At 43.3% G+C, this 144179-nt stretch overlaps 4 long non-coding RNA genes across 7 annotated transcripts; all 4 read right to left on the reverse strand.

Annotated features, from left to right (window-relative positions):
* Positions 1-22722: 22722 nt before the first annotated feature.
* Positions 22723-59767, reverse strand: LOC130704711 (uncharacterized). Of its 4 annotated transcripts, XR_009005155.1 has the most exons (10): positions 59674-59767; positions 57914-58028; positions 56154-56268; positions 52634-52748; positions 50874-50988; positions 43834-43948; positions 42074-42188; positions 33275-33389; positions 28000-28114; positions 22723-22837 (listed from the first exon to the last, which is right to left on the reverse strand). It is a non-coding gene; the product is annotated as an uncharacterized LOC130704711 (long non-coding RNA). The 4 variants fall into 4 exon arrangements; XR_009005153.1 differs by lacking the exons at positions 22723-22837; positions 28000-28114; positions 33275-33389 and adding exons at positions 35074-35148; positions 36794-36908; XR_009005152.1 differs by lacking the exons at positions 22723-22837; positions 28000-28114; positions 33275-33389; positions 52634-52748 and adding exons at positions 35074-35148; positions 36794-36908.
* Positions 59768-63193: 3426 nt separating this feature from the next.
* LOC130704713 (uncharacterized) lies at positions 63194-65066 on the reverse strand. Its single transcript, XR_009005157.1, has 2 exons — positions 64954-65066; positions 63194-63308 (listed from the first exon to the last, which is right to left on the reverse strand). It is a non-coding gene; the product is annotated as an uncharacterized LOC130704713 (long non-coding RNA).
* Positions 65067-66713: 1647 nt separating this feature from the next.
* LOC130704714 (uncharacterized) lies at positions 66714-68586 on the reverse strand. Its single transcript, XR_009005158.1, has 2 exons — positions 68474-68586; positions 66714-66828 (listed from the first exon to the last, which is right to left on the reverse strand). It is a non-coding gene; the product is annotated as an uncharacterized LOC130704714 (long non-coding RNA).
* A 6927-nt stretch (positions 68587-75513) lies between these two features.
* On the reverse strand, positions 75514-82656 carry LOC130704712 (uncharacterized). Its single transcript, XR_009005156.1, has 5 exons — positions 82554-82656; positions 80794-80908; positions 79034-79148; positions 77274-77388; positions 75514-75628 (listed from the first exon to the last, which is right to left on the reverse strand). It is a non-coding gene; the product is annotated as an uncharacterized LOC130704712 (long non-coding RNA).
* Between the last annotated feature and the right edge of the window lie 61523 nt (positions 82657-144179).

Here is a 144179-nt window from a genome sequence, read left to right on the forward strand (position 1 = left end):
CAATTTGTCCTGAGGATGAACGGGATGAGGGGGAACCCATGAGAGACTAGCTCTAGGTGTTGGGACAGGCACAGGTCACTCTAATTTCCCATCAGGAAGAAGAATTAACGACAGGCTCATCCTGCCCCAGGGAACCAGAATAGTGCCTGAAGCAAGCCTGCGATTTTACAGCCAGCTCCCAAAAAAGCCATTTGAAAAATGTAGCTCAGGGGCACTGTAATTCACAACCTTGCAGGGTTATAAATGATAACTCTCATACAAAAATATACCAAGGGGAGGCAACGAACAGTATTTGAAAGCAAGGCAGAATTGCAGGAAACAGATTTCAAGAGGAAGATACGAATTGTCTTTAAAGCGCATGAAAAGCGGGAAAACGTGGACAATGATGCACTTGGCCAAAAAGGGCGTATGCGTTTTTTCCTGAATATATTTAGGAAAAAAAGCATACGCTCTTTTTGGCCAATCAAGCAACGCGGAAAGGAAAATCAGCACTACAAAGAAGTCTCACTTCCCATAGGTCAAAAGGGCCATCCTTAAAAAGTGTAAAACCCAGACATGCAGGCAGGACAGGCCAGGGAGAAAAGGGAGCCTTGTTAGACTGATGGGCGGGATGAGAAATGCCAATGGTAACTCGGGTATGGTGTTTCCTGAAACATCTAAAAAAACACAGCTAGAGAGCATAGGGCTCTTCCACTCATAGGTGTATACAATGGGAAATCTAAAAATCAACAAGACACGGGCACCCCAAAGTTTAGGGCTGCTCTGTTTACAAGAACCTCCACTTCGGTACACCTTAAATATCCCAGAAAAGAGAAAAATGGATAAATAAGTTGTGGTACTTATGTACAATGGAATATCACTCAGCCATGAAATCAATGTCATAAGGCTAGTAGCAGCAGGCTGAGTGGATTTACGTACGATGTTTCTAAGTGAAATAAGTCACACAGAAAAAGGCACTTATCATAAGATATCACTTATACAGTGAATGTAAAAATCGCTACACATGACCTGTACTATAAAACAGAGCAGAGTCACACATTTAGAAAACGAACTATGGCTACTTAACGGGAAACGTGAGGTGGCGTGAGAAATAAAACAAGGGTTTGAAATTAGCACAGATAGCGTTCCATAAACCACATATGTAACAGACAAGCCTTAATCTTTTCTAAGTGAACTGGACTCCACACCCCCTATTCAAGGCACAAGAATATATCTGACTAGTAAGAATCTTAAAACCTATGTATTGATACAGCTTTGTAAGTGAATCAAGTGGGTGTAAAGTGGCATAAACACAGCAGTGAAAATCAGCTAAACCCAGTTATAAAAAAAAACCCAACAAAGACAGTGAAAGAGACAGAAATTCGTACATAGTTCGTTCAGGGGCAGTGAAGCAACCTGGACTGACCATATCAAGACCCACAGCTGGATTAGACATAAGGCTGGACACTCTTGGGGCCGAGAGGATTGGTGAGGTTGGGTGAGCAAACGCAGACCCTTTAAAGTAATACTGTGTTGTACCCATTCTATGGGTCCTAAAATCTCCAGGTTCAAGGGAATCTTCCTACAGTGAAAAAATGCATGGGAAACCCAGTGGATGGTATACAGTGTGATTGGGAAAGGCTTCTGAAACGCACCTCATTTTTCATCTCCTGGTGCTCGGGTTCACCATTCCAGGCGCTTTAGTAACAATCTCCCCACTGGAGAATCAGCACCCTTAACTTCCTGTCTCGTACAGGTTGCAATTTGTCCTGAGGATGAATGCTAAGAGGGGGAACCCATGAAAGAGTAGCTCTACGTGTTGTGACAGGCACACATCACTCTAATTTCCCATCAGAAAGAAGAATTAACCACAGGCTCAGCCTGCCCCACGGAACAAGAATAGGACCTAAAGCAATCCTGCAGTTTTGCGGCGAGCTCCCAAAAAAGCGAGTTGAAAAATGGAGGTCAGGGGCACTGCAATTCATTAAACTGCAGAGTTATAAGTGATCACTCTCGTCCACAAATATATTGAGGGGAGGCAATGAAGACGATTTGAAAGAAGGCAACATTGCAGGAAACAGATTTCAGGAGGTAGATTCGAATCGCCTTTAAAGCACAGGAAAAGCGGCAAAACCTCGACAATGATGCCCTGAATATATTCAGGAAAAAACGCATACGCCCTTTTTGGCCAACCAAGCAACCTGGAAAGGCAAATCAGCGCTACAAAGAAGTCTCGCTTCCCATCAGTGAAAATGGTCATGCTGAATAAAGTGTCAAAACCAGAAATGCAGGACAGGCCATGGAGAAACGGGAGCATTGCTACGCTGATGGGCGGGATGTAAATTGCCAACAGCCACTCTGGAGAAGTGTACGGTGTGTTCTGAAACATCTAAAACACTGAGCTTAGAGAGCATAGGGCACTTCCACTCATGGGCGTATAAATTGGGAAAACTAAAAATCAGCAAGACACAGGCACCCCAAAGTTTAGGGCTGCTCTGTTGACAAGAACCTCCACTTCGTTACACCTTAAATATCCCAGGAAAGAGAAAAATGGATAAAGAAGTTGTGGAACTTATGTACAATGGAATATCACTCAGCCATGAAATCAACGTCATAAGGCTAGTAGCAGCATGATGAGTGGATTTAGCTACGACGATTCTAAGTGAAATAAGTCACACAGAAAAAGACACTTATCATAAGATATCACTTATAGAGGGAATGGAAAAACCGCTACACTTGAACTGAATTACAAAACAGAACAGAGTCACACGTTTAGAAAACACGCTATGGCTGCTTAACGGGAAAGGTGAGGTGGGGTGATGCATAAAACAAGGGTTTCAAATTAGCTCAGATACCGTTCCATAAACCCAATATGTAATACACAAGACCTACTCCTTGCTCAGTGAACTGGACTCAACACCCCCTATTCACCGCCCAAGAATATATCTGACTAGTAAGAATCTTAAAACCTATGTATTGATATCTCTCTGTAAGTGAGTCAAGTGGGTGTAAAGCGGCAGAAACACAGCAGTGAAAAGCAGCTAAACCCCGTTATAAAAATCAATTACTTTTAAAAACCCGTGAAACAAAGACAGTGAAAGAGAGAGAAATTCTTACCAAATTCGTTCAGGGGCTGTGATGCCACCTGGATTGACCATATCTAGACCCACAGCTGATTGAGACATAAGGGTGGACACTCTTGGGGCTGAGAGGTTGGGTGAGGTTGGGGGAGCAAACTCAGACCCTTTAAAGGAATACAGCGTGGTACCCATCCCATGGGTCCCAAATCTCCAGCTTCAAGGGCATCTTCCTATATCGAAAACATGCATGAGAAACCCAGAAGATGGTACACCGTGTGATCGGGAAAGGTTTCTAAAACGCACCTCATTTCTCATCTCCTTGTGCTCGGGGTCGCCATTCCAGCCGCTTTACTAGCAATCTCCCTCCTTGGAGAATCAGCACCTTTAACCTCCTGTTCCGTACAGGTTGCAATTTGTCCTGAGGATGAACGGGAAGAGGGCGAACCAATGAGAGACTACCTCTAGGTGTTGGGACAGGCACAGCTCACTCTATTTTCCCATCAGGAAGAAGAATTAACCACAGGCTCAGCCTGCCGCCCGGGACCATAATAGGGCCTGAAGCAATCCTGAGCTTTTGCGGCCAGCTCCCAAGAAAGCGAGTTGAAAAATGGAGCTCAGGGGCCCTGCAATTCACAAACCTGCAGAGTTATAAATGATAACTCTCGTCCACAAATATATTGAGGGAAGGCAACGAAGAGGATTTGAAAGCAAGGCAGAATTGCAGGAAAAAGATTTCAGGAGGTAGATTCGAATCGCCTTTAAAGCACAGGAAAAGCGGCAAAACCTCGACAATGATGCCCTTGGCCAAAAAGGGCGTATGCGTTTTTTCCTGAATATATTCAGGAAAAAACGCATACGCCCTTTTTGGCCAACCAAGCAACCGGGAAAGGCAAATCAGCGCTACAAAGAAGTCTCGCTTCCCATCGGTCAAAAGGGCCATGCTGAATAAACTGTCAAAACCAGACATGCAGGACAGGCCATGGAGAAACGGGAGCCTTGCTACGCTGATGGGCGGGATGTAAATTGCCAACAGCCACTCTGGAGAAGTGTACGGTGTGTCCTGAAACATCTAAAAAACTCAGCTTAGAGAGCATAGGGCACTTCCACTCATGGGCTTAAACATTGGGAAAACTAAAAATCAGGAAGACACAGGCACCCCAAAGTTTAGGGCTGCTCTGTTGACAAGAACCTCCACTTCGTTACACCTTAAATATCCCAGGAAAGACAAAAATGGATAAAGAAGTTGTGGAACTTATGTACAATGGAATATCACTCAGCCATGAAAAAAACGTCATAAGGCTAGTAGCAGCATGATGAGTGGATTTAGCTACGACGATTCTAATTGAAATATGTCACACAGAAAAAGACACTTATCATAAGATATCACTTATAGAGGGAATGGAAAAACTGCTACACTTGAACTGAATTACAAAACAGAACAGAGTCACACGTTTAGAAAACACGCTATGGCTGCTTAACGGGAAAGGTGAGGTGGGGTGATGCATAAAACAAGGGTTTCAAATTAGCTCAGATACCGTTCCATAAACCCAATATGTAATACACAAGACCTACTCCTTGCTCAGTGAACTGGACTCAACACCCCCTATTCACCGCCCAAGAATATATCTGACTAGTAAGAATCTTAAAACCTATGTATTGATATCTCTCTGTAAGTGAGTCAAGTGGGTGTAAAGCGGCAGAAACACAGCAGTGAAAAGCAGCTAAACCCCGTTATAAAAATCAATTACTTTTAAAAACCCGTGAAACAAAGACAGTGAAAGAGAGAGAAATTCTTACCAAATTCGTTCAGGGGCTGTGATGCCACCTGGATTGACCATATCTAGACCCACAGCTGATTGAGACATAAGGGTGGACACTCTTGGGGCTGAGAGGTTGGGTGAGGTTGGGGGAGCAAACGCAGACCCTTTAAAGGAATACTGCGTGGTACCCATCCCATGGGTCCCAAATCTCCAGCTTCAAGGGCATCTTCCTATATCGAAAACATGCATGAGAAACCCAGAAGATGGTGCACCGTGTGATCGGGAAAGGTTTCTAAAACGCACCTCATTTCTCATCTCCTTGTGCTCGGGGTCGCCATTCCAGCCGCTTTACTAGCAATCTCCCTCCTTGGAGAATCAGCACCTTTATCCTCCTGTTCCGTACAGGTTGCAATTTGTCCTGAGGATGAACGGGAAGAGGGCGAACCAATGAGAGACTAGCTCTAGGTGTTGGGACAGGCACAGCTCACTCTATTTTCCCATCAGGAAGAAGAATTAACCACAGGCTCAGCCTGCCCCCCGGAACCAGAATAGGGCCTGAAGCAATCCTGCGCTTTTGCGGCCAGCTCCCAAGAAAGCGAGTTGAAAAATGGAGCTCAGGGGCCCTGCAATTCACAAACCTGCAGAGTTATAAATGATAACTCTCGTCCACAAATATATTGAGGGAAGGCAACGAAGAGGATTTAAAAGCAAGGCAGAATTGCAGGAAACAGATTTCAGGAGGTAGATTCGAATCGCCTTTAAAGCACAGGAAAACCGGCAAAACCTCGACAATGATGCCCTTGGCCAAAAAGGGCGTATGCGTTTTTTCCTGAATATATTCAGGAAAAAACGCATACGCCCTTTTTGCCCAACCAAGCAACCTGGAAAGGCAAATCAGCACTACAAAGAAGTCTCGCTTCCCATCGGTCAAAAGGGCCATGCTGAATAAACTGTCAAAATCAGACATGCAGGACAGGCCATGGAGAAACGGGAGCCTTGCTACGCTGATGAGCGGGATGTAAATTGCCAACAGCCACTCTGCAGAAGTGTACGGTGTGTCCTGAAACATCTAAAAAACTCAGCTTAGAGAGCATAGGGCACTTCCACTCATGGGCGTATAAATTGGGAAAACTAAAAATCAGCAAGACACAGGCACCCCAAAGTTTAGGGCTGCTCTGTTGACAAGAACCTCCACTTCGTTACACCTTAAATATCCCAGGAAAGAGAAAAATGGATAAAGAAGTTGTGGAACTTATGTACAATGGAATATCACTCAGCCATGAAATCAACGTCATAAGGCTAGTAGCACCATGATGAGTGGATTTAGCTACGACGATTCTAAGTGAAATAAGTCACACAGAAAAAGACACTTATCATAAGATATCACTTATAGAGGGAATGGAAAAACCGCTACACTTGAACTGAATTACAAAACAGAACAGAGTCACACGTTTAGAAAACACGCTATGGCTGCTTAACGGGAAAGGTGAGGTGGGGTGATGCATAAAACAAGGGTTTCAAATTAGCTCAGATACCGTTCCATAAACCCAACATGTAATACACAAGACCTACTCCTTGCTCAGTGAACTGGACTCAACACCCCCTATTCACCGCCCAAGAATATATCTGACTAGTAAGAATCTTAAAACCTATGTATTGATATCTCTCTGTAAGTGAGTCAAGTGGGTGTAAAGCGGCAGAAACACAGCAGTGAAAAGCAGCTAAACCCCGTTATAAAAATCAATTACTTTTAAAAACCCGTGAAACAAAGACAGTGAAAGAGAGAGAAATTCTTACCAAATTCGTTCAGGGGCTGTGATGCCACCTGGATTGACCATATCTAGACCCACAGCTGATTGAGACATAAGGGTGGACACTCTTGGGGCTGAGAGGTTGGGTGAGGTTGGGGGAGCAAACGCAGACCCTTTAAAGGAATACTGCGTGGTACCCATCCCATGGGTCCCAAATCTCCAGCTTCAAGGGCATCTTCCTATATCGAAAACATGCATGAGAAACCCAGAAGATGGTACACCGTGTGATCGGGAAAGGTTTCTAAAACGCACCTCATTTCTCATCTCCTTGTGCTCGGGGTCGCCATTCCAGCCGCTTTACTAGCAATCTCCCTCCTTGGAGAATCAGCACCTTTACCCTCCTGTTCCGTACAGGTTGCAATTTGTCCTGAGGATGAACGGGAAGAGGGCGAACCAATGAGAGACTAGCTCTAGGTGTTGGGACAGGCACAGCTCACTCTATTTTCCCATCAGGAAGAAGAATTAACCACAGGCTCAGCCTGCCGCCCGGGACCAGAATAGGGGCTGAAGCAATCCTGAGCTTTTGCGGCCAGCTCCCAAGAAAGCGAGTTGAAAAATGGAGCTCAGGGGCCCTGCAATTCACAAACCTGCAGAGTTATAAATGATAACTCTCGTCCACAAATATATTGAGGGAAGGCAACGAAGAGGATTTGAAAGCAAGGCAGAATTGCAGGAAACAGATTTCAGGAGGTAGATTCGAATCGCCTTTAAAGCACAGGAAATGCGGCCAAACCTCGACAATGATGCCCTTGGCCAAAAAGGGCGTATGCGTTTTTTCCTGAATATATTCAGGAAAAAACGCATACGCCCTTTTTGGCCAACCAAGCAACCGGGAAAGGCAAATCAGCGCTACAAAGAAGTCTCGCTTCCCATCGGTCAAAAGGGCCATGCTGAATAAACTGTCAAAACCAGACATGCAGGACAGGCCATGGAGAAACGGGAGCCTTGCTACGCTGATGGGCGGGATGTAAATTGCCAACAGCCACTCTGCAGAAGTGTACGGTGTGTCCTGAAACATCTAAAAAACTCAGCTTAGAGAGCATAGGGCACTTCCACTCATGGGCTTAAACATTGGGAAAACTAAAAATCAGGAAGACACAGGCACCCCAAAGTTTAGGGCTGCTCTGTTGACAAGAACCTCCACTTCGTTACACCTTAAATATCCCAGGAAAGACAAAAATGGATAAAGAAGTTGTGGAACTTATGTACAATGGAATATCACTCAGCCATGAAATCAACGTCATAAGGCTAGTAGCAGCATGATGAGTGGATTTAGCTACGACGATTCTAATTGAAATATGTCACACAGAAAAAGACACTTATCATAAGATATCACTTATAGAGGGAATGGAAAAACTGCTACACTTGAACTGAATTACAAAACAGAACAGAGTCACACGTTTAGAAAACACGCTATGGCTGCTTAACGGGAAAGGTGAGGTGGGGTGATGCATAAAACAAGGGTTTCAAATTAGCTCAGATACCGTTCCATAAACCCAATATGTAATAGAGAAGACCTACTCCTTGCTCAGTGAACGGGACTCAACACCCCCTATTCACCGCCCAAGAATATATCTGACTAGTAAGAATCTTAAAACCTATGTATTGATATCTCTCTGTAAGTGAGTCAAGTGGGCGTAAAGCGGCAGAAACACAGCAGTGAAAAGCAGCTAAACCCCGTTATAAAAATCAATTACTTTTAAAAACCCGTGAAACAAAGACAGTGAAAGAGAGAGAAATTCTTACCAAATTCGTTCAGGGGCTGTGATGCCACCTGGATTGACCATATCTAGACCCACAGCTGATTGAGACATAAAGGTGGACACTCTTGGGGCTGAGAGGTTTGGTGAGGTTGGGGGAGCAAACGCAGACCCTTTAAAGGAATACTGCGTGGTACCCATCCCATGGGTCCCAAATCTCCAGCTTCAAGGGCATCTTCCTATATCGAAAACATGCATGAGAAACCCAGAAGATGGTACACCGTGTGATCGGGAAAGGTTTCTAAAACGCACCTCATTTCTCATCTCCTTGTGCTCGGGTTCGCCATTCCAGCCGCTTTACTAGCAATCTCCCTCCTTGGAGAATCAGCACCTTTAACCTCCTGTTCCGTACAGGTGGCAATTTGTCCTGAGGATGAACGGGAAGAGGGGGAACCAATGAGAGACTAGCTCTAGGTGTTGGGACAGGCACAGCTCACTTTATTTTCCCATCAGGAAGAAGAATTAACCACAGGCTCAGCCTGCCGCCCGGGACCAGAATAGGGCCTGAAGCAATCCTGCGCTTTTGCGGCCAGCTCCCAAGAAAGCGAGTTGAAAAATGGAGCTCAGGGGCCCTGCAATTCACAAACCTGCAGAGTTATAAATGATAACTCTCGTCCACAAATATATTGAGGGAAGGCAACGAAGAGGATTTAAAAGCAAGGCAGAATTGCAGGAAACAGATTTCAGGAGGTAGATTCGAATCGCCTTTAAAGCACAGGAAAACCGGCAAAACCTCGACAATGATGCCCTTGGCCAAAAAGGGCGTATGCGTTTTTTCCTGAATATATTCAGGAAAAAACGCATACGCCCTTTTTGGCCAACCAAGCAACCTGGAAAGGCAAAAAAGCGCTACAAAGAAGTCTCGCTTCCCATCGGTCAAAAGGGCCATGCTGAATAAACTGTCAAAACCAGACATACAGGACAGGCCATGGAGAAACGGGAGCCTTGCTACGCTGATGGGCGGGATGTAAATTGCCAACAGCCACTCTGCAGAAGTGTACGGTGTGTCCTGAAACATCTAAAAAACTCAGCTTAGAGAGCATAGGGCACTTACACTCATGGGCGTATAAATTGGGAAAACTAAAAATCAGCAAGACACAGGCACCCCAAAGTTTAGGGCTGCTCTGTTGACAAGAACCTCCACTTCGTTACACCTTAAATATCCCAGGAAAGACAAAAATGGATAAAGAAGTTGTGGAACTTATGTACAATGGAATATCACTCAGCCATGAAATCAACGTCATAAGGCTAGTAGCAGCATGATGAGTGGATTTAGCTACGACGATTCTAATTGAAATATGTCACACAGAAAAAGACACTTATCATAAGATATCACTTATAGAGGGAATGGAAAAACTGCTACACTTGAACTGAATTACAAAACAGAACAGAGTCACACGTTTAGAAAACACGCTATGGCTGCTTAACGGGAAAGGTGAGGTGGGGTGATGCATAAAACAAGGGTTTCAAATTAGCTCAGATACCGTTCCATAAACCCAATATGTAATAGAGAAGACCTACTCCTTGCTCAGTGAACGGGACTCAACACCCCCTATTCACCGCCCAAGAATATATCTGACTAGTAAGAATCTTAAAACCTATGTATTGATATCTCTCTGTAAGTGAGTCAAGTGGGTGTAAAGCGGCAGAAACACAGCAGTGAAAAGCAGCTAAACCCCGTTATAAAAATCAATTACTTTTAAAAACCCGTGAAACAAAGACAGTGAAAGAGAGAGAAATTCTTACCAAATTCGTTCAGGGGCTGTGATGCCACCTGGATTGACCATATCTAGACCCACAGCTGATTGAGACATAAGGGTGGACACTCTTGGGGCTGAGAGGTTTGGTGAGGTTGGGGGAGCAAACGCAGACCCTTTAAAGGAATACTGCGTGGTACCCATCCCATGGGTCCCAAATCTCCAGCTTCAAGGGCATCTTCCTATATCGAAAACATGCATGAGAAACCCAGAAGATGGTACACCGTGTGATCGGGAAAGGTTTCTAAAACGCACCTCATTTCTCATCTCCTTGTGCTCGGGTTCGCCATTCCAGCCGCTTTACTAGCAATCTCCCTCCTTGGAGAATCAGCACCTTTAACCTCCTGTTCCGTACAGGTGGCAATTTGTCCTGAGGATGAACGGGAAGAGGGGGAACCAATGAGAGACTAGCTCTAGGTGTTGGGACAGGCACAGCTCACTCTATTTTCCCATCAGGAAGAAGAATTAACCACAGGCTCAGCCTGCCGCCCGGGACCAGAATAGGGCCTGAAGCAATCCTGCGCTTTTGCGGCCAGCTCCCAAGAAAGCGAGTTGAAAAATGGAGCTCAGGGGCCCTGCAATTCACAAACCTGCAGAGTTATAAATGATAACTCTCGTCCACAAATATATTGAGGGAAGGCAACGAAGAGGATTTAAAAGCAAGGCAGAATTGCAGGAAACAGATTTCAGGAGGTAGATTCGAATCGCCTTTAAAGCACAGGAAAAGCGGCAAAACCTCGACAATGATGCCCTTGGCCAAAAAGGGCGTATGCGTTTTTTCCTGAATATATTCAGGAAAAAACGCATACGCCCTTTTTGGCCAACCAAGCAACCTGGAAAGGCAAAAAAGCGCTACAAAGAAGTCTCGCTTCCCATCGGTCAAAAGGGCCATGCTGAATAAACTGTCAAAACCAGACATGCAGGACAGGCCATGGAGAAACGGGAGCCTTGCTACGCTGATGGGCGGGATGTAAATTGCCAACAGCCACTCTGCAGAAGTGTACGGTGTGTCCTGAAACATCTAAAAAACTCAGCTTAGAGAGCATAGGGCACTTCCACGCATGGGCTTAAACATTGGGAAAACTAAAAATCAGGAAGACACAGGCACCCCAAAGTTTAGGGCTGCTCTGTTGACAAGAACCTCCACTTCGTTACACCTTAAATATCCCAGGAAAGACAAAAATGGATAAAGAAGTTGTGGAACTTATGTACAATGGAATATCACTCAGCCATGAAATCAACGTCATAAGGCTAGTAGCGCCATGATGAGTGGATTTAGCTACGACGATTCTAATTGAAATATGTCACACAGAAAAAGACACTTATCATAAGATATCACTTATAGAGGGAATGGAAAAACTGCTACACTTGAACTGAATTACAAAACAGAACAGAGTCACACGTTTAGAAAACACGCTATGGCTGCTTAACGGGAAAGGTGAGGTGGGGTGATGCATAAAACAAGGGTTTCAAATTAGCTCAGATACCGTTCCATAAACCCAATATGTAATAGAGAAGACCTACTCCTTGCTCAGTGAACGGGACTCAACACCCCCTATTCACCGCCCAAGAATATATCTGACTAGTAAGAATCTTAAAACCTATGTATTGATATCTCTCTGTAACTGAGTCAAGTGGGTGTAAAGCGGCAGAAACACAGCAGTGAAAAGCAGCTAAACCCCGTTATAAAAATCAATTACTTTTAAAAACCCGTGAAACAAAGACAGTGAAAGAGAGAGAAATTCTTACCAAATTCGTTCAGGGGCTGTGATGCCACCTGGATTGACCATATCTAGACCCACAGCTGATTGAGACATAAGGGTGGACACTCTTGGGGCTGAGAGGTTTGGTGAGGTTGGGGGAGCAAACGCAGACCCTTTAAAGGAATACTGCGTGGTACCCATCCCATGGGTCCCAAATCTCCAGCTTCAAGGGCATCTTCCTATATCGAAAACATGCATGAGAAACCCAGAAGATGGTACACCGTGTGATCGGGAAAGGTTTCTAAAACGCACCTCATTTCTCATCTCCTTGTGCTCGGGTTCGCCATTCCAGCCGCTTTACTAGCAATCTCCCTCCTTGGAGAATCAGCACCTTTAACCTCCTGTTCCGTACAGGTGGCAATTTGTCCTGAGGATGAACAGGAAGAGGGGGAACCAATGAGAGACTAGCTCTAGGTGTTGGGACAGGCACAGCTCACTCTATTTTCCCATCAGGAAGAAGAATTAACCACAGGCTCAGCCTGCCCCCCGGGACCAGAATAGGGCCTGAAGCAATCCTGTGCTTTTGCGGCCAGCTCCCAAGAAAGCGAGTTGAAAAATGGAGCTCAGGGGCCCTGCAATTCACAAACCTGCAGAGTTATAAATGATAACTCTCGTCCACAAATATATTGAGGGAAGGCAACGAAGAGGATTTAAAAGCAAGGCAGAATTGCAGGAAACAGATTTCAGGAGGTAGATTCGAATCGCCTTTAAAGCACAGGAAAAGCGGCAAAACCTCGACAATGATGCCCTTGGCCAAAAAGGGCGTATGCGTTTTTTCCTGAATATATTCAGGAAAAAACGCATACGCCCTTTTTGGCCAACCAAGCAACCTGGAAAGGCAAATCAGCGCTACAAAGAAGTCTCGCTTCCCATCGGTCAAAAGGGCCATGCTGAATAAACTGTCAAAATCAGACATGCAGGACAGGCCATGGAGAAACGGGAGCCTTGCTACGCTGATGGGCGGGATGTAAATTGCCAACAGCCACTCTGCAGAACTGTACGGTGTGTCCTGAAACATCTAAAAAACTCAGCTTAGAGAGCATAGGGCACTTCCACTCATGGGCGTATAAATTGGGAAAACTAAAAATCAGCAAGACACAGGCACCCCAAAGTTTAGGGCTGCTCTGTTGACAAGAACCTCCACTTCGTTACACCTTAAATATCCCAGGAAAGAGAAAAATGGATAAAGAAGTTGTGGAACTTATGTACAATGGAATATCACTCAGCCATGAAATCAACGTCATAAGGCTAGTAGCACCATGATGAGTGGATTTAGCTACGACGATTCTAAGTGAAATAAGTCACACAGAAAAAGACACTTATCATAAGATATCACTTATAGAGGGAATGGAAAAACCGCTACACTTGAACTGAATTACAAAACAGAACAGAGTCACACGTTTAGATAACACGCTATGGCTGCTTAACGGGAAAGGTGAGGTGGGGTGATGCATAAAACAAGGGTTTCAAATTAGCTCAGATACCGTTCCATAAACCCAATATGTAATACACAAGACCTACTCCTTGCTCAGTGAACGGGACTCAACACCCCCTATTCACCGCCCAAGAATATATCTGACTAGTAAGAATCTTAAAACCTATGTATTGATATCTCTCTGTAACTGAGTCAAGTGGGTGTAAAGCGGCAGAAACACAGCAGTGAAAAGCAGCTAAACCCCGTTATAAAAATCAATTACTTTTAAAAACCCGTGAAACAAAGACAGTGAAAGAGAGAGAAATTCTTACCAAATTCGTTCAGGGGCTGTGATGCCACCTGGATTGACCATATCTAGACCCACAGCTGATTGAGACATAAGGGTGGACACTCTTGGGGCTGAGAGGTTTGGTGAGGTTGGGGGAGCAAACGCAGACCCTTTAAAGGAATACTGCGTGGTACCCATCCCATGGGTCCCAAATCTCCAGCTTCAAGGGCATCTTCCTATATCGAAAACATGCATGAGAAACCCAGAAGAGGGTACACCGTGTGATCGGGAAAGGATTCTACAACGCACCTCATTTCTCATCTCCTTGTGCTCGGGTTCGCCATTCCAGCCGCTTTACTAGCAATCTCCCTCCTTGGAGAATCAGCACCTTTAACCTCCTGTTCCGTACAGGTGGCAATTTGTCCTGAGGATGAACGGGAAGAGGGGGAACCAATGAGAGACTAGCTCTAGGTGTTGGGACAGGCACAGCTCACTCTATTTTCCCATCAGGAAGAAGAATTAACCACAGGCTCAGCCTGCCGCCCGGGACCAGAATAGGGCCTGAAGCAATCCTGCGCTTTTGCGGCCAGCTCCCAAGAAAGCGAGTTGAAAAATGGAGCTCAGGGGCCCTGCAATTCACAAACCTGCAGAGTTATAAATGATAACTCTCGTCCACAAATATATTGAGGGAAGGCAACGAAGAGGATTTGAAAGCAAGGCAGAATTGCAGGAAACAGATTTCAGGAGGTAGATTCGAATCGCCTTTAAAGCACAGGAAAAGCGGCAAAACCTCGACAATGATGCCCTTGGCCAAAAAGGGCGTATGCGTTTTTTCCTGAATATATTCAGGAAAAAACGCATACGCCCTTTTTGGCCAACCAAGCAACCGGGAAAGGCAAATCAGCGCTACAAAGAAGTCTCGCTTCCCATCGGTCAAAAGGGCCATGCTGAATAAACTGTCAAAACCAGACATGCAGGACAGGCCATGGAGAAACGGGAGCCTTGCTACGCTGATGGGCGGGATGTAAATTGCCAACAGCCACTCTGCAGAAGTGTACGGTGTGTCCTGAAACATCTAAAAAACTCAGCTTAGAGAGCATAGGGCACTTCCACTCATGGGCTTAAACATTGGGAAAACTAAAAATCAGGAAGACACAGGCACCCCAAAGTTTAGGGCTGCTCTGTTGACAAGAACCTCCACTTCGTTACACCTTAAATATCCCAGGAAAGACAAAAATGGATAAAGAAGTTGTGGAACTTATGTACAATGGAATATCACTCAGCCATGAAATCAACGTCATAAGGCTAGTAGCAGCATGATGAGTGGATTTAGCTACGACGATTCTAATTGAAATATGTCACACAGAAAAAGACACTTATCATAAGATATCACTTATAGAGGGAATGGAAAAACTGCTACACTTGAACTGAATTACAAAACAGAACAGAGTCACACGTTTAGAAAACACGCTATGGCTGCTTAACGGGAAAGGTGAGGTGGGGTGATGCATAAAACAAGGGTTTCAAATTAGCTCAGATACCGTTCCATAAACCCAATATGTAATAGAGAAGACCTACTCCTTGCTCAGTGAACGGGACTCAACACCCCCTATTCACCGCCCAAGAATATATCTGACTAGTAAGAATCTTAAAACCTATGTATTGATATCTCTCTGTAAGTGAGTCAAGTGGGTGTAAAGCGGCAGAAACACAGCAGTGAAAAGCAGCTAAACCCCGTTATAAAAATCAATTACTTTTAAAAACCCGTGAAACAAAGACAGTGAAAGAGAGAGAAATTCTTACCAAATTCGTTCAGGGGCTGTGATGCCACCTGGATTGACCATATCTAGACCCACAGCTGATTGAGACATAAGGGTGGACACTCTTGGGGCTGAGAGGTTTGGTGAGGTTGGGGGAGCAAACGCAGACCCTTTAAAGGAATACTGCGTGGTACCCATCCCATGGGTCCCAAATCTCCAGCTTCAAGGGCATCTTCCTATATCGAAAACATGCATGAGAAACCCAGAAGATGGTACACCGTGTGATCGGGAAAGGTTTCTAAAACGCACCTCATTTCTCATCTCCTTGTGCTCGGGTTCGCCATTCCAGCCGCTTTACTAGCAATCTCCCTCCTTGGAGAATCAGCACCTTTAACCTCCTGTTCCGTACAGGTGGCAATTTGTCCTGAGGATGAACGGGAAGAGGGGGAACCAATGAGAGACTAGCTCTAGGTGTTGGGACAGGCACAGCTCACTCTATTTTCCCATCAGGAAGAAGAATTAACCACAGGCTCAGCCTGCCGCCCGGGACCAGAATAGGGCCTGAAGCAATCCTGCGCTTTTGCGGCCAGCTCCCAAGAAAGCGAGTTGAAAAATGGAGCTCAGGGGCCCTGCAATTCACAAACCTGCAGAGTTATAAATGATAACTCTCGTCCACAAATATATTGAGGGAAGGCAACGAAGAGGATTTAAAAGCAAGGCAGAATTGCAGGAAACAGATTTCAGGAGGTAGATTCGAATCGCCTTTAAAGCACAGGAAAAGCGGCAAAACCTCGACAATGATGCCCTTGGCCAAAAAGGGCGTATGCGTTTTTTCCTGAATATATTCAGGAAAAAACGCATACGCCCTTTTTGGCCAACCAAGCAACCTGGAAAGGCAAAAAAGCGCTACAAAGAAGTCTCGCTTCCCATCGGTCAAAAGGGCCATGCTGAATAAACTGTCAAAACCAGACATGCAGGACAGGCCATGGAGAAACGGGAGCCTTGCTACGCTGATGGGCGGGATGTAAATTGCCAACAGCCACTCTGCAGAAGTGTACGGTGTGTCCTGAAACATCTAAAAAACTCAGCTTAGAGAGCATAGGGCACTTCCACGCATGGGCTTAAACATTGGGAAAACTAAAAATCAGGAAGACACAGGCACCCCAAAGTTTAGGGCTGCTCTGTTGACAAGAACCTCCACTTCGTTACACCTTAAATATCCCAGGAAAGACAAAAATGGATAAAGAAGTTGTGGAACTTATGTACAATGGAATATCACTCAGCCATGAAATCAACGTCATAAGGCTAGTAGCGCCATGATGAGTGGATTTAGCTACGACGATTCTAATTGAAATATGTCACACAGAAAAAGACACTTATCATAAGATATCACTTATAGAGGGAATGGAAAAACTGCTACACTTGAACTGAATTACAAAACAGAACAGAGTCACACGTTTAGAAAACACGCTATGGCTGCTTAACGGGAAAGGTGAGGTGGGGTGATGCATAAAACAAGGGTTTCAAATTAGCTCAGATACCGTTCCATAAACCCAATATGTAATAGAGAAGACCTACTCCTTGCTCAGTGAACGGGACTCAACACCCCCTATTCACCGCCCAAGAATATATCTGACTAGTAAGAATCTTAAAACCTATGTATTGATATCTCTCTGTAAGTGAGTCAAGTGGGTGTAAAGCGGCAGAAACACAGCAGTGAAAAGCAGCTAAACCCCGTTATAAAAATCAATTACTTTTAAAAACCCGTGAAACAAAGACAGTGAAAGAGAGAGAAATTCTTACCAAATTCGTTCAGGGGCTGTGATGCCACCTGGATTGACCATATCTAGACCCACAGCTGATTGAGACATAAGGGTGGACACTCTTGGGGCTGAGAGGTTTGGTGAGGTTGGGGGAGCAAACGCAGACCCTTTAAAGGAATACTGCGTGGTACCCATCCCATGGGTCCCAAATCTCCAGCTTCAAGGGCATCTTCCTATATCGAAAACATGCATGAGAAACCCAGAAGATGGTACACCGTGTGATCGGGAAAGGTTTCTAAAACGCACCTCATTTCTCATCTCCTTGTGCTCGGGTTCGCCATTCCAGCCGCTTTACTAGCAATCTCCCTCCTTGGAGAATCAGCACCTTTAACCTCCTGTTCCGTACAGGTGGCAATTTGTCCTGAGGATGAACAGGAAGAGGGGGAACCAATGAGAGACTAGCTCTAGGTGTTGGGACAGGCACAGCTCACTCTATTTTCCCATCAGGAAGAAGAATTAACCACAGGCTCAGCCTGCCCCCCGGGACCAGAATAGGGCCTGAAGCAATCCTGTGCTTTTGCGGCCAGCTCCCAAGAAAGCGAGTTGAAAAATGGAGCTCAGGGGCCCTGCAATTCACAAACCTGCAGAGTTATAAATGATAACTCTCGTCCACAAATATATTGAGGGAAGGCAACGAAGAGGATTTAAAAGCAAGGCAGAATTGCAGGAAACAGATTTCAGGAGGTAGATTCGAATCGCCTTTAAAGCACAGGAAAAGCGGCAAAACCTCGACAATGATGCCCTTGGCCAAAAAGGGCGTATGCGTTTTTTCCTGAATATATTCAGGAAAAAACGCATACGCCCTTTTTGGCCAACCAAGCAACCTGGAAAGGCAAATCAGCGCTACAAAGAAGTCTCGCTTCCCATCGGTCAAAAGGGCCATGCTGAATAAACTGTCAAAATCAGACATGCAGGACAGGCCATGGAGAAACGGGAGCCTTGCTACGCTGATGGGCGGGATGTAAATTGCCAACAGCCACTCTGCAGAACTGTACGGTGTGTCCTGAAACATCTAAAAAACTCAGCTTAGAGAGCATAGGGCACTTCCACTCATGGGCGTATAAATTGGGAAAACTAAAAATCAGCAAGACACAGGCACCCCAAAGTTTAGGGCTGCTCTGTTGACAAGAACCTCCACTTCGTTACACCTTAAATATCCCAGGAAAGAGAAAAATGGATAAAGAAGTTGTGGAACTTATGTACAATGGAATATCACTCAGCCATGAAATAAACGTCATAAGGCTAGTAGCACCATGATGAGTGGATTTAGCTACGACGATTCTAAGTGAAATAAGTCACACAGAAAAAGACACTTATCATAAGATATCACTTATAGAGGGAATGGAAAAACCGCTACACTTGAACTGAATTACAAAACAGAACAGAGTCACACGTTTAGATAACACGCTATGGCTGCTTAACGGGAAAGGTGAGGTGGGGTGATGCATAAAACAAGGGTTTCAAATTAGCTCAGATACCGTTCCATAAACCCAATATGTAATACACAAGACCTACTCCTTGCTCAGTGAACGGGACTCAACACCCCCTATTCACCGCCCAAGAATATATCTGACTAGTAAGAATCTTAAAACCTATGTATTGATATCTCTCTGTAACTGAGTCAAGTGGGTGTAAAGCGGCAGAAACACAGCAGTGAAAAGCAGCTAAACCCCGTTATAAAAATCAATTACTTTTAAAAACCCGTGAAACAAAGACAGTGAAAGAGAGAGAAATTCTTACCAAATTCGTTCAGGGGCTGTGATGCCACCTGGATTGACCATATCTAGACCCACAGCTGATTGAGACATAAGGGTGGACACTCTTGGGGCTGAGAGGTTTGGTGAGGTTGGGGGAGCAAACGCAGACCCTTTAAAGGAATACTGCGTGGTACCCATCCCATGGGTCCCAAATCTCCAGCTTCAAGGGCATCTTCCTATATCGAAAACATGCATGAGAAACCCAGAAGAGGGTACACCGTGTGATCGGGAAAGGATTCTACAACGCACCTCATTTCTCATCTCCTTGTGCTCGGGTTCGCCATTCCAGCCGCTTTACTAGCAATCTCCCTCCTTGGAGAATCAGCACCTTTAACCTCCTGTTCCGTACAGGTGGCAATTTGTCCTGAGGATGAACGGGAAGAGGGGGAACCAATGAGAGACTAGCTCTAGGTGTTGGGACAGGCACAGCTCACTCTATTTTCCCATCAGGAAGAAGAATTAACCACAGGCTCAGCCTGCCGCCCGGGACCAGAATAGGGCCTGAAGCAATCCTGCGCTTTTGCGGCCAGCTCCCAAGAAAGCGAGTTGAAAAATGGAGCTCAGGGGCCCTGCAATTCACAAACCTGCAGAGTTATAAATGATAACTCTCGTCCACAAATATATTGAGGGAAGGCAACGAAGAGGATTTGAAAGCAAGGCAGAATTGCAGGAAACAGATTTCAGGAGGTAGATTCGAATCGCCTTTAAAGCACAGGAAAAGCGGCAAAACCTCGACAATGATGCCCTTGGCCAAAAAGGGCGTATGCGTTTTTTCCTGAATATATTCAGGAAAAAACGCATACGCCCTTTTTGGCCAACCAAGCAACCGGGAAAGGCAAATCAGCGCTACAAAGAAGTCTCGCTTCCCATCGGTCAAAAGGGCCATGCTGAATAAACTGTCAAAACCAGACATGCAGGACAGGCCATGGAGAAACGGGAGCCTTGCTACGCTGATGGGCGGGATGTAAATTGCCAACAGCCACTCTGCAGAAGTGTACGGTGTGTCCTGAAACATCTAAAAAACTCAGCTTAGAGAGCATAGGGCACTTCCACTCATGGGCTTAAACATTGGGAAAACTAAAAATCAGGAAGACACAGGCACCCCAAAGTTTAGGGCTGCTCTGTTGACAAGAACCTCCACTTCGTTACACCTTAAATATCCCAGGAAAGACAAAAATGGATAAAGAAGTTGTGGAACTTATGTACAATGGAATATCACTCAGCCATGAAATCAACGTCATAAGGCTAGTAGCAGCATGATGAGTGGATTTAGCTACGACGATTCTAATTGAAATATGTCACACAGAAAAAGACACTTATCATAAGATATCACTTATAGAGGGAATGGAAAAACTGCTACACTTGAACTGAATTACAAAACAGAACAGAGTCACACGTTTAGAAAACACGCTATGGCTGCTTAACGGGAAAGGTGAGGTGGGGTGATGCATAAAACAAGGGTTTCAAATTAGCTCAGATACCGTTCCATAAACCCAATATGTAATAGAGAAGACCTACTCCTTGCTCAGTGAACGGGACTCAACACCCCCTATTCACCGCCCAAGAATATATCTGACTAGTAAGAATCTTAAAACCTATGTATTGATATCTCTCTGTAAGTGAGTCAAGTGGGCGTAAAGCGGCAGAAACACAGCAGTGAAAAGCAGCTAAACCCCGTTATAAAAATCAATTACTTTTAAAAACCCGTGAAACAAAGACAGTGAAAGAGAGAGAAATTCTTACCAAATTCGTTCAGGGGCTGTGATGCCACCTGGATTGACCATATCTAGACCCACAGCTGATTGAGACATAAAGGTGGACACTCTTGGGGCTGAGAGGTTTGGTGAGGTTGGGGGAGCAAACGCAGACCCTTTAAAGGAATACTGCGTGGTACCCATCCCATGGGTCCCAAATCTCCAGCTTCAAGGGCATCTTCCTATATCGAAAACATGCATGAGAAACCCAGAAGATGGTACACCGTGTGATCGGGAAAGGTTTCTAAAACGCACCTCATTTCTCATCTCCTTGTGCTCGGGTTCGCCATTCCAGCCGCTTTACTAGCAATCTCCCTCCTTGGAGAATCAGCACCTTTAACCTCCTGTTCCGTACAGGTGGCAATTTGTCCTGAGGATGAACGGGAAGAGGGGGAACCAATGAGAGACTAGCTCTAGGTGTTGGGACAGGCACAGCTCACTCTATTTTCCCATCAGGAAGAAGAATTAACCACAGGCTCAGCCTGCCGCCCGGGACCAGAATAGGGCCTGAAGCAATCCTGCGCTTTTGCGGCCAGCTCCCAAGAAAGCGAGTTGAAAAATGGAGCTCAGGGGCCCTGCAATTCACAAACCTGCAGAGTTATAAATGATAACTCTCGTCCACAAATATATTGAGGGAAGGCAACGAAGAGGATTTAAAAGCAAGGCAGAATTGCAGGAAACAGATTTCAGGAGGTAGATTCGAATCGCCTTTAAAGCACAGGAAAACCGGCAAAACCTCGACAATGATGCCCTTGGCCAAAAAGGGCGTATGCGTTTTTTCCTGAATATATTCAGGAAAAAACGCATACGCCCTTTTTGGCCAACCAAGCAACCTGGAAAGGCAAAAAAGCGCTACAAAGAAGTCTCGCTTCCCATCGGTCAAAAGGGCCATGCTGAATAAACTGTCAAAACCAGACATACAGGACAGGCCATGGAGAAACGGGAGCCTTGCTACGCTGATGGGCGGGATGTAAATTGCCAACAGCCACTCTGCAGAAGTGTACGGTGTGTCCTGAAACATCTAAAAAACTCAGCTTAGAGAGCATAGGGCACTTCCACTCATGGGCGTATAAATTGGGAAAACTAAAAATCAGCAAGACACAGGCACCCCAAAGTTTAGGGCTGCTCTGTTGACAAGAACCTCCACTTCGTTACACCTTAAATATCCCAGGAAAGACAAAAATGGATAAAGAAGTTGTGGAACTTATGTACAATGGAATATCACTCAGCCATGAAATCAACGTCATAAGGCTAGTAGCAGCATGATGAGTGGATTTAGCTACGACGATTCTAATTGAAATATGTCACACAGAAAAAGACACTTATCATAAGATATCACTTATAGAGGGAATGGAAAAACTGCTACACTTGAACTGAATTACAAAACAGAACAGAGTCACACGTTTAGAAAACACGCTATGGCTGCTTAACGGGAAAGGTGAGGTGGGGTGATGCATAAAACAAGGGTTTCAAATTAGCTCAGATACCGTTCCATAAACCCAATATGTAATAGAGAAGACCTACTCCTTGCTCAGTGAACGGGACTCAACACCCCCTATTCACCGCCCAAGAATATATCTGACTAGTAAGAATCTTAAAACCTATGTATTGATATCTCTCTGTAAGTGAGTCAAGTGGGTGTAAAGCGGCAGAAACACAGCAGTGAAAAGCAGCTAAACCCCGTTATAAAAATCAATTACTTTTAAAAACCCGTGAAACAAAGACAGTGAAAGAGAGAGAAATTCTTACCAAATTCGTTCAGGGGCTGTGATGCCACCTGGATTGACCATATCTAGACCCACAGCTGATTGAGACATAAGGGTGGACACTCTTGGGGCTGAGAGGTTTGGTGAGGTTGGGGGAGCAAACGCAGACCCTTTAAAGGAATACTGCGTGGTACCCATCCCATGGGTCCCAAATCTCCAGCTTCAAGGGCATCTTCCTATATCGAAAACATGCATGAGAAACCCAGAAGATGGTACACCGTGTGATCGGGAAAGGTTTCTAAAACGCACCTCATTTCTCATCTCCTTGTGCTCGGGTTCGCCATTCCAGCCGCTTTACTAGCAATCTCCCTCCTTGGAGAATCAGCACCTTTAACCTCCTGTTCCGTACAGGTGGCAATTTGTCCTGAGGATGAACGGGAAGAGGGGGAACCAATGAGAGACTAGCTCTAGGTGTTGGGACAGGCACAGCTCACTCTATTTTCCCATCAGGAAGAAGAATTAACCACAGGCTCAGCCTGCCGCCCGGGACCAGAATAGGGCCTGAAGCAATCCTGCGCTTTTGCGGCCAGCTCCCAAGAAAGCGAGTTGAAAAATGGAGCTCAGGGGCCCTGCAATTCACAAACCTGCAGAGTTATAAATGATAACTCTCGTCCACAAATATATTGAGGGAAGGCAACGAAGAGGATTTAAAAGCAAGGCAGAATTGCAGGAAACAGATTTCAGGAGGTAGATTCGAATCGCCTTTAAAGCACAGGAAAAGCGGCAAAACCTCGACAATGATGCCCTTGGCCAAAAAGGGCGTATGCGTTTTTTCCTGAATATATTCAGGAAAAAACGCATACGCCCTTTTTGGCCAACCAAGCAACCTGGAAAGGCAAAAAAGCGCTACAAAGAAGTCTCGCTTCCCATCGGTCAAAAGGGCCATGCTGAATAAACTGTCAAAACCAGACATGCAGGACAGGCCATGGAGAAACGGGAGCCTTGCTACGCTGATGGGCGGGATGTAAATTGCCAACAGCCACTCTGCAGAACTGTACGGTGTGTCCTGAAACATCTAAAAAACTCAGCTTAGAGAGCATAGGGCACTTCCACTCATGGGCGTATAAATTGGGAAAACTAAAAATCAGCAAGACACAGGCACCCCAAAGTTTAGGGCTGCTCTGTTGACAAGAACCTCCACTTCGTTACACCTTAAATATCCCAGGAAAGAGAAAAATGGATAAAGAAGTTGTGGAACTTATGTACAATGGAATATCACTCAGCCATGAAATCAACGTCATAAGGCTAGTAGCACCATGATGAGTGGATTTAGCTACGACGATTCTAAGTGAAATAAGTCACACAGAAAAAGACACTTATCATAAGATATCACTTATAGAGGGAATGGAAAAACCGCTACACTTGAACTGAATTACAAAACAGAACAGCGTCACACGTTTAGAAAACACGCTATGGCTGCTTAACGGGAAAGGTGAGGTGGGGTGATGCATAAAACAAGGGTTTCAAATTAGCTCAGATACCGTTCCATAAACCCAATATGTAATAGAGAAGACCTACTCCTTGCTCAGTGAACGGGACTCAACACCCCCTATTCACCGCCCAAGAATATATCTGACTAGTAAGAATCTTAAAACCTATGTATTGATATCTCTCTGTAAGTGAGTCAAGTGGGTGTAAAGCGGCAGAAACACAGCAGTGAAAAGCAGCTAAACCCCGTTATAAAAATCAATTACTTTTAAAAACCCGTGAAACAAAGACAGTGAAAGAGAGAGAAATTCTTACCAAATTCGTTCAGGGGCTGTGATGCCACCTGCATTGACCATATCTAGACCCACAGCTGATTGAGACATAAGGGTGGACACTCTTGGGGCTGAGAGGTTTGGTGAGGTTGGGGGAGCAAACGCAGACCCTTTAAAGGAATACTGCGTGGTACCCATCCCATGGGTCCCAAATCTCCAGCTTCAAGGGCATCTTCCTATATCGAAAACATGCATGAGAAACCCAGAAGATGGTACACCGTATGATCGGGAAAGGTTTCTAAAACGCACCTCATTTCTCATCTCCTTGTGCTCGGGGTCGCCATTCCAGCCGCTTTACTAGCAATCTCCCTCCTTAGAGAATCAGCACCTTTAACCTCCTGTTCCGTACAGGTTGCAATTTGTCCTGAGGATGAACGGGAAGAGGGCGAACCAATGAGAGACTACCTCTAGGTGTTGGGACAGGCACAGCTCACTCTATTTTCCCATCAGGAAGAAGAATTAACCACAGGCTCAGCCTGCCGCCCGGGACCAGAATAGGGCCTGAAGCAATCCTGCGCTTTTGCGGCCAGCTCCCAAGAAAGCGAGTTGAAAAATGGAGCTCAGGGGCCCTGCAATTCACAAACCTGCAGAGTTATAAATGATAACTCTCGTCCACAAATATATTGAGGGAAGGCAACGAAGAGGATTTGAAAGCAAGGCAGAATTGCAGGAAACAGATTTCAGGAGGTAGACTCGAATCGCCCTTAAAGCACAGGAAAAGCGGCAAAACCTCGACAATGATGCCCTTGGCCAAAAAGGGCGTATGCGTTTTTTCCTGAATATATTCAGGAAAAAACGCATACGCCCTTTTTGGCCAACCAAGCAACCGGGAAAGGCAAATCAGCGCTACAAAGAAGTCTCGCTTCCCATCGGTCAAAAGGGCCATGCTGAATAAACTGTCAAAACCAGACATGCAGGACAGGCCATGGAGAAACGGGAGCCTTCCTACGCTGATGGGCGGGATGTAAATTGCCAACAGCCACTCTGGAGAAGTGTACGGGGTGTCCTGAAACATCTAAAAAACACAGCTTAGAGAGCATAGGGCACTTCCACTCTCTGGCGTAGAAATTGGGAAAACTAAAAATCAGCAAGACACAGGCACACCAAAGTTTAGGGCTGCTCTGTTGACAAGAACCTCCACTTCATTACACCTTAAATATCCCAGGAAAGAGAAAAATGGATGAACAAGTTGTGGTCCTTATGTACAATGGAATATCACTCAGCCATGAAATCAATGTCATAAGGCTAGTAGCAGCATGAAGAGTGGATTTAGGTATGACCACTCTAAGTGAAATAAGTCATACAGAAAAAGACACTTATCAGAAGATATCACTTATAGAGGGAATGTAAAAACCGGTACACTTGAACTGAATTACAAAACAGAACAGAGTCACACGTTTAGAAAACACACTATGGCTACTTAACGGGAAAGGTGAGGTGGGGTGATGCATAAACAAGGGTTTCAAATTAGCTCAGATACCGTTCCATAAACCCAATATGTAATACACAAGACCTACTCCTTGCTCAGTGAACTGGACTCAACACCCCCTATTCACTGCACAAGAATATATCTGACTAGTAAGAATCTTAAAACCTATGTATTGATATCTCTCTGTAAGTGAGTCAAGTGGGTGTACAGCAGCATAAACACAGCAGTGAAAAGCAGATAAACCCCATTATAAAAATAAATTACTTTTAAAAACCCGTGAAACAAAGACAGTGAAAGAGAGAGAAATTCTTACAAAATTCGTTCAGGGGCTGTGATGCAACCTGGATTGACCATATCTAGACCCACAGCTGAATGACACATAAGGGTGGACACTCTTGTGGCTGAGAGGTTTGGTGAGGTTGGGTGAGCAAACACAGACCCTTTAAAGTAATATTGCGTGGTACCCATCCCATGGGTCCCAAATCGCCAGGTTCAAGGGCATCTTCCTACATCGAAAACATGCATGAGAAACCCACAAGATGGTACACCGTGTGATCGGGAAAGGTTTCTAAAACGCACCTCATTTCTCATCTCCTTGTGCTCGGGTTCGCCATTCCAGCCGCTTTACTAGCAATCTCCCTCCTTGGGGAATCAGCACCTTTAACCTCCTGTTCCGTACAGGTGGCAATTTGTCCTGAGGATGAACAGGAAGAGGGGGAACCAATGAGAGACTAGCTCTAGGTGTTGGGACAGGCACAGCTCACTCTATTTTCCCATCAGGAAGAAGAATTAACCATAGGCTCAGCCTGCCGCCCGGGACCAGAATAGGGCCTGAAGCAATCCTGCGCTTTTGCGGCCAGCTCCCAAGAAAGCGAGTTGAAAAATGGAGCTCAGGGGCCCTGCAATTCACAAACCTGCAGAGTTATAAATGATAACTCTCGTCCACAAAGATATTGAGGGAAGGCAACGAAGAGGATTTGAAAGCAAGGTAGAATTGCAGGAAACAGATTTCAGGAGGTAGATTCGAATCGCCTTTAAAGCACAGGAAAACCGGCAAAACCTCGACAATGATGCCCTTGGCCAAAAAGGGCGTATGCGTTTTTTCCTGAATATATTCAGGAAAAAACGCATACGCCCTTTTTGGCCAACCAAGCAACCTGGACAGGCAAATCAGCGCTACAAAGAAGTCTCGCTTCCCATCGGTCAAAAGTGCCATGCTGAATAAACTGTCAAAATCAGACATGCAGGACAGGCCATGGAGAAACGGGAGCCTTGCTGCGCTGATGGGCGGGATGTAAATTGCCAACAGCCACTCTGCAGAAGTGTACGGTGTGTCCTGAAACATCTAAAAAACTCAGCTTAGAGAGCATAGGGCACTTCCACTCATGGGCGTATAAATTGGGAAAACTAAAAATCAGCAAGACACAGGCACCCCAAGTTTAGGGTTGCTCTGTTGACAAGAACCTCCACTTCGTTACACCTTAAATATCCCAGGAAAGACAAAAATGGATAAAGAAGTTGTGGTCCTTATGTACAATGGAATATCACTCAGCCATGAAATCAATGTCATAAGGCTAGTAGCAGCATGATGAGTGGATTTAGGTATGACCACTCTAAGTGAAATAAGTCATACAGAAAAAGACACTTATCAGAAGATATCACTTATAGAGGGAATGTAAAAACCGGTACACTTGAACTGAATTACAAAACAGAACAGAGTCACACGTTTAGAAAACACACTATGGCTACTTTACGGGAAAGGTGAGGTGGGGTGATGCATAAACAAGGGTTTCAAATTAGCTCAGATACCGTTCCATAAACCCAATATGTAATACACAAGACCTACTCCTTGCTCAGTGAACTGGACTCAACACCCCCTATTCACTGCACAAGAATATATCTGACTAGTAAGAATCTTAAAACCTATGTATTGATATCTCTCTGTAAGTGAGTCAAGTGGGTGTACAGCAGCATAAACACAGCAGTGAAAAGGAGCTAAACCCCGTTATAAAAATCAATTACTTTTAAAAACCCGTGAAACAAAGACAGTGAAAGAGAGAGAAATTCTTACCAAATTCGTTCAGGGGCTGTGATGCCACCTGCATTGACCATATCTAGACCCACAGCTGATTGAGACATAAGGGTGGACACTCTTGGGGCTGAGAGGTTTGGTGAGGTTGGGGGAGCAAACGCAGACCCTTTAAAGGAATACTGCGTGGTACCCATCCCATGGGTCCCAAATCTCCAGCTTCAAGGGCATCTTCCTATATCGAAAACATGCATGAGAAACCCAGAAGATGGTACACCGTGTGATCGGGAAAGGTTTCTAAAACGCACCTCATTTCTCATCTCCTTGTGCTCGGGGTCGCCATTCCAGCCGCTTTACTAGCAATCTCCCTCCTTGGAGAATCAGCACCTTTAACCTCCTGTTCCGTACAGGTTGCAATTTGTCCTGAGGATGAACGGGAAGAGGGCGAACCAATGAGAGACTACCTCTAGGTGTTGGGACAGGCACAGCTCACTCTATTTTCCCATCAGGAAGAAGAATTAACCACAGGCTCAGCCTGCCGCCCGGGACCAGAATAGGGCCTGAAGCAATCCTGCGCTTTTGCGGCCAGCTCCCAAGAAAGCGAGTTGAAAAATGGAGCTCAGGGGCCCTGCAATTCACAAACCTGCAGAGTTATAAATGATAACTCTCGTCCACAAATATATTGAGGGAAGGCAACGAAGAGGATTTGAAAGCAAGGCAGAATTGCAGGAAACAGATTTCAGGAGGTAGACTCGAATCGCCCTTAAAGCACAGGAAAAGCGGCAAAACCTCGACAATGATGCCCTTGGCCAAAAAGGGCGTATGCGTTTTTTCCTGAATATATTCAGGAAAAAACGCATACGCCCTTTTTGGCCAACCAAGCAACCGGGAAAGGCAAATAAGCGCTACAAAGAAGTCTCGCTTCCCATCGGTCAAAAGGGCCATGCTGAATAAACTGTCAAAACCAGACATGCAGGACAGGCCATGGAGAAACGGGAGCCTTCCTACGCTGATGGGCGGGATGTAAATTGCCAACAGCCACTCTGGAGAAGTGTACGGGGTGTCCTGAAACATCTAAAAAACACAGCTTAGAGAGCATAGGGCACTTCCACTCTCTGGCGTAGAAATTGGGAAAACTAAAAATCAGCAAGACACAGGCACACCAAAGTTTAGGGCTGCTCTGTTGACAAGAACCTCCACTTCATTACACCTTAAATATCCCAGGAAAGAGAAAAATGGATGAACAAGTTGTGGTCCTTATGTACAATGGAATATCACTCAGCCATGAAATCAATGTCATAAGGCTAGTAGCAGCATGAAGAGTGGATTTAGGTATGACCACTCTAAGTGAAATAAGTCATACAGAAAAAGACACTTATCAGAAGATATCACTTATAGAGGGAATGTAAAAACCGGTACACTTGAACTGAATTACAAAACAGAACAGAGTCACACGTTTAGAAAACACACTATGGCTACTTAACGGGAAAGGTGAGGTGGGGTGATGCATAAACAAGGGTTTCAAATTAGCTCAGATACCGTTCCATAAACCCAATATGTAATACACAAGACCTACTCCTTGCTCAGTGAACTGGACTCAACACCCCCTATTCACTGCACAAGAATATATCTGACTAGTAAGAATCTTAAAACCTATGTATTGATATCTCTCTGTAAGTGAGTCAAGTGGGTGTACAGCAGCATAAACACAGCAGTGAAAAGCAGATAAACCCCATTATAAAAATAAATTACTTTTAAAAACCCGTGAAACAAAGACAGTGAAAGAGAGAGAAATTCTTACAAAATTCGTTCAGGGGCTGTGATGCAACCTGGATTGACCATATCTAGACCCACAGCTGAATGACACATAAGGGTGGACACTCTTGTGGCTGAGAGGTTTGGTGAGGTTGGGTGAGCAAACACAGACCCTTTAAAGTAATATTGCGTGGTACCCATCCCATGGGTCCCAAATCGCCAGGTTCAAGGGCATCTTCCTACATCGAAAACATGCATGAGAAACCCAGAAGATGGTACACCGTGTGATCGGGAAAGGTTTCTAAAACGCACCTCATTTCTCATCTCGTTGTGCTCGGGTTCGCCATTCCAGCCGCTTTACTAGCAATCTCCCTCCTTGGGGAATCAGCACCTTTAACCTCCTGTTCCGTACAGGTGGCAATTTGTCCTGAGGATGAACAGGAAGAGGGGGAACCAATGAGAGACTAGCTCTAGGTGTTGGGACAGGCACAGCTCACTCTATTTTCCCATCAGGAAGAAGAATTAACCACAGGCTCAGCCTGCCGCCCGGGACCAGAATAGGGCCTGAAGCAATCCTGCGCTTTTGCGGCCAGCTCCCAAGAAAGCGAGTTGAAAAATGGAGCTCAGGGGCCCTGCAATTCACAAACCTGCAGAGTTATAAATGATAACTCTCGTCCACAAATATATTGAGGGAAGGCAACGAAGAGGATTTGAAAGCAAGGTAGAATTGCAGGAAACAGATTTCAGGAGGTAGATTCGAATCGCCTTTAAAGCACAGGAAAACCGGCAAAACCTCGACAATGATGCCCTTGGCCAAAAAGGGCGTATGCGTTTTTTCCTGAATATATTCAGGAAAACACGCATACGCCCTTTTTGGCCAACCAAGCAACCTGGACAGGCAAATCAGCGCTACAAAGAAGTCTCGCTTCCCATCGGTCAAAAGTGCCATGCTGAATAAACTGTCAAAATCAGACATGCAGGACAGGCCATGGAGAAACGGGAGCCTTGCTGCGCTGATGGGCGGGATGTAAATTGCCAACAGCCACTCTGCAGAAGTGTACGGTGTGTCCTGAAACATCTAAAAAACTCAGCTTAGAGAGCATAGGGCACTTCCACTCATGGGCGTATAAATTGGGAAAACTAAAAATCAGCAAGACACAGGCACCCCAAGTTTAGGGTTGCTCTGTTGACAAGAACCTCCACTTCGTTACACCTTAAATATCCCAGGAAAGACAAAAATGGATAAAGAATTTGTGGTCCTTATGTACAATGGAATATCACTCAGCCATGAAATCAATGTCATAAGGCTAGTAGCAGCATGATGAGTGGATTTAGGTATGACCACTCTAAGTGAAATAAGTCATACAGAAAAAGACACTTATTAGAAGATATCACTTATAGAGGGAATGTAAAAACCGGTACACTTGAACTGAATTACAAAACAGAACAGAGTCACACGTTTAGAAAACACACTATGGCTACTTAACGGGAAAGGTGAGGTGGGGTGATGCATAAACAAGGGTTTCAAATTAGCTCAGATACCGTTCCATAAACCCAATATGTAATACACAAGACCTACTCCTTGCTCAGTAAACTGGACTCAACACCCCCTATTCACTGCACAAGAATATATCTGACTAGTAAGAATCTTAAAACCTATGTATTGATATCTCTCTGTAAGTGAGTCAAGTGGGTGTACAGCAGCATAAACACAGCAGTGAAAAGCAGATAAACCCCATTATAAAAATAAATTACTTTTAAAAACCCGTGAAACAAAGACAGTGAAAGAGAGAGAAATTCTTACAAAATTCGTTCAGGGGCTGTGATGCAACCTGGATTGACCATATCTAGACCCACAGCTGAATGACACATAAGGGTGGACACTCTTGTGGCTGAGAGGTTTGGTGAGGTTGGGTGAGCAAACACAGACCCTTTAAAGTAATATTGCGTGGTACCCATCCCATGGGTACCAAATCGCCAGGTTCAAGGGCATCTTCCTACATCGAAAACATGCATGAGAAACCCAGAAGATGGTACACCGTGTGATCGGGAAAGGTTTCTAAAACGCACCTCATTTCTCATCTCGTTGTGCTCGGGTTCGCCATTCCAGCCGCTTTACTAGCAATCTCCCTCCTTGGGGAATCAGCACCTTTAACCTCCTGTTCCGTACAGGTGGCAATTTGTCCTGAGGATGAACAGGAAGAGGGGGAACCAATGAGAGACTAGCTCTAGGTGTTGGGACAGGCACAGCTCACTCTATTTTCCCATCAGGAAGAAGAATTAACCACAGGCTCAGCCTGCCGCCCGGGACCAGAATAGGGCCTGAAGCAATCCTGCGCTTTTGCGGCCAGCTCCCAAGAAAGCGAGTTGAAAAATGGAGCTCAGGGGCCCTGCAATTCACAAACCTGCAGAGTTATAAATGATAACTCTCGTCCACAAATATATTGAGGGAAGGCAACGAAGAGGATTTGAAAGCAAGGCAGAATTGCAGGAAACAGATTTCAGGAGGTAGATTCGAATCGCCTTTAAAGCACAGGAAAACCGGCAAAACCTCGACAATGATGCCCTTGGCCAAAAAGGGCGTATGCGTTTTTTCCTGAATATATTCAGGAAAAAACGCATACGCCCTTTTTGGCCAACCAAGCAACCTGGACAGGCAAATCAGCGCTACAAAGAAGTCTCGCTTCCCATCGGTCAAAAGTGCCATGCTGAATAAACTGTCAAAATCAGACATGCAGGACAGGCCATGGAGAAACGGGAGCCTTGCTGCGCTGATGGGCGGGATGTAAATTGCCAACAGCCACTCTGCAGAAGTGTACGGTGTGTCCTGAAACATCTAAAAAACTCAGCTTAGAGAGCATAGGGCACTTCCACTCATGGGCGTATAAATTGGGAAAACTAAAAATCAGCAAGACACAGGCACCCCAAGTTTAGGGTTGCTCTGTTGACAAGAACCTCCACTTCGTTACACCTTAAATATCCCAGGAAAGACAAAAATGGATAAAGAAGTTGTGGTCCTTATGTACAATGGAATATCACTCAGCCATGAAATCAATGTCATAAGGCTAGTAGCAGCATGATGAGTGGATTTAGGTATGACCACTCTAAGTGAAATAAGTCATACAGAAAAAGACACTTATCAGAAGATATCACTTATAGAGGGAATGTAAAAACCGGTACACTTGAACTGAATTACAAAACAGAACAGAGTCACACGTTTAGAAAACACACTATGGCTACTTTACGGGAAAGGTGAGGTGGGGTGATGCATAAACAAGGGTTTCAAATTAGCTCAGATACCGTTCCATAAACCCAATATGTAATACACAAGACCTACTCCTTGCTCAGTGAACTGGACTCAACACCCCCTATTCACTGCACAAGAATATATCTGACTAGTAAGAATCTTAAAACCTATGTACTGATATCTCTCTGTAAGTGAGTCAAGTGGGTGTACAGCAGCATAAACACAGCAGTGAAAAGCAGATAAACCCCATTATAAAAATAAATTACTTTTAAAAACCCGTGAAACAAAGACAGTGAAAGAGAGAGAAATTCTTACAAAATTCGTTCAGGGGCTGTGATGCAACCTGGATTGACCATATCTAGACCCACAGCTGAATGACACATAAGGGTGGACACTCTTGTGGCTGAGAGGTTTGGTGAGGTTGGGTGAGCAAACACAGACCCTTTAAAGTAATATTGCGTGGTACCCATCCCATGGGTCCCAAATCGCCAGGTTCACGGGCATCTTCCTACATCGAAAACATGCATGAGAAACCCACAAGATGGTACACCGTGTGATCGGGAAAGGTTTCTAAAACGCACCTCATTTCTCATCTCCTTGTGCTCGGGTTCGCCATTCCAGCCGCTTTACTAGCAATCTCCCTCCTTGGAGAATCAGCACCTTTAACCTCCTGTTCTGTACAGGTGGCAATTTGTCCTGAGGATGAACAGGAAGAGGGGGAACCAATGAGAGACTAGCTCTAGGTGTTGGGACAGGCACAGCTCACTCTATTTTCCCATCAGGAAGAAGAATTAACCACAGGCTCAGCCTGCCGCCCGGGACCAGAATAGGGCCTGAAGCAATCCTGCGCTTTTGCGGCCAGCTCCCAAGAAAGCGAGTTGAAAAATGGAGCTCAGGGGCCCTGCAATTCACAAACCTGCAGAGTTATAAATGATAACTCTCGTCCACAAATATATTGAGGGAAGGCAACGAAGAGGATTTGAAAGCAAGGTAGAATTGCAGGAAACAGATTTCAGGAGGTAGATTCGAATCGCCTTTAAAGCACAGGAAAACCGGCAAAACCTCGACAATGATGCCCTTGGCCAAAAAGGGCGTATGCGTTTTTTCCTGAATATATTCAGGAAAAAACGCATACGCCCTTTTTGGCCAACCAAGCAACCTGGACAGGCAAATCAGCGCTACAAAGAAGTCTCGCTTCCCATCGGTCAAAAGTGCCATGCTGAATAAACTGTCAAAATCAGACATGCAGGACAGGCCATGGAGAAACGGGAGCCTTGCTGCGCTGATGGGCGGGATGTAAATTGCCAACAGCCACTCTGCAGAAGTGTACGGTGTGTCCTGAAACATCTAAAAAACTCAGCTTAGAGAGCATAGGGCACTTCCACTCATGGGCGTATAAATTGGGAAAACTAAAAATCAGCAAGACACAGGCACCCCAAGTTTAGGGTTGCTCTGTTGACAAGAACCTCCACTTCATTACACCTTAAATATCCCAGGAAAGACAAAAATGGATAAAGAAGTTGTGGTCCTTATGTACAATGGAATATCACTCAGCCATGAAATCAACGTCATAAGGCTAGTAGCAGCATGATGAGTGGATTTAGCTACGACGATTCTAAGTGAAATAAGTCACACAGAAAAAGACACTTATCATAAGATATCACTTATAGAGGGAATGGAAAAAATGCTACACTTGAACTGAATTACAAAACAGAACAGAGTCACACGTTTAGAAAACACGCTATGGCTGCTTAACGGGAAAGGTGAGGTGGGGTGATGCATAAAACAAGGGTTTCAAATTAGCTCAGATACCGTTCCATAAACCCAATATGTAATAGAGAAGACCTACTCTTTGCTCAGTGAACGGGACTCAACACCCCCTATTCACCGCCCAAGAATATATCTGACTAGTAAGAATCTTAAAACCTATGTATTGATATCTCTCTGTAAGTGAGTCAAGTGGGTGTAAAGCGGCAGAAACACAGCAGTGAAAAGCAGCTAAACCCCGTTATAAAAATCAATTACTTTTAAAAACCCGTGAAACAAAGACAGTGAAAGGGAGAGAAATTCTTACCAAATTCGTTCAGGGGCTGTGATGCCACCTGGATTGACCATATCTAGACCCACAGCTGATTGAGACATAAGGGTGGACACTCTTGGGGCTGAGAGGTTTGGTGAGGTTGGGGGAGCAAACGCAGACCCTTTAAAGGAATACTGCGTGATACACATCCCATGGGTCCCAAATCTCCAGCTTCAAGGGCATCTTCCTATATCGAAAACATGCATGAGAAACCCAGAAGATGGTACACCGTGTGATCGGGAAAGGTTTCTACAACGCACCTCATTTCTCATCTCCTTGTGCTCGGGTTCGCCATTCCAGCCGCTTTACTAGCAATCTCCCTCCTTGGAGAATCAGCACCTTTACCCTCCTGTTCCGTACAGGTTGCAATTTGTCCTGAGGATGAACGGGAAGAGGGGGAACCAATGAGAGACTAGCTCTAGGTGTTGGGACAGGCACAGCTCACTCTATTTTCCCATCAGGAAGAAGAATTAACCACAGGCTCAGCCTGCCGCCCGGGACCAGAATAGGGCCTGAAGCAATCCTGCGCTTTTGCGGCCAGCTCCCAAGAAAGCGAGTTGAAAAATGGAGCTCAGGGGCCCTGCAATTCACAAACCTGCAGAGTTATAAATGATAACTCTCGTCCACAAATATATTGAGGGAAGGCAACGAAGAGGATTTGAAAGCAAGGCAGAATTGCAGGAAACAGATTTCAGGAGGTAGATTCGAATCGCCTTTAAAGCACAGGAAAAGCGGCAAAACCTCGACAATGATGCCCTTGGCCAAAAAGGGCGTATGCGTTTTTTCCTGAATATATTCAGGAAAAAACGCATACGCCCTTTTTGGCCAACCAAGCAACCTGGAAAGGCAAATCAGCACTACAAAAAAGTCTCGCTTCCCATCGGTCAAAAGGGCCATGCTGAATAAACTGTCAAAATCAGACATGCAGGACAGGCCATGGAGAAACGGGAGCCTTGCTACGCTGATGGGCGGGATGTAAATTGCCAACAGCCACTCTGCAGAACTGTACGGTGTGTCCTGAAACATCTAAAAAACTCAGCTTAGAGAGCATAGGGCACTTCCACTCATGGGCGTATAAATTGGGAAAACTAAAAATCAGCAAGACACAGGCACCCCAAAGTTTAGGGCTGCTCTGTTGACAAGAACCTCCACTTCGTTACACCTTAAATATCCCAGGAAAGAGAAAAATGGATAAAGAAGTTGTGGAACTTATGTACAATGGAATATCACTCAGCCATGAAATCAACGTCATAAGGCTAGTAGCACCATGATGAGTGGATTTAGCTACGACGATTCTAAGTGAAATAAGTCACACAGAAAAAGACACTTATCATAAGATATCACTTATAGAGGGAATGGAAAAACCGCTACACTTGAACTGAATTACAAAACAGAACAGAGTCACACGTTTAGATAACACGCTATGGCTGCTTAACGGGAAAGGTGAGGTGGGGTGATGCATAAAACAAGGGTTTCAAATTAGCTCAGATACCGTTCCATAAACCCAATATGTAATAGAGAAGACCTACTCCTTGCTCAGTGAACGGGACTCAACACCCCCTATTCACCGCCCAAGAATATATCTGACTAGTAAGAATCTTAAAACCTATGTATTGATATCTCTCTGTAACTGAGTCAAGTGGGTGTAAAGCGGCAGAAACACAGCAGTGAAAAGCAGCTAAACCCCGTTATAAAAATCAATTACTTTTAAAAACCCGTGAAACAAAGACAGTGAAAGAGAGAGAAATTCTTACCAAATTCGTTCAGGGGCTGTGATGCCACCTGGATTGACCATATCTAGACCCACAGCTGATTGAAACATAAGGGTGGACACTCTTGGGGCTGAGAGGTTTGGTGAGGTTGGGGGAGCAAACGCAGACCCTTTAAAGGAATACTGCGTGGTACCCATCCCATGGGTCCCAAATCTCCAGCTTCAAGGGCATCTTCCTATATCGAAAACATGCATGAGAAACCCAGAAGATGGTACACCGTGTGATCGGGAAAGGTGTCTAAAACGCACCTCATTTCTCATCTCCTTGTGCTCGGGTTCGCCATTCCAGCCGCTTTACTAGCAATCTCCCTCCTTGGAGAATCAGCACCTTTAACCTCCTGTTCCGTACAGGTGGCAATTTGTCCTGAGGATGAACAGGAAGAGGGGGAACCAATGAGAGACTACCTCTAGGTGTTGGGACGGGCACAGCTCACTCTATTTTCCCATCAGGAAGAAGAATTAACCACAGGCTCAGCCTGCCGCCCGGGACCAGAATAGGGCCTGAAGCAATCCTGCGCTTTTGCGGCCAGCTCCCAAGAAAGCGAGTTGAAAAATGGAGCTCAGGGGCCCTGCAATTCACAAACCTGCAGAGTTATAAATGATAACTCTCGTCCACAAAGATATTGAGGGAAGGCAACGAAGAGGATTTGAAAGCAAGGCAGAATTGCAGGAAACAGATTTCAGGAGGTAGATTCGAATCGCCTTTAAAGCACAGGAAAAGCGGCAAAACCTCGACAATGATGCCCTTGGCCAAAAAGGGCGTATGCGTTTTTTCCTGAATATATTCAGGAAAAAACGCATACGCCCTTTTTGGCCAACCAAGCAACCTGGAAAGGCAAATAAGCGCTACAAAGAAGTCTCGCTTCCCATCGGTCAAAAGGGCCATGCTGAATAAACTGTCAAAATCAGACATGCAGGACAGGCCATGGAGAAACGGGAGCCTTGCTACGCTGATGGGCGGGATGTAAATTGCCAACAGCCACTCTGGAGAAGTGTACGGTGTGTCCTGAAACATCTAAAAAACTCAGCTTAGAGAGCATAGGGCACTTCCACTCATGGGCGTATAAATTGGGAAAACTAAAAATCAGCAAGACACAGGCACCCCAAAGTTTAGGGCTGCTCTGTTGACAAGAACCTCCACTTCGTTACACCTTAAATATCCCAGGAAAGAGAAAAATGTATAAAGAAGTTGTGGAACTTATGTACAATGGAATATCACTCAGCCATGAAATCAACGTCATAAGGCTAGTAGCACCATGATGAGTGGATTTAGCTACGACGATTCTAAGTGAAATAAGTCACACAGAAAAAGACACTTATCATAAGATATCACTTATAGAGGGAATGGAAAAACCGCTACACTTGAACTGAATTACAAAACAGAACAGAGTCACACGTTTAGAAAACACGCTATGGCTGCTTAACGGGAAAGGTGAGGTGGGGTGATGCATAAAACAAGGGTTTCAAATTAGCTCAGATACCGTTCCATAAACCCAATATGTAATACACAAGACCTACTCCTTGCTCAGTGAACTGGACTCAACACCCCCTATTCACCGCCCAAGAATATATCTGACTAGTAAGAATCTTAAAACCTATGTATTGATATCTCTCTGTAAGTGAGTCAAGTGGGTGTAAAGCGGCAGAAACACAGCAGTGAAAAGCAGCTAAACCCCGTTATAAAAATCAATTACTTTTAAAAACCCGTGAAACAAAGACAGTGAAAGAGAGAGAAATTCTTACCAAATTCGTTCAGGGGCTGTGATGCCACCTGGATTGACCATATCTAGTCCCACAGCTGATTGAGACATAAGGGTGGACACTCTTGGGGCTGAGAGGTTTGGTGAGGTTGGGGGAGCAAACGCAGACCCTTTAAAGGAATACTGCGTGGTACCCATCCCATGGGTCCCAAATCTCCAGCTTCAAGGGCATCTTCCTATATCGAAAACATGCATGAGAAACCCAGAAGATGGTACACCGTGTGATCGGGAAAGGTTTCTACAACGCACCTCATTTCTCATCTCCTTGTGCTCGGGTTCGCCATTCCAGCCGCTTTACTAGCAATCTCCCTCCTTGGAGAATCAGCACCTTTACCCTCCTGTTCCGTACAGGTTGCAATTTGTCCTGAGGATGAACGGGAAGAGGGGGAACCAATGAGAGACTAGCTCTAGGTGTTGGGACAGGCACAGCTCACTCTATTTTCCCATCAGGAAGAAGAATTAACCACAGGCTCAGCCTGCCGCCCGGGACCAGAATAGGGCCTGAAGCAATCCTGCGCTTTTGCGGCCAGCTCCCAAGAAAGCGAGTTGAAAAATGGAGCTCAGGGGCCCTGCAATTCAGAAACCTGCAGAGTTATAAATGATAACTCTCGTCCACAAAGATATTGAGGGAAGGCAACGAAGAGGATTTGAAAGCAAGGCAGAATTGCAGGAAACAGATTTCAGGAGGTAGATTCGAATCGCCTTTAAAGCACAGGAAAAGCGGCAAAACCTCGACAATGATGCCCTTGGCCAAAAAGGGCGTATGCGTTTTTTCCTGAATATATTCAGGAAAAAACGCATACGCCCTTTTTGGCCAACCAAGCAACCTGGAAAGGCAAATAAGCGCTACAAAGAAGTCTCGCTTCCCATCGGTCAAAAGGGCCATGCTGAATAAACTGTCAAAATCAGACATGCAGGACAGGCCATGGAGAAACGGGAGCCTTGCTACGCTGATGGGCGGGATGTAAATTGCCAACAGCCACTCTGGAGAAGTGTACGGTGTGTCCTGAAACATCTAAAAAACTCAGCTTAGAGAGCATAGGGCACTTCCACTCATGGGCGTATAAATTGGGAAAACTAAAAATCAGCAAGACACAGGCACCCCAAAGTTTAGGGCTGCTCTGTTGACAAGAACCTCCACTTCGTTACACCTTAAATATCCCAGGAAAGAGAAAAATGGATAAAGAAGTTGTGGAACTTATGTACAATGGAATATCACTCAGCCATGAAATCAACGTCATAAGGCTAGTAGCACCATGATGAGTGGATTTAGCTACGACGATTCTAAGTGAAATAAGTCACACAGAAAAAGACACTTATCATAAGATATCACTTATAGAGGGAATGGAAAAACCGCTACACTTGAACTGAATTACAAAACAGAACAGAGTCACACGTTTAGAAAACACGCTATGGCTGCTTAACGGGAAAGGTGAGGTGGGGTGATGCATAAAACAAGGGTTTCAAATTAGCTCAGATACCGTTCCATAAACCCAATATGTAATACACAAGACCTACTCCTTGCTCAGTGAACTGGACTCAACACCCCCTATTCACCGCCCAAGAATATATCTGACTAGTAAGAATCTTAAAACCTATGTATTGATATCTCTCTGTAAGTGAGTCAAGTGGGTGTAAAGCGGCAGAAACACAGCAGTGAAAAGCAGCTAAACCCCGTTATAAAAATCAATTACTTTTAAAAACCCGTGAAACAAAGACAGTGAAAGAGAGAGAAATTCTTACCAAATTCGTTCAGGGGCTGTGATGCCACCTGGATTGACCATATCTAGTCCCACAGCTGATTGAGACATAAGGGTGGACACTCTTGGGGCTGAGAGGTTTGGTGAGGTTGGGGGAGCAAACGCAGACCCTTTAAAGGAATACTGCGTGGTACCCATCCCATGGGTCCCAAATCTCCAGCTTCAAGGGCATCTTCCTATATCGAAAACATGCATGAGAAACCCAGAAGATGGTACACCGTGTGATCGGGAAAGGTTTCTACAACGCACCTCATTTCTCATCTCCTTGTGCTCGGGTTCGCCATTCCAGCCGCTTTACTAGCAATCTCCCTCCTTGGAGAATCAGCACCTTTACCCTCCTGTTCCGTACAGGTTGCAATTTGTCCTGAGGATGAACGGGAAGAGGGGGAACCAATGAGAGACTAGCTCTAGGTGTTGGGACAGGCACAGCTCACTCTATTTTCCCATCAGGAAGAAGAATTAACCACAGGCTCAGCCTGCCGCCCGGGACCAGAATAGGGCCTGAAGCAATCCTGCGCTTTTGCGGCCAGCTCCCAAGAAAGCGAGTTGAAAAATGGAGCTCAGGGGCCCTGCAATTCAGAAACCTGCAGAGTTATAAATGATAACTCTCGTCCACAAAGATATTGAGGGAAGGCAACGAAGAGGATTTGAAAGCAAGGCAGAATTGCAGGAAACAGATTTCAGGAGGTAGATTCGAATCGCCTTTAAAGCACAGGAAAAGCGGCAAAACCTCGACAATGATGCCCGTGGCCAAAAAGGGCGTATGCGTTTTTTCCTGAATATATTCAGGAAAAAACGCATACGCCCTTTTTGGCCAACCAAGCAACCTGGAAAGGCAAATAAGCGCTACAAAGAAGTCTCGCTTCCCATCGGTCAAAAGGGCCATGCTGAATAAACTGTCAAAATCAGACATGCAGGACAGGCCATGGAGAAACGGGAGCCTTGCTACGCTGATGGGCGGGATGTAAATTGCCAACAGCCACTCTGCAGAACTGTACGGTGTGTCCTGAAACATCTAAAAAACTCAGCTTAGAGAGCATAGGGCACTTCCACTCATGGGCGTATAAATTGGGAAAACTAAAAATCAGCAAGACACAGGCACCCCAAAGTTTAGGGCTGCTCTGTTGACAAGAACCTCCACTTCGTTACACCTTAAATATCCCAGGAAAGAGAAAAATGGATAAAGAAGTTGTGGAACTTATGTACAATGGAATATCACTCAGCCATGAAATCAACATCATAAGGCTAGTAGCACCATGATGAGTGGATTTAGCTACGACGATTCTAAGTGAAATAAGTCACACAGAAAAAGACACTTATCATAAGATATCACTTATAGAGGGAATGGAAAAACCGCTACACTTGAACTGAATTACAAAACAGAACAGAGTCACACGTTTAGAAAACACGCTATGGCTGCTTAACGGGAAAGGTGAGGTGGGGTGATGCATAAAACAAGGGTTTCAAATTAGCTCAGATACCGTTCCATAAACCCAATATGTAATACACAAGACCTACTCCTTGCTCAGTGAACTGGACTCAACACCCCCTATTCACCGCCCAAGAATATATCTGACTAGTAAGAATCTTAAAACCTATGTATTGATATCTCTCTGTAAGTGAGTCAAGTGGGTGTAAAGCGGCAGAAACACAGCAGTGAAAAGCAGCTAAACCCCGTTATAAAAATCAATTACTTTTAAAAACCCGTGAAACAAAGACAGTGAAAGAGAGAGAAATTCTTACCAAATTCGTTCAGGGGCTGTGATGCCACCTGGATTGACCATATCTAGACCCACAGCTGATTGAGACATAAGGGTGGACACTCTTGGGGCTGAGAGGTTTGGTGAGGTTGGGGGAGCAAACGCAGACCCTTTAAAGGAATACTGCGTGGTACCCATCCCATGGGTCCCAAATCTCCAGCTTCAAGGGCATCTTCCTATATCGAAAACATGCATGAGAAACTCAGAAGATGGTACACCGTGTGATCGGGAAAGGTTTCTAAAACGCACCTCATTTCTCATCTCCTTGTGCTCGGGGTCGCCATTCCAGCCGCTTTACTAGCAATCTCCCTCCTTGGAGAATCAGCACCTTTAACCTCCTGTTCCGTACAGGTTGCAATTTGTCCTGAGGATGAACGGGAAGAGGGCGAACCAATGAGAGACTACCTCTAGGTGTTGGGACAGGCACAGCTCACTCTATTTTCCCATCAGGAAGAAGAATTAACCACAGGCTCAGCCTGCCGCCCGGGACCAGAATAGGGCCTGAAGCAATCCTGCGCTTTTGCGGCCAGCTCCCAAGAAAGCGAGTTGAAAAATGGAGCTCAGGGGCCCTGCAATTCACAAACCTGCAGAGTTATAAATGATAACTCTCGTCCACAAATATATTGAGGGAAGGCAACGAAGAGGATTTGAAAGCAAGGCAGAATTGCAGGAAACAGATTTCAGGAGGTAGATTCGAATCGCCTTTAAAGCACAGGAAAAGCGGCAAAACCTCGACAATGATGCCCTTGGCCAAAAAGGGCGTATGCGTTTTTTCCTGAATATATTCAGGAAAAAACGCATACGCCCTTTTTGGCCAACCAAGCAACCTGGAAAGGCAAATCAGCACTACAAAAAAGTCTCGCTTCCCATCGGTCAAAAGGGCCATGCTGAATAAACTGTCAAAATCAGACATGCAGGACAGGCCATGGAGAAACGGGAGCCTTGCTACGCTGATGGGCGGGATGTAAATTGCCAACAGCCACTCTGCAGAACTGTACGGTGTGTCCTGAAACATCTAAAAAACTCAGCTTAGAGAGCATAGGGCACTTCCACTCATGGGCGTATAAATTGGGAAAACTAAAAATCAGCAAGACACAGGCACCCCAAAGTTTAGGGCTGCTCTGTTGACAAGAACCTCCACTTCGTTACACCTTAAATATCCCAGGAAAGAGAAAAATGGATAAAGAAGTTGTGGAACTTATGTACAATGGAATATCACTCAGCCATGAAATCAACGTCATAAGGCTAGTAGCACCATGATGAGTGGATTTAGCTACGACGATTCTAAGTGAAATAAGTCACACAGAAAAAGACACTTATCATAAGATATCACTTATAGAGGGAATGGAAAAACCGCTACACTTGAACTGAATTACAAAACAGAACAGAGTCACACGTTTAGATAACACGCTATGGCTGCTTAACGGGAAAGGTGAGGTGGGGTGATGCATAAAACAAGGGTTTCAAATTAGCTCAGATACCGTTCCATAAACCCAATATGTAATAGAGAAGACCTACTCCTTGCTCAGTGAACGGGACTCAACACCCCCTATTCACCGCCCAAGAATATATCTGACTAGTAAGAATCTTAAAACCTATGTATTGATATCTCTCTGTAACTGAGTCAAGTGGGTGTAAAGCGGCAGAAACACAGCAGTGAAAAGCAGCTAAACCCCGTTATAAAAATCAATTACTTTTAAAAACCCGTGAAACAAAGACAGTGAAAGAGAGAGAAATTCTTACCAAATTCGTTCAGGGGCTGTGATGCCACCTGGATTGACCATATCTAGACCCACAGCTGATTGAAACATAAGGGTGGACACTCTTGGGGCTGAGAGGTTTGGTGAGGTTGGGGGAGCAAACGCAGACCCTTTAAAGGAATACTGCGTGGTACCCATCCCATGGGTCCCAAATCTCCAGCTTCAAGGGCATCTTCCTATATCGAAAACATGCATGAGAAACCCAGAAGATGGTACACCGTGTGATCGGGAAAGGTGTCTAAAACGCACCTCATTTCTCATCTCCTTGTGCTCGGGTTCGCCATTCCAGCCGCTTTACTAGCAATCTCCCTCCTTGGAGAATCAGCACCTTTAACCTCCTGTTCCGTACAGGTGGCAATTTGTCCTGAGGATGAACAGGAAGAGGGGGAACCAATGAGAGACTACCTCTAGGTGTTGGGACGGGCACAGCTCACTCTATTTTCCCATCAGGAAGAAGAATTAACCACAGGCTCAGCCTGCCGCCCGGGACCAGAATAGGGCCTGAAGCAATCCTGCGCTTTTGCGGCCAGCTCCCAAGAAAGCGAGTTGAAAAATGGAGCTCAGGGGCCCTGCAATTCACAAACCTGCAGAGTTATAAATGATAACTCTCGTCCACAAAGATATTGAGGGAAGGCAACGAAGAGGATTTGAAAGCAAGGCAGAATTGCAGGAAACAGATTTCAGGAGGTAGATTCGAATCGCCTTTAAAGCACAGGAAAAGCGGCAAAACCTCGACAATGATGCCCTTGGCCAAAAAGGGCGTATGCGTTTTTTCCTGAATATATTCAGGAAAAAACGCATACGCCCTTTTTGGCCAACCAAGCAACCTGGAAAGGCAAATAAGCGCTACAAAGAAGTCTCGCTTCCCATCGGTCAAAAGGGCCATGCTGAATAAACTGTCAAAATCAGACATGCAGGACAGGCCATGGAGAAACGGGAGCCTTGCTACGCTGATGGGCGGGATGTAAATTGCCAACAGCCACTCTGGAGAAGTGTACGGTGTGTCCTGAAACATCTAAAAAACTCAGCTTAGAGAGCATAGGGCACTTCCACTCATGGGCGTATAAATTGGGAAAACTAAAAATCAGCAAGACACAGGCACCCCAAAGTTTAGGGCTGCTCTGTTGACAAGAACCTCCACTTCGTTACACCTTAAATATCCCAGGAAAGAGAAAAATGTATAAAGAAGTTGTGGAACTTATGTACAATGGAATATCACTCAGCCATGAAATCAACGTCATAAGGCTAGTAGCACCATGATGAGTGGATTTAGCTACGACGATTCTAAGTGAAATAAGTCACACAGAAAAAGACACTTATCATAAGATATCACTTATAGAGGGAATGGAAAAACCGCTACACTTGAACTGAATTACAAAACAGAACAGAGTCACACGTTTAGAAAACACGCTATGGCTGCTTAACGGGAAAGGTGAGGTGGGGTGATGCATAAAACAAGGGTTTCAAATTAGCTCAGATACCGTTCCATAAACCCAATATGTAATACACAAGACCTACTCCTTGCTCAGTGAACTGGACTCAACACCCCCTATTCACCGCCCAAGAATATATCTGACTAGTAAGAATCTTAAAACCTATGTATTGATATCTCTCTGTAAGTGAGTCAAGTGGGTGTAAAGCGGCAGAAACACAGCAGTGAAAAGCAGCTAAACCCCGTTATAAAAATCAATTACTTTTAAAAACCCGTGAAACAAAGACAGTGAAAGAGAGAGAAATTCTTACCAAATTCGTTCAGGGGCTGTGATGCCACCTGGATTGACCATATCTAGTCCCACAGCTGATTGAGACATAAGGGTGGACACTCTTGGGGCTGAGAGGTTTGGTGAGGTTGGGGGAGCAAACGCAGACCCTTTAAAGGAATACTGCGTGGTACCCATCCCATGGGTCCCAAATCTCCAGCTTCAAGGGCATCTTCCTATATCGAAAACATGCATGAGAAACCCAGAAGATGGTACACCGTGTGATCGGGAAAGGTTTCTACAACGCACCTCATTTCTCATCTCCTTGTGCTCGGGTTCGCCATTCCAGCCGCTTTACTAGCAATCTCCCTCCTTGGAGAATCAGCACCTTTACCCTCCTGTTCCGTACAGGTTGCAATTTGTCCTGAGGATGAACGGGAAGAGGGGGAACCAATGAGAGACTAGCTCTAGGTGTTGGGACAGGCACAGCTCACTCTATTTTCCCATCAGGAAGAAGAATTAACCACAGGCTCAGCCTGCCGCCCGGGACCAGAATAGGGCCTGAAGCAATCCTGCGCTTTTGCGGCCAGCTCCCAAGAAAGCGAGTTGAAAAATGGAGCTCAGGGGCCCTGCAATTCACAAACCTGCAGAGTTATAAATGATAACTCTCGTCCACAAAGATATTGAGGGAAGGCAACGAAGAGGATTTGAAAGCAAGGCAGAATTGCAGGAAACAGATTTCAGGAGGTAGATTCGAATCGCCTTTAAAGCACAGGAAAAGCGGCAAAACCTCGACAATGATGCCCTTGGCCAAAAAGGGCGTATGCGTTTTTTCCTGAATATATTCAGGAAAAAACGCATACGCCCTTTTTGGCCAACCAAGCAACCTGGAAAGGCAAATAAGCGCTACAAAGAAGTCTCGCTTCCCATCGGTCAAAAGGGCCATGCTGAATAAACTGTCAAAATCAGACATGCAGGACAGGCCATGGAGAAACGGGAGCCTTGCTACGCTGATGGGCGGGATGTAAATTGCCAACAGCCACTCTGGAGAAGTGTACGGTGTGTCCTGAAACATCTAAAAAACTCAGCTTAGAGAGCATAGGGCACTTCCACTCATGGGCGTATAAATTGGGAAAACTAAAAATCAGCAAGACACAGGCACCCCAAAGTTTAGGGCTGCTCTGTTGACAAGAACCTCCACTTCGTTACACCTTAAATATCCCAGGAAAGAGAAAAATGGATAAAGAAGTTGTGGAACTTATGTACAATGGAATATCACTCAGCCATGAAATCAACGTCATAAGGCTAGTAGCACCATGATGAGTGGATTTAGCTACGACGATTCTAAGTGAAATAAGTCACACAGAAAAAGACACTTATCATAAGATATCACTTATAGAGGGAATGGAAAAACCGCTACACTTGAACTGAATTACAAAACAGAACAGAGTCACACGTTTAGAAAACACGCTATGGCTGCTTAACGGGAAAGGTGAGGTGGGGTGATGCATAAAACAAGGGTTTCAAATTAGCTCAGATACCGTTCCATAAACCCAATATGTAATACACAAGACCTACTCCTTGCTCAGTGAACTGGACTCAACACCCCCTATTCACCGCCCAAGAATATATCTGACTAGTAAGAATCTTAAAACCTATGTATTGATATCTCTCTGTAAGTGAGTCAAGTGGGTGTAAAGCGGCAGAAACACAGCAGTGAAAAGCAGCTAAACCCCGTTATAAAAATCAATTACTTTTAAAAACCCGTGAAACAAAGACAGTGAAAGAGAGAGAAATTCTTACCAAATTCGTTCAGGGGCTGTGATGCCACCTGGATTGACCATATCTAGTCCCACAGCTGATTGAGACATAAGGGTGGACACTCTTGGGGCTGAGAGGTTTGGTGAGGTTGGGGGAGCAAACGCAGACCCTTTAAAGGAATACTGCGTGGTACCCATCCCATGGGTCCCAAATCTCCAGCTTCAAGGGCATCTTCCTATATCGAAAACATGCATGAGAAACCCAGAAGATGGTACACCGTGTGATCGGGAAAGGTTTCTACAACGCACCTCATTTCTCATCTCCTTGTGCTCGGGTTCGCCATTCCAGCCGCTTTACTAGCAATCTCCCTCCTTGGAGAATCAGCACCTTTACCCTCCTGTTCCGTACAGGTTGCAATTTGTCCTGAGGATGAACGGGAAGAGGGGGAACCAATGAGAGACTAGCTCTAGGTGTTGGGACAGGCACAGCTCACTCTATTTTCCCATCAGGAAGAAGAATTAACCACAGGCTCAGCCTGCCGCCCGGGACCAGAATAGGGCCTGAAGCAATCCTGCGCTTTTGCGGCCAGCTCTCAAGAAAGCGAGTTGAAAAATGGAGCTCAGGGGCCCTGCAATTCAGAAACCTGCAGAGTTATAAATGATAACTCTCGTCCACAAAGATATTGAGGGAAGGCAACGAAGAGGATTTGAAAGCAAGGCAGAATTGCAGGAAACAGATTTCAGGAGGTAGATTCGAATCGCCTTTAAAGCACAGGAAAAGCGGCAAAACCTCGACAATGATGCCCGTGGCCAAAAAGGGCGTATGCGTTTTTTCCTGAATATATTCAGGAAAAAACGCATACGCCCTTTTTGGCCAACCAAGCAACCTGGAAAGGCAAATAAGCGCTACAAAGAAGTCTCGCTTCCCATCGGTCAAAAGGGCCATGCTGAATAAACTGTCAAAATCAGACATGCAGGACAGGCCATGGAGAAACGGGAGCCTTGCTACGCTGATGGGCGGGATGTAAATTGCCAACAGCCACTCTGGAGAAGTGTACGGTGTGTCCTGAAACATCTAAAAAACTCAGCTTAGAGAGCATAGGGCACTTCCACTCATGGGCGTATAAATTGGGAAAACTAAAAATCAGCAAGACACAGGCACCCCAAAGTTTAGGGCTGCTCTGTTGACAAGAACCTCCACTTCGTTACACCTTAAATATCCCAGGAAAGAGAAAAATGGATAAAGAAGTTGTGGAACTTATGTACAATGGAATATCACTCAGCCATGAAATCAACATCATAAGGCTAGTAGCACCATGATGAGTGGATTTAGCTACGACGATTCTAAGTGAAATAAGTCACACAGAAAAAGACACTTATCATAAGATATCACTTATAGAGGGAATGGAAAAACCGCTACACTTGAACTGAATTACAAAACAGAACAGAGTCACACGTTTAGAAAACACGCTATGGCTGCTTAACGGGAAAGGTGAGGTGGGGTGATGCATAAAACAAGGGTTTCAAATTAGCTCAGATACCGTTCCATAAACCCAATATGTAATACACAAGACCTACTCCTTGCTCAGTGAACTGGACTCAACACCCCCTATTCACCGCCCAAGAATATATCTGACTAGTAAGAATCTTAAAACCTATGTATTGATATCTCTCTGTAAGTGAGTCAAGTGGGTGTAAAGCGGCAGAAACACAGCAGTGAAAAGCAGCTAAACCCCGTTATAAAAATCAATTACTTTTAAAAACCCGTGAAACAAAGACAGTGAAAGAGAGAGAAATTCTTACCAAATTCGTTCAGGGGCTGTGATGCCACCTGGATTGACCATATCTAGACCCACAGCTGATTGAGACATAAGGGTGGACACTCTTGGGGCTGAGAGGTTTGGTGAGGTTGGGGGAGCAAACGCAGACCCTTTAAAGGAATACTGCGTGGTACCCATCCCATGGGTCCCAAATCTCCAGCTTCAAGGGCATCTTCCTATATCGAAAACATGCATGAGAAACCCAGAAGATGGTACACCGTGTGATCGGGAAAGGTTTCTAAAACGCACCTCATTTCTCATCTCCTTGTGCTCGGGGTCGCCATTCCAGCCGCTTTACTAGCAATCACCCTCCTTGGAGAATCAGCACCTTTAACCTCCTGTTCCGTACAGGTTGCAATTTGTCCTGAGGATGAACGGGAAGAGGGCGAACCAATGAGAGACTACCTCTAGGTGTTGGGACAGGCACAGCTCACTCTATTTTCCCATCAGGAAGAAGAATTAACCACAGGCTCAGCCTGCCGCCCGGGACCAGAATAGGGCCTGAAGCAATCCTGCGCTTTTGCGGCCAGCTCCCAAGAAAGCGAGTTGAAAAATGGAGCTCAGGGGCCCTGCAATTCACAAACCTGCAGAGTTTTAAATGATAACTCTCGTCCACAAAGATATTGAGGGAAGGCAACGAAGAGGATTTGAAAGCAAGGCAGAATTGCAGGAAACAGATTTCAGGAGGTAGATTCGAATCGCCTTTAAAGCACAGGAAAACCGGCAAAACCTCGACAATGATGCCCTTGGCCAAAAAGGGCGTATGCGTTTTTTCCTGAATATATTCAGGAAAAAACGCATACGCCCTTTTTGGCCAACCAAGCAACCTGGAAAGGCCAATCAGCGCTACAAAGAAGTCTCGCTTCCCATCGGTCAAAAGGGCCATGCTGAATAAACTGTCAAAACCAGACATGCAGGACAGGCCATGGAGAAACGGGAGCCTTGCTACGCTGATGGGCGGGATGTAAATTGCCAACAGCCACTCTGCAGAAGTGTACGGTGTGTCCTGAAACATCTAAAAAACTCAGCTTAGAGAGCATAGGGCACTTCCACGCATGGGCTTAAACATTGGGAAAACTAAAAATCAGGAAGACACAGGCACCCCAAAGTTTAGGGCTGCTCTGTTGACAAGAACCTCCACTTCGTTACACCTTAAATATCCCAGGAAAGACAAAAATGGATAAAGAAGTTGTGGAACTTATGTACAATGGAATATCACTCAGCCATGAAATCAACGTCATAAGGCTAGTAGCAGCATGATGAGTGGATTTAGCTACGACGATTCTAAGTGAAATAAGTCACACAGAAAAAGACACTTATCATAAGATATCACTTATAGAGGGAATGGAAAAACTGCTACACTTGAACTGAATTACAAAACAGAACAGAGTCACACGTTTAGAAAACACGCTATGGCTGCTTAACGGGAAAGGTGAGGTGGGGTGATGCATAAAACAAGGGTTTCAAATTAGCTCAGATATCGTTCCATAAACCCAATATGTAATAGAGAAGACCTACTCCTTGCTCAGTGAACGGGACTCAACACCCCCTATTCACCGCCCAAGAATATATCTGACTAGTAAGAATCTTAAAACCTATGTATTGATATCTCTCTGTAAGTCAGTCAAGTGGGTGTAAAGCGGCAGAAACACAGCAGTGAAAAGCAGCTAAACCCCGTTATAAAAATCAATTACTTTTAAAAACCCGTGAAACAAAGACAGTGAAAGAGAGAGAAATTCTTACCAAATTCGTTCAGGGGCTGTGATGCCACCTGGATTGACCATATCTAGACCCACAGCTGATTGAGACATAAGGGTGGACACTCTTGGGGCTGAGAGGTTTGGTGAGGTTGGGGGAGCAAACGCAGACCCTTTAAAGGAATACTGCGTGGTACCCATCCCATGGGTCCCAAATCTCCAGCTTCAAGGGCATCTTCCTATATCGAAAACATGCATGAGAAACCCAGAAGATGGTACACCGTTTGATCGGGAAAGGTTTCTAAAACGCACCTCATTTCTCATCTCCTTGTGCTCGGGTTCGCCATTCCAGCCGCTTTACTAGCAATCTCCCTCCTTGGAGAATCAGCACCTTTAACCTCCTGTTCCGTACAGGTTGTAATTTGTCCTGAGGATAAACGGGAAGAGGGGGAACCAATGAGAGACTAGCTCTAGGTGTTGGGACAGGCACAGCTCACTCTATTTTCCCATCAGGAAGAAGAATTAACCACAGGCTCAGCCTGCCGACCAGGACCAGAATAGGGCCTGAAGCAATCCTGCGCTTTTGCGGCCAGCTCCCAAGAAAGCGAGTTGAAAAATGGAGCTCAGGGGCCCTGCAATTCACAAACCTGCAGAGTTTTAAATGATAACTCTCGTCCACAAATATATTGAGGGAAGGCAACGAAGAGGATTTGAAAGCAAGGCAGAATTGCAGGAAACAGATTTCAGGAGGTAGATTCGAATCGCCTTTAAAGCACAGGAAAACCGGCAAAACCTCGACAATGATGCCCTTGGCCAAAAAGGGCGTATGCGTTTTTTCCTGAATATATTCAGGAAAAAACGCAAACGCCCTTTTTGGCCAACCAAGCAACCGGGAAAGGCAAATCAGCGCTACAAAGAAGTCTCGCTTCCCAGCGGGCAAAAGGGCCATGCTGAATAAACTGTCAAAATCAGACATGCAGGACAGGCCATGGAGAAACGGGAGCCTTGCTACGCTGATGGGCGGGATGTAAATTGCCAACAGCCACTCTGCAGAACTGTACGGTGTGTCCTGAAACTTCTAAAACACTCAGCTTAGAGAGCATAGGGCACTTCCACTCATGGGCGTATAAATTGGGAAAACTAAAAATCAGCAAGACACAGGCACCCCAAAGTTTAGGGCTGCTCTGTTGACAAGAACCTCCACTTCGTTACACCTTAAATATCCCAGGAAAGAGAAAAATGGATAAAGAAGTTGTGGAACTTATGTACAATGGAATATCACTCAGCCATGAAATCAACGTCATAAGGCTAGTAGCACCATGATGAGTGGATTTAGCTACGACGATTCTAAGTGAAATAAGTCACACAGAAAAAGACACTTATCATAAGATATCACTTATAGAGGGAATGGAAAAACCGCTACACTTGAACTGAATTACAAAACAGAACAGAGTCACACGTTTAGATAACACGCTATGGCTGCTTAACGGGAAAGGTGAGGTGGGGTGATGCATAAAACAAGGGTTTCAAATTAGCTCAGATACCGTTCCATAAACCCAATATGTAATAGAGAAGACCTACTCCTTGCTCAGTGAACGGGACTCAACACCCCCTATTCACCGCCCAAGAATATATCTGACTAGTAAGAATCTTAAAACCTATGTATTGATATCTCTCTGTAACTGAGTCAAGTGGGTGTAAAGCGGCAGAAACACAGCAGTGAAAAGCAGCTAAACCCCGTTATAAAAATCAATTACTTTTAAAAACCCGTGAAACAAAGACAGTGAAAGAGAGAGAAATTCTTACCAAATTCGTTCAGGGGCTGTGATGCCACCTGGATTGACCATATCTAGACCCACAGCTGATTGAAACATAAGGGTGGACACTCTTGGGGCTGAGAGGTTTGGTGAGGTTGGGGGAGCAAACGCAGACCCTTTAAAGGAATACTGCGTGGTACCCATCCCATGGGTCCCAAATCTCCAGCTTCAAGGGCATCTTCCTATATCGAAAACATGCATGAGAAACCCAGAAGATGGTACACCGTGTGATGGGGAAAGGTGTCTAAAACGCACCTCATTTCTCATCTCCTTGTGCTCGGGTTCGCCATTCCAGCCGCTTTACTAGCAATCTCCCTCCTTGGAGAATCAGCACCTTTAACCTCCTGTTCCGTACAGGTGGCAATTTGTCCTGAGGATGAACAGGAAGAGGGGGAACCAATGAGAGACTACCTCTAGGTGTTGGGACAGGCACAGCTCACTCTATTTTCCCATCAGGAAGAAGAATTAACCACAGGCTCAGCCTGCCGCCCGGGACCAGAATAGGGCCTGAAGCAATCCTGCGCTTTTGCGGCCAGCTCCCAAGAAAGCGAGTTGAAAAATGGAGCTCAGGGGCCCTGCAATTCACAAACCTGCAGAGTTATAAATGATAACTCTCGTCCACAAAGATATTGAGGGAAGGCAACGAAGAGGATTTGAAAGCAAGGCAGAATTGCAGGAAACAGATTTCAGGAGGTAGATTCGAATCGCCTTTAAAGCACAGGAAAAGCGGCAAAACCTCGACAATGATGCCCTTGGCCAAAAAGGGCGTATGCGTTTTTTCCTGAATATATTCAGGAAAAAACGCATACGCCCTTTTTGGCCAACCAAGCAACCTGGAAAGGCAAATAAGCGCTACAAAGAAGTCTCGCTTCCCATCGGTCAAAAGGGCCATGCTGAATAAACTGTCAAAATCAGACATGCAGGACAGGCCATGGAGAAACGGGAGCCTTGCTACGCTGATGGGCGGGATGTAAATTGCCAACAGCCACTCTGGAGAAGTGTACGGTGTGTCCTGAAACATCTAAAAAACTCAGCTTAGAGAGCATAGGGCACTTCCACTCATGGGCGTATAAATTGGGAAAACTAAAAATCAGCAAGACACAGGCACCCCAAAGTTTAGGGCTGCTCTGTTGACAAGAACCTCCACTTCGTTACACCTTAAATATCCCAGGAAAGAGAAAAATGGATAAACAAGTTGTGGAACTTATGTACAATGGAATATCACTCAGCCATGAAATCAACGTCATAAGGCTAGTAGCACCATGATGAGTGGATTTAGCTACGACGATTCTAAGTGAAATAAGTCACACAGAAAAAGACACTTATCATAAGATATCACTTATAGAGGGAATGGAAAAACCGCTACACTTGAACTGAATTACAAAACAGAACAGAGTCACACGTTTAGAAAACACGCTATGGCTGCTTAACGGGAAAGGTGAGGTGGGGTGATGCATAAAACAAGGGTTTCAAATTAGCTCAGATACCGTTCCATAAACCCAATATGTAATACACAAGACCTACTCCTTGCTCAGTGAACTGGACTCAACACCCCCTATTCACCGCCCAAGAATATATCTGACTAGTAAGAATCTTAAAACCTATGTATTGATATCTCTCTGTAAGTGAGTCAAGTGGGTGTAAAGCGGCAGAAACACAGCAGTGAAAAGCAGCTAAACCCCGTTATAAAAATCAATTACTTTTAAAAACCCGTGAAACAAAGACAGTGAAAGAGAGAGAAATTCTTACCAAATTCGTTCAGGGGCTGTGATGCCACCTGGATTGACCATATCTAGTCCCACAGCTGATTGAGACATAAGGGTGGACACTCTTGGGGCTGAGAGGTTTGGTGAGGTTGGGGGAGCAAACGCAGACCCTTTAAAGGAATACTGCGTGGTACCCATCCCATGGGTCCCAAATCTCCAGCTTCAAGGGCATCTTCCTATATCGAAAACATGCATGAGAAACCCAGAAGATGGTACACCGTGTGATCGGGAAAGGTTTCTACAACGCACCTCATTTCTCATCTCCTTGTGCTCGGGTTCGCCATTCCAGCCGCTTTACTAGCAATCTCCCTCCTTGGAGAATCAGCACCTTTACCCTCCTGTTCCGTACAGGTTGCAATTTGTCCTGAGGATGAACGGGAAGAGGGGGAACCAATGAGAGACTAGCTCTAGGTGTTGGGACAGGCACAGCTCACTCTATTTTCCCATCAGGAAGAAGAATTAACCACAGGCTCAGCCTGCCGCCCGGGACCAGAATAGGGCCTGAAGCAATCCTGCGCTTTTGCGGCCAGCTCCCAAGAAAGCGAGTTGAAAAATGGAGCTCAGGGGCCCTGCAATTCACAAACCTGCAGAGTTATAAATGATAACTCTCGTCCACAAAGATATTGAGGGAAGGCAACGAAGAGGATTTGAAAGCAAGGCAGAATTGCAGGAAACAGATTTCAGGAGGTAGATTCGAATCGCCTTTAAAGCACAGGAAAAGCGGCAAAACCTCGACAATGATGCCCTTGGCCAAAAAGGGCGTATGCGTTTTTTCCTGAATATATTCAGGAAAAAACGCATACGCCCTTTTTGGCCAACCAAGCAACCTGGAAAGGCAAATAAGCGCTACAAAGAAGTCTCGCTTCCCATCGGTCAAAAGGGCCATGCTGAATAAACTGTCAAAATCAGACATGCAGGACAGGCCATGGAGAAACGGGAGCCTTGCTACGCTGATGGGCGGGATGTAAATTGCCAACAGCCACTCTGGAGAAGTGTACGGTGTGTCCTGAAACATCTAAAAAACTCAGCTTAGAGAGCATAGGGCACTTCCACTCATGGGCGTATAAATTGGGAAAACTAAAAATCAGCAAGACACAGGCACCCCAAAGTTTAGGGCTGCTCTGTTGACAAGAACCTCCACTTCGTTACACCTTAAATATCCCAGGAAAGAGAAAAATGGATAAACAAGTTGTGGAACTTATGTACAATGGAATATCACTCAGCCATGAAATCAACGTCATAAGGCTAGTAGCACCATGATGAGTGGATTTAGCTACGACGATTCTAAGTGAAATAAGTCACACAGAAAAAGACACTTATCATAAGATATCACTTATAGAGGGAATGGAAAAACCGCTACACTTGAACTGAATTACAAAACAGAACAGAGTCACACGTTTAGAAAACACGCTATGGCTGCTTAACGGGAAAGGTGAGGTGGGGTGATGCATAAAACAAGGGTTTCAAATTAGCTCAGATACCGTTCCATAAACCCAATATGTAATACACAAGACCTACTCCTTGCTCAGTGAACTGGACTCAACACCCCCTATTCACCGCCCAAGAATATATCTGACTAGTAAGAATCTTAAAACCTATGTATTGATATCTCTCTGTAAGTGAGTCAAGTGGGTGTAAAGCGGCAGAAACACAGCAGTGAAAAGCAGCTAAACCCCGTTATAAAAATCAATTACTTTTAAAAACCCGTGAAACAAAGACAGTGAAAGAGAGAGAAATTCTTACCAAATTCGTTCAGGGGCTGTGATGCCACCTGGATTGACCATATCTAGACCCACAGCTGATTGAGACATAAGGGTGGACACTCTTGGGGCTGAGAGGTTTGGTGAGGTTGGGGGAGCAAACGCAGACCCTTTAAAGGAATACTGCGTGGTACCCATCCCATGGGTCCCAAATCTCCAGCTTCAAGGGCATCTTCCTATATCGAAAACATGCATGAGAAACCCAGAAGATGGTACACCGTGTGATCGGGAAAGGTTTCTAAAACGCACCTCATTTCTCATCTCCTTGTGCTCGGGGTCGCCATTCCAGCCGCTTTACTAGCAATCTCCCTCCTTGGAGAATCAGCACCTTTAACCTCCTGTTCCGTACAGGTTGCAATTTGTCCTGAGGATGAACGGGAAGAGGGCGAACCAATGAGAGACTACCTCTAGGTGTTGGGACAGGCACAGCTCACTCTATTTTCCCATCAGGAAGAAGAATTAACCACAGGCTCAGCCTGCCGCCCGGGACCACAATAGGGCCTGAAGCAATCCTGAGCTTTTGCGGCCAGCTCCCAAGAAAGCGAGTTGAAAAATGGAGCTCAGGGGCCCTGCAATTCACAAACCTGCAGAGTTATAAATGATAACTCTCGTCCACAAAGATATTGAGGGAAGGCAACGAAGAGGATTTGAAAGCAAGGCAGAATTGCAGGAAACAGATTTCAGGAGGTAGATTCGAATCGCCTTTAAAGCACAGGAAAACCGGCAAAACCTCGACAATGATGCCCTTGGCCAAAAAGGGCGTATGCGTTTTTTCCTGAATATATTCAGGAAAAAACGCATACGCCCTTTTTGGCCAACCAAGCAACCGGGAAAGGCAAATCAGCGCTACAAAGAAGTCTCGCTTCCCATCGGTCAAAAGGGCCATGCTGAATAAACTGTCAAAACCAGACATGCAGGACAGGCCATGGAGAAACGGGAGCCTTGCTACGCTGATGGGCGGGATGTAAATTGCCAACAGCCACTCTGCAGAAGTGTACGGTGTGTCCTGAAACATCTAAAAAACTCAGCTTAGAGAGCATAGGGCACTTCCACGCATGGGCTTAAACATTGGGAAAACTAAAAATCAGGAAGACACAGGCACCCCAAAGTTTAGGGCTGCTCTGTTGACAAGAACCTCCACTTCGTTACACCTTAAATATCCCAGGAAAGAGAAAAATGGATAAAGAAGTTGTGGAACTTATGTACAATGGAATATCACTCAGCCATGAAATCAACGTCATAAGGCTAGTAGCACCATGATGAGTGGATTTAGCTACGACGATTCTAATTGAAATATGTCACACAGAAAAAGACACTTATCATAAGATATCACTTATAGAGGGAATGGAAAAACTGCTACACTTGAACTGAATTACAAAACAGAACAGAGTCACACGTTTAGAAAACACGCTATGGCTGCTTAACGGGAAAGGTGAGGTGGGGTGATGCATAAAACAAGGGTTTCAAATTAGCTCAGATACCGTTCCATAAACCCAATATGTAATAGAGAAGACCTACTCCTTGCTCAGTGAACGGGACTCAACACCCCCTATTCACCGCCCAAGAATATATCTGACTAGTAAGAATCTTAAAACCTATGTATTGATATCTCTCTGTAAGTGAGTCAAGTGGGTGTAAAGCGGCAGAAACACAGCAGTGAAAAGCAGCTAAACCCCGTTATAAAAATCAATTACTTTTAAAAACCCGTGAAACAAAGACAGTGAAAGAGAGAGAAATTCTTACCAAATTCGTTCAGGGGCTGTGATGCCACCTGGATTGACCATATCTAGACCCACAGCTGATTGAGACATAAGGGTGGACACTCTTGGGGCTGAGAGGTTTGGTGAGGTTGGGGGAGCAAACGCAGACCCTTTAAAGGAATACTGCGTGGTACCCATCCCATGGGTCCCAAATCTCCAGCTTCAAGGGCATCTTCCTATATCGAAAACATGCATGAGAAACCCAGAAGATGGTACACCGTGTGATCGGGAAAGGTTTCTAAAACGCACCTCATTTCTCATCTCCTTGTGCTCGGGTTCGCCATTCCAGCCGCTTTACTAGCAATCTCCCTCCTTGGAGAATCAGCACCTTTAACCTCCTGTTCCGTACAGGTGGCAATTTGTCCTGAGGATGAACAGGAAGAGGGGGAACCAATGAGAGACTAGCTCTAGGTGTTGGGACAGGCACAGCTCACTCTATTTTCCCATCAGGAAGAAGAATTAACCACAGGCTCAGCCTGCCCCCCGGGACCAGAATAGGGCCTGAAGCAATCCTGTGCTTTGGCGGCCAGCTCCCAAGAAAGCGAGTTGAAAAATGGAGCTCAGGGGCCCTGCAATTCACAAACCTGCAGAGTTATAAATGATAACTCTCGTCCACAAATATATTGAGGGAAGGCAACGAAGAGGATTTAAAAGCAAGGCAGAATTGCAGGAAACAGATTTCAGGAGGTAGATTCGAATCGCCTTTAAAGCACAGGAAAAGCGGCAAAACCTCGACAATGATGCCCTTGGCCAAAAAGGGCGTATGCGTTTTTTCCTGAATATATTCAGGAAAAAACGCATACGCCCTTTTTGGCCAACCAAGCAACCTGGAAAGGTAAATAAGCGCTACAAAGAAGTCTCGCTTCCCATCGGTCAAAAGGGCCATGCTGAATAAACTGTCAAAATCAGACATGCAGGACAGGCCATGGAGAAACGGGAGCCTTGCTACGCTGATGGGCGGGATGTAAATTGCCAACAGCCACTCTGCAGAACTGTACGGTGTGTCCTGAAACATCTAAAAAACTCAGCTTAGAGAGCATAGGGCACTTCCACTCATGGGCGTATAAATTGGGAAAACTAAAAATCAGCAAGACACAGGCACCCCAAAGTTTAGGGCTGCTCTGTTGACAAGAACCTCCACTTCGTTACACCTTAAATATCCCAGGAAAGAGAAAAATGGATAAAGAAGTTGTGGAACTTATGTACAATGGAATATCACTCAGCCATGAAATCAACGTCATAAGGCTAGTAGCACCATGATGAGTGGATTTAGCTACGACGATTCTAAGTGAAATAAGTCACACAGAAAAAGACACTTATCATAAGATATCACTTATAGAGGGAATGGAAAAACCGCTACACTTGAACTGAATTACAAAACAGAACAGAGTCACACGTTTAGATAACACGCTATGGCTGCTTAACGGGAAAGGTGAGGTGGGGTGATGCATAAAACAAGGGTTTCAAATTAGCTCAGATACCGTTCCATAAACCCAATATGTAATACACAAGACCTACTCCTTGCTCAGTGAACGGGACTCAACACCCCCTATTCACCGCCCAAGAATATATCTGACTAGTAAGAATCTTAAAACCTATGTATTGATATCTCTCTGTAACTGAGTCAAGTGGGTGTAAAGCGGCAGAAACACAGCAGTGAAAAGCAGCTAAACCCCGTTATAAAAATCAATTACTTTTAAAAACCCGTGAAACAAAGACAGTGAAAGAGAGAGAAATTCTTACCAAATTCGTTCAGGGGCTGTGATGCCACCTGGATTGACCATATCTAGACCCACAGCTGATTGAGACATAAGGGTGGACACTCTTGGGGCTGAGAGGTTTGGTGAGGTTGGGGGAGCAAACGCAGACCCTTTAAAGGAATACTGCGTGGTACCCATCCCATGGGTCCCAAATCTCCAGCTTCAAGGGCATCTTCCTATATCGAAAACATGCATGAGAAACCCAGAAGATGGTACACCGTGTGATCGGGAAAGGTTTCTAAAACGCACCTCATTTCTCATCTCCTTGTGCTCGGGTTCGCCATTCCAGCCGCTTTACTAGCAATCTCCCTCCTTGGAGAATCAGCACCTTTAACCTCCTGTTCCGTACAGGTGGCAATTTGTCCTGAGGATGAACAGGAAGAGGGGGAACCAATGAGAGACTAGCTCTAGGTGTTGGGACAGGCACAGCTCACTCTATTTTCCCATCAGGAAGAAGAATTAACCACAGGCTCAGCCTGCCGCCCGGGACCAGAATAGGGCCTGAAGCAATCCTGTGCTTTTGCGGCCAGCTCCCAAGAAAGCGAGTTGAAAAATGGAGCTCAGGGGCCCTGCAATTCACAAACCTGCAGAGTTATAAATGATAACTCTCGTCCACAAATATATTGAGGGAAGGCAACGAAGAGGATTTAAAAGCAAGGCAGAATTGCAGGAAACAGATTTCAGGAGGTAGATTCGAATCGCCTTTAAAGCACAGGAAAAGCGGCAAAACCTCGACAATGATGCCCTTGGCCAAAAAGGGCGTATGCGTTTTTTCCTGAATATATTCAGGAAAAAACGCATACGCCCTTTTTGGCCTACCAAGCAACCTGGAAAGGCAAATCAGCGCTACAAAGAAGTCTCGCTTCCCATCGGTCAAAAGGGCCATGCTGAATAAACTGTCAAAATCAGACATGCAGGACAGGCCATGGAGAAACGGGAGCCTTGCTACGCTGATGGGCGGGATGTAAATTGCCAACAGCCACTCTGCAGAACTGTACGGTGTGTCCTGAAACATCTAAAAAACTCAGCTTAGAGAGCATAGGGCACTTCCACTCATGGGCGTATAAATTGGGAAAACTAAAAATCAGCAAGACACAGGCACCCCAAAGTTTAGGGCTGCTCTGTTGACAAGAACCTCCACTTCGTTACACCTTAAATATCCCAGGAAAGAGAAAAATGGATAAAGAAGTTGTGGAACTTATGTACAATGGAATATCACTCAGCCATGAAATCAACGTCATAAGGCTAGTAGCACCATGATGAGTGGATTTAGCTACGACGATTCTAAGTGAAATAAGTCACACAGAAAAAGACACTTATCATAAGATATCACTTATAGAGGGAATGGAAAAACCGCTACACTTGAACTGAATTACAAAACAGAACAGAGTCACACGTTTAGATAACACGCTATGGCTGCTTAACGGGAAAGGTGAGGTGGGGTGATGCATAAAACAAGGGTTTCAAATTAGCTCAGATACCGTTCCATAAACCCAATATGTAATACACAAGACCTACTCCTTGCTCAGTGAACGGGACTCAACACCCCCTATTCACCGCCCAAGAATATATCTGACTAGTAAGAATCTTAAAACCTATGTATTGATATCTCTCTGTAACTGAGTCAAGTGGGTGTAAAGCGGCAGAAACACAGCAGTGAAAAGCAGCTAAACCCCGTTATAAAAATCAATTACTTTTAAAAACCCGTGAAACAAAGACAGTGAAAGAGAGAGAAATTCTTACCAAATTCGTTCAGGGGCTGTGATGCCACCTGGATTGACCATATCTAGACCCACAGCTGATTGAGACATAAGGGTGGACACTCTTGGGGCTGAGAGGTTTGGTGAGGTTGGGGGAGCAAACGCAGACCCTTTAAAGGAATACTGCGTGGTACCCATCCCATGGGTCCCAAATCTCCAGCTTCAAGGGCATCTTCCTATATCGAAAACATGCATGAGAAACCCAGAAGATGGTACACCGTGTGATCGGGAAAGGATTCTACAACGCACCTCATTTCTCATCTCCTTGTGCTCGGGTTCGCCATTCCAGCCGCTTTACTAGCAATCTCCCTCCTTGGAGAATCAGCACCTTTACCCTCCTGTTCCGTACAGGTGGCAATTTGTCCTGAGGATGAACGGGAAGAGGGGGAACCAATGAGAGACTAGCTCTAGGTGTTGGGACAGGCACAGCTCACTCTATTTTCCCATCAGGAAGAAGAATTAACCACAGGCTCAGCCTGCCGCCCGGGACCAGAATAGGGCCTGAAGCAATCCTGCGCTTTTGCGGCCAGCTCCCAAGAAAGCGAGTTGAAAAATGGAGCTCAGGGGCCCTGCAATTCACAAACCTGCAGAGTTATAAATGATAACTCTCGTCCACAAATATATTGAGGGAAGGCAACGAAGAGGATTTGAAAGCAAGGCAGAATTGCAGGAAACAGATTTCAGGAGGTAGATTCGAATCGCCTTTAAAGCACAGGAAAAGCGGCAAAACCTCGACAATGATGCCCTTGGCCAAAAAGGGCGTATGCGTTTTTTCCTGAATATATTCAGGAAAAAACGCATACGCCCTTTTTGGCCAACCAAGCAACCGGGAAAGGCAAATCAGCGCTACAAAGAAGTCTCGCTTCCCATCGGTCAAAAGGGCCATGCTGAATAAACTGTCAAAATCAGACATGCAGGACAGGCCATGGAGAAACGGGAGCCTTGCTACGCTGATGGGCGGGATGTAAATTGCCAACAGCCACTCTGCAGAACTGTACGGTGTGTCCTGAAACATCTAAAAAACTCAGCTTAGAGAGCATAGGGCACTTCCACTCATGGGCGTATAAATTGGGAAAACTAAAAATCAGCAAGACACAGGCACCCCAAAGTTTAGGGCTGCTCTGTTGACAAGAACCTCCACTTCGTTACACCTTAAATATCCCAGGAAAGAGAAAAATGGATAAAGAAGTTGTGGAACTTATGTACAATGGAATATCACTCAGCCATGAAATCAACGTCATAAGGCTAGTAGCACCATGATGAGTGGATTTAGCTACGACGATTCTAAGTGAAATAAGTCACACAGAAAAAGACACTTATCATAAGATATCACTTATAGAGGGAATGGAAAAACCGCTACACTTGAACTGAATTACAAAACAGAACAGAGTCACACGTTTAGATAACACGCTATGGCTGCTTAACGGGAAAGGTGAGGTGGGGTGATGCATAAAACAAGGGTTTCAAATTAGCTCAGATACCGTTCCATAAACCCAATATGTAATACACAAGACCTACTCCTTGCTCAGTGAACGGGACTCAACACCCCCTATTCACCGCCCAAGAATATATCTGACTAGTAAGAATCTTAAAACCTATGTATTGATATCTCTCTGTAACTGAGTCAAGTGGGTGTAAAGCGGCAGAAACACAGCAGTGAAAAGCAGCTAAACCCCGTTATAAAAATCAATTACTTTTAAAAACCCGTGAAACAAAGACAGTGAAAGAGAGAGAAATTCTTACCAAATTCGTTCAGGGGCTGTGATGCCACCTGGATTGACCATATCTAGACCCACAGCTGATTGAGACATAAGGGTGGACACTCTTGGGGCTGAGAGGTTTGGTGAGGTTGGGGGAGCAAACGCAGACCCTTTAAAGGAATACTGCGTGGTACCCATCCCATGGGTCCCAAATCTCCAGCTTCAAGGGCATCTTCCTATATCGAAAACATGCATGAGAAACCCAGAAGATGGTACACCGTGTGATCGGGAAAGGTTTCTAAAACGCACCTCATTTCTCATCTCCTTGTGCTCGGGTTCGCCATTCCAGCCGCTTTACTAGCAATCTCCCTCCTTGGAGAATCAGCACCTTTAACCTCCTGTTCCGTACAGGTGGCAATTTGTCCTGAGGATGAACAGGAAGAGGGGGAACCAATGAGAGACTAGCTCTAGGTGTTGGGACAGGCACAGCTCACTCTATTTTCCCATCAGGAAGAAGAATTAACCACAGGCTCAGCCTGCCGCCCGGGACCAGAATAGGGCCTGAAGCAATCCTGTGCTTTTGCGGCCAGCTCCCAAGAAAGCGAGTTGAAAAATGGAGCTCAGGGGCCCTGCAATTCACAAACCTGCAGAGTTATAAATGATAACTCTCGTCCACAAATATATTGAGGGAAGGCAACGAAGAGGATTTAAAAGCAAGGCAGAATTGCAGGAAACAGATTTCAGGAGGTAGATTCGAATCGCCTTTAAAGCACAGGAAAAGCGGTAAAACCTCGACAATGATGCCCTTGGCCAAAAAGGGCGTATGCGTTTTTTCCTGAATATATTCAGGAAAAAACGCATACGCCCTTTTTGGCCAACCAAGCAACCTGGAAAGGCAAATCAGCGCTACAAAGAAGTCTCGCTTCCCATCGGTCAAAAGGGCCATGCTGAATAAACTGTCAAAATCAGACATGCAGGACAGGCCATGGAGAAACGGGAGCCTTGCTACGCTGATGGGCGGGATGTAAATTGCCAACAGCCACTCTGCAGAACTGTACGGTGTGTCCTGAAACATCTAAAAAACTCAGCTTAGAGAGCATAGGGCACTTCCACTCATGGGCGTATAAATTGGGAAAACTAAAAATCAGCAAGACACAGGCACCCCAAAGTTTAGGGCTGCTCTGTTGACAAGAACCTCCACTTCGTTACACCTTAAATATCCCAGGAAAGAGAAAAATGGATAAAGAAGTTGTGGAACTTATGTACAATGGAATATCACTCAGCCATGAAATCAACGTCATAAGGCTAGTAGCACCATGATGAGTGGATTTAGCTACGACGATTCTAAGTTAAATAAGTCACACAGAAAAAGACACTTATCATAAGATATCACTTATAGAGGGAATGGAAAAACCGCTACACTTGAACTGAATTACAAAACAGAACAGAGTCACACGTTTAGATAACACGCTATGGCTGCTTAACGGGAAAGGTGAGGTGGGGTGATGCATAAAACAAGGGTTTCAAATTAGCTCAGATACCGTTCCATAAACCCAATATGTAATACACAAGACCTACTCCTTGCTCAGTGAACGGGACTCAACACCCCCTATTCACCGCCCAAGAATATATCTGACTAGTAAGAATCTTAAAACCTATGTATTGATATCTCTCTGTAAGTGAGTCAAGTGGGTGTAAAGCGGCAGAAACACAGCAGTGAAAAGCAGCTAAACCCCGTTATAAAAATCAATTACTTTTAAAAACCCGTGAAACAAAGACAGTGAAAGAGAGAGAAATTCTTACCAAATTCGTTCAGGGGCTGTGATGCCACCTGGATTGACCATATCTAGACCCACAGCTGATTGAGACATAAGGGTGGACACTCTTGGGGCTGAGAGGTTTGGTGAGGTTGGGGGAGCAAACGCAGACCCTTTAAAGGAATACTGCGTGGTACCCATCCCATGGGTCCCAAATCTCCAGCTTCAAGGGCATCTTCCTATATCGAAAACATGCATGAGAAACCCAGAAGATGGTACACCGTGTGATCGGGAAAGGATTCTACAACGCACCTCATTTCTCATCTCCTTGTGCTCGGGTTCGCCATTCCAGCCGCTTTACTAGCAATCTCCCTCCTTGGAGAATCAGCACCTTTAACCTCCTGTTCCGTACAGGTGGCAATTTGTCCTGAGGATGAACGGGAAGAGGGGGAACCAATGAGAGACTAGCTCTAGGTGTTGGGACAGGCACAGCTCACTCTATTTTCCCATCAGGAAGAAGAATTAACCACAGGCTCAGCCTGCCGCCCGGGACCAGAATAGGGCCTGAAGCAATCCTGCGCTTTTGCGGCCAGCTCCCAAGAAAGCGAGTTGAAAAATGGAGCTCAGGGGCCCTGCAATTCACAAACCTGCAGAGTTATAAATGATAACTCTCGTCCACAAATATATTGAGGGAAGGCAACGAAGAGGATTTAAAAGCAAGGTAGAATTGCAGGAAACAGATTTCAGGAGGTAGATTCGAATCGCCTTTAAAGCACAGGAAAACCGGCAAAACCTCGACAATGATGCCCTTGGCCAAAAAGGGCGTATGCGTTTTTTCCTGAATATATTCAGGAAAAAACGCATACGCCCTTTTTGGCCAACCAAGCAACCTGGAAAGGCAATAAAGCGCTACAAAGAAGTCTCGCTTCCCATCGGTCAAAAGGGCCATGCTGAATAAACTGTCAAAACCAGACATGCAGGACAGGCCATGGAGAAACGGGAGCCTTGCTACGCTGATGGGCGGGATGTAAATTGCCAACAGCCACTCTGCAGAAGTGTACGGTGTGTCCTGAAACATCTAAAAAACTCAGCTTAGAGAGCATAGGGCACTTCCACGCATGGGCTTAAACATTGGGAAAACTAAAAATCAGGAAGACACAGGCACCCCAAAGTTTAGGGCTGCTCTGTTGACAAGAACCTCCACTTCGTTACACCTTAAATATCCCAGGAAAGACAAAAATGGATAAAGAAGTTGTGGAACTTATGTACAATGGAATATCACTCAACCATGAAATCAACGTCATAAGGCTAGTAGCACCATGATGAGTGGATTTAGCTACGACGATTCTAATTGAAATATGTCACACAGAAAAAGACACTTATCATAAGATATCACTTATAGAGGGAATGGAAAAACTGCTACACTTGAACTGAATTACAAAACAGAACAGAGTCACACGTTTAGAAAACACGCTATGGCTGCTTAACGGGAAAGGTGAGGTGGGGTGATGCATAAAACAAGGGTTTCAAATTAGCTCAGATACCGTTCCATAAACCCAATATGTAATAGAGAAGACCTACTCCTTGCTCAGTGAACGGGACTCAACACCCCCTATTCACCGCCCAAGAATATATCTGACTAGTAAGAATCTTAAAACCTATGTATTGATATCTCTCTGTAAGTGAGTCAAGTGGGTGTAAAGCGGCAGAAACACAGCAGTGAAAAGCAGCTAAACCCCGTTATAAAAATCAATTACTTTTAAAAACCCGTGAAACAAAGACAGTGAAAGAGAGAGAAATTCTTACCAAATTCGTTCAGGGGCTGTGATGCCACCTGGATTGACCATATCTAGACCCACAGCTGATTGAGACATAAGGGTGGACACTCTTGGGGCTGAGAGGTTTGGTGAGGTTGGGGGAGCAAACGCAGACCCTTTAAAGGAATACTGCGTGGTACCCATCCCATGGGTCCCAAATCTCCAGCTTCAAGGGCATCTTCCTATATCGAAAACATGCATGAGAAACCCAGAAGATGGTACACCGTGTGATCGGGAAAGGTTTCTAAAACGCACCTCATTTCTCATCTCCTTGTGCTCGGGTTCGCCATTCCAGCCGCTTTACTAGCAATCTCCCTCCTTGGAGAATCAGCACCTTTAACCTCCTGTTCCGTACAGGTGGCAATTTGTCCTGAGGATGAACAGGAAGAGGGGGAACCAATGAGAGACTAGCTCTAGGTGTTGGGACAGGCACAGCTCACTCTATTTTCCCATCAGGAAGAAGAATTAACCACAGGCTCAGCCTGCCCCCCGGGACCAGAATAGGGCTTGAAGCAATCCTGTGCTTTGGCGGCCAGCTCCCAAGAAAGCGAGTTGAAAAATGGAGCTCAGGGGCCCTGCAATTCACAAACCTGCAGAGTTATAAATGATAACTCTCGTCCACAAATATATTGAGGGAAGGCAACGAAGAGGATTTAAAAGCAAGGCAGAATTGCAGGAAACAGATTTCAGGAGGTAGATTCGAATCGCCTTTAAAGCACAGGAAAAGCGGCAAAACCTCGACAATGATGCCCTTGGCCAAAAAGGGCGTATGCGTTTTTTCCTGAATATATTCAGGAAAAAACGCATACGCCCTTTTTGGCCAACCAAGCAACCTGGAAAGGCAAATAAGCGCTACAAAGAAGTCTCGCTTCCCATCGGTCAAAAGGGCCATGCTGAATAAACTGTCAAAATCAGACATGCAGGACAGGCCATGGAGAAACGGGAGCCTTGCTACGCTGATGGGCGGGATGTAAATTGCCAACAGCCACTCTGCAGAACTGTACGGTGTGTCCTGAAACATCTAAAAAACTCAGCTTAGAGAGCATAGGGCACTTCCACTCATGGGCGTATAAATTGGGAAAACTAAAAATCAGCAAGACACAGGCACCCCAAAGTTTAGGGCTGCTCTGTTGACAAGAACCTCCACTTCGTTACACCTTAAATATCCCAGGAAAGAGAAAAATGGATAAAGAAGTTGTGGAACTTATGTACAATGGAATATCACTCAGCCATGAAATCAACGTCATAAGGCTAGTAGCACCATGATGAGTGGATTTAGCTACGACGATTCTAAGTGAAATAAGTCACACAGAAAAAGACACTTATCATAAGATATCACTTATAGAGGGAATGGAAAAACCGCTACACTTGAACTGAATTACAAAACAGAACAGAGTCACACGTTTAGATAACACGCTATGGCTGCTTAACGGGAAAGGTGAGGTGGGGTGATGCATAAAACAAGGGTTTCAAATTAGCTCAGATACCGTTCCATAAACCCAATATGTAATACACAAGACCTACTCCTTGCTCAGTGAACGGGACTCAACACCCCCTATTCACCGCCCAAGAATATATCTGACTAGTAAGAATCTTAAAACCTATGTATTGATATCTCTCTGTAACTGAGTCAAGTGGGTGTAAAGCGGCAGAAACACAGCAGTGAAAAGCAGCTAAACCCCGTTATAAAAATCAATTACTTTTAAAAACCCGTGAAACAAAGACAGTGAAAGAGAGAGAAATTCTTACCAAATTCGTTCAGGGGCTGTGATGCCACCTGGATTGACCATATCTAGACCCACAGCTGATTGAGACATAAGGGTGGACACTCTTGGGGCTGAGAGGTTTGGTGAGGTTGGGGGAGCAAACGCAGACCCTTTAAAGGAATACTGCGTGGTACCCATCCCATGGGTCCCAAATCTCCAGCTTCAAGGGCATCTTCCTATATCGAAAACATGCATGAGAAACCCAGAAGATGGTACACCGTGTGATCGGGAAAGGTTTCTAAAACGCACCTCATTTCTCATCTCCTTGTGCTCGGGTTCGCCATTCCAGCCGCTTTACTAGCAATCTCCCTCCTTGGAGAATCAGCACCTTTAACCTCCTGTTCCGTACAGGTGGCAATTTGTCCTGAGGATGAACAGGAAGAGGGGGAACCAATGAGAGACTAGCTCTAGGTGTTGGGACAGGCACAGCTCACTCTATTTTCCCATCAGGAAGAAGAATTAACCACAGGCTCAGCCTGCCGCCCGGGACCAGAATAGGGCCTGAAGCAATCCTGTGCTTTTGCGGCCAGCTCCCAAGAAAGCGAGTTGAAAAATGGAGCTCAGGGGCCCTGCAATTCACAAACCTGCAGAGTTATAAATGATAACTCTCGTCCACAAATATATTGAGGGAAGGCAACGAAGAGGATTTAAAAGCAAGGCAGAATTGCAGGAAACAGATTTCAGGAGGTAGATTCGAATCGCCTTTAAAGCACAGGAAAAGCGGCAAAACCTCGACAATGATGCCCTTGGCCAAAAAGGGCGTATGCGTTTTTTCCTGAATATATTCAGGAAAAAACGCATACGCCCTTTTTGGCCTACCAAGCAACCTGGAAAGGCAAATCAGCGCTACAAAGAAGTCTCGCTTCCCATCGGTCAAAAGGGCCATGCTGAATAAACTGTCAAAATCAGACATGCAGGACAGGCCATGGAGAAACGGGAGCCTTGCTACGCTGATGGGCGGGATGTAAATTGCCAACAGCCACTCTGCAGAACTGTACGGTGTGTCCTGAAACATCTAAAAAACTCAGCTTAGAGAGCATAGGGCACTTCCACTCATGGGCGTATAAATTGGGAAAACTAAAAATCAGCAAGACACAGGCACCCCAAAGTTTAGGGCTGCTCTGTTGACAAGAACCTCCACTTCGTTACACCTTAAATATCCCAGGAAAGAGAAAAATGGATAAAGAAGTTGTGGAACTTATGTACAATGGAATATCACTCAGCCATGAAATCAACGTCATAAGGCTAGTAGCACCATGATGAGTGGATTTAGCTACGACGATTCTAAGTGAAATAAGTCACACAGAAAAAGACACTTATCATAAGATATCACTTATAGAGGGAATGGAAAAACCGCTACACTTGAACTGAATTACAAAACAGAACAGAGTCACACGTTTAGATAACACGCTATGGCTGCTTAACGGGAAAGGTGAGGTGGGGTGATGCATAAAACAAGGGTTTCAAATTAGCTCAGATACCGTTCCATAAACCCAATATGTAATACACAAGACCTACTCCTTGCTCAGTGAACGGGACTCAACACCCCCTATTCACCGCCCAAGAATATATCTGAATAGTAAGAATCTTAAAACCTATGTATTGATATCTCTCTGTAACTGAGTCAAGTGGGTGTAAAGCGGCAGAAACACAGCAGTGAAAAGCAGCTAAACCCCGTTATAAAAATCAATTACTTTTAAAAACCCGTGAAACAAAGACAGTGAAAGAGAGAGAAATTCTTACCAAATTCGTTCAGGGGCTGTGATGCCACCTGGATTGACCATATCTAGACCCACAGCTGATTGAGACATAAGGGTGGACACTCTTGGGGCTGAGAGGTTTGGTGAGGTTGGGGGAGCAAACGCAGACCCTTTAAAGGAATACTGCGTGGTACCCATCCCATGGGTCCCAAATCTCCAGCTTCAAGGGCATCTTCCTATATCGAAAACATGCATGAGAAACCCAGAAGATGGTACACCGTGTGATCGGGAAAGGATTCTACAACGCACCTCATTTCTCATCTCCTTGTGCTCGGGTTCGCCATTCCAGCCGCTTTACTAGCAATCTCCCTCCTTGGAGAATCAGCACCTTTACCCTCCTGTTCCGTACAGGTGGCAATTTGTCCTGAGGATGAACGGGAAGAGGGGGAACCAATGAGAGACTAGCTCTAGGTGTTGGGACAGGCACAGCTCACTCTATTTTCCCATCAGGAAGAAGAATTAACCACAGGCTCAGCCTGCCGCCCGGGACCAGAATAGGGCCTGAAGCAATCCTGCGCTTTTGCGGCCAGCTCCCAAGAAAGCGAGTTGAAAAATGGAGCTCAGGGGCCCTGCAATTCACAAACCTGCAGAGTTATAAATGATAACTCTCGTCCACAAATATATTGAGGGAAGGCAACGAAGAGGATTTGAAAGCAAGGCAGAATTGCAGGAAACAGATTTCAGGAGGTAGATTCGAATCGCCTTTAAAGCACAGGAAAAGCGGCAAAACCTCGACAATGATGCCCTTGGCCAAAAAGGGCGTATGCGTTTTTTCCTGAATATATTCAGGAAAAAACGCATACGCCCTTTTTGGCCAACCAAGCAACCGGGAAAGGCAAATCAGCGCTACAAAGAAGTCTCGCTTCCCATCGGTCAAAAGGGCCATGCTGAATAAACTGTCAAAATCAGACATGCAGGACAGGCCATGGAGAAACGGGAGCCTTGCTACGCTGATGGGCGGGATGTAAATTGCCAACAGCCACTCTGCAGAACTGTACGGTGTGTCCTGAAACATCTAAAAAACTCAGCTTAGAGAGCATAGGGCACTTCCACTCATGGGCGTATAAATTGGGAAAACTAAAAATCAGCAAGACACAGGCACCCCAAAGTTTAGGGCTGCTCTGTTGACAAGAACCTCCACTTCGTTACACCTTAAATATCCCAGGAAAGAGAAAAATGGATAAAGAAGTTGTGGAACTTATGTACAATGGAATATCACTCAGCCATGAAATCAACGTCATAAGGCTAGTAGCACCATGATGAGTGGATTTAGCTACGACGATTCTAAGTGAAATAAGTCACACAGAAAAAGACACTTATCATAAGATATCACTTATAGAGGGAATGGAAAAACCGCTACACTTGAACTGAATTACAAAACAGAACAGCGTCACACGTTTAGATAACACGCTATGGCTGCTTAACGGGAAAGGTGAGGTGGGGTGATGCATAAAACAAGGGTTTCAAATTAGCTCAGATACCGTTCCATAAACCCAATATGTAATAGAGAAGACCTACTCCTTGCTCAGTGAACGGGACTCAACACCCCCTATTCACCGCCCAAGAATATATCTGACTAGTAAGAATCTTAAAACCTATGTATTGATATCTCTCTGTAAGTGAGTCAAGTGGGTGTAAAGCGGCAGAAACACAGCAGTGAAAAGCAGCTAAACCCCGTTATAAAAATCAATTACTTTTAAAAACCCGTGAAACAAAGACAGTGAAAGAGAGAGAAATTCTTACCAAATTCGTTCAGGGGCTGTGATGCCACCTGCATTGACCATATCTAGACCCACAGCTGATTGAGACATAAGGGTGGACACTCTTGGGGCTGAGAGGTTTGGTGAGGTTGGGGGAGCAAACGCAGACCCTTTAAAGGAATACTGCGTGGTACCCATCCCATGGGTCCCAAATCTCCAGCTTCAAGGGCATCTTCCTATATCGAAAACATGCATGAGAAACCCAGAAGATGGTACACCGTGTGATCGGGAAAGGTTTCTAAAACGCACCTCTTTTCTCATCTCCTTGTGCTCGGGGTCGCCATTCCAGCCGCTTTACTAGCAATCTCCCTCCTTAGAGAATCAGCACCTTTAACCTCCTGTTCCGTACAGGTTGCAATTTGTCCTGAGGATGAACGGGAAGAGGGCGAACCAATGAGAGACTACCTCTAGGTGTTGGGACAGGCACAGCTCACTCTATTTTCCCATCAGGAAGAAGAATTAACCACAGGCTCAGCCTGCCGCCCGGGACCAGAATAGGGCCTGAAGCAATCCTGCGCTTTTGCGGCCAGCTCCCAAGAAAGCGAGTTGAAAAATGGAGCTCAGGGGCCCTGCAATTCACAAACCTGCAGAGTTATAAATGATAACTCTCGTCCACAAATATATTGAGGGAAGGCAACGAAGAGGATTTGAAAGCAAGGCAGAATTGCAGGAAACAGATTTCAGGAGGTAGATTCGAATCGCCTTTAAAGCACAGGAAAAGCGGCAAAACCTCGACAATGATGCCCTTGGCCAAAAAGGGCGTATGCGTTTTTTCCTGAATATATTCAGGAAAAAACGCATACGCCCTTTTTGGCCAACCAAGCAACCGGGAAAGGCAAATCAGCGCTACAAAGAAGTCTCGCTTCCCATCGGTCAAAAGGGCCATGCTGAATAAACTGTCAAAACCAGACATGCAGGACAGGCCATGGAGAAACGGGAGCCTTCCTACGCTGATGGGCGAGATGTAAATTGCCAACAGCCACTCTGGAGAAGTGTACGGGGTGTCCTGAAACATCTAAAAAACACAGCTTAGAGAGCATAGGGCACTTCCACTCTCTGGCGTAGAAATTGGGAAAACTAAAAATCAGCAAGACACAGGCACACCAAAGTTTAGGGCTGCTTTGTTGACAAGAACCTCCACTTCATTACACCTTAAATATCCCAGGAAAGAGAAAAATGGATGAACAAGTTGTGGTCCTTATGTACAATGGAATATCACTCAGCCATGAAATCAATGTCATAAGGCTAGTAGCAGCATGAAGAGTGGATTTAGGTATGACCACTCTAAGTGAAATAAGTCATACAGAAAAAGACACTTATCAGAAGATATCACTTATAGAGGGAATGTAAAAACCGGTACACTTGAACTGAATTACAAAACAGAACAGAGTCACACGTTTAGAAAACACACTATGGCTACTTAACGGGAAAGGTGAGGTGGGGTGATGCATAAACAAGGGTTTCAAATTAGCTCAGATACCGTTCCATAAACCCAATATGTAATACACAAGACCTACTCCTTGCTCAGTGAACTGGACTCAACACCCCCTATTCACTGCACAAGAATATATCTGACTAGTAAGAATCTTAAAACCTATGTATTGATATCTCTCTGTAAGTGAGTCAAGTGGGTGTACAGCAGCATAAACACAGCAGTGAAAAGCAGATAAACCCCATTATAAAAATAAATTACTTTTAAAAACCCGTGAAACAAAGACAGTGAAAGAGAGAGAAATTCTTACAAAATTCGTTCAGGGGCTGTGATGCAACCTGGATTGACCATATCTAGACCCACAGCTGAATGACACATAAGGGTGGACACTCTTGTGGCTGAGAGGTTTGGTGAGGTTGGGTGAGCAAACACAGACCCTTTAAAGTAATATTGCGTGGTACCCATCCCATGGGTCCCAAATCGCCAGGTTCAAGGGCATCTTCCTACATCGAAAACATGCATGAGAAACCCACAAGATGGTACACCGTGTGATCGGGAAAGGTTTCTAAAACGCACCTCATTTCTCATCTCCTTGTGCTCGGGTTCGCCATTCCAGCCGCTTTACTACCAATCTCCCTCCTTGGGGAATCAGCACCTTTAACCTCCTGTTCCGTACAGGTGGCAATTTGTCCTGAGGATGAACAGGAAGAGGGGGAACCAATGAGAGACTAGCTCTAGGTGTTGGGACAGGCACAGCTCACTCTATTTTCCCATCAGGAAGAAGAATTAACCATAGGCTCAGCCTGCCGCCCGGGACCAGAATAGGGCCTGAAGCAATCCTGCGCTTTTGCGGCCAGCTCCCAAGAAAGCGAGTTGAAAAATGGAGCTCAGGGGCCCTGCAATTCACAAACCTGCAGAGTTATAAATGATAACTCTCGTCCACAAAGATATTGAGGGAAGGCAACGAAGAGGATTTGAAAGCAAGGTAGAATTGCAGGAAACAGATTTCAGGAGGTAGATTCGAATCGCCTTTAAAGCACAGGAAAACCGGCAAAACCTCGACAATGATGCCCTTGGCCAAAAAGGGCGTATGCGTTTTTTCCTGAATATATTCAGGAAAAAACGCATACGCCCTTTTTGGCCAACCAAGCAACCTGGACAGGCAAATCAGCGCTACAAAGAAGTCTCGCTTCCCATCGGTCAAAAGTGCCATGCTGAATAAACTGTCAAAATCAGACATGCAGGACAGGCCATGGAGAAACGGGAGCCTTGCTGCGCTGATGGGCGGGATGTAAATTGCCAACAGCCACTCTGCAGAAGTGTACGGTGTGTCCTGAAACATCTAAAAAACTCAGCTTAGAGAGCATAGGGCACTTCCACTCATGGGCGTATAAATTGGGAAAACTAAAAATCAGCAAGACACAGGCACCCCAAGTTTAGGGTTGCTCTGTTGACAAGAACCTCCACTTCGTTACACCTTAAATATCCCAGGAAAGACAAAAATGGATAAAGAAGTTGTGGTCCTTATGTACAATGGAATATCACTCAGCCATGAAATCAATGTCATAAGGCTAGTAGCAGCATGATGAGTGGATTTAGGTCTACGACGATTCTAAGTGAAATAAGTCACACAGAAAAAGACACTTATCATAAGATATCACTTATAGAGGGAATGGAAAAACCGCTACACTTGAACTGAATTACAAAACAGAACAGAGTCACACGTTTAGAAAACACGCTATGGCTGCTGAACGGGAAAGGTGAGGTGGGGTGATGCATAAAACAAGGGTTTCAAATTAGCTCAGATACCGTTCCATAAACCCAATATGTAATAGAGAAGACCTACTCCTCGCTCAGTGAACTGGACTCAACACCCCCTATTCACCGCCCAAGAATATATCTGACTAGTAAGAATCTTAAAACCTATGTATTGATATCTCTCTGTAAGTGAGTCAAGTGGGTGTAAAGCGGCAGAAACACAGCAGTGAAAAGCAGCTAAACCCCGTTATAAAAATCAATTACTTTTAAAAACCCGTGAAACAAAGACAGTGAAAGAGAGAGAAATTCTTACCAAATTCGTTCAGGGGCTGTGATGCCACCTGGATTGACCATATCTAGACCCACAGCTGATTGAGACATAAGGGTGGACACTCTTGGGGCTGAGAGGTTTGGTGAGGTTGGGGGAGCAAACGCAGACCCTTTAAAGGAATACTGCGTGGTACCCATCCCATGGGTCCCAAATCTCCAGCTTCAAGGGCATCTTCCTATATCGAAAACATGCATGAGAAACCCAAAAGATGGTACACCGTGTGATCGGGAAAGGTGTCTAAAACGCACCTCATTTCTCATCTCCTTGTGCTCGGGTTCGCCATTCCAGCCGCTTTACTAGCAATCTCCCTCCTTGGAGAATCAGCACCTTTAACCTCCTGTTCCGTACAGGTGGCAATTTGTCCTGAGGATGAACAGGAAGAGGGGGAACCAATGAGAGACTAGCTCTAGGTGTTGGGACAGGCACAGCTCACTCTATTTTCCCATCAGGAAGAAGAATTAACCACAGGCTCAGCCTGCCGTCCGGGACCAGAATAGGGCCTGAAGCAATCCTGCGCTTTTGCGGCCAGCTCCCAAGAAAGCGAGTTGAAAAATGGAGCTCAGGGGCCCTGCAATTCACAAACCTGCAGAGTTATAAATGATAACTCTCGTCCACAAAGATATTGAGGGAAGGCAACGAAGAGGATTTGAAAGCAAGGCAGAATTGCAGGAAACAGATTTCAGGAGGTAGATTCGAATCGCCTTTAAAGCACAGGAAAAGCGGCAAAACCTCGACAATGATGCCCTTGGCCAAAAAGGGCGTATGCGTTTTTTCCTGAATATATTCAGGAAAAAACGCATACGCCCTTTTTGGCCAACCAAGCAACCTGGAAAGGCAAATAAGCGCTACAAAGAAGTCTCGCTTCCCTTCGGTCAAAAGGGCCATGCTGAATAAACTGTCAAAATCAGACATGCAGGACAGGCCATGGAGAAACGGGAGCCTTGCTACGCTGATGGGCGGGATGTAAATTGCCAACAGCCACTCTGGAGAAGTGTACGGTGTGTCCTGAAACATCTAAAAAACTCAGCTTAGAGAGCATAGGGCACTTCCACTCATGGGCGTACAAATTGGGAAAACTAAAAATCAGCAAGACACAGGCACCCCAAAGTTTAGGGCTGCTCTGTTGACAAGAACCTCCACTTCGTTACACCTTAAATATCCCAGGAAAGAGAAAAATGGATAAAGAAGTTGTGGAACTTATGTACAATGGAATATCACTCAGCCATGAAATCAACGTCATAAGGCTAGTAGCACCATGATGAGTGGATTTAGCTACGACGATTCTAAGTGAAATAAGTCACACAGAAAAAGACACTTATCATAAGATATCACTTATAGAGGGAATGGAAAAACCGCTACACTTGAACTGAATTACAAAACAGAACAGAGTCACACGTTTAGAAAACACGCTATGGCTGCTTAACGGGAAAGGTGAGGTGGGGTGATGCATAAAACAAGGGTTTCAAATTAGCTCAGATACCGTTCCATAAACCCAATATGTAATACACAAGACCTATTCCTTGCTCAGTGAACTGGACTCAACACCCCCTATTCACCGCCCAAGAATATATCTGACTAGTAAGAATCTTAAAACCTATGTATTGATATCTCTCTGTAAGTCAGTCAAGTGGGTGTAAAGCGGCAGAAACACAGCAGTGAAAAGCAGCTAAACCCCGTTATAAAAATCAATTACTTTTAAAAACCCGTGAAACAAAGACAGTGAAAGAGAGAGAAATTCTTACCAAATTCGTTCAGGGGCTGTGATGCCACCTGGATTGACCATATCTAGACCCACAGCTGATTGAGACATAAGGGTGGACACTCTTGGGGCTGAGAGGTTTGGTGAGGTTGGGGGAGCAAACGCAGACCCTTTAAAGGAATACTGCGTGGTACCCATCCCATGGGTCCCAAATCTCCAGCTTCAAGGGCATCTTCCTATATCGAAAACATGCATGAGAAACCCAGAAGATGGTACACCGTGTGATCGGGAAAGGTTTCTACAACGCACCTCATTTCTCATCTCCTTGTGCTCGGGGTCGCCATTCCAGCCGCTTTACTAGCAATCTCCCTCCTTGGAGAATCAGCACCTTTACCCTCCTGTTCCGTACAGGTTGCAATTTGTCCTGAGGATGAACGGGAAGAGGGGGAACCAATGAGAGACTAGCTCTAGGTGTTGGGACAGGCACAGCTCACTCTATTTTCCCATCAGGAAGAAGAATTAACCACAGGCTCAGCCTGCCGCCCGGGACCAGAATAGGGCCTGAAGCAATCCTGCGCTTTTGCGGCCAGCTCCCAAGAAAGCGAGTTGAAAAATGGAGCTCAGGGGCCCTGCAATTCACAAACCTGCAGAGTTATAAATGATAACTCTCGTCCACAAATATATTGAGGGAAGGCAACGAAGAGGATTTGAAAGCAAGGCAGAATTGCAGGAAACAGATTTCAGGAGGTAGATTCGAATCGCCTTTAAAGCACAGGAAAAGCGGCAAAACCTCGACAATGATGCCCTTGGCCAAAAAGGGCGTATGCGTTTTTTCCTGAATATATTCAGGAAAAAACGCATACGCCCTTTTTGGCCAACCAAGCAACCGGGAAAGGCAAATCAGCGCTACAAAGAAGTCTCGCTTCCCATCGGTCAAAAGGGCCATGCTGAATAAACTGTCAAAATCAGACATGCAGGACAGGCCATGGAGAAACGGGAGCCTTGCTACGCTGATGGGCGGGATGTAAATTGCCAACAGCCACTCTGGAGAAGTGTACGGTGTGTCCTGAAACATCTAAAAAACTCAGCTTAGAGAGCATAGGGCACTTCCACTCATGGGCGTATAAATTGGGAAAACTAAAAATCAGCAAGACACAGGCACCCCAAAGTTTAGGGCTGCTCTGTTGACAAGAACCTCCACTTCGTTACACCTTAAATATCCCAGGAAAGAGAAAAATGGATAAAGAAGTTGTGGAACTTATGTACAATGGAATATCACTCAGCCATGAAATCAACGTCATAAGGCTAGTAGCAGCATGATGAGTGGATTTAGCTACGACGATTCTAAGTGAAATAAGTCACACAGAAAAAGACACTTATCATAAGATATCACTTATAGAGGGAATGGAAAAACTGCTACACTTGAACTGAATTACAAAACAGAACAGAGTCACACGTTTAGAAAACACGCTATGGCTGCTTAACGGGAAAGGTGAGGTGGGGTGATGCATAAAACAAGGGTTTCAAATTAGCTCAGATACCGTTCCATAAACCCAATATGTAATAGAGAAGACCTACTCCTTGCTCAGTGAACGGGACTCAACACCCCCTATTCACCGCCCAAGAATATATCTGACTAGTAAGAATCTTAAAACCTATGTATTGATATCTCTCTGTAAGTGAGTCAAGTGGGTGTAAAGCGGCAGAAACACAGCAGTGAAAAGCAGCTAAACCCCGTTATAAAAATCAATTACTTTTAAAAACCCGTGAAACAAAGACAGTGAAAGAGAGAGAAATTCTTACCAAATTCGTTCAGGGGCTGTGATGCCACCTGGATTGACCATATCTAGACCCACAGCTGATTGAGACATAAGGGTGGACACTCTTGGGGCTGAGAGTTTTGGTGAGGTTGGGGGAGCAAACGCAGACCCTTTAAAGGAATACTGCGTGGTACCCATCCCATGGGTCCCAAATCTCCAGCTTCAAGGGCATCTTCCTATATCGAAAACATGCATGAGAAACCCAGAAGATGGTACACCGTGTGATCGGGAAAGGTTTCTAAAACGCACCTCATTTCTCATCTCCTTGTGCTCGGGGTCGCCATTCCAGCCGCTTTACTAGCAATCTCCCTCCTTGGAGAATCAGCACCTTTAACCTCCTGTTCCGTACAGGTTGCAATTTGTCCTGAGGATGAACGGGAAGAGGGCGAACCAATGAGAGACTACCTCTAGGTGTTGGGACAGGCACAGCTCACTCTATTTTCCCATCAGGAAGAAGAATTAACCACAGGCTCAGCCTGCCGCCCGGGACCAGAATAGGGCCTGAAGCAATCCTGAGATTTTGCGGCCAGCTCCCAAGAAAGCGAGTTGAAAAATGGAGCTCAGGGGCCCTGCAATTCACAAACCTGCAGAGTTATAAATGATAACTCTCGTCCACAAAGATATTGAGGGAAGGCAACGAAGAGGATTTGAAAGCAAGGCAGAATTGCAGGAAACAGATTTCAGGAGGTAGATTCGAATCGCCTTTAAAGCACAGGAAAAGCGGCAAAACCTCGACAATGATGCCCTTGGCCAAAAAGGGCGTATGCGTTTTTTCCTGAATATATTCAGGAAAAAACGCATACGCCCTTTTTGGCCAACCAAGCAACCTGGAAAGGCAAAAAAGCGCTACAAAGAAGTCTCGCTTCCCATCGGTCAAAAGGGCCATGCTGAATAAACTGTCAAAACCAGACATGCAGGACAGGCCATGGAGAAACGGGAGCCTTGCTACGCTGATGGGCGGGATGTAAATTGCCAACAGCCACTCTGCAGAACTGTACGGTGTGTCCTGAAACATCTAAAAAACTCAGCTTAGAGAGCATAGGGCACTTCCACGCATGGGCGTATAAATTGGGAAAACTAAAAATCAGCAAGACACAGGCACCCCAAAGTTTAGGGCTGCTCTGTTGACAAGAACCTCCACTTCGTTACACCTTAAATATCCCAGGAAAGAGAAAAATGGATAAAGAAGTTGTGGAACTTATGTACAATGGAATATCACTCAGCCATGAAATCAACGTCATAAGGCTAGTAGCACCATGATGAGTGGATTTAGCTACGACGATTCTAAGTGAAATAAGTCACACAGAAAAAGACACTTATCATAAGATATCACTTATAGAGGGAATGGAAAAACCGCTACACTTGAACTGAATTACAAAACAGAACAGAGTCACACGTTTAGAAAACACGCTATGGCTGCTTAACGGGAAAGGTGAGGTGGGGTGATGCATAAAACAAGGGTTTCAAATTAGCTCAGATACCGTTCCATAAACCCAATATGTAATACACAAGACCTACTCCTTGCTCAGTGAACTGGACTCAACACCCCCTATTCACCGCCCAAGAATATATCTGACTAGTAAGAATCTTAAAACCTATGTATTGATATCTCTCTGTAAGTGAGTCAAGTGGGTGTAAAGCGGCAGAAACACAGCAGTGAAAAGCAGCTAAACCCCGTTATAAAAATCAATTACTTTTAAAAACCCGTGAAACAAAGACAGTGAAAGAGAGAGAAATTCTTACCAAATTCGTTCAGGGGCTGTGATGCCACCTGGATTGACCATATCTAGACCCACAGCTGATTGAGACATAAGGGTGGACACTCTTGGGGCTGAGAGGTTTGGTGAGGTTGGGGGAGCAAACGCAGACCCTTTAAAGGAATACTGCGTGGTACCCATCCCATGGGTCCCAAATCTCCAGCTTCAAGGGCATCTTCCTATATCGAAAACATGCATGAGAAACCCAGAAGATGGTACACCGTGTGATCGGGAAAGGTTTCTACAACGCACCTCATTTCTCATCTCCTTGTGCTCGGGGTCGCCATTCCAGCCGCTTTACTAGCAATCTCCCTCCTTGGAGAATCAGCACCTTTACCCTCCTGTTCCGTACAGGTTGCAATTTGTCCTGAGGATGAACGGGAAGAGGGGGAACCAATGAGAGACTAGCTCTAGGTGTTGGGACAGGCACAGCTCACTCTATTTTCCCATCAGGAAGAAGAATTAACCACAGGCTCAGCCTGCCGCCCGGGACCAGAATAGGGCCTGAAGCAATCCTGCGCTTTTGCGGCCAGCTCCCAAGAAAGCGAGTTGAAAAATGGAGCTCAGGGGCCCTGCAATTCACAAACCTGCAGAGTTATAAATGATAACTCTCGTCCACAAAGATATTGAGGGAAGGCAACGAAGAGGATTTGAAAGCAAGGCAGAATTGCAGGAAACAGATTTCAGGAGGTAGATTCGAATCGCCTTTAAAGCACAGGAAAAGCGGCAAAACCTCGACAATGATGCCCTTGGCCAAAAAGGGCGTATGCGTTTTTTCCTGAATATATTCAGGAAAAAACGCATACGCCCTTTTTGGCCAACCAAGCAACCGGGAAAGGCAAATCAGCGCTACAAAGAAGTCTCGCTTCCCATCGGTCAAAAGGGCCATGCTGAATAAACTGTCAAAATCAGACATGCAGGACAGGCCATGGAGAAACGGGAGCCTTGCTACGCTGATGGGCGGGATGTAAATTGCCAACAGCCACTCTGCAGAACTGTACGGTGTGTCCTGAAACATCTAAAAAACTCAGCTTAGAGAGCATAGGGCACTTCCACTCATGGGCGTATAAATTGGGAAAACTAAAAATCAGCAAGACACAGGCACCCCAAAGTTTAGGGCTGCTCTGTTGACAAGAACCTCCACTTCGTTACACCTTAAATATCCCAGGAAAGAGAAAAATGGATAAAGAAGTTGTGGAACTTATGTACAATGGAATATCACTCAGCCATGAAATCAACGTCATAAGGCTAGTAGCACCATGATGAGTGGATTTAGCTACGACGATTCTAAGTGAAATAAGTCACACAGAAAAAGACACTTATCATAAGATATCACTTATAGAGGGAATGGAAAAACCGCTACACTTGAACTGAATTACAAAACAGAACAGAGTCACACGTTTAGAAAACACGCTATGGCTGCTGAACGGGAAAGGTGAGGTGGGGTGATGCATAAAACAAGGGTTTCAAATTAGCTCAGATACCGTTCCATAAACCCAATATGTAATAGAGAAGACCTACTCCTTGCTCAGTGAACTGGACTCAACACCCCCTATTCACCGCCCAAGAATATATCTGACTAGTAAGAATCTTAAAACCTATGTATTGATATCTCTCTGTAAGTGAGTCAAGTGGGTGTAAAGCGGCAGAAACACAGCAGTGAAAAGCAGCTAAACCCCGTTATAAAAATCAATTACTTTTAAAAACCCGTGAAACAAAGACAGTGAAAGAGAGAGAAATTCTTACCAAATTCGTTCAGGGGCTGTGATGCCACCTGGATTGACCATATCTAGACCCACAGCTGATTGAGACATAAGGGTGGACACTCTTGGGGCTGAGAGGTTTGGTGAGGTTGGGGGAGCAAACGCAGACCCTTTAAAGGAATACTGCGTGGTACCCATCCCATGGGTCCCAAATCTCCAGCTTCAAGGGCATCTTCCTATATCGAAAACATGCATGAGAAACCCAAAAGATGGTACACCGTGTGATCGGGAAAGGTGTCTAAAACGCACCTCATTTCTCATCTCCTTGTGCTCGGGTTCGCCATTCCAGCCGCTTTACTAGCAATCTCCCTCCTTGGAGAATCAGCACCTTTAACCTCCTGTTCCGTACAGGTGGCAATTTGTCCTGAGGATGAACAGGAAGAGGGGGAACCAATGAGAGACTAGCTCTAGGTGTTGGGACAGGCACAGCTCACTCTATTTTCCCATCAGGAAGAAGAATTAACCACAGGCTCAGCCTGCCGTCCGGGACCAGAATAGGGCCTGAAGCAATCCTGCGCTTTTGCGGCCAGCTCCCAAGAAAGCGAGTTGAAAAATGGAGCTCAGGGGCCCTGCAATTCACAAACCTGCAGAGTTATAAATGATAACTCTCGTCCACAAAGATATTGAGGGAAGGCAACGAAGAGGATTTGAAAGCAAGGCAGAATTGCAGGAAACAGATTTCAGGAGGTAGATTCGAATCGCCTTTAAAGCACAGGAAAAGCGGCAAAACCTCGACAATGATGCCCTTGGCCAAAAAGGGCGTATGCGTTTTTTCCTGAATATATTCAGGAAAAAACGCATACGCCCTTTTTGGCCAACCAAGCAACCTGGAAAGGCAAATAAGCGCTACAAAGAAGTCTCGCTTCCCTTCGGTCAAAAGGGCCATGCTGAATAAACTGTCAAAATCAGACATGCAGGACAGGCCATGGAGAAACGGGAGCCTTGCTACGCTGATGGGCGGGATGTAAATTGCCAACAGCCACTCTGGAGAAGTGTACGGTGTGTCCTGAAACATCTAACAAACTCAGCTTAGAGAGCATAGGGCACTTCCACTCATGGGCGTATAAATTGGGAAAACTAAAAATCAGCAAGACACAGGCACCCCAAAGTTTAGGGCTGCTCTGTTGACAAGAACCTCCACTTCGTTACACCTTAAATATCCCAGGAAAGAGAAAAATGGATAAAGAAGTTGTGGAACTTATGTACAATGGAATATCACTCAGCCATGAAATCAACGTCATAAGGCTAGTAGCACCATGATGAGTGGATTTAGCTACGACGATTCTAAGTGAAATAAGTCACACAGAAAAAGACACTTATCATAAGATATCACTTATAGAGGGAATGGAAAAACTGCTACACTTGAACTGAATTACAAAACAGAACAGAGTCACACGTTTAGATAACACGCTATGGCTGCTTAACGGGAAAGGTGAGGTGGGGTGATGCATAAAATAAGGGTTTCAAATTAGCTCAGATACCGTTCCGTAAACCCAATATGTAATAAACAAGACATACTCCTTGCTCAGTGAACTGGACTCAACAGCCCCTATTCACCGCCCAAGAATATATCTGACTAGTAAGAATCTTAAAACCTATGTATTGATATCTCTCTGTAAGTGAGTCAAGTGGGTGTAAAGCGGCAGAAACACAGCAGTGAAAAGCAGCTAAACCCCGTTATAAAAATCAATTACTTTTAAAAACCCGTGAAACAAAGACAGTGAAAGAGAGAGAAATTCTTACCAAATTCGTTCAGGGGCTGTGATGCCACCTGGATTGACCATATCTAGACCCACAGCTGATTGAGACATAAGGGTGGACACTCTTGGGGCTGAGAGGTTTGGTGAGGTTGGGGGAGCAAACGCAGTCCCTTTAAACGAATACTGCGTGGTACCCATCCCATGGGTCCCAAATCTCCAGGTTCAAGGGCATCTTCCTACATCGAAAACATGCATGAGAAACCCAGAAGATGGTACACCGTGTGATCGGGAAAGTTTTCTAAATCGCACCTCACTTCTCATCTCCTTGTGCTCGGGTTCGCCATTCCAACTGCTTTACTACCCATCTCCCTCTTTGGAGAATCAGCACCTTTAACCGCCTGTTCCATACAGTTTGCAATTTGTCCTGAGGATGAACGGGAAGAGGGGGAACCAATGAGAGACTAGCTCTAGGTGTTGGGACAGGCACAGGTCACTCTATTTTCCCATCAGGAAGAAGAATTAACGACAAGCTCAGCCTGCCCCACAGAACCAGAAAAGTGCCTGAAGCAATCATGCACTTTTGCGGCCACCTCCCAAAAAAGCGACTTGAAAAATGGAGCTCAGGGGCACTGCAATTCACAAACCTGCAGAGTTATAAATGATAACTCTCGTCCACAAATATATTGAGGGAAGGCAACGAAGAGGATTTGAAAGCAAGGCAGAATTGCAGGAAACAGATTTCAGGAGGTAGATTCGAATCGCCTTGAAAGCATATGAAAAGCGACAAAACGAGGACAATGATGCCCTTGGCCAAAATGGGCGTATGCGTTTTTTCCTGAATATATTCAGGAAAAAATGCATACGCCCATTTTGGCCAACCAAGCAACCTGGAAAGGCAAATCAGCGCTCCAAAGAAGTCTCGCTTCCCAGCGGGCAAAAGGGCCATGCGGAAAAAAAGTGTCAAAACCAGAAATGCAGGACCGGCCATGGAGAAATGGGAGCCTTGCTACGCTGATGGGCAGGATGTAAATAGCCAACAGCCACTCAGGAGAAGTGTACGGTGTGTCCTGAAACATCTACAAAACACAGCTTAGAGGGCATAGGGCACTTCCATTCATGGGTGTATAAATTGGGAAAAGTAAAAATCAGCAAGACACAGGCACCCCAAAGTTTAGGGCTGCTCTGTTGACAAGAACCTCCACTTCATTACACCTTAAATATCCCAGAAAAGAGAAAAATGGATAAAGATGTTGTGGTCCTTATGTACAATGGGATATCACTCAGCCATGAAATCAATGTCATAAGGCTAGTAGCAGCATGATGAGTGGAGTTAGGTACGACGATTTTAAGTGAAATAAGTCACACAGAAAAGGACACTTGATAAGCAAGAAAAACTACAATCCTGCAGTCTATGGACCAAAAACCACATTTACAGAAAGACAGAGAAGATGAAAAGGCAGATGGCTATGTACCAGATGAAGGAACAAGAAAAAAACCCAGAAAAACAACTAAATGAAGTGGAGATAGGCAACCTTCCAGAAAAAGAATTCAGAATAATGATAGTGAAGATGATCCAGGACCTCGGAATAAGAATGGAGGCAAAGATTGAGAAGATGCAAGAAATGATTAACAAAGACCTAGAAGAATTAAAGAACAAACAAACAGAGATGACCAATACAATAGCTGAAATGAAAACTACACTAGAAGGAATCAATAGCAGAATAACTGAGGCAGAAGAACGGATAAGTGACCTGGAAGACAGAATGGTGCAATTCACTGCTGCAGAACAGACTAAAGAAAAAAGAATGAAAAGAAATGAAGACAGCCTAAGAGACCTCTGGAACAACATTAAATGCAACAACATTCGCATTATAGGGTTCCCAGAAGGAGAAGAGAGAGAGAAAGGACCAGAGAAAATATTTGAAGAGATTATAGTCGAAAACTTCCCTAACATGGGAAAGGAAATAGCCACCCAAGTCCAGGAAGCGCAGAGAGTCCCATACAGCATAAACCCAAGGAGAAACACGCCGAGACACATAGTAATCAAAGTGGCAAAAATTAAAGACAAAGAAAAATTATTGAAAGCAGCAAGGGTAAAACGACAAATAACATACAAGGGAACTCCCATAAGGTTAACAGCTGATTTCTCAGCAGAAACTCTGCAAGCCAGAAGGGAGTGGCATGATATACTTAAAGTGATGAAAGGGAAGAACCTACAACCAAGATTACTCTACCCGGCAAGGATCTCATTTAGATTTGATGGAGAAATCAAAAGCTTTACAGACAAGCAAAAGCTAAGAGAATTCAGCACCACCAAACCAGCTCTACAACAAATGCTAAAGGAACTTCTCTAAGTGGGAAACACAAGAGAAGAAAACGACCTACAAAAACAAACCCAAAACAATTAAGAAAATGGTCATAGGAACATACATATCAATAATTACCTTAAACGTGAATGGAATAAATGCCCCAACCAAAAGACATAGACTGGCTGAATGGATACAAAAACAAGACCCATATATATGCTGTCTACAAGAGACCCACTTTAGACCTAGGGACACATACAGACTGAAAGTGAAGGGATGGAAAAAGATATTCCATGCAAATGGAAATCAAAAGAAAGCTGGAGTAGCTATACTCATATCAGATAAAGTAGACTTTAAAATAAAGAATGTTACAAGAGACAAGGAAGGACACTACATAATGATCAAGGGATCAATCCAAGAAGAAGATATAACAATTGTAAATATTTATGCACCCAACATAGGAGCACCTCAATACATAAGGCAAATGCTAACAGCCATAAAAGGGGAAATCAACAGTAACACAATCATAGTGGGGGACTTTAACACCTCACTTACACCAATGGACAGATCATCCAAAATGAAAATAAATAAGGAAACAGAAGCTTTAAATGACACAATAGACCAGATAGATTTAATTGATATATATAGGACATTCCGTCCAAAAACAGCAGATTACACGTTCTTCTCAAGTGCACACGGAACATTCTCCAGGATAGATCACATCTTGGGTCACAAATCAAGCCTCAGTAAATTTAAGAAAATTGAAATCATATCAAGCATCTTTTCTGACCACAAAGCTATGAGATTAGAAATGAATTACAGGGAAAAAAACGTAAAAAAGACAAACACATGGAGGCTAAACAATACGTTACTAAATAACCAAGAGATCACTGAAGAAATCAAAGAGGAAATAAAAAAATACCTAGAGACAAATGACAATGAAAACACGACGACGCAAAACCTATGGGATGCAGCAAAAGCGGTTCTAAGAGGGAAGTTTATAGCTATACAAGCCTACCTAAAGAAACAAGAAAAATCTCAAGTAAACAATCTACACCTAAAGAAACTAGAGAAAGAAGAACAAACAAAACCCAAAGTTAGCAGAAGGAAAGAAATCATAAAGATCAGAGCAGAAATAAATGAAATAGAAACAAAGAAAACAAAGCAAAGATCAATAAAACTAAAAGTTGGTTCTTTGAGGAGATAAACAAAATTGATAAGCCATTAGCCAGACTCATCCAGAAAAATAGGGAGAGGACTCAAATCAATAAAATCAGAAATGAAAAAGGAGAAGTTACAACAGACACCGCAGAAATACAAAGCATCCTAAGAGACTACTACAAGCAACTTTATGCCAATAAAATGGACAACCTGGAAGAAATGGACAAATTTTTAGAAAGGTATAACCTTCCAAGACTGAATAAGGAAGAAACAGAAAATATGAACAGACCAATCACAAGTAATGAAATTGAAACTGTGATTAAAAATCTTCCAACAAACAAAAGTCCAGGACCAGATGGCTTCACAGGTGAATTCTATCAAACATTTAGAGAAGAGCTAACACCCATCCTTCTCAAACTCTTCCAAAAAATTGCAGAAGAAGGAACACTCCCAAACTCATTCTATGAGGCCACCATCACCCTGATACCAAAACCAGACAAAGACACTACAAAAAAAGAAAATTACAGACCAATATCACTGATGAATATAGATGCAAAAATCCTCAACAAAATACTAGCAAACAGAATCCAACAACACATTAAAAGGATCATACACCACGATCAAGTGGGATTTATCCCAGGGATGCAAGGATTCTTCAATATATGCAAATCAATCAATGTGATACACCATATTAACAAATTGAAGAATAAAAACCATATGATCATCTCAATAGATGCAGAAAAAGCTTTCAACAAAATTCAACACCCATTTATGATAAAAACTCTCCAGAAAGTGGGCAAAGAGGGAACCTACCTCAACACAATAAAGGCCATATACGACAAACCCACAGCAAACATCATTCTCAATGGTGAAAAACTGAAAGCATTTCCTCTAAGATCAGGAACGAGACAAGGATGTCCACTCTCACCACTATTATTCAACATAGTTCTGGAAGTCCTAGCCACGGCAATCAGAGAAGAAAAAGAAATAAAAGGAATACAAATTGGAAAAGAAGAAGTAAAACTGTCACTGTTTGCGGATGACATGATACTATACATAGAGAATCCTAAAACTGCCACCAGAAAACTGCTAGAGCTAATTAACGAATACGGTAACGTTGCAGGATACAAAATGAATGCACAGAAATCTCTTGCATTCCTATACACTAACGATGAAAAATCTGAAAGAGAAATTATGGAAACACTCCCATTTACCATTGCAACAAAAAGAATAAAATACCTAGGAATAAACCTACCTAGGGAGACAAAAGACCTGTATGCAGAAAACTATAAGACACTGATGAAAGAAATTAAAGATGATACCAACAGATGGAGAGATATACCATGTTCTTGGACTGGAAGAATCAACATTGTGAAAATGAGTATACTACCCAAAGCAATCTACAGATTCAATGCAATCCCTATCAAATTACCAATGGCATTTTTTACGGAGCTAGAACAAATCATTTTAAAATTTGTATGGAGACACAAAAGACCCCGAATAGCCAAGGCAGTCATGAGGGGAAAAAATGGAGCTGGAGGAATCAGACTCCCTGACTTCAGACTCTACTACAAAGCTACAGTAATCAAGACAATATGGTACTGGCACAAAAACAGAAATATAGATCAATGGAACAAGATAGAAAGCCCAGAGATTAACCCACACACCTATGGTCAACTAATCTATGACAAAGGAGGCAAAGATATACAATGGAGAAAAGACAGTCTCTTCAATAAGTGGTGCTGGGAAAACTGGACAGCTACATGTAAAAGAATGAAATTAGAATACTCCCTAACACCATACACAAAAATAAACTCAAAATGGATTAGAGACCTAAATGTAAGACTGGACACTATAAAACTCTTAGAGGAAAACATAGGAAGAACACTCTTTGACATAAATCACAGCAAGATCTTTTTTGATCCACCTCCTAGAGTAATGGAAATAAAAACAAAAATAAACAAATGGGACCTAATGAAACGTCAAAGCTTTTGCACGGCAAAGGAAACCATAAACAAGACGAAAAGACAACCCTCGGAATGGGAGAAAATATTTGCAAACGAATCAACGGACAAAGGATTAATCTCCAAAATATATAAACAGCTCATTCAGCTCAATATTAAAGAAACAAGCACCCCAATCCAAAAATGGGCAGAAGACCTAAATAGACCTTTCTCCAAAGAAGACATACCGACGGCCACGAAGCACATGAAAAGATGCTCAACATCACTAATTATTAGAGAAATGCAAATCAAAAGTACAATGAGGTATCACCTCACTCCTGTTAGAATGGGCATCATCAGAAAATCTACAAACAACAAATGCTGGAGAGGGTGTGGAGAAAAGGGAACCCTCTTGCACTTTTGGTGGGAATGTAAATTGATAGAGCCACTATGGAGAACAATATGGAGGTTCCTTAAAAAACTAAAAATAGAATTACCATATGACCCAGCAATCCCACTACTGGGCATATACCCAGAGAATACCATAATTCAAAAAGACACATGCACCCAAATTGCAGCACTATTTACAATAGCCAGGTCATGGAAGCAACCTAAATGCCCATCAACAGATGAATGGATAAAGAAGTTGTGGTACATATATACAATGGAATATTACTCAGCCATAAAAAGGAACGAAATTGAGTCATTTGTTGAGAAGTGGATGGATCTAGAGACTGGCATACAGAGTGAAGTAAGTCAGAAAGAGAAAAACAAATATCGTATATTAATGCATGTATGTGGAACCTAGAAAAATGGTACAGATGAGCCAGTTTGCAGGGCAGAAGTTGAGACACAGATGTAGAGAATGGACATATGGACACCAAGGGGGGGAAACTGCGGTGGGGTGGGGATGGTGGTGTGCTGAATTGGGGGATTGGGATTGACATGTATACACTGATGTGTATAAAAGTGATGCCTAATAAGAACCTGCAGTATCAAAAAACAAACAAACAAAACAACTAATACTAAACTTTCATTGGGTTATTTGTATGGAAATATGTTAATATAAATGTTTCAGACTTTACATGAAATTTCTAAAAATCTTATATTTGTATTTGTATGGAGATATGTATGGAAATATGTTAATATAAATGTTTCAGAATTTACATGAAATTTCTAAAAATCTTAAAAAAATAAAAAATTTAAAAAATAAATAAATAAATAAATAAACTCAAAATGGATTAAAGACCTAAATGTAAGACCAGACACTATCAAACTCTTAGAGGAAAACATAGGCAGAACACTCTATGACATCAATCACAGCAAGATCCTTTTTGACCCACCTCCTAGAAAACGGAAATTAAAAAGAAACATAAACAAATGAGACCTAAGGAGACTTAAAAGCTTTTGCACAGCAAAGGAAAACGTAAACAAGACGAAAAGGCCACCCTCAGAATGGGAGAAAATATTTGCCAATGAAGCAGCTGACAAAGGATTAATCTCCAAATTTTACAAGCAGCCCATGCAGCTCAATATCAAAAAAAAAATAAAACAAGCAACCCAATCCATAAATGGGCAGAAGACCTAAATAGACATTTCTCCAAAGAATATATACAGATTGCCAACAAACACATGAAAGAATGCTCAACATCACTATCATTAGAGAAATGCAAATCGAAATTACAATGAGGTATCACCACACATAGGTAAGAATGGCCATCATCAAAAAAATCTACAAACAATAAATGCTGCAGAGGTGTGGAAAAAAGGGAACCCTCTTGCACCGTTGGTGGGAGTGTAAATTGATACAGCCACTATTGAGAACGGTATGGAGATTCCTTAAAAAACTAAAAATAGAACTACCATATGACACAGCAATCCCACTACTGGGCATATACCTGGAGAAAACCATAATTCAAAAAGAGTCATGTTCCACAATGTTCATTGCAGCTCTATTTGCAATAGCCAGGACATGGAAGCAACCTAAGTGTCCATCAACTGATGAATGGGTAAAAAAGATGTTGCACATCTTCAGTATAAAATGGAATATTACTCAGCCATAAAAAGAAATGAAATTGAGTTATTTGTAGTGAGATGGATGGACCTAGAGTCTGTCATACAGAGTGAAGTAAGTCAGAAAGAGAAAAACAAATACTGTATGCTAACACATATATGTGGAATCTAAAAAGAAAAGGAAAAGAAATGGTTGGGAAGAACCTAGGGACAGGACAGGAATAAAGACACAGACATAGAGAATGGACTTGAGGACATGGGGAGGGGGAAGGGTAAGCTGGGACGAAGTGAGAGAGTGGCATGGACTTATATATACTACCAAATGTAAAATAGCTAGCTAATAGGAAACAGCTGCATAGAAGAGGGAGATCAGCTCAGTGCTTTATGACCACTTAGAGGGGTGGGATAGGGAGAGCGAGAGGGAGACACAACAGGGAGGAGATATGGGGATATATGGATATGTATAGCTGATTCACTTTGTTCTAAAGCAGAGACTAACACACCATTGTAAAGCAATTATAGTCCAATAAAGATGTTAAAATTAAATAAATAAATAAATAAATAATTTATGCCCCCCCCCTCCAAATTAAATCTTTTTTAAAAATAAATAAATAAAAAAGAGCACTCAATGACATGGAACGCTAAACCTAAGTATTTTCAGTACTATAGTAAATGTAAATGGATTAATATCTCCTATTAAAGTGTAATTTTTTATATTATGTGCAACTAAATTTTTTTCACAATATACAGGTAAAATAAAAGAATTACATTAGAAAGGAGAAAACATTCCATGTATTTAAAAACAATAAAACAATAAGCATATAATATGCATCTTAGATATAAGTAGTCTTTAAGTTCAGAAAAATTTGTCATTATTGTAATTAGTATTATTATACCAATTTCTTTAAAACATTTTAATACTTTTTGTACTTGAAAAAATATTTTAAAATTTTTTCTTCGCTCTTTTGCGGTCTAATACATGGTAAGTATTTAGGTGCTAACATAACTTAAAAATATATTTTGATTTTTTACAGCCGAACAAAACTGAATCAAGAAGAAATAGATAACTTGAGCATACTGATCACTAAAAGCAAAATAGAGGGCTTCCCTGGTGGCGCGGTGGTTGAGAATCTGCCTGCCAATGCAGGGGACACGGGTTCGAGCCCTGGTCTGGGAAGATCCCACATGCCGCGGAGCAACTGGGCCCGTGAGCCACAACTACTGAGCCTGAGCGTCTGAAGCCCGTGCTCCGCAACAAGAGAGGTCGCGATAGTGAGAGGCCCACGCACCGTGATGAAGAGTGGCCCCCGCTCGCTGCAACTAGAGAAAGCCCTCGCACAGAAACGAAGACCCAACACAGCCAAAATAAATAAATAAATAAATAGAATTTTTAAAAAAATAGAATCTGTAATTTAAAAAAACTCCCTACCAACAGAAGTCCAGGATCAGATGGTTTCACAGGCAAATTCTACCAAATATAAAAAGCAGAACTTACACTGATTCTTCTCAAACTCTTCGAAAAGATTGAAGGGTAAGGAATACTTCCAAAGACATTCTATGAAGCCACTATCACACTGATATCAAAAACAGATGGGGAGGGGGGACTTCCCTTGTGGCACAGTGGTTAAGAATCTGTCTGCCACTGCAGGGGACATAGGTTCGAGACCTGGTCTGGAAAGATCCCACATGCCATGGAGCAACTAAGCCTGTGTGCCACAAATACTGAGCCTGTGCTCTACAGCCCACGAGCCACAACTACTGAGCCTGATAGCCACAACTGCTGAAGCCCACGCACCTAGAGCCCATGATATGCAACAAAAGAAGCCACCACAATGAACAGCCTGCACACCACAACGAAGAGTAGCCCCCGCTCACCACAACTAGAGAGAGCCCGAGCACAGCAACGAATGCCCAATGCATCCAAAAATAAATAAAGAAAGAAATTTACTTTAAAAAAAAACAAATAAAACAGATGGGGACTTTTCTGGTGGTCCAGCAGTTAAGATTTTGCCTTCCAGTGCAGGGGGTGCAGGTTCGATCCCTGGTTTTGGAGCTAAGATTCCACATGCCTCACAAACAAGAAACCAAAACATAAAACAGAAGCAATATTGGAACAAATTCAATAAAGACTTAAAAAAAAACACAGAGAAAGACACTACCACAAAAGAAAACTGCAGGCCAATATCGTTGATAAATATAGATGCAAAAATTCTCAACTGAATATTAGAAAACCGAATCCGACAACACATAAGAAGATCATACACCATGACCAAATTTGATTCACCCCAGTGTCACAAAGCTGTTTCAACATATGCAAATCAATCAACATGATACACCCCATCGACAAAGGAAAAACAAGAAACAAACGATCATCTCAATAGATGGCGAAAAAGCATTGGAAAAGCTTCAACATACATTCATGGTAAAAACACTTACCAACGTGGGTACAGAGGAAACATATCTCAACATAATAAAAGCTATTTATGACAAACCCACAGCCAATATAATACTCAACGTTCATAAGCTGAAAGCCTTCCCGCTAAAATCTGGAACAAGACAAGGATGCCCACTCTCACGTCTTCTCTCCAACATAGTAATGGAAGTCTTAGCCACAACAATCAGACAAGAAAAAGAAATATAATCTAACCAAATTGGAAGGGAAGAGGTAAAGTTGTCATTATATGCAGATGACATGATAATATATATAAAGGAAACCCTAAAAATTCCACACAAACACTACTAGAACTGATAAACAAATTCAGCAAAGTAGCAGGATACAAGATTAACATATATAAATTGGTTGCATTTCCTGGTTTTTCTTTCTTTTTTTTTAAAATTTATTTTGGCTGCATTGGGTCTTCATTGCTGTGCACGGGCTTTCTCTAGTTGTGGCCAGTGGGGACTAGACTTTCTTGTGGTGCGCAGGCTTCTCATTGCAGTGGCTTCTCTTGTTGTGGAGCACGGACTCTAGGCATGCAGGCTTAAGTAGTTGTGGCACATGGGCTCAGTATTTGTGGCTCACTGGCTCTAGAGTGCAGGCTAAGTAGTTGTGGCACACAGGTTTAGTTGCTCCACGGCATGTGAGATCTTCCTGCATCAGGGCTCAAACCCGTGTCCCCTGTATTGGCAGGTGGATTCTCAACCACTGAGCCACCAGGGAAGTCCCTGGTTGCATTTCTTTACACTAACAATGAAATATCAGAAAGGAAATGTAAACAAGCAATCCTTTTTTTAATGGCATCAAAAAAATAAAATGCTTAGGAATAAACCTCACCAAGGAGGTGAAAGACTTATATACTGAGAACTACAAAACATTAGTAAAGGAAGCTGAAGATGATTCAAAGAAATGGAAAGACATCCCACGCTCTTGGATGGGAGGAATTAATACTGTTAAAATGGCTATACTACCCAAAGCAATCTACAGATTTAATGTGATCCCTATCAAATTACCCATGACATTTTCCCCAGAACTAGAACAAATAATCCTAAAATGTATCTGGAACCATAATAAGTCAGAAATGTGAACACAATCCCCAGGAAAAAGAACAAAGCAGGAGGCATAACCCTCCTAAACTTCAGAAAATACTACAAAGTTACAGTAATCAAAGCCACATGGTATTGGCACAGAAAGAGATACATGGATCAATGGAATAGAATAGAGAGCTAAGAAATAAACCCACACACCTATGGTCAATTAACCTTTGACAAAGGAGGCAAGAATATACAATGGGGAAAAGACAGTCTCTTCAGCAAGTGGTGTTTTGAAAGTTGGAGAGCCGTATGCAAATCAGTGAAGTCAGAACATACCCTCACACCATACACAAATATAAACTTATATGCTTTAATATAAGATAGGACACCTTATAACTCCTAGAAGAGAACATAGGCAAAACATTCTCTGACATAAGTCATACCAAAATTTTCCTAGGTAGTTCTCCCTAGGCAGTACAAATACAGTAAGTCACCTACATATGAACCTTCAAGTTGCAAACTTTCAAAGATGCAAACGTCCATTCGCGTGTCCAATCATGTAAGTTAGTTCACGTGTCTGGCATACATTGTCACGTGCGTGCTTCCTCTATATGTGGTTGTGCTCTTGTGTACTTTACAGTACTGTATAGAGTACAGTAGTACAGTACCTTTATTTCAAGCCCAAGATGTCTGGAAGCAAGCGTAAAAGCAGAGGTGATGTAGCTGGTACTGTTAAGAAGCGCCAAGCGATAATGACGGAAACAAAAGTGAAAGTAATTGAGAGAGTGGAGCGAGGCAAAAAGATGTTAGACATCGCTCATTCTTATAACATGAATCATTCAATCATTGGCACGAATCTAAAGAACAAGGACAAGATCATGGAACATGTGAAGTCTGCTGGGCCGACGATGTTGACAAAATATCCAAGAAGCATGGAAAAGTGATGGAGGAGATGGAGAAACTTCTCAGTGTGCGGATGCAGGATCAACATCAGCGCTGAGTCCTGCTCAACTTAACGCTGATTCAAGAGAAAGCTAAAAGCCTTTATGAAGACTTGAAGAAGAAACACGGCAAAGAATCAGAGGGCACATCTTTTAATGCCAGCCATGGCTGGTTTCATCGGTTCAAGGCTAGAGCCAGCCTTCACAATGTAAAAGTAAGTGGAGAGACAGCAAGTGCAGATAGGGTAGCTGTCCAGGAACTTCCAGAAACACTTTGAGAAATTATTGATGATGGCGTGTATTTACCCAACCAGGTTTTTAATGTGGATGAGACACAACTGTACTGGAAGAGGATGCCAGACCGAAGTTACGTCAGTAAGGAGGAAAAGTTGATGCCGGGCTGTAAAGCAGCAAAGGATAGGCTAACTGTTGTTTGATGGCAATGCTTCCAGTGAATTGAAGCTGAAACTTCTCTTAGTTTATCATTCACAGAACCCAAGAACCCTTAAAAACATAGCCAAGGGCTCTCTTCCTGTTGTGTGGAAGCGTAACCCCAAATCCCGGATTACACAGGCCACGTTCCAGGACTGGTTTTGCCACCACTTTATCCCAGATGTAGAGAAATATTGCTTGGAGAAGGACGTTCCAGCAAAACATTCTTTTGCTGCTCGACTATGCTCTGGGCCACCCCCCATTCATGGATGACTTTCATCCCAACGTCAAAGTACTGCATCTGTCACCAAATACTACGTTGCTCATCCAACCTATGGACCAGGGCGTTATAGCGACTTTCAAGAAATATTATTTATGTCACACTTTTTGTCAGGCAGTAAAGGTAAGTGACAAATCAGGAACAACCTAGGGACAACTTTGGGAGGACTATAACATCTACAAGACCATATAAAACATTGACTTTGCATGGTGTGAGGGTATGGCGGTCACCATGAATGGGGTTTGGAAGAACCTTTGCCCACAGTTTGTTCATGATTTTTGTGGATTTGAGAAGGTAGATCAGAAGTCCGAAGAGGTCTTCAGCAATGTAGTGACCCTCAGCGAGAAGCTGGAGCTAGATCTGCAAGAGGACGATTTCGCTGAACTCCTTGCTGTGCAACATGAGGAGCTTACTGATGGAATTGGAGGCCCAGAGAAAGGATGAAGAGGGACAGGAGGAAGAAAAAGTAACTGAAGAACTGAAGAGATTCACGACACAGAAAATGGCAAGGGAATCTTCGTTATTTGAGGAAGCACTGTTAGTTTTTGAGGCACAGGACCCGAACCTAGAATGGGACCCAAAGGTGGCAGCAGCCATTCAGAATGCAATCCAGTGCTACCTTGTCATCTATGATGAGAAAAAAAGAGCTACTACCCAGACATCAATGGATCATTCTTTCAAGAGGGTAGATAGAATTAAATCCAGCAAGGAACCAGAACCTTTGCCATCAAAGTCAGGTATGAGTGAAATTGCAGCTTGCCTTCTGTCTCCTACTGCTGATAATCCTTCACCTCTACCATCTCCCACCTCCCCTCCCTCCTCCAATCAGTAACTCTGCTCGCCTGTTCCCTCGATGCCAGCCCGAGTATCCCAGCTGTTGGACTGTATTGCTGTACTTTTCAAGTTACTGTACTGTAAGATTAAAAATGCTTTCTTTGTTTTTGTGCTTGTTTTTTATGTATTGTTTGCGTGAAAAGTATTATAAACCTATTACGGTACAATACCATATAGCCAACTGTGTAAGTTGGGTACCTAGGCGAACTTTGTTGGACTTACAAACAAATTGAACTTACAAACGCACTCTTGGAACAGAATTTGTTCATATGTAGGGGACTTACTGTAAAAGCAAAAAAGAAACAGGAACTAATCAAACTTATAAGCTTTTGCACAGCAAAGGAAACCATAATCAAAATGAAAATACAACCTATGGACTGGGAGAAAATATTAGCAAATGATGAGACTGACAAGGGCTTAATTTCCAAACTATACAAACAGCTCATACAACTCAATAACAAAATAACAAATAACTCAATGGAAAAATGGGTAGAAGACCTAAATAAACATTTCTCCAAAGAAGACATACAGAGAGCCAATAGGCACATGAAAAGATGCTCATCATCACTAATTATTAGATAAACGCAAATCCAAATTACAATGAGGTATCACTTCACACTGATCAGAATGGCCATCATTAAAAAAAATCTACAATTAACAAATGCTGGAGGGGGTATGGAGAAAAGGGAACCCTTCTACACTGTCGGTGGCCATGTAAGTTGTTGCAGCCACTATGGAAAACAGTATGGAGGTTCCTCAAAACAACTATAAAGAGAGTTGCCATATGATCTAGCAATCCTACTTGTGGACATATATCTAGACAAAACTATAATTCAAAAAGATACATGAAACCCTATGTTCATAGCAGCACTATTTATAATAGCCAAGACATGGAAACAACCTAAATGTTCATTGAAAAATGAATGTATAAAGAAGGTGTGGTATACGTATACAACAGATATTACTCAGACATAAAAAAGAATGAAATAATGCCATTTGCAGCAACATGGATGGACCTAGAGATAATGATACTAAGTGAAGTAAGTCAGAGAGAGAAAGACAAATACCATATAATATCACTTATATGTGGAATCGAAAACAGGACACAAATGAACATGTCAGCGAAACAGAAACAAACACACAGATAGAGAAAAGAGAGTTGTGGTTGCCAAGGAGAGAGTGAAGGAAAGATTGGGAGTTTGGGAACAGCGGAAGCAAACTATTCTACATAGGATGGACAACCCACCAAGACCTACTGTATAGCACAGGAAACTATATTCAATATCCTGTGATAAACCATAATGGAAAACAATATATATAGATATATAGATATAGATATATAGATATAGATAGATATATAGATAGATAGATATAAAACTGAATCACTTTGCTGCACAGCAGAAATTAATACAACAATGTATAAAGGCTGCAGAGGGTGTGGAGAAAAGGGAACCTTCCTGAACTGTTGGTGGGAATGTAAACTGATACAGCCACTATGGAGAACAGTATGGAGATTCCTTAAAAGCTAAAAATAGAACTACCATATGACCCAGCAATCCCACTACTGGGCATATTCCCGGAGAAAACCATAGGTCAAAAAGAGTCATGTACCAAAATGTTCATTGCAGCTCTATTTACAATAGCCAGGACATGGAAGCAACCTAAATGTCCATCGACAGATGAATATATAAAGGAGATGTGGCACATCTATACAATGGAGTATTACTCAGCCATAAAAAGGAACAAAATTGAGTTATTTGCAGTGGGGTGGTTGGACCTAGAGTCTGTCATACAGAGTGAAGTAAGTCAGAAAGAGAAAAACAAATACCGTACGCTAACACATATATATGGAATCTAGAAAAATGGTACTGACAAACCTAGTGACAGGGCAGGAATAAAGACACAGATGTAGAGAACGGACTTAAGGACACAGGGGGCAAGGGGAGACAGGGACGTAGTGAGAGAGTAGCACTGACATATATACACTATCAAATGTAAAATAGCTAGTGGTAAGCTGCCGCATAGCACAGGGAGATCAGCTCGGTGCTTTATGTCCCCCAGAGGGGTGGGATAGGGAGTGTGGGAGGGAGGCTCAAGAGGGGGGGATATGGGGAATATATGTATACATATAGCTGAGTCACTTTGTTGTAAAGCAGAAACTAATACAGTGTTATAAGGTAAGTATACTCCAATAAACATGTATTTTAATAACCCACAACATTGTAAATCAACTACACTTGAAAATATTTCTTAAGTGCAAAAAATTTTCTGAATGTAAGTTTTACTGTGTGTGTGTACCACAGGTTCAACATATATGAATTATGTCAAATTAATTACATTGCTTTTCAAAATAAAGAATTTTTGATATTTTACATCAGCTTCATGTCATAAATGCAGAAAAACTATATTATTTTTTTCTAAAGTTCAGAAATAGCCATTTTGCTCATTCGGTATACTATAAACCATTAACTATTAAAAAGGGATTCGTGACCTCTTCCTTCCAAAGAAATATTTCTCCACTCACACAAGTTTAATAGAATGTTCCGCCATGAACTGACTTCCCACCTTAGAGACACGAGATTTGCATCCTGAAATCTCTTTCTTGCAAAAATGTCCAATTATCATCCTAGCATTACAGAAAAGAAATGCTTTTTTCCAGATCTCAAATTCCATACAACTTTAGTCAAGACATCATGTATGTTTTTTTTCACACACACAGACTGTATTTTATTTTTACAAGAGATAAATCAACTGACACCAAGCACTGTAAATGGATGACCACAACAAAAGCAACAATGATTGCAATTAACAAACACGAAACACACTCATACTATGTCATAATATTGACATTCAGTCCAGTAATCCTCCACTGTAACAGCTCCTTTACTTTGCAGTGAAAGACATCATGCATTTTTAAATAATCAGCACTCACCTGAGGTCTTTAAAAATCAACATAAACATAATTTTGTGTTCTCTTTCATTTACTCTGGTTCTAAGTGGTCATTTCTAAATGAAAGTATTTAAGTATGTTAACATCATCTCATAACATCATATTTCAAATGACTACCGTGTCTCCAAAGATGAAATATGAGGAACTCACAATTAGGCTCTCCAAAGTTTTGCTCTCTGAATGTGTATGACCCTTCTGCTGAACTCCACACTGTTCATTATTCCCTGACAATATTCTTTTTCTTGTATGGCCATCTCACATGCTCTTTCATTTCATGAAGATTTTTCCTACAATGTTATGCCTAGTTTATTTCTGAGAATATGCATTATTTCAGAATGATATTTATAGACACAAAGACTTCTCTATAATTCCCTGAGAGTTTCAAGAACTCCTTTTTTTTTTTTAATACCTAGATTCTGAAGCTCTCCACAAAGCATTACTAAACTTGCATTTACATAAGTATCTACATATTAATCACACATTAATGCATTCACAATTGTATTATGATTTATTGCTAATTTTGGAGCTGTCTTATTTACCACCCTCTTGGAAATCACTTTAATATTTGCACTTAGGACTTGAAAGAGAATGGATAAATAAAAACCTGAAGAATATGCAAATACAATTTATATATTTCTCATAAAATTAGGTGATTATCTAACCTTTATCCAGAAAAAAAGAAGAGCCCAGATACTCTGCAGGCATGATCCTCGAGAATGTGTGGTCTTCCAGCAGGAAAACATGCAGTAATCCATGTGGCCGAGTTTACCTGTGACCAGCTGGGGTTAGTGACCTATGCATTCCTTACATGCAACATATCAGGAGTGGAAAAAGGGAATTTGTCCGTTGTGGCAATAAGTATAATGAAGATTTGTAGCAGGTCATGCTCATATGTTCAACACAGGTACAATCAAAAGTTCGCTCAATTCTAGTAGATCTAAGTCTATATCTGTTACCTTGTCTTTAACGAGGAAATGTCAGAACTGACTTACCAAGAAAAAAAGTGTTTTGTTTGTTTGTTTGTTTTAATTAGAGTCACGGTGAGTAAGGCAGAGTTCAGAACAGCTAATGTGACTTAGTGATTCTCTCATCAGGAAATACAGTTTCTACTTCCCTGTTTATTCTCCACATCCTGTAGTAAGTAAAGTTTCAATGAAAGATAAATCTACAGCGTGAAAAGAAAAGAAAACTTACATGTGTTGATAAGGTCATTTTGACAGGTTTTACCACGTATGTCAGTGTTTCTGGGGATGGACACAAGCCAGAGCTCCCTACTCTGACATTTTCACTGATGTCATTCCCCGTGATCCTCAATTTGAAAGTGGATAAAAATGTTTTCTATGCTTTCTTCTTTAAGAAATTAAATAAAGAATGCTTTCTAGACATGATCCTCTAATGATTTTCAGTCAGTGGTCATCAACAGAGGAAAAGCACAGAATCTCATCCCCACAGAAGGGTGACATTCAGTCAGGTAAGAAAATTCTCCCCGAAATCAGAGCTTCATCTTTAACATGCAATCAAAGGCTTTCACAGGTTCTTCATCACTCTGCACTCAGCCCTACCATATGGGATTGGCTCTGAGAATCTCACATCAGATGACTGACAAACATGTCATAGTACACTGATCTGGTACCAGATCCTGCCTCTCTTAATGATCTCCCACAGGGACATTGGAATATTCTAGGATATTTCCTGGAGCCCTCTATTCTACACAGGTACACTTCCAAGTAGAAACAGAAGCTTGGATTCTCACTGGGACCCCTGCTCTGTCCAACCAACCTCTCTAGAAATATGATGTTCTAATCTCTCCTGATTAGAACATTTCAAGGTCTCTCCCTGTGCTAATTTAGTAAAGGTAAAAGAGAAACAAGAAAGAGCAAACTATGCAGGGAGCAATATATAAGATTCCTTTACTTAACGTATTTATCTGATATACCCAAATACTGAGAAATATAGATTCATTTCATAATGTTCAAGAAAAGAGGAGGAGGAACCTCCATGCCAACGGTATATATAAAATGGAATCAATATTGCATAAGCTCCAGCTTAAGCTTAGCTACGAGGTACTAACCCTTCCCATAAAGAAGCAATAGTTCTCCATCATTTGAAGCACACTGAGGACTCAGACAGCTGGACACTGAAGGTGTAGCCTCCTCACTCGAATTCTGTACCTGCATCACAGAGCAGTGAAATATTCCCAAAGAATTATTAAGGATGGGGGGGGAGGCGAAATAAAAAAGATGAATCCATAGTCTGTCCTACCGTCTGTTCTGTTGGATATTACCACCATCTTGGCCCAATATGACCTTCCCACTTTTCTCTGGGTCTCCCTACTTTCCACCTCCATCCTCTCATTATATCTTACCTACACTTGGGAACGACTCTAGTTTTTCCACTTATCTTTATCAACAAGTAATCCAAATAGCAACTGTGTATATAACTCCTTAGAAACCTCAGGTCTGACTCAGTCATAATACATGACCTTCAAAGTCCAAAGTTTTCCTAATTCCCTTTATTATTTTTTTTTCTAATTTCCATGTACTTACACTCTTAAGACCTCCACTGTTCTCAGGTTCGTCTTCCCTGCAAAATCTGTCAACCTAGACATAGACTTAAGTACCACCCTCTAATTATCTCCTAGGGAATCCAGTTTTTTAAAAAGCCTCAGCAAGCCTTATGGACTTTATTAAAGACTCTTTAAGATAACCCATGGGAGATAGCAGCACACCCACAGATATCTATCTAATACACCCTCAGAGTAATATTTTTTTTCTTTTTTATAAAGTCTCTTCTGGCCAATGAAGACTCTCAGCTCTTCTTCTTCAACATATGCAGTGTCTCACCCATCTGATTACTCTCTGCTCTATCCCAGGTCCACTCCCTTTCCTGATATTACATTCTTTCGCAATTGTGTATGTTGGTAAAATCAAATAACATAAAATATAACATGTTAATTATTATAAAGTGCACCGTTCAGTGATATTAAATGCATTCATATTATTGGGCGTTCAACATCACCATTTATCTTTCTAATTCTTTTCTACGTTTTAAAACTGTAACTCTATATCCTTTAAACATAACTTTCCTTTTTGTTCCATAACCACCTGAAAAGCATCATTACCCTCCGAATTTCTATGGTTTTGACTACACTAAGTACCCCATATAATTGAAATAAGTAGTTGTATTGTTATGACTCATTAAAAGTCACAAAAATGGCATTTTTGGTAGCTCAATTTCCTCAAGATTCATCCATGTTGTAGCATATTCCTAGATCTTTTCCTCCTTAACACTGAATAATATTGTATTATATGGGTATACCACACTTTGCTTATCCAGGAACTAGTGGATGAACACTTAGGTTGCTTTCATATTTTAGCTACTGTGATTATCACTGCTGTAAACACTGGAGTACAAATATTTCTTTAAGACCCTGATTTCAATACCTTTGGGTATACCTCGTAGTAAAATTCCTGGATCATGTAGTAATTCTATTTTTCAATATCTGAAAAATTGCCATACTCTTTTGCAAAGCAGCTGTATCATTCTGCATTCCCTCTGACATAGCACAATGGTTCCAACTCCCTCACATCCTCACCAATAGTTGTTTTCTGCTTGTGTATGTGTGTGTGTGCTTGTGTGTGTATGCATGCACACAAATATATAAACATGCATTTAGTGATATGGAGCATATATTCAAGTGCTTAGTCATTTGTACATCTTTTTAAAGAACCATCTATTCAAGTCTTTTATCCATTTTTGAATCAGGGTGTTTGCTTTTTGTTCAGTTGTAGGAGTTCTCTGTATATTCTGAATAGAAATCTCTTGTCAGATAGATGGCTCTGAAATATTTTCTCTCATCTTGTGGGTTGCCATTTTATTCTGGTTACATTTCTTTGACACACATTTTTTTTTACTGCAAATTGTTTATTTTTTTGTTAGCTGTACCTTTGTTGTTCCTTCGTTTCATATTGAGGAAAACACTGCCAAATCCAATATCATGAAGCTCTTGTCCTGTATCTTCTTCTAAGACTTTTTATTTTATTAGGCCTTATATTTAGTTTCTTGATACGTTTTCATTAATTTTTGCATATGATGTTAGGTAAGGGTCCATCTTCCTTCTTTTGCATGTTGACCACAAGACTTCTCAGCACCATTTGTTGAAAATACTATCCTTTCTACTTTGAAAAGTCTTGGCAACTTGTCAAAAATCATTTGGTCATATATCAGGGTTTATTTCTGGGTGTTCTATTCTATTCTATTGGTCTTGAATAAGGGAGAAAATAGTATAACCTATCCAGGTTGATGAAGAACATTAAGAAAGACCAGGACTGAGAATTAGGAGGGCAATATAAAACAGCAGGGAGTAAAAGACAGTGTGAGAGAAGATCTTGCATTTGCGAGTTCATGGAAATAGGATCATGCTAAAACCACTAAACGCCTGGCTTTGAACAATACGGTAAATGTGCCAGCAAGAAACATAACACTTACCCATCTCTGGGAAATATAGTATGGGCATAAAGATAAACTACACACAAATATATTAAAAAGGGAAGGGTTATCATGGTGTGAGAATATTGTGGCATTTGAAATACAATTTACTTCTGTTCTACCATTGTCTCTAAAATTTATCAAAGTGTATATACAAGCAATTCCAATTCTGGTAATGTGCTTGACAGGTTTATATATGAACTTCAGTAGAGCAGTAAATGTACATTCATAGTAGGACTGTTCCCTAAACCAAAAAACAAAACACAAAAACTGCAAAGACTAGAGTTCACTTTGTCAACACACATACAGATGCAATGATGGTTAACGGTCCGAAAACAGAAGGTGAGCATGGGTGCAAGAGGTTAATCCCCAGCCTGGGGTGGGGTGCAGAGTTTGAGGGTAACACAAGTAGAAAAGGCTTTTGTCCTATCCTTGATTTTTGAGGTATGGAAATTCACAGGTCACTACCTTCATTTCAAACTGAATGAATGCACTATTCAATTGTTTTAAACAGGCGAAGTAAACATGAGTGATAATAAATTTCAAACTGTCGCTAATCAAATAAGATACTAAGAAAACTTAAATAATGTGATTTAAGAATGAAGTAGAGAGATTGTCCAACATGGTAGCATTCAAAGACCCAGAGCTTGATGCCTCTCATGGGCACACCAAAGTCACAACTGTTTACAGAACAGCAATAGATGAAGAAGGCCGGGACCTACCATAAAAGATGTTTTACAGCTAAAGATATAAGGAAGGCACCTCGACAAGACAGAAAGGAAGGGCAAAATCTCAATAGAGTCAAGACCCATACCACCAAGTGGGTGGCCCACAAATGGGAGAGTAATTACAATTTCAGAGGTGCTCCCAGGTAGCAGGGGGTATGAAGCCAACATCAGGCTCCCAAGCCCAGGGATCCTGTTCTGGAAAGAAGAGTTCCTAGAAAGTTGGGCTTTGAAGACCAGTAGTGCTTATTTTCCAGAGAGCCAGAGGGTTGTGGGAAATAGAGATTCCACTCTTAAAAGATGCTCACAAAATCCCACATGATCTGAGAATCAGAACAGAAGCAGTCATTTGAAAGGATCCCGGGTCACACCTACCTCCTGATCTTGGAGAGTCTCCCAGAGAGGCAAGAGGCAACTACAGCACAGCCTCAGGGACACAGACACTGGCAGCAGCCATTCGGGGGAGCTCCTTCTACCTCGTGGACGCTGATACCAGCAAGCATAATTTCAGAATCCTCCCTATAGCTTATCAGCCTCAGGACGGAGCCCCACCCATTTCCACCAGACTATAGACACAAGTACTAGGATGCTGCAGGCCAAGCAACTAACTGAGCAGGGGCATAGCCCCATCCACCAGCAAACAGGCTGCCTTCAGATCCTCTCAGTGCACAGCTGCCCCTGGACATGGGTCCAGCCACTAAAAGCCCCAGGACCAGCCTCCACACCTCAGTGGACAGGCACCAGCCCCAGAGTCCCTGGCCCCTCTGACAAGTGAGCCTGCTCTGGCCTTGGAGTCAGCCTCACCATCGGCAGGTGATAACTGCACAGGGACTGGATGGAGCTTGGACCTACCCAACAGCAAACCTGCTCTAGCAGTGGGATCAGCCTCATACACCAACAGGCACACACCAGCTCCAGGAATACCACAGCCCAGCAGCCTGTGTAACCAGGCCACTTAATTGCAGGCCAGAAGCAGCCATGGACTCAGCTGGGTCCTGACCCTGCCCATCAGAATGCCAACACAAGATTAGGGATACCCCCGGCCCTGCAGAGAGCTGGGTCAGAAACAGTGATCCAACACCAACTCTGTGGCTCCTGGGCCCTGCAGCCAGAACGCAGAACCTGTCTCTTCCTCCCAGTAGCCAGGATAGCTGCAGAACCAGTGACTGGGCACTAGCCCTGATATCACCTGGACTGCAATTCTACCCATACGTGAACCAGCACCAGATTTGGTGTCCCCCAGAGTTGTGCAGCCAGCTGCCTTATGAATTTAGTCTCACCAAGCAGCACAGACAGCCTCCATACAAGGCAGAGCCTGGCAAACAAGCAGTCTGGGGGCAGCCAAGCCTACCAGACTACCCACAGTAGTCAGCCCACCACAGCAGAAGAGCCCAAGCAGCCCACATAGGGGGTACACCTAGAATATATATCTCTAGTGACCAGGGGAGAGGGGGCTGCTGGGACCCATAGGACAGCTCCTACAAAAGGCCACTTCCCCAAGGTCAGGAAATGTAACGATCCTACTACACACATAGCAATAAAAACAGGAAGTTAAGAAAAATGAGGTGACACAGAAACACGATCCAAATGAAGGACCAAGATAAGAATTCAGAAGAAGATCTAAGTGAAGTGGAGATAGCCAATCTCCTCAACAAAGGGTTCAAGGTAATGACTGTAAAGATGATCAAAGAACTCAGGAGAAGAATGGACGACCAGAGCAAGAAGTTAGAATTTTTTTAAAAAGAGTTAGACCATTAAAGAACAACAAAACAGAGATGAGGAATACAATAACTGAAATGAAAAATACATTAAAGGAAACTACTGTAGACTAAATGATACAGAGGAATGAATCAGAAAACTGAAGGACAGAGTACTGGCAATCACTGAAGATGAACAGTAAAACAGTAGATTAAAATGAAATGAGGAAAGTTGAACAGACTTGTGAAACAACATCAAGTGCACTAATATTTGCATTATACTGGTCCCAGAAGCAAAAAGGAAAGAGAAAGCAGTGTAGAACATACCTGAAGACATAAGAGTTGAAAACTTCCCTAACCTGGGAAAGAAAACAGACATCCAAGTCCAGTAAACACAGTAAGACCAAAACAGAATCAACCCAAAGAGGACCACACCAAGACTCATTGTAATTAAAATGGAAAAAAATTAAGATAAAAAGACACTATTAAAAGGAGCAAAGGAAAAGCAACAAGTTACAAACATGGGAAATTGCATAAAGTTATCTGCTGACTTTTCACGATAACCTCTGCATGCCAGAAGGGAGTGGCATGGTATATTTAAAGTCATGAAAGGGAAAAGCCTATAAGCAAAAATACTCTACCCAGCAAGGCTCTCCTTCAGATGTGATGGTGAGATCTAAAGTTTTACAGAGAAGCAAAACTAAAAGAGCTCAGCATCGCCAAACCAGCTTTATGAGAAATCTTAAAGGGGCTTTTCTAAGTGAAAAAGAAAAGGTCACGATTGAAACATAAAAATTAGGAAAGGAAACTTACTAAAGGAAAAACCTCATTGGTTAAGGCAAATATTCAACAAAGGTAGTAAATCAACCATGGACACAGCTAATAGGAAGCGTGAAAAAAAAACAGTAATAAAATCATCTAGATTCACAATAAGAAGTTAAGGGACACACAAAACAAGTAGATGTAAAATATAAGGTCAAATTCAGTAACTGTGGGGGAGCAGAGTAACAATGCAGGGTTGTTAGTGTCCATGTGAAATTAAGAGCTCAGCAACTTAAATAATCACACACACACACACACACACACACACACACACACATAGACAAAACTGAAAGAAATCCAAACATAATATTAAAGATAATCCTCACATCACAGATGAAGGGAATAAAAGGGGAAGAAAGGAACACTGAAGAAATTAAAGAGGGATTCTAAAAATACCCAAGACAAATGAAAATGAACACACAATGATCCAAAATCTATGGGACACAGCCAACGCAGTTCACAGGGGGACGTTATAGTAATACAAGCTTATTCTTAGGAATCAAGAAAAATATCAAATAAACAACCTAACATTACACCTGAAGGAATTAGAAAAAGAAGAAAAAACAAAACTCAAAGCTGTCAGAAAGAAAAATTAAGAAAACTATACCATATGCAATGACATCAAAAAGAATAAGATACCTAGGAATAAACACACCTAAGCAGGTAAAAGACATGTGCTCAGAAATCTATCAGCCATTGGTGAAAGAAGTTGAAGACAACACAAAAAGATGGAAAAATATAGCATGTGCATGGACTGGAAGAATTAATACTGTTAAAATAACCATACTACCAAAGACAATCTACAGATTTAATGCAATCCCTATCAGAATACCGAAGCATTTTCACAGAACTTGAAAAAGTAATTTTAAAATTTGTATAGAAACACAAAGGCCCCAAATAGCCAAACAATCTTGAGAAAGAACACAGCTGGAGGCATCACAAACCTTGACTTCAGACTATACTGCAAAGCGACAGTAATCAAAGAGAAAGGTACCAGAGCAAAATAGACACAAAGATCACTGAAATAGAATAGAGATCCCAGAAATAAGCCCACACACTTATATTTAATTGATATATGACAAAGCAGGCAATATGGAGAAAAAACTGTCTCTTCAATAAGTGGTACTGGGAAAACTGGTCAGCTACATGGAAAAGAATAAAATTCGATTATTTTAGCACACCATATATAAAACAAATGCAAAACTGAATAAAGACCTAAATGTAGGACCAGAAACCATAAAACCCCTAGAGGAAAATATAGAACATTCTTCAACATAAATGATAGCAACAGTTTTAGGTTCAGTCTACTAAGGCAAATGAAACAAAAGCAAAAATAAACAAATGGGACTTCACTAAACTTAAAAGATTTTGCACAGCAAAGGAAACCAAAGACAAAATGAAAAGAAAACCTGCTGAAGGAGAGACAATATTTGCACATGATAAGAGGTTAACATCAAAAAAGATGACCAAGCAAGGGTTCATATCTAAACTACAGAAATAGCACATACAACTCAATATCAAAAAACACCCAAAATCTTTTTTTAAAAAATCAGAAGACCTAAATAGACATTTTTTCCAAGGAAAAACTACATATAGACAGCCAGAACTCACAAAGATGCTAAACATAGCTAATCGGCAGTAAAATGCAAATCAAAACTATGAGATAAATCACCTCAGTCTTGTCAGAATGGCTGTCATCCAAAAGATCACAAATAACAAAGGTTAGTGAGGATGTGGAGAAAGGGAAACTCTTGTACACTCTTGATGTGAATGTGAAGTAGTGCAGCTACTGTGGAAAGCAGAATGGAGGTTCCACAAAAAACTAAAAATAGAACTACCATAATATCCAGCAATTTCACTGTTGGGTATATCAGAAGAAAACAAAAACACTATTTCAAAAAAAATAACTGCACACCAATGTTCATAACAGTGTTATTTGCCATAGCCAAGATATAGAGTCAAACTAAGTGTTCATCAATAGCTTAGTGGATAAAAAAGATTTTTTATGATGACTTCAGCAAAAAATGAAATTTTGCCATTTGCAAGAACATGGATGGATTTGGAGGGTATTATACTTAGTAAAATAAGCTGCAGAGAAAACAAGCATGGCATGTTATGAGAAAAAAAAGCATGGTATGTTATGAGAAAACAAGCATGGTATGTTATCACTTACACATGGCATCTAAAAAATTGAATACAACAACAACAAAAAAACAGACTCACAGATTAAAGAACAGACTAGTGGTTACCAGCAGGGAGAGATAGGGTGGAGGAGCAAAATAGTGGTAGGAGATTTTGAGGTACAATCCACTATGTATAAAATCAATAATCTACAGTGATGTACTGTATAGCATGGGGAATATAGCCACTCTTTTATAATAACTATAAATGGAGAAGAACCTAAACATTTATGAATCACTATGCTGTACCTCTGAAACTAATATAATAATGTAAATTAACTATAGATCAATAAAATATAAAGTAAGAAACAATAAAGGGGAGACACAGATTATTAGATAGAAATCAATTAAATAAACACAAGTTTTGGAAATCAAGCAATTAAAAAACAACACGTAAGACACAACATTGGCATTTAAAGTGTACAATCTATTCATTTAAAAGAAATCATTTAAGTGGTAAAAAATGGTACCCATTCTCACAATTTTGTATATCTAGGATAAATTATTATCTACAAAAATATGTTACAAATATTCACTCAAAAAGAAAGAGAAAATTGGGATAAACCCATTTTAGTATACAAATTTAATATCAAAGTCTCTATGCAAAATTGATTTGAATAAGTTCTGTTAGCCACTTCTAGTTTCTTTGTGATGTAAAATCTTTTAAAGCATAAAAATCAGCCTTTCTACATTATTCCATTAGACATACATAGAAGTTAAAAGAAATGAGAAGACAGAACAATCAACCAGGAAGGTGAATTTACTGAGAAACACTCATTCGTTCTCCCTCCTCCTTTTCTTTTCCTCCTTTTCCAGGTCTCTTTCGCTTCCGATCAAGAGAAATCTTGAGAGTTCTGAGAATATTTCTTTGAGGGCTTCAAATCACCATACCTACATCCTCTGCCACAACTACACACACGGGAACAAAAATAAACCTCTGCTATCTACTCACGTAGGAGGGATTCATGCAAAATAAACTCCTACATGGAGACCAACAGGTGAGTTTTCTACCTGTTCTCTATAATGTCCTTCCATTATAGTAAATCCCACACATTACGAGGAAGAAACGGTTATGAGAGCTTTTCCTTGAAGTCAAAAAACTTGCATTCATTTCAAGTACCTGGTGATCATAGGGTACAGCCAGGGAAGGTGCCATCCCCCTTGGGGGGAGGGGCGGTGGATGGGCTCCCGCACCCATGCACCTCCTGATGCACAGATTCTGGAGAAACAAAGGGCGGTCACACCGCAGTCAGCCTGTCAGGCTGTCGGGCCACTGGGCAACCCGACCAGCCTGGAAGTGCCCCATCAGTTTGCTGAAAGCAAAACTCTGTCCCCCCTGTGAAGCCAGGCAATTTGGGTCAGAGAGTCAGAGGAGACCGGTAATCAGCTCCTCCTCTCTGCTCACCTCCTTGGGGTTACAGCAACCCCATCTCCAAACCCAAATCTGACCCTGGAGTGCCAAACTGGGAGTGGCAGGTGGGCTCTGCCGGTGCTTCAGCGCCCTCTGGAGGTTGTCTGCTCTAATGGCAACTCTCAGCCCTTCCTCCTCCTCCTTCCCTAGTCCTGGGGGCTGCCTTGGCCTCCTGCAGCTGCTGGCCTGAATTCATTCTTCTTTTTTCTCCAATTACAATGAAGTGTCTTACAGAGGTTTGGAATCTCTTGAAGAAGGAAGATCTTTTAGCCAATACACCTTAACCGTGAGAAGTTGGTTTCAAGAATGAACCTGAAATACTGTATTTTTCTCCTGATGATTCCAAGGAGAGACAGCTCAAGTTTTCTAAATCATAAGAAAAACCAAGGTAAATATGATATTCTGAGCCAGACATGAAAAAGCAGTTTTTAGCACCCCCTCCTCATGTCATATGACGGGGATTTAAATCAATCAACTGACACTGGTTTTTAAATCACATGACCCAACTTTAAATCAATCAGCTGCTTCCCTGTAACTCACGTGACTTGGCTTTGAATAGTAAGAAATGCAGAGGTATAAAAATGATGTTCTGAACAATAAATGGAAAGACAACATTTTAGAAAGTTTTTTCCTTTTCGAATGGACCATTCATTGCCTAAAAAATAAAGGATCCCCTTGTGGATTTCTTGAACTGTAAACACATACATTGTCTCTGTTGGCTTGATTGACTTAGATTTTGGGGGGTTTTTTTGTTGTTGTTGTTGTTAACATCTTTATTGGAGTATAATTGCTTTACCTTGTTGTGTTAGCTTCTGCTGTATAACAAAGTGAATCAACTATTCGTACACATATATCCCCATATCCTCTCCCTCTTGTGTCTCCCTCCCACCTTCCCTATCCCACCCCTCTAGGTGGTCACAAAGCACTGAGCTGATCTCCCTGTGCTATATGCAGCTGCTTCCCAATAGCTATCCATTTCACCTTTGGTAGTGTATATATGTCCATGCCACTCTCTCACTTCATCCCAGCTTACCCTTCCCCCTCCCTGTGTCCTCAGGTCCGTTCTCTACATCTATGTCTTTACTCCTCTGCAGCGACTCCTGCTAGGGACGGATACTTCCTTTTATGCTCAGGGAAATCCCCTAGTTTGAATATGATTTGAGTTTGATCCTGTGAAACCATCGGAACTTCCCACCAGAGATAAATGAGGTGATTCTGGCCTTTATTAGTATGCATGATGAACACGGGTGTCCTGGCTGTACTTGCCAACCCTCCCATTTTACCCACCTATTTTTATCCACCTTCCTCCCTGTGAGTACCTTTGACCAACCCTGAGTTCAGACTCCTGACCTATTACAGTGACTTTGTCAGCCTTTCTTTAAAAATGGACAGGTAATAAAACGAATTTAACCTAGAAGCAGCAGCTCAGTAAGGGAAATAAAATCATCAGAAGTTATCTAATCACAGCCACAGCCATCCAGGGCTCTGTCTTACCTGCTGGGTCATAAGAATGGGACCTTCCTAAACTTGAAGGGCATCCAATCAAATAAGTAAAGGTCTGCTCACCTCTGGCTCTTGGAGGGATTGCTAGGCACTCTACCCAGTGTATACTAACTGCAAAACACTGTCATGGTTGTGAAACACCTATGTTCCAGGAAAGCTTTTTGGGGTGCATGGGGAAGGTTTCTTTTGGACATCAAGCAAAAAATAAATCACCAAGCTCTTTGAGCACAGGGGTTCTTAAGAGGGCAGTAGAAAGAAGGAATGGGCAGAAAAGACGATCTCCAGTGAAGTGAAGGCCGTTTTCCCAAAAGAGTAGGATTTAGTCTCAGTTTAAGGAGAACACTTTTAAATAGCTGGGACAGCTCCAAACTGCAGTTTAGGGAACGAGTGCTTCAAAAGAACTGTGCTTTAAAAGTCCTGGCAAGGCAGCAAGAGGATGAAGAGTTGGTTTCGCATAGTTTTGAACACAGGAGTAAAGAAGCAGAGGCATCTCTGACTAAAAGGCCCTGAGATCCTATGGCATCAATGGGTCAGTTGCAGGGGCAGGGGGTGTGGGGGGCGATATTTCTCTCTCAACGTCTCCCAGGGCAGCCACCCCTCCCGACCCCACCCCCCTCCACTCCCTTCACCCTTCCTCCCTCCACTGTTGGGTCCCCAGGGACAGCACTTTTCAAGCTGGAGCCCTCAGGCACCATCTCTGCTGTCTGGATTCTTCCTGGAGCCTGGCAAGTTCTGGGACAGGAAGGCGGGTCTGCAAGGCCGCTGCGGTGCAGTCGGACCTGGAGGTCTGGAGGGGAACTGGAGCCCTGAAGCCCACCCACGTCCTTGAAGCCGAGGGAGGAACACATCCTCCTAACAGTACTTCTCAGGGGTCAGCGTGCTCCCCACCCGACGGTGATCCATACTCACTTGAGGCAGCAAGGACTGCCTCTAACTGGCCCCCTCGATGCCGCCTTAAGGGTCCTCTCACATGTGTGATAGCGCAGGCCCCGGATCTCTTTAGTCAGCTGAGGCCAGTGCTGCCGGCATCCCTCCAGTCCCATCCCCCAGCCCCTCCCTCTGGGACTGTATCTAATAGAAGAAAGAGCACAGAGGAATTGGCTGAATCAAGGGACCTGGGAGCCTGGGGATGAGTTTGAAGACCGAGAACCTAAGGCGCAATTACATATTATTGGAAACTCTTGTGGAGTGTGTGTGGGGGGGGGGGGGGGAGGTTAGGAGGCTGAGAGGCTGAGTCCACCTGGTGAGTCCAGCCCCAGGACACCACACAGCCCTGTCCCCCTTTCCCTGCCATCAGACAAGCGGTGCCGCAACTCCAGCCGGGACTCTGCACTTCCCCCTCCCTGATTCTCCAGAAGAGCAGGTGGCCCCCCCTCTGAGGGCAGGGGCAAGACAACGGACCAAGTCCCCCTGCACTAAGGCGCTACTGGAATCTCTTCCTGAACAGCAGTGCTGGCTTGGAGCGAACCCGTGCACTGCCAAAGTTGGTCTCATCCTGCAGCTGAGGGACGCAGGCTTTAAGTAGCTGCCTTGACTTTAAATCAATCAGTCCCCCCTTTAAGTCAGGTGACCCGACTTTAAATCACTGTGTGCCCCTCAAGCCGGCCACTTCAAAAGTTGGGAACTTCACTTTGATCCCAGCACCTCACACAGCTGAATGCACACTGTAGTCACCCCCAAGCCTGGCTTAGAGGCAGGATATAAGGTAAGGGGATGGGCTGCACACATGGTGAGGAGGGTGCACTTCATGTACCAGAAGGGTCCAGGTACTCTGGGTACAGCAAGCAGTGCACGACACAGCAGCTCCCTGGCAAAGCTGGTGATGCACAGGGGGAGCAGGCACACCCAGGCACGCAGAGGTTCCAGGCCGGGAGCTGGGGCACAGCCAGCCGGGAGGGTGTGAAAGCCAAGGATCTGAGCCTTCTTGAGAAAGGCAGACACAGAGGATGGATGAGAAACAAAGACCAGATGAAACATGGATTTGAAAAAACACACCCTGCTCTTGAAATTGGGGTGGGGGCACCCCAGATTTGAGTCTTCTTACGCCCCAGTACCTAGTGCTTTGGCATTTGCCCAATTACTTATAAAATGTGACTGATAATATCTAACCCATAGAATACTTCATTTGGAGTGGTTTTGCGTGTTTATGTTTCTATAGTGGAATAACCTTTTCTACAAGAAAAATGTACACAATCTGAAATAAATTCAAACCCCTCTTTAAAAAGTACTATATCGGACTTCCCTGGTGGCGCAGTGGTTAAGAATCTGCCTGCCAAGTCAGGGCACATGGGCTCGAGCCCTGGTCAGGGAAGATCCCACAGGCCGCGGAGCAGCTAAGCCCATGCGCCACAGCTACTGAGCCTGCAGGCCACAACTACTGAAGCCCACGCGCCTAGAGCCGGTGCTCCACAACAAGCGCAACAAGAGAATGCACCGCAATGAGAAGCCCGCGCACCGCAACAAACAGTAACCCCCGCTCGCTGCAACTAGAGAAAGCCCACACGCAGCAACGAAGACCCAACACAGCCAAAAATAAATTAATTAATTTTTAAAAAAACCTACTATATCCTTCTGTACGTCTTCTCTGGGAAGAACAGAGAGAAGGAGTGGAAGAGTGAGAAAGACCAATACTTGGTGCACATCCCTGATGCAGGTGCTCTGCTGGCTCAGATAGTTTTATCCCCACTTTTACAAGGGAGGAAATAAGCTCAGAGAGGTTTAGTAATTTTCCCAAAGCCAAACAGCTATGGAGTGGCAGAACCAGGATCTGAACCAAGTCTGTTACCTTCAAAGCCTAAGCCCTCATCACAACAAAACTCAATTAATATTTACATTTATCGAATTACATTGCGACCTAGTGATTTCTTGGCACAGTCCTGAATAAGAGTGAGAAAGAAAGAAATAGCATTGTTCATCCAGTCCACCAAAATTTTTGGAGCAGCTGCTAGATGCCTGGCCCTGTTTGGAGTTCAGCAGTGATCAAGACAGGAAGAGTCCTGCTTTCATGAAGCACGTAGTGGGGAGGAGAGATGGGTGCAACTTGGGTGAGGGATGTCACCTTGCTGGGCCTCTGTTTTCTCATCTGGAAAATGGGATGGGTGTTTCTCATTTTCTGGGATTGTCCAGCCCTCACATTCTCTGATTCCATAAGAAGCATTTGTTTTCCTGTTTCTTTAAAATTCATTCAGGCCATGAGCTGTGATGAGTGTTGTTAGCTGCTCCCCAAATCACTCTATTCCCACCCTTTTCCTGTGATCAGGTTTTTCCCGAAACATGACTCACAATCAATCAAGTCACAGAACCTAAGGGGCACCCAGCAGAAAAATTCCAACCCTTGCTTCCCAGGAGCTCTGCGGTCTACCTGCCAGGTAAACTTAACTCACCTGGCACAAGGTGGCCATCCCTGGTTTCACATCAACATGATCTCAGGCACAAACCTCCTTGTTTTTCCATTTTGTCTTTAAGTTACTTGTTGAAACAACTGCACAAATATGACAAAGGTATAAAATCAGGCATCTTCTGCCCCCAGTGCCTACTAATAAATGATTTTCTGCCACTTTAATGATAAAGATAGAACATTTCAACATTCTGCTACCCTTATTATTTGTCATTTTTGTTGATATTTCTATTGAATACATCTTTCAATATTTTAACAATGGAACATTTATTTAGGTTGTTCCAGACCCAGCCTTTAGTGGTAAAGGTTTTGTTGTTATATTTCTGTTATGTTTCCTTTAAAAATCATTATCCTATTTAAATGGATTAAGTCAATTCTATAAGCATTTATCTTATGATATGGATGAAATTGATACATAGAGGGCAGTAGTACAAGTTGATTGGACTTGAGAACCTCTATTAGCACAGTTAAGTATAAATATTGTCTATATGTAAACCAAAGTACATGCCGAGTGAGATTCTCCGACTTTTTTTCACTGTCTGCCCCTCAAGCCTGTGGGAAATGGAATGTTTCTTGCCATATCAGTAAACAAAGGATGTCACAGTCTTCAGCACTTGCAGGCCTCCAATGTGAGCCGGCGGGCCCTGAGGCACTCAGGATATGCAAATACAGAATGCAGGCCCCAGAGAGCTGAGGTGCATATCAAAGGAAGGATTTCAGTGAGCCCATGCAAAGAAAAGCGCCACATTCCTCACCTTGGGAGAGCTGGTTTTCCTTAGTTAACAATCACCTTTTGATGTTCCCCATTACCTGCGCCAGTCCCCTGCCCTGTCCCCTCCCCCCGGTACTTTAGCTCAGGGAGGAAGGAGCGCAGAGGGACTCGGCTGAATAAGGGGCCTGCGCGCCTCGGGAGGAGTTTTCAGCCGCTTTCCCCGCAGTCGGGAGGAGGGGCGCTGACGCTGCAGCCGGACCCTGCGCCTCCCTTGCCCCGTTTCCCCTCAGGACGCTCAGGCCGACCCCCTCCCCACGCCCACCAGGCCTCGCGAGCCAGGCCGAGGGCAGGGGCGAGAGGAGGGACCGAAGTTCCCGGGGACCAGACGCTGGAGGCCGCTCTTTCTGCACAGCAGCGGCGGGTGGCAGCGAACCCCTGCCCCTCAGAAGCTGGTCTTGTGCTGCCGCCCGGGCACCGGACCAGGCGGAGGGTCGGCGCCCACTTACCCGGCCCGCCGTCCCCGCGACTGTCATGGCTTCGGCCGCCGGGGCACCTCCAGAGCCGGCAGCCTCAGTGAGGTCGCCCTCCCCTCGGGCTCCGGGGCAGTTCCGTGAAGGCGGAGGGAAGAGACCCCGCCCGAGCCGGGAGTTCCAGCTCTGAGGAAACGCGGGCTCTGTTCAGCGCGCAGTGGGTGGGACCGCTCTGCCCCGAGGCCTTCCGGGAGGGAGCGGGGCGGCGGGGGAGGGAGCCGCCAGGAGCGCAGGGCCCCGTCGGGGGTCCTGGAGGGGCGGCCCGGCCTGGGGGCCACGCCCACTGTGGCCGCAGCCCAGGTCTTTTTCCTGGAATCCTACACGAAAAAGTTAGAAAGATACACAGTCTATAGTAAATATTCACAAATGATTGTTGCTGCTGTGCTCACTATTCTATTAAAGGTGTAAAATCCATAAAACACTTTACGTTCAAAATTAAATATGAATTTTTACCTTTCTAATTATGTCTCTGATATTCACAGTTGTGGTTAATGAATCAGAGACTGTGGCATCACTAGGTAAAAATGAGCTTGTTAAAAAAATAAAATAAAAAATAAAAAATAAAAAATAGAACTCAGGCCCACCGGACCTACTGAATCACAATCTGCACTTTTACAATCTCCCCAGTGTACTTGGGTACCCATGAATAGTTGAAAGGTACATTTCTACCTCGACATGTCTTTTCTGTATGAGAAATACACACATTTTATCCAGTTTGATATAAACAAAACACTCAAAAATGCATATGCCTGTGTTGAAACCATAATTTTATCATTTCTTTTCCAGACAAGTATAGTCTCTATACTGGTTTTGTGGATCACATGCCATACGCTTTTCTTGTAGTTAGAAATAAGGTAGAGAAAGTTACTTTGTAAATATAGATAGATAGATAGATAGATATAGATATAGATATAGATAATTGAAGATACTCTTCTAAATTAAAACCAGTTCTCTTAGCTTGCTGTTTTCTTCTTGGATCACATTATGAACTCTTCCCGTGGCCACATGGCATGTGTACTTTTAATTTCAGGGACTGCTGACATTCCAGGATGTGGCCATAGATTTCTCTCAAGAGGAGTGAGAATGCCTGGACCAAGATCAATGGGAATTGTACAGGGATGTGATGTTAGAGAAGTATAGGAACCTGCTCTCCTTGGGTGAGGATACCTTCCTTCCAGAATTCCTTATCCAACCACAGAGTTTGGAGTCCTTCATTTGTAGAATGTCTCCTGAAATCTTCTGCTTCCTACAATAGGGTTTCAGATTGCAACGTTTCAGGAAAGATTGGGAGTTTGTGGGTATAATTTATCTTATTCTTTTAAAATTGCAGCCTCCCTTTTAATATACTTTGTAACTGCTTGGGATGTGTCTATATGAACTGTGTACTATATGCTTCTGTTTTAGTCCTTATAATATTTTATTGTCTTATTTTCTGTTACAATTTTCCATGGATTCTTTGGGCTTAAGGTATATTAAAAGGGAGACTATGATTCTTGGACTTCCCTGGTGGTACAGTGGTTAAGAATTTGCCTGCCAATGCAGGGAGCACAGGTTTGATCCCTGTTCCGGGAAGATCCCACGTGCCACAGAGCAACTAAGCCAGTGGGCCACAACTACTGATCCTGCGTGCCACAACTACTGAAGCCGGTGCGCCTTGAGCCCGTGTGTTATTTATTTTTGGGAGAGTAAAACCACCTCTGAGTGATTAGAATTTAGACCAGCTAGTCAAAATGCTTTATCACCTGTTCTTCTAAAACACTGATCAATGGAACAAGTTTTACTAGGGATAACAGTGTAATTGTATTCTAGATTTCATATCGGCAATATGGTTTATGACCTTGATGCTGGATCACAGCATTTCAATGGTATAACTGCTATTAATTGTCTGTTTGTTCAAAAGTTAAAGTCTCACATGATCTGAGTTCAGACTGGAGTCATCCTGGTTGGTTTCTGTCTATTGCAGATTTCTTCCAGTATGAAAGGACAAGAGCAATACGGCTTATTTTACAAAATGTCTTCAAACTAAATGATGATATAATCTACATTCAATTAATGTATACATACCCTACTGTAGAACAGGGTTTATTACGGTGGCAGAGCCCAGTAATTATGTAAAACTGAAACCTTTATCTGCACTGGTTCAAGTCCTCTTCCTAAGAATATGTTTATAATCAACATTCTTTCACAAATTACCCAATTTAATTCACCATAGCATTCCTCATATTAACTAAATGGAAAATCCTAGGCTATATACAAATTCAGAAAGGGCCAAAAATCATCAGCCCCCATGGATTATTACAACCCATTGCTGAGGCATTCAAATTACTTATTAAAGAACCACTACGTCCATCAACATCATCTATTTATATATTATTGTCCCAATGCTAGCCTTAACCCTGGCTCTCACAACATGAATTCCTCTTCCCATATCTTATCTGCTAATTAATATAAATGTAGGCATATTATTTATATTAGCCATATCACATCTAGCCTTTATTCCATCCTCAGATCTGGATGAGCTTCACATTCAAAATACTCACTCACTGGAGCTCTAGGAACAATAGCACAGACAATCTCATATGAAATAATGTAGCAGTTATTCTATTCTCAGTCTTACTGATAAATGGATCATTTACACTTTCAACAGTAATTATTACACAAGAACACCTATGACTAATTTTCTCCTGACCCCTACCCAGAATTTGATTATCTCCACAGTAGCAGAAATCCAATGGAGCCCCACTTGATTTAACAGAAGTAGCATCAAAACCTGTATATGTCTTCAATGTAGAAAATGTAGCAGGCCCATTCACCCCGTCCTTACTAGAGAATATGTCAATTTCCTTATAATAAACATTTCCACAACAATCTATTTTTAGGAGCTTCCGACAATCCCTAGGTGCCAGAATTATATAGAGCCCAAGTCATCATTAAAACACATCTAACAATCTCCTTTCTATGAATTTGGGCATCCTACCCACAATTTTGATATGATCAACGTATACATCTCTTATAAAAAGTTTTTTTACTACTAACATTAACCCTATATATATGAGAGTTTTCACTACCTGTCATCATACCAGGCAATCCACCACAAACTTAAGAAATATGTCTGACAAGAGAGTTACTTTGATAGAGTCAATCATAGAGGTTTCAATGCTCTTATTCCTGGAATTGAATTCTTCCTAATAATTTTACATTCTCCATGCTACCACATTACACTACATGCTATATAGTAAGGTTCTCTAAGTAAGCTTCAGGCCCATACCCCCAAAATGTTTTTGTATACCCTTCCTGTGCTAATAAACTCTCATTGTTTTTACTATCATTCTACTGACCATTATCTCAGGAAATATAATTGTATAACAAGCTCACACTGGTTAATGGTATCCCCATTCTAATAAAAAACACGAACCCATAAGCTACAGAAGCATTCAACATATATTTCCTAAAACAATCCACCATATCAATACTACTTATAATGGCTATTATCATTAATCTAATATACTCTGGTCAAAGAGCACAATGAATAACAAAAATCTTTAATCCAGCAGCATCCACCCTCATGACAATCGCCCTTGTCACAAAAGTAGGACTTTCCCCATTTCACTTCTGAGTGGCTGAAGTCACACAAGGCATTCCATGAACAGCAGACCTGATGCTATTAACATGACAAAATTGCACCCTTATCAGGTTGTTTTTTTTTTTAAAGACTGTGGTGTGGGATGGAGTTTGTTTTTGTTTTTGTTTTTGTTTTATTTTTGGCTGTGTTGGGTCTTCATTTCTGTGCGAGGGCATTCTCTAGTTGTGGCAAGTGGGGGCCACTCTTCATCGCGGTGCACGGGCCTCTCACTATCGTGGCCTCTCTTGTTGCGGAGCACAGGCTCCAGACGCGCAGGCTCAGTAGTTGTGGCTCACGGGCCTAGTTGCTCCGCGGCATGTGGGATCTTCCCAGACCAGGGCTCGAACCCGTGTCCCCTGCATTAGCAGGCAGACTCTCAACCACTGCGCCACCAGGGAAGCCCCACCCCTATCACTTTTATACCACATGTCACCATCCATCAACCTAAATATACTATTAATCATAGTGATATTATAAATCATAGCTGGAGGCTGAGGCAGACTTAGCCATACTCACCGGGAAAAAATTACACCCTCCTCATCAACTGCCCATATAGGATGAATAACAGCTATTATAATGTATATTCAGATTATAACAATCCTAAACATACTAATTTATATCATAACAACACTATCTTCTTCTTATTTATGCCCAGATCATGTACTACAAGAGTATCATTATCACACACATGAGATAAAACACCTCCCATCCCAATCCTTTTCCTCACCATTATAGTATCATTAGGACATCGCCCATCACGATCAGGGTTTTTTCCCAAATGAATAATTATCCAAGAGATAACAAAAATGATAACATCATTCTACCAACACTAATAGCCATCATAGCAGTCCTCAGCATATATTTCTACTTGCAGCTAACATACTCCACATCACTAACTATATTCCCTTCATTAAACAACACAAACACAAAACAATTTGAACATACAAAGAAATAACCTTCCTATCATTACCAATCATAATACCCACACGATTACTACACACAACACCCATTCTATCGGCGCTAGACTAGGAATTTAGGTTAGTTCAGACCAAGAGCTTTCAAAACCCTAAACAAGTAAAATTTACTTAATTCCTAAAAGTAAGGATTGCAAGATTTTATCCTACATCAATTGAATGTAAAGCAAACATTGTAATGAAGCCAAATCTTTACGAGATTGATGAATTTTAACCCCAGGAAACTTTAGTTAACAGGTAAATCCTCTAGTCAACTGGCTTCAGTCTACTTCTCCTTCATTTGAGAAAAAAAAAAGAAAAAAAAAAAAGGCAGGAAAATCACCGGCAGAATTGAAGCTGCTTCTCTGAAGTTACAATTCAATTTGTTGATTCACCACAGGGTTTGCCAGAAAGAGGGCTCAATCTCTGTCTTTAGATTTACAGTCTAATGCTAACTCAGTCATTTTACCTCTGTTCATACATTGCTGATTATTTTCAACAAATCACAAAGATATCAGCATTTTATATTTACTATTTGGTGCTTGAGCTGGAGTAGCAGGCAGCACCTTAAGTATATTAATCCAGGCTGAGCTATGCTGACCTGGACCGCTACTTGGAGATGCCCAAATCTGTAAGGTAGTCATAACAGTCCCTGCACTTGTAATAATTTTCTTTATAGCTGTACCCATTATGATTGCAGTGTTTGAAAACTGACTTGGGCCACTAATAGCTCGGACACCTGAGGTAGCATTTCCCCAAATAAATCATATAAACTTTTGACTACTTCCCCCATCATTCTTACTCCTACTCACATCACCAATAGTAGAAACTGGTTCTGGTACAAGTGGAACCGTGTATTCAGCTCTAGCCTGCAATCTGGCCCACGCAGGAGCCTCTGTCGACCTAATCATTTTCTCCTTACATTTAGCAGGTGTCTCTTCAATTCTTGGTATTATTACTTTTAGTAGTATAGTCTTTCATACAAAACCAGCAGTCATATCCCAATACCAAACACCATTATTTGTTTAATCTTCCCCAGTTATAGCCATATTACTATCATTACCAATCTCAGTCTGAGCAGCCAGAATTGCCATACTGTTAAGAGATAGAAATCTAAACACTACTTTCTTTGACCCTGCAGGAGGAGACCGAATCCTATACCAACACCTATTTTGATACTTCGCTCACCCTGAAGTCTGTATTCATGGCCTAACAGGGTTTGTTATAAACTCACATATCATTACATACTATTTAGGACAAAAATTGCCTTTCAGCTATCTGGGAATAGTATGAGTCATGTCCACTGGTTTTTTAGGAGTTCTCTTGTGGACCCATCATATGTTTACCATAGGGATAGCTGTGGACTCAGGAGGATACTTTGCATCAGCTACCGTAATTACTTCTATCCCTACAGGAGTAAAAGTATCTAGCTGATTAGCAACTCTTTATTTAATTTTTCTTTTTCTTTTCTTTTTTTTTTTTTTGGCTGAGTTGGGTCTTGGTTGCTGCACGTGGGCTTTCTCTGGTTGCGGTGAGTGGCAGCTACTCTTCGTTGCAGTGCGCAGCCTTTTCATTGCAGTGGCTTCTCTTGTTGCAGAACACGGCCTCTAGGCGCGTGGGCTTCAGTAGTTGTGGCTTGCGGGCTCTAGAGGGCAGGCTCAGTAGTTGTGGCGCACGGGCTTTTTGCTCCGCGGCATGTGGAATCTTCCCAGACGAGGGCTCGAACCCGTGTCCCCTGCATTGGCAGGCGAATTCTTAACCACTGCTTCACCAGGGAAGTCCCTGGTTAGCAACTGTTCACGGAGGTAATACTATATGACCTCCCACTATATTATGAGTTTTAGGCTTTAGTTTTTCTTTTTACAGTAGGTGGTTTGACAGGAATCATGTTAACCAACTCATCCCCAGACATTGTCCTCCAGGATACATACTATGTAGTAGCACACTTCCATGACCTAATGTCCATGGGAGCAGTCTTCACTATTACAGGAGGCTTCCTACACTGATTCCCACTATTCTCAGGTTATACAGTTAACTCAGCATGAGCAAAAATTCACTTCACAAGTATATTTGTAGTAGTAAATATGACTTCCTGCAGCACTTTCGTGGCCTCTCAGGGATGTCACTACGTTAGTCTGAGTACCCTGAGGCACACACAACATGAAATATTTTGTCTTTAGGCTCATTCATCTCAGTAGCAGCAGTAATGCTAATAATCTTCATACTTTGAAAAGCATTTGTGTCTAAACAAGAAGTCTTAGCAGTGGAAATTGCTACTCCTAACCTAGAATGGTTACACGGATGCCCTCCACCATATCCTATGTTTCAAGATCCTACCTATGTAAATGTAAAATAAGGAAGGACTCAAGTCCTTTTCAACCAGTTTCAAGCCAACACCATAACAATTATGTCTTTCTCAATAAATGAGATAAAAGTAAAAAGTGATGTAGCTTTGTCAAAGTTAAATGATCGGCTAAAATCCTGTATATCACTAAGGCATATCAATTTCATCTAGGCTCTCAAGATACAACATCACCGATTATGGAAGAACTTTTACATTTTCATCATCACACATTAATAGTGATTTTTAAAATAAGTTCTCTAGTCCTCTATATCATTTCACTAATATTGACATCTAAACTAACTCATATGCATACAATAGATGCACAGGTAGAGAAAATGTGAACAATTTACTAGCCATTATTGTAATCTTAATTGCCCTATCATCATTGTGAATCCTTTACATGATACATGAGATCAATAACTCTTCCCAAACCATAAAAAACTATGGGTCAGTAATGATACTGAAGCTACAAATACACAGATTATGAAGATTTAAATGTTGACTCCTCTGTAATCCCCACATCAGAGCTAAAACCAGGAGAATAATGAGTAATAGAAGTCAACAACCGAGTAGTTAGGGATAGTCATTGAATATGAGTTTCATCTGAAATTGTTGTACACTCCGGAGTTGTTCCTTCTCAGGCCTAAAAAGAGCTGCGATCCCAGGACGCCTAACTTCAAGAATCCTAATATCAACAGGACCAGGCCTATGTTGTGGACAAGAGAGCTCGTTTTCCTGAGTTCAAAGACAGGACAGAGGGATATGGCTGAGATATGGGGTGAATCTGGAGCCCATGGGGATGCACTCTCCAAGCTCCAGTATAGGAATGGGGCCTCTAGGGTCCCAGGCCACCCACCATGCCCTCTCGAGCAGGATCTGGGCAACAATCCCTGTCAGTGATGAGGCAGCCCTAGCACTTGTCACGCCCCGATGTTGTGTCCTATCTGGACCCCATGCTCTTGGGACCACACCCCACACTCTGCAGGTCCATGCTGCAGGGTCCTTCATGCCTCAGGAGTAGAGACCACACAGCAAGCAGTTCCCTCCCCAACCAGCAGGAGGAGGGGAGGAGAGCAGGGGCACCAGGGGAATCTCACTCAGACAACACCACCCCAGCGGTGCCAGCGGCGACAGTGATGATGCAGATGAGGCACAGACCAAGAGATGGGACCAGAGGACCCAAAAGGCAGCTGGTCAGGTCCTGGCTCACCTGCACCCCGGACACCTTTGTCCCGCATACACCCCCTTCCTCATACACCCTCTCCTTAAATGCAGATTCTTCAGATGCAAACAGGCAGAGCTTCAGACTGAAAGTCAGCTCTTCCAAAATGACCCGTCAGCAAACACTGCAGGATTCCACTCCAGTGGGTGCCCTGGAGTCGACAACTCAGGGACTGAAGTGGATATCGGTGCCAGGGGCAGTGGGAGGGAATGGGGAATGAGACTTTCATGGTTGTGGAATTTTGGTTTTGCAAGATGAAAAGTTCTAGGGGTGGTGGTGATGGCTCCACGAGAAAGTGAATATATCTGATGCCTCAGAAACCTGCACTTAAAATGGTGATGATGGTAAAGGGTATGTGACTGTGTTTTATTTCACTTAAAATAAATTCTTAAAATAATGTCTTGTTAATTGAGATTCCATTTCGACTCCCCTTCATCACAAATGTCGGAGGCCCAGACACAGTCCCCTACCTTAGGGGCCATCACGGTACCCTCACAGAGCACGTGGGAGACCATTCTTAGGGGGCTAGTCGGTGCTCACCTGACCTCTGTCCAGGGGGACCCAGGCAGTGGTGACCCCCATAGATTAGACATATGATATGCTATAGTATTAATATGATACCACCAAGTGTTGTCACTCACCGGAACCCAGAGCAGCAACCCACTCAAACATGCCTGACCTCATATGATTGTGACAAGATTAAGAGAAGAAAAGGAACCACAGGTTAATCAGGACAACACCCTTAATGCAGAGGTTGGCAATCTCAAAGGGGACAGGGCACACTGCAGGCAAAGAGCGCATATGCGGTCTCCCCATACATGTGATCCTGACCCATGCAGGTATGGTGAGACCCACACAGTCCCCGCACCCTATACCTGGGGCCACACATCCACACTCACCAGGGTGACCCACCTCCCCAGACCCCTCCACCTGGGTCACATGTCCACAGTCCCAGGGTGACCTCACCTCCCCAGACCCTGCACCTGGGGTCACACGTCCCCTTGGTCAGGACACCATGGCTCTGCAGGGGGCTCCCCCAATGTGGAAACAAGCTGGGTCCCTGGGACCTCCTGGGATGGGAAAAAGTGTCAGGTGGGTCTCCTTTCCCCACACTTGTCCCAGAGGAGTCCTCCTCTTCTCACTTTGGTTCTGTGTGATTTTAACTGTTTTTAAAGCTTTCATACTAGAGTTGAACACACGACCCTGGTGCTGGCATGCTCAGTCCTTTCTCGTCTCACTTACATGTTGAGAAAACTCACAGGACAGCAGGGCTGAAAGCCGAGGGGCAGCTCTGGACTCTGCTGAGTACGGACGGTAGACTGGAGGGAGAGCTCAGCAGCAGCCTCAGCTGTCACCCATCGGCCTTTTGCCCGATCTGCGTGCCCTGCAATCAATTCACCAGCTAAACCTGCTTCCCTATGCACCATGCACGTGCTGGTGAATTGGAATTATTGCCAGGTAGTCCTCCTGAGGATTCTCCATGAGCCCCAGGGAAGGTGAACCTTGCAGGGATTAAGACTAAGGCCCCAACCATAGCACTGACCCTTGGGAGGACCAGGTCACCACACTCAGAAGAGAGGCTGTTATGTAGAGAAGCCCACCTCAGCTCCAGACCCCAGACATCTAAGCACTGACATTCAGATGCAGGCACGGAGCTTCCCAGTACTGAGGCCAGGCCGGGTCTCTACCCAGGTCCCCATAGTCCTAGCGTACACAGAACATGGTCAGGTCTAAATCTTCTTATTATAGACAACACATGGTCAGCTCTAAACATAATCAGTAGACAGGACATGCAGAGGTCTAAATCTACCATGTAGACAGAACTTGATCATGTTTAAACTAGCTTAGGGCTGATCTCATAGGAGGTACAGATCACACACATGGGTCTCTCATCTTTGGACACCCACATCAGGAAACTGAACAAAATCTTTGTCATTAAACATTTCAACAGGCAAAACAGAAATGTTCCCAATTTCTCTGGCCACCTGATGGTCAGGATCCACGGGCGAGCCACGAACTTCTTAGAGTGCAGCCCAGTCTGCTGCCAGGACAGACAAGAAGTGGCCTGATTCCAGCCTCCCAGGCTTCCAGAAGGAGGCGGCCACACTGGAAGCCCAGGCAGGAGAGTCCTGCATGGTCCGGGCCGGGAGATCCGGTCTGTCCATTCGGCTGGCAGATTCCGGGCGGGGCGCTCAGGGCCGCTGAGAGCCCTTCACTCAGGCCCTGCTTCCCTGCAGCGTGTGCGTGTGCGTGTGCGTGTGTGTGTGTGTGTAGAGGGGGCGGTGGCTGACGGCTCCCATGGCTCCCGTCCCGGGCACCGCGCTGTCTTCGACGGGAGGCACGGGGAGAGGTAGGGGCACAGAAGCCGTTGGAGAGGAGAACCCACCGCGGAACTCCTTGCACACTGGCTCGCCCCACCTGGAGACCCGCCTGCCCATGGTGGGCCGCATGTCACCCCCCAGCCCCCCACCCCCGAGGGCAGGGTGCCTGCTCTTTCAACAGCACAGGGTCTCACATGAAGGAGACCCAGTGGGGACTGTCACCCCCCCCCACTCCTGATGCTGTGTTTGGGGAGAATGAACCCCCTTGACTGGGCGATGGGACCCTGTGTGGAAAGAGGTGGCGGCCCCATCCAAGTCGGGGCCTGGCTGAGAGATGGGAACACAGGAGCCAAGTGCAGGGCCTGGAGGCCAGGCCAACAGGAGGGGCACCCCCAGCCTTGGCCGGGCTCTCCAACGGTGACATGGTTGCCTTAGGGGACCTGGGGCAGGCAACTGAATGCAATGGGAGTCTAAACTGGACTCTGAATGGGGCTTAAAGAAGGTGTGAAGGATGTTACTGAGACAGTGACAGTCATTGGAAGACAAACTCTGTGTCAGGATATCCTGCTCCATCCATTTAAATCCCTGAGATCTGTGACCTTTACGTGGCTACGCAGGATTGTTAGAGCAGCTGCGTGCGGATATATCTGGGGCACAATTCAGTCTGCAACCAACTTGCAAGTGGTTCCAGCAAACACACAGGTGTGCGCACGGGCAGGCACAGCACACACACAGACATATGCATGTGCACAGCACAAATATATTCACACACTAGCATGTGAACACACATGCACGCATATGCCCATGCACACACTAATGTGTGCAAGTGCACATACCTATGCACATGCACAGCATATGTATGCAAACAGGCACATGCACACGCATAGCACACACACAGGGAATAAAGTGAATCCGTAAAGCATTAATTCCTGAACACAAGTGAAGCTGACATGTATTCTTCCCTTTTTCTTAGCTTTGATGTTTTTCACAATAAAAAGTTTAAGAAAAAAGTTAATGGCAAATGACTTTTGATTCATCAGACTTTCTGACATTATTCCACAAATATTATGACATGAGAAATGAATGTAGGTATTACATGTGTCCACTAATGCATGAATGGAGAAGCAAAACATGGTCCATCAATACAAGGGAATGCTATTCAGCCTAAAAAGGAAGGTAATTCTGACACAGGCTGCAGCAGGGATGAACCTTGAGGGCATTATGCTCAATGATGTAAGCTAGACACAGAAAAAGAAACAGTGCTTGATCCACTCATACAAGGCCCCTAGAGTAGTCGGAAACATAGAGACAGAAAGTAGGACGTTGAGTGCCAGGGGCTGAGGGAGGGACAATTGGGAGTGAGTGTTTAATGGGGACTGTTTCAATTTTGCAAGATGAAAAAGTTCTGGAGGAGGAGGGCGGTCAGGTTTGTACAACAGTGTGAATTACTTCTTGACCCCGAAATGTGCACTTAAAAATGGTTAAGATAGTAAATTTTATGTTATGTGTATTTGACCACAATTTTTAAAACTTTTTTAGAAACAACAGGAAATAGTCCATGAATACCACAAGATGCACAACTTCACTAACAACCGAGGGATTAAAACCATAAGAAAAATACTGTGCATACACCTACCAGAATGGCAGACATGAAAGACATAGTATCAAATATCAGCAGGATGTGGAGCAATGGAAAGCCTGGTACGCAGCGGGGGGGATGCAACCACTTCTGAAACAATCGGGCCTCAGATAGCGAAGTCTGTGCACACAGACCCACAGTGCTCCTCCCAGTTGAACACAAACCCACCAGCCCTGCACCAGGACACACGGACATGGACTCTGCAGCCACAGGAGCCAAACCTGAAAGAACTTGAAGGCCATCACAAGTGGATGCAGAAATGAACCCTGCACGCTCCTATGAAGGAATATTCCACAGCAATGGAGTACAATTTGTTTAAAGGTAGTAAAACTATAAAAATTATTTTTTAAAAAAACTATATTCACAAGATGAAAGAATCTCATGGACACAAGGCTGAGCCATCAAGAGCAATAAAGCAGCCTGCATGGTACACCCACTTACAGACTTTGGAACTAGGCAAAGCTGGGTTGTGTTATTTAGGGATGCGTGCCTGGGCGTAAACTATGAGGACAAGTCACTGACACCAAATCAGGAGAACAGCTACCTCACGGTGGGGAGGACGCTGTGACGAGGGAAGGGCACTCCTGGGTGTCCACTCATCATGTTCTGTTTCTTGATGTTTATGATTATTCTTTACATGTATATAACCTAATCCTTAATATGTACTTACAGCTTATCATTTTTGTTTATTAAAAAGGGGTCTCCCCAACAAAGTAGAAGGAGACTTGCTTCTCCCAGGGAAGAAGAGGAATAGTTTCTACCAGTGAAATCTCGATACCATGGCTGCTTCAACCATCAAGGCTGACAACAACTCCCATGAGAGGATACTTAGCAATTAAAAAAGAAAAAATAGGTGAACAGAACTTACACACTAAATGTGTTTAAATACAAAGCATTATTCTAACTGAACTATAAGTATATAGCACTCTAACATGAAGAAATCAGATTAGTAATTTACTTCACATAATTCATACTTTCATTCTACATATACTATAGCCTAGAGGTTAACAACTTTTATTCAACAACATTTATTCAGCACTCTGGATGCAAAACTAATTTATCTTTCCCGGGGTTAAGAGTGCCAAAGAAACCGGAATTGTAGATTTTGCCTTACAATCTAATGGAAATGAGGCCTAAATAAGACATAAGGACAAGTACCAAAACAACGCATGTGCACAAGTGCAACATGTAACAATAGCATCTCAGTTATGGGGCCACAGACTGCGAAGCATCATTGTGCAGATAAACGACAGCTCAATACCCTACACTTCATCAACTGCCTTCATAGCAAAAGCAAATTCTACAATGACTCAGCAGAATTATAAAATCCTCAGTTGAGAATTTAATCTAGTCGTGTTGATTCATTTTCAAGTCTGTTTACTAGGAAGGGGTTCTCATGAGGACAGCTTTCACACCGCCAGTGGTGGCTGGATGCCTATGAGTCCTCCAGTCTCCTATCCCAGAGTGGGCAGGGATGGAGGAGGGTGCCTTTGACCCGCCTAGTCCCTTGCCCCCATCCTTCTAGTGACCCAGGGAGCGGATCAAAAAGCAACAGTAACGTAGGACCTGGGAGGGTGTCGGCTCTCAGCAAAGTCACGAGGGAACAGAGTGGGAATGAAGAGAGCTTTGGTTAGAATTTGAAAATCCCCATGATCCAATGGCATTTTCAGATGTTTTCTTGATAATGTGGTATCCACGTTTCTCATCACAATATGCTTTAAGCAGCTTTGCTTATTCACATTCTTCTCCAAAGGAAATTCTGCTTCCTCAGATTATTTCCATTAATTCTCCTCCACCTCATCCTCTGTCACATGGCCCAATCCCAGGGCACTTTCTCACCCTGAGCCCCTTTCAGAGAATATCAGAGGTCTCCATCTCATCCCAGGAATAACCAAACTCTCTTGAAGTTTTATTTATATGCCAAGTTTCACAGACATGAGCATTGCAGTAAAAAGAGGAATTCAGAGCCTCTGGTCTTCCCCAAAGCACCCTTTCTTGGAAGGAAGTCAGAACAGAGGTTTACATAGAGTGAGTGAGGCTCCAAGGAGCCCGGTTCATTAAGGAAGCCAAGAAAGCCTTCCACAGGGGGTTCTAATAGAGCCGAACAGCTACTTCTGTCCTGTCTAGAGACTGAGCTACTTGGAGAACATTATAGTAAGAGGGTAGAGCAATTTGCCCAGAGGAATTCCAAATAGGATGTGTCACAATAAAATGACTTTCCCTTAGCCTGACCTCTAATGAATGGAATGAAACAGAGCTGAAAGCTGACAGCTGCACGGTTTTCACTAGTATGATCTGTTTCTCCATGTTTTCCACTATAGGGGAGGACAAGAGCAACTATCCCATCCCGTTTCCTTTCCCCTCCACCCCTCACACCAGTCAGAATGGCCATCATCAAAAAGTCTACAAACAATACATACTGGAGAGGATGTGGAGAAAAGGGAACCCTCCTACACTGTTGGTGGGAATGTAAATTAGTTCAGCCACTATGGAGAACAGTATGGAGGTTCCTTAAAAAACCAAAAATAGAATCACCATATGATCCATTAATCCCACTCCTGAGCATATATCCAGAGAAAACTATGGTTCAAAAGGATACATGCACCCCAATGTTCACTGCATCGCTTTTTACGATAGCCAAGACGTGGAAGCAACCTAAATGTCCATCGACAGAGGAATGGATAAAGAAGATGTGGTATATATATATACAATGGACTACTACTCAGCCATAAAAAAAGAATGAAATAATGCCATTTGCAGCACCATGGATGGACCTAGAGATGATCATATTAAGTGAAGTAAGTCAGAGAAAAACAAATATAATATGATATCACTTACATGTGGAATCTAAAATAATGATACAAATGAACTTATTTACAAAACAGAAACAGACTCACAGACTTAGAAAACAAACTTATGGTTACCAAAGGGGAAAGGTGGGGGGGAGGGATAAATTGGGAGTTTGTGATTAACATATACAGACTACTATATATAAAATAGACAACCAACAACGACCTACTGTATAGCACAGGGAACTCTGCTCAATATCTTGTAATAACCTAAATGGGAAAAGATTTTGAAAAAGAATAAATATATGTATATGTATAACTGAATCAGTTTGCTATACACCTGAAACTAACACAACATTGTAAATCAACTATAGTCCAATATAAAATAAATTTTTTATTTTATTTATTTATTTATTTATTATTTTTTCTAAATTTTTGGCTGCACCATGTAGCATGTGGGATGTTAATGCCCTGACCAGGGATTGAACCCACGCCCCCTGCATTGGAAGGTGGAGCCTTAACCACTGGACTGTCAGGGAAGTCCCTAAAATAAAATTAAAAATAAATAAATAAATAAATTGTGACCTTTCCATCTCGTGGTTGTATGAAAAATGAGGGTTAATGCTTAATTTAAGAGAGAGGGTTCAGGACACCAGAGCCAGCACTGTCTTCACACCACTTCTGGTTCCTACAGTGTTAGGGTTAGTTCTGTGGTGTGAATTCCTGGCAAGGAGCCGACAGTGGGGTTCTAGTATTTGTCTCTACTGTGCTCCCGATCACACATCTTACTCCAAGCCTTCACTAGCTCTAGCTCTGTTTCCTATCTTGATGAGCCAGCTTCCTGCTGACTCATCCATGCATGTATCTGGCATTACCTGCAAGTTGGCACATGACAAAACTACAGACTGTGGCCACCACTGATGGCTCAGAATCAGAGGATGCTCCTTCAGTCTCATCTCCACACAGCTGCCAGAGTGGTCCTACTAAAATGTAAACTCATCGACTCACAGACTTTTGCTTCTGCTTTTCTAAAAAACCATGTCTCACCTAGCCAAGCCCTTCATAAATGCCCCATTTCTCTTCCTCCCTAAATTTATAACACAATTATTGAGAGATCTGTCTGTACATACTGTCTCCAGTTCCTCTCCTCTCATTTTTTATTGAACCAATTCTAACAGTTTTTACTCCTAACACTCCACTGAAACTGCTTTTAAGATCATTGTTAGTAATTTCTACACTGTAAATCCAAGAGTCAACTCTCAGCCCTCGACTTACTTGACCATAATAGCAGCATGTGACACATTCCGTGGTCTCATCTTTGAAACCCTTTCTTCACTTGGCCTCCAGGAAACCACAATCACACAATTTTCTTCTTACCTTTCTATAAATTCCACTGAGGCTCCTTTGCTGCTTTCTTCTGAACATCTCCCAATTTCTAAATGCTAGTGTGTCCCAGGGCTCAATTCTGGGACCTCTTTAGTTTTCTAATCAATACTCATTCAACCAGCCTCTTGGGTTTGAACATGCTGATGACTCTCAAATTTATACCTTCACTGTACACCTACCTCTCTCCTCATGTCCTCTTGGAGGTCTGATGGGTCTCAATTGAACAAGTCCAAAAGTGAGCTCCTGATGGTGCTGCTTCTCCCAGTCTTCTCCATCTCAGTCAATGGCAATTCATCCTGCCAGTTACTCAGATCACATGTTTCAAATCATCCTTAGCCCTTCTCTTTCTCTTGTACCCTACTGCCAATCCATTGACAAATCCTGTCAGATCTATCTTCAAAAAGATCCAGAGTATATGTACTTCTTACCACTCCACTGCCCCCACCATGGTCCAAGTCACCTCAGCAGCTGCCTGGATTTTTGCAATAGCCCCCTGCCTGGTCTCTGCTTCCAACCTCATCCCCTTCCTTCCCCAGCTGCAGAGTGATCTTACTGAAACTCAAGCTAGGTACCATGCTTCTGCTCCAAACCCTCAAATGACTTCTCAGAGAAAATGTCATAAGTCATAAGTCCTTAGCTTGACCTCTAAGGTCCCAATGCCATCTTCCCCATCACCTGACTTTGTCTCCTGATGTTCTGTCTCTTATTCACCACTCTGGCACCAGGCTGACCTCTTCATTGTTCCTTGTGTGTTCTGTTTTGCTCTTGCCATGGAGCACTTCCTGGAATGTTCTTCCCAAGGTATCTTATAGCTCAATCTCTCACTTCCTTCAGGTCTTTTATCATATTTCTCCTCAGGAAGGCCTTCCATGGCCATTCTAGCTATACTTTCACTTCGACTCTCCACATCTCCTTTCCCTACTTTATCTTTTATCACCATCTGGCATAGTTCGTCTATTTAACTTACTTATTATCTCTCTCTCCCAGTAAAATGCAAGATCCATAAGAGAAAGTGTTTTGTCTTTTCTGTTCACTGTTGTATCTCCAGTGCTTAAAATAGTGCTGCACATAACAGGTACTCAACAAATACGTGCAGAATGAATGAATGTCCATTCTGCTGGTACCCAGTGTATGTCAGATATATGTCCACTTCTGATAGTTATAAGGTTTAATACCAGATCCAAAACTGAAGGCAAAAGGAGAATTTACAATGACCATCAGAGATTGTTTCTCAGATGAAAGACCCTTTGGAGGTAGGAATCTTAATTTCAGCAGGCAGGAGAACTTAGTCTAGCTAGAGATGTAGTTATTGCTGCTATGAAGATCCATTACAGGTAAAATAAATGAAGGTAATTGCTATGGTCATTCCTATCTTCATAAGTGCTTCCCATTGAAATGACTCGCTTTTATTCTTTTGAAACTTCACCTAACTGGCTTTGAATTTTGCTCAGCCAAACAAGGAGACACACTTGAAAGCCAGAATTACAGCATTTTAAAGTGGAAGAGACTATACCAAGGTACACAGTACAATAGTTGACTTACTTTCCTGTATGTCTTGAGGTTTGTTCCTGAAGCTAAGGGCCTCTACTTTAATCAGATCTCTTAATCAAAACAGTAAGGACCCACCCAGGAATTTTTGTTTTTTCCTAATGGGAATGTTAAAACAAAAGCACTCCTTATTAATGATATAGTAAGTAAAATAAGTATGCAGTGTATCATACTTCTCCCCACATATTGCAGGAATTTTTTCCAGCTATAATCATTTCTAAATGTAATATGCCCCAAAGAGATTTTCAACTGTTTCTGGAAATGCACCAACCAAAACTACAGCAGCAGGCTGTTTTCTCTGCCCCTTAAACTAAGAAAAAGAGACAGGGGCAAAATGACACAAAAATAAAATCTGTGTCACCAAGCTGTAAAAGCTTAGATTACAGGGAAATATATGACAATTTGCCCAGTCATTCTGATTTCCACTAAAATTCTTAACAGCAAGTATCCTTACCTACAGATTTTCTCAGAAAATAACAGATTAAAGAATCAAAGTAAGTTAAAGGGGGTGATTTCACACCCTGATGGCAACAGCCCTCCATCAGATAATTGATGACAGCACATCGTAATGGATTCCATGTACTTTTTAATTTTTTTTTTTTTACTTCCACAAAGAACTAATGAGAAGACATCAGTACAGGAATGAGCAAAAGCATTTAGTTATTACTATTCACTTCAGGGGTAAAGGATATGTGGTTTAGTTAATGATTTTTAAGGAACAAAAATAGAAAGCTCTTGATCCAGGAAATTAGTAACTCCGAGGCCCTTTACAGTCCCATCGCTGGAGACCAGAGGGCAGGAACCAGCCAGGGTATCACTGCCCCTGTCCCTCTAATTGTCCAGCCAGATGCTCTGCCACAGCCATCAGCAATCAGTAGCATCCAGGCCCTCAGGACCTATACATGAAGCCCTGGCTATTGTGGTCCTTCCTGCAATGAGGGAGTGGGAACAAAGGCTAAGCACTTAATTAGCTGGAATTGGGAGTTGACCACGATGGAGACTCAGGAGGCTCCTGAGCTCCCCTCCTCCCACAGACACACGGAATATACAGGTACATATGGAGCAATTCCCTCTGAAAGAGATCCAGAAACTAGCTGAGCAACTCCTACACATCTGACAAATGATTTCCTACTCACATCCAAATGAGTAGGAAAGGCTGAGACACACTCTTGCCATTAACCCCACCCCCAGCACAGCAAAATAGCAATCTGAGGTAACCCCCAACTCCCACATTCTCCCTGAGGAAGGGTTTGGACCACACATCTAGAGCCCCACTGGAGGCAGTTCAAGGTGGTGGTGTAGGAAGATCCTGAATTCACCTCCTCCCACGGACACAACAAATCTACAGCTGCATAGGGAATACTTCCTTCTAAAAAAGACCTGAAAGCTGGACAAACAGAACCTCCACAACAAAGGATAAAAAGACAGCACTGAGACAGTTAGGAGTTGCAGAAACACAGTCTCACCAAAAAAAAAAATCTCCACCCTAGGTGCAGCAACCCACAATTGGAAGCGATCGCAAGGATACAGAACTTTTCTCTAAGGAGTGAGGAGGTCTGTGCTCTATAGCAAGCACCCCAAATCTTAGATCCTGCATAGGAGAGACAAGCCCCCAAAATGCCTGGCTTTGAAAACCAATGGGGATTACGTCCAGGAAAAACATAGATCTGTAGGGAATGGAGAACCTGCTTTTTAAAGGGCTCACAGACTCTCTTGCCCCAGAATCCAGCACAAAAACACCCGTTTGGAAAGCATCTGGACTATTCATGAAGGAGACCCATTAACTAATCTTCAAGCATCTGCTGGAAAGGCAAAAACCTGCTGGGACCCTTTCTGGTGATGGACACACTGGCAGATGCCATTCTTGTGATTTCATTCTACCTTGCTAATGCCAGCATTGGTGGGTGCCACTTTGGAAGTCTCCCTCTAACCTGCTAGTGTCAGCAGGTGTGTCCCACTGAGAGCTCCACCCACCCCTGTGCCACAGCTGCATGCCACAGCTGGGTTGGGCAAGACCCCTGCCCACCCCTGTACTGCAGCAGGCTGGCACATGCAGCCCATACAGTGGATGCCCCTTGAGTGCCCAGCTCTAGTGGCCAGGGCGTCTGGGCCCCACAGGACTTCCTACACAAGGCCACTCCTTCAAGACTGGAGGAGGCAGCTTTTTGGCCCAATACACAGAAACAAACACAGAGAGTTATGCAAAATGAGGAGACAGAGGAATATGTCCCAAATGAAAGAACAAGGCAAAACCTCAGAAAAAGACCTTAATGAAATGGAGATAAGCAATCTACCTGATAAAGAGTTCAAAGTAATGGTCATAAAGATGCTCACTGAACTTGGGAGAAGACTGGAGGAACACAGTAAGCGCTTCAACAAAGAAAGAGAAAATGTAAGAAAGTACTAAACAGAAGTTAAAGAGCTGAAGAATATAATAACTGAACTGAAAAATAAACTAGAGGGGTTCAATAGCAGACTGGATGAAGCAGAACAGACCAGGAAGACAAAGCAATGGAACTCACTAAGACACAGGAGCAAAAACAAAAAAAGAATTTTAAAAAGTAAAGATATCTCAAGGGACCTTTGGAACAATGTCAAGCAGAATAACATTCACATTATACGGATCCCAAAAGGAGGAGAAAGGGCCAGAAAGCTTATCTGAAGAAATATTACCTGAAAACTTTCCTAGTCTGAAGAAGGAAATAGACATCCAGGTCCAGTAAGTCTAGAGAGTTCCAAATAAGATGAACCCAAAGAGATCCACACCAAGACACATCATAATTAAAATGATAAAAGGCAAAGATAAAGAGAGAATCTCAAAAGTAGCTAAAACAAAACAAAAAACAAAAAAACTTTACATATACAAGAGAAACCCCATAAGGCTATCAGTAAATTTTTCAGCAGAAACTTAGCAGGTGAAGGGAGTGGCATGATATATTCAAAGTGCTGAAAGGAAAAAATTCCAACCAAAAGTTCTCTACCTGACAAGGTTATCATTCAGAATTGAAGAGATTAAGAGTTTCCCAGATAAGCAAAACCTAGAGGAGTTTATCACCATTAAACTGGACTTACAAAAAATGTTAAAGAGACTTCTTTAAGCTAAAAAGAAATGGCACTGATTAATAACATAAAAACATACCTGAGTAAAAATCTCACTAGAAAAGGTAAATCAATAGTAAAGGTAATGGATCAATCACTTATAAAGCAAGAATGAAGATTAAAAGACAAAAAATAGAAAAATTAACTAAAACTAAAATAATTAGTTAAAATATGCATAAAATAAAAAATGTAAAAGATGTCATCAAAAATATAAAACATGAGGGAGGGAGTAAAAAAAAAAAGTAACCTTCTGGAATGTGTTCAAATTTAAGTTGTTATCAACCTAAAACAGACCATTATATGCATAGGGTGTCATATGTAAACCATGGTAGCCACAAACAAAAACTTATAGTAAATACACAAAAGAAAGAGGAATTAACCTAAACATAACACTAAAGACAGCCATGAAACCACAAGGGAAGAGAGAAAGAGAAAAAGAAACAGAGAGGAACTACAAAAACAATCAGAAAATAATTAACAAAATGGCAATAAGTACATATCTATCAGTAATTACTTTAAAGGTAAGTGGACTAAATTGTCCAATCAAAAGACACAGAGTGACTGAATGGATAAAAAAACAAGACCCATCTGGATGCTGCCTACAAGAGATCCACTTCAGAAGTAAGGACACACACAAATTAAAAGTGAAAGGATGGGGAAAGATAGTCCACGCAAATGGAAACTAAAAGAAAGCTGGTGTAGCTATACTCATATCATACAAAATAGATTTTAAAACAAAGACTGTAATAAAAGACAAAGAAGATATATATAATGATAAAGGGGTCAATGCAGCAAGAAGATGTAACACTTAAAAAATACATATGCACCCAATATAGGAGCTCCACAATACATAAAGCAAATATTAACAGGCCTAAGGAGCGAAATAAACAGCAACAAACTAACAGTAGGGGACTTTAACACCCCACTTACATCAATGGATACATCATTCAAACAGAAAATCAATAAAGAAACATTGGGCTTAAACAACACATTAGAGCAGACAGACTTAATAGATATATACAAAGCCTTTCATCCGAAAGCAGCAGAGTACCCATTCTCAGGTGCACATGGAACACTCTCCAGGCTAGATCACATGTTAGGCCAAAAAACAAGTCTCAATAAATTCAAGAAGTTTGAAATCATATTAAGCATCTTTTCCAACAACAACGGTATAAAACTAGAAATCAAATATGGGAAGAAAATTGTAAAAACCACAAAAATGTGGAGATTAAACAACATTTAATCTGAACAACCAATGAATCTTTGAAGAAATCAAAGGAGAAATTAAAAAATACCTAGAGACAAATGAAAACAAAAGTATGACATACTAAAATCTATAAGAGGCAGCAAAAGCGATTCTAAGAGGGAAGTTCATAGCAATACAGGTCTACCACGAGAAACAAGAAAAATATCAAATAAACAATCTAACATTACACCTAAAGGATCTAGAAAACAAAGAACAAACAAAGTTCAAAGTTGGCATTAGGAAGGAAATAATAAAGATCAGACCCGGAATAAATGAAAAAAATAGAAAGGATTAATGAAACTAAGAGCTGGTTCTTTGAAAAGATAAACAAAATCAATAAGCCAACAGCTAGACTAACCAAGAAAAAAAAAAGAGAGAGAGGAATCAAATAAATAAAGTCAGAAATGAAAGAGGAGAAATTACAACTGATACCACAGAAATACAAAAGATTATAAGAGACTCCTAAGAACAATTATACACCAACAAATTCAACAACCTAGAAGAAATGGGTTAGTTTCTAGAAACACACAAACTTCTAAGACTGAATTAGGGAGAAATAGAAAATCTGAATAGACCAATTACCAGTAAGGAGATTGAATCAGTAATTTTAAAAAACTTCCAAACAAACAAAAGTATAGGACCAGGTGACTTCACTGGTGAATTCTACCAAACATTCAAAGAAGTTTTAATACCTATGCTTTTCAAACTGTTCCAAAAAAAATTAAGAGGAGGAAATGTTTCCAACTCATTTTACAAGGCCATATTATCCTGATACCAAAACCAGACAAGAATACCAAGGGAAAAAAATCACAGGCCAATATCTTTGTTGAAAATAGATGCAAAAATCTTCAACAAAACATTAGCAAACTGAATTTAAAATACATTAAAAAGATCATACACCATGAACAAGAGGGATTTATTCCAGGGATGCAAAAATGGTTCAGTATCTGTAAATCAATCAACATGATACACTACATTAACAGGATGAAAGATAAAAATCATATGGTCACATCAATCGTTGCATAAAAAGCATTTGACAAAAGTCAATATCCATTTACAAGAACTCTCAACAAAGTGACCATATTAATAGACATTTCTCGAAAAAGACATCAGATGGCCAACAGGCACATGAAAAGATGCTCAACATCACAAATTATTAGAGAAATGCAAATCAAAACTACAATGAGTAGATTTTGACACCAGTCAAAATGACCATCATTAAAAAGCCTACAAATAACAAGTGTTGAAGAGGGTGTGGAGAAAAGGGAACCCTCTTACACTGTTGGTGGGAATGTTAAGTTGGTGCAGCCGCTATGGAAAACAGTATGGAGGTTCCTTAAAGAACTAAAAATAGAGTTGCCATATGATCCTGCAACCCCACTTCTGGGCATATACCCAGACAAAACTATAATTCAAAAAGATACATGTACCCCTATGTTCATAGCAGCACTATTCACAATAGCCAAGACATGGAAGCAACCTAAATGTCCATTGACAGATGAATGGATAAAGAAGACGGGGTACATATACATACAATGGAATATTACTCAGCCATAAAAAAGAATGAAATAATGCCATTTTCAGCAACATGGATGCAATTAGAGATGATCATACTAAGTGAAATAAGTCAGAAAGAGAAAGACAAATACTATATGATATCACATATATGTGGAATCTAAAATATGTCACAAATGAACTTATCTACAAAGCAGAAATAGACTCACAGCTATAGAGAACAGACTTGTGGTTGCCAAGGAGGAGGGGGGAGGGAGAGGGATCAAGTTAGAGTTTGGGGTTGGTAGATGCAAACTATTACATTTTGAATGGATAAACAACAAAGTCCTACTGTATAGCACAGGGAACTACATCCAATCTCCTGGGATAAACCATAATGGCAAAGAATACATGTATGTGTATAACTGAGTCATTTTGCTATACAGCAGAGATTGGCACAACATTGTAAATCAACTATACTTTAATTTTTTTTTTAAAGTATCATCTAAGTACCAAATGGAAACACCATGTTTTGCAGGGCTGTTTATAGGAGAGCAAAGCTTTTTTTGGTACAACTTAATATGGCTTATAAACTTATATTATGTTCTCTTGAATGAGTTCTTGGATGCAAGTTGCTGAGATTAAATGTAACAAGACAGCATGGGGGAAAAAAAGTGAGTATGGAGGAAACGTACCTCAACTTAATAAAAGCCATATATCAATAAAACAAACCCACAGCTAACATCATACTCAACAGGGAAAAACTGAAAGCTTTTCCTCTAAGACCAGGAACAAGACTAGGATGCCCACACTTGTCACTTTTATTCAACATAGTATTGGAAGTCTTAGCAATTAGACAAGAAAAAGAAATAAAAAGCATCCAAATTGAAAAGGAACAAGTAAAACTTCCACTATTTGCAGCTGACAATGATACTATACGTAGAAAACCCTGAAGACTCCACCAAAACACTGTTACAACTATAAAAATGAATTCAGTAAACTTGCAGGATACAAACTCAATATACAGAAACTCTGGTATTTCTATACACTGATAATGAACTATCATAAGTAGAAATTAAGAAAATAATTCCATTTACAATTGTATCAAAAAGAATAAAATACCTAAGAATAAATTTAACCAAGGAGGTGAAAATCTCTATGCTGAAAACTGTAAGACTCTGACAAAAAAAAACCTGAAGAAGACACAAATAAATGGAAAGATATTCTGCATTCATGGATTGGAAAAATTAACATTGCTAAAATGTCCATACTATGCAAAGCAATCTACAGATTCAATGCCATCCCTAACAAAATACCAATGACATATTTCACAGAACTAGAACAAATAATTCTAAAATTTGTATGTAACCACAAAAGATCCTGAATAGTCAAAGCAATCTTGAGAAAGAACAAACCTGGAGGAATCATACTCCCTGATTTCAAAATATACTACAAAGCTATAGTATCAAAACAGTATGATATTGGCATAAACACAGACACACAGATCAATGAAGAAAAGAGAGAGCCCAGAAATAAACCCACACATATATGGACAATTAATCTATGACAGTGGAGCCAAGGACATAGTATGGGGAAAGGACAGTCTCTTCAATAAATGGTGTTGGGAAAACTGGACAGCCAAATGCAAAAGAATGAAACTAGATCACTCTCTTACACCATACACAAAAATTAATTCAAAATGGATTAAAGGCTTGAATATAAGACCTGAAACCATAACATTTCTAGAAGAAAACACAGGTGGTAACCTTATTGACATCATTCTTAGTGATTTTTTTAGAGATCTGACTCCAAAGGCAAGGGAAACAAAAGCAAAAATAAATAAATGGGGCTACATCAAACTAAAAAGCTTCTGCACAGTGAAGGAAACCATCATCAAAACAAAAAGGCAGCCTACTGAATGGGAGAAATCTGTAAATCATATATGCAAAAGGGGTTAATATAAAAAATATAGAGAACACATACAACAAAAAACACACACAACTCTACTAAAAAATGGGCAGAGGATCTGAATAGACATCTTTCCAAAGAAGACATACAGATGGCCAAAAGGCACATGAAAAGATGTTCAATATCACTAACTATTAGAGAAATGTAAATCAAAACCACAATGAGATATCACCTTACAACTGTTAGAATGGCTCTCAAAAAGACAAGAAATAGCAAGTGTTTGGGAGGATGAGAAGAAAAGGGAACACTTCAGCACTACTGGTAGGAATGTAAATTGGTGCAGCCACTATACAAAATAGTATGGAGATTCCTCAAAAAATTAAGATAGAACTACCGTATGATCCAACTATTCTACTTCTAGGTATTTACCTGAAGAATATGAAAACACTAATTTGCAAAGATATATAAACACCTACGTTTATTGCAGCGCTATTTTTAAAATTTAATTTTATTTATTTTTTTATACAGCAGGTTCTTATTAGTTACCCATTTTATACATATTGGTGTATATATGTCAATCCCAATCTCCCAATTCATCCCACCTCTCCCCTCACCGGCCCTGACACTTTCCCCCCTTGGCTCTTTCAGATTTTTCATCATTAGTGTATAGGAATGCAAGAGATTTCTGTGCATTAATTTTGTATCCTGCAATTTACCAAATTCACTGATTAGCTCCCGTAGTTTTCTAGTGGCATCTTTAGGATTCTCTATGTATACTATCATGTCATCTGCAAACAGTGACAGTTTT

Source organism: Balaenoptera acutorostrata, chromosome 14, assembly GCF_949987535.1.
Source record: "Balaenoptera acutorostrata chromosome 14, mBalAcu1.1, whole genome shotgun sequence".
Classification (NCBI taxonomy): domain Eukaryota; kingdom Metazoa; phylum Chordata; class Mammalia; order Artiodactyla; family Balaenopteridae; genus Balaenoptera; species Balaenoptera acutorostrata.